The 144,179-nt window shown below is 40.7% G+C and overlaps 4 protein-coding genes across 6 annotated transcripts; all 4 read right to left on the minus strand.

Moving 5' to 3' along the window:
* Positions 1-3,965: 3,965 nt before the first annotated feature.
* Epgn (epithelial mitogen) lies at positions 3,966-9,898 on the minus strand. Its single transcript, XM_075943483.1, has 5 exons — positions 9,841-9,898; positions 9,259-9,354; positions 6,767-6,887; positions 5,600-5,752; positions 3,966-4,044 (listed from the first exon to the last, which is right to left on the minus strand). The coding sequence occupies exons 1-5, from the start codon at positions 9,881-9,883 to the stop codon at positions 3,990-3,992; spliced, it is 468 nt and encodes a 155-aa protein (XP_075799598.1). The 5' UTR covers positions 9,884-9,898; the 3' UTR covers positions 3,966-3,989.
* Positions 9,899-18,149: 8,251 nt separating this feature from the next.
* Positions 18,150-108,173, minus strand: Mthfd2l (methylenetetrahydrofolate dehydrogenase (NADP+ dependent) 2 like). 3 transcript variants are annotated; one of them, XM_075942770.1, is made up of 8 exons: positions 107,794-108,173; positions 96,573-96,757; positions 94,486-94,608; positions 86,705-86,857; positions 85,571-85,678; positions 71,094-71,186; positions 43,018-43,143; positions 18,150-19,860 (listed from the first exon to the last, which is right to left on the minus strand). In XM_075942770.1, exons 1-8 carry the CDS (start codon positions 107,907-107,909, stop codon positions 19,748-19,750), a joined length of 1,017 nt encoding a protein of 338 aa, XP_075798885.1. In that variant the 5' UTR covers positions 107,910-108,173; the 3' UTR covers positions 18,150-19,747. The 3 variants fall into 3 exon arrangements, with proteins under 3 accessions (XP_075798885.1, XP_075798887.1, XP_075798886.1); XM_075942772.1 differs by lacking the exon at positions 107,794-108,173 and adding an exon at positions 105,472-106,068; XM_075942771.1 differs by lacking the exon at positions 43,018-43,143.
* Positions 108,174-119,549: 11,376 nt separating this feature from the next.
* Positions 119,550-121,461, minus strand: LOC142832665 (C-X-C motif chemokine 2-like). The gene is made up of 4 exons (XM_075943335.1): positions 121,287-121,461; positions 121,077-121,200; positions 120,877-120,960; positions 119,550-120,150 (listed from the first exon to the last, which is right to left on the minus strand). Exons 1-4 carry the CDS (start codon positions 121,363-121,365, stop codon positions 120,135-120,137), a joined length of 303 nt encoding a protein of 100 aa, XP_075799450.1. The 5' UTR covers positions 121,366-121,461; the 3' UTR covers positions 119,550-120,134.
* A 10,794-nt stretch (positions 121,462-132,255) lies between these two features.
* On the minus strand, positions 132,256-134,356 carry LOC142832664 (growth-regulated alpha protein). Its single transcript, XM_075943334.1, has 4 exons — positions 134,223-134,356; positions 134,009-134,132; positions 133,815-133,898; positions 132,256-133,020 (listed from the first exon to the last, which is right to left on the minus strand). Exons 1-4 carry the CDS (start codon positions 134,302-134,304, stop codon positions 133,005-133,007), a joined length of 306 nt encoding a protein of 101 aa, XP_075799449.1. The 5' UTR covers positions 134,305-134,356; the 3' UTR covers positions 132,256-133,004.
* Positions 134,357-144,179: the final 9,823 nt, after the last annotated feature.

A 144,179-nucleotide genomic window follows, 5' to 3' on the forward strand; every position in this document is an offset into this window, starting at 1 on the left:
TTTAGGTTATATAGAGACCTGAAATCAAATGGCAGAGCACAATTTTTAAAACAGGGGTCTTCTCAAGGTTAGGATTCTTAGGTCCCTAGATGCTCAGAGACTCCCACGCCCATCGATTGATTTGAATAATTAACAGACGTATCATCCAGGACTTGAAAGGTGTGCTCTTAGATGCAGTACTGGATAGATCTGGGCCAAAGGTTTGGACGGAAATGTGGACTCACCCAGATTCACGGTGCCAGACGCTGACAAACTCAATTTCAACACTTCCACTGCTTCTTGGCAGGTGCTCATGCCTGATGTCATCAGCCAGTGATGTAAGCCAGAAAGAGTGGTATTTTGCAAGAGAGATTCTGGTAACCCTTCCCATGAGTGTGGGTTGCTTGCTATCAATATTTATGTCACATGTAGAGAGCATGTAACATTTTGTAACAAAGAAAAGTTACACGGAGTCTTCTGCATACATGAATAGTCTTTGCGCTCCCCATCAACAGCTTAGATTGCTGGTGTTTGTCTTTTATTTTCTTAAGACATTTTTTCAATTAAATATAATGAAGGGAAATCTTATTGACATCATCAAAATGGACATGTCAAAATTAAAGGATTAGATATGCACCGTTGCAGGAAATTCTAAAAGATGGATTAATTTATAATATCATCCTATGAAAACATGATTACATTAAAAAGATAACTTGGGTTATAGTGACAAACTGTTATGAATCCTTTTTTGTAAAGTTATTAGCTTGGTCTGGCTGATATTATGAGATTTGTTCCACCCCTACCATAGTCTAAACTACTACATAATGATGGACTCATAAATGCAGATGACCTAAGAATGTCATCTCCAAGAAATGAAAGGCAGACACAGGAAAGCAAAACAAGGGACTGAAGGAAGTTGAAGTTTTTGGACTGTTTGGTTTTGTCGCAGACACCAGAAACAGCCATCAAACAATCCACCTGTATAGTTGAAAATGCAGTTCTGAGGCAAAGACTTTATTGATTTGTTCTGCTCAGAATCTTATGGCATGTGTATCATCTTTTCTCCTGTGCACACAGATCTGTCAGATGTTCCTCCACCTCCACAAGCACGCCAGAGATTCTTTTCTGCAAAAGGAGCCCCAGTAGTTACAGGATCACAAGGTCATGGTATACACTCGCCCATGATCAGGCAGCTTTCATAAACTGTGCTCTAAATTGCTGTGTTGTTAAGCTGGGTGTGTTTTATATTATTAAAAAAATAGTCTGCGGTGAGTAAAGAATATTGGATATGCATTACTGTTCCAATTAACATTTTGATTTGCTATATGGAAGTCATAACTGATATTCTAATGTCAGGCTAGTGTTTGAAATTGGAAGGCACTTACAGACTGTAAGTGTGTGTGATGTCACCTCTCCAGAGGTAGCAGGAATTCCTCTTTTCTCAAGAGGAATAGGAAGCTTTTCTTTAGTTATTTCTGGAAGCATCTGCAAACTGGAGGTTGGCTTCTCTCTTAAGTCATTCAGATATTCACCATTAGAGATGGGAGACTAAATCTGGAGCCTAAGGAGTAGCTCTGTGCTAAAACTCTAGTTTAGTATCCATGAGGCCCAATGTTCAATCTCCAGGACTGTAATAAAACAACAGCAAGAAAAACAGCAACAACAACAAATGCAGATTTCGATGAAACTTTAAGCCTTCTGGGCTAGTGATCCCGGGAAGGAAGACCCTTGAATCTCCACATCCTACCATCCCACATCCTCTTAAATGTCCCAGACCCTCTTGGTCTCCATTCTTGTGGCCCAGTGGCAGCTTCCATGTTAAAAAGGACGTGTAAATAATGAAGTATTACTTCCTGTTTCATTCTTTGGAAAAGTCCCAGCTTTCGGTTACTCTGTTATCTGCCCTGCACTCTTCCCTAATGTTATCATTAAGGTTTCTAGTCCCTGAGTGAAAGAGCCAATTAAACAAATTACATTCTGCATCTTCAAAAAAAAAAAGAGGTAGTTCTTAGTTGAAAGTAGGCCTCCAGTATATCTTCCTGGACTCTCTTTGCCCCGCACCGCACCCCCGTGTCTACGCTCTCTGTGCTAGCACCCAGTTCGCAAGCTTCAGGCAAGGGGGCTGGAGGTTAAAATACACAGACACACACAGAGAGACAGCCACACGGGTCATCCTTGAATTCCCCAAGAATTCCTTCTTTATTGTGTTCAGGGCCAGATTATATAGAGATAGCCACGCCCCAGCCAAACCCACCAGAAACCACTCTCCTGCCATCAGAAACTCCTGAAGGTCTCCTGCTCAGAGCAGCTGTAGGCACTCAGATCAGGGGATTACAAGAAATTCAGGATCTGGGGTCTCATTGCTCCCAACATCTCCTAGGCAAAAATCTCCATCTTTTTGAAATGCTCAGGAAGAGGTTGCTTTCTGGGTGGGGCTGCAGGAGTCACTGGGTGGAGCTGTCACTCCCCACCCTTCGGCGTGATGTAACTTCATATGCAGAAAGTGCTGACACACAGCTGCGCTGCATTCCTTCTGGAGGAAACACCTTCTCTCAGAGAAAAGCAGGGTGTCGTGTACCTACCTATAGTGTGGATGGAACGCTAGGCCAATACACGCATCGGGTTTAGGACTAGCTGCTATTGTAAGCATAGCCAAGTATCACTTTCTTTGAATTAATCTCACGATCAAATTGTTCTGTTTCTGAGAAAAAGAAGTAAATCCTTAGTTCTAGATTAAACGCAGAAAGAAAAACAGTAGCTGTTAATACTCTGTAATCTCATTTTGTATTTACTCTTAAAATAAATTATTATCTTAAAAACTGAACATTAAGATATATACTAAGGATGGCACCCATGGGTATTTTGGTAGTAGGCATGGGTTGATAATGGAAGAGTTGAAGATAATCTCATTTACAGTACAGATATAGGAGTTGGGCTTTCTTTCTCTTCTTCTATAGTTCAATTTTAGAACTACATGGGTATTGAAGAAAATGTAACCAAAGCCCAAAGAGAGTAAACGACGTGACCAAGACTGGATCATATGGCAGAAACACAATTCAAATGAAAGACCCTGATTTCCAAAGAAGTATTTCTACCATTGTTCCATTTTTACCTAAGCACAAATATGTTATCGATCAAGAATGGTAACATCCCACAAGCTGTTGTTCCTATATCTAGTTCTCAGTTTCCATTCTGGGATCAGTTGGAGGCTTATTAGTTTCTTGGTGAATTCTAGGACTTCATTTCAGGTGATGAACGCCAGTGAGCCTTATGGAAGGATGGGATGATGAGTAAGAGGACCAGGGGACCGATTATCCCAACCCAAGGCCGTCTAATCCATAGAGAAGGAGCAGTTTTGCCTACTCAGGATTTGCTGTTCAGGTGACTTTCCATCCTTGAGAATTCCTTTGCTATTCCAAACTCCGCAAATAAAGTTCGCACACTGTTGTCCCAAGCTGGGTATAATTTATGCTTGCCTTGGGTACTCCATTTTCTTTCAGTGGTTTGGTTGAATGCATTTTTAGTTCACTCAAAGAGCCATTCGTTGGTTTCATTTAGAAGTTGATACCAAATTCCCTGAAATCCCATGAGGACAGAAGGTTTGAGATCAGGTCTGTTGAGACAGGTGGTCAAAATGTTGCGTACATGAAGAACACAGGCATGACATTACTTTGACTTGATGTGGACTAAATGATTAAAATGAAAATTCACATTTGAGATGATCAGAAGCATGAAACAAGTCCTCCTACAGTGGCAATGACCACACAATAACAAGCCCAAAGTAGCATTGTAAACTTGGCGTCTATGTAGCTTGTTCACATAGCTCCTGTGGCACCCGAAGACAGCAAACTTGAGAACCAATCAATGCTCAATGTTATCCTCGTATTGCATTGTGACCCAAACTTCCATTATCTTCAAGCTAGTTTGTCGCATTCTGTATCATCTGAAGATCTCCATCCGAGTCCCCATTGCTTTTGACAAATGACTTGAAGAATATGCCTTGTAAGGTCTCACAGTGGTCTCCCTCCAGAGCAGATGATGTACGGTGATTTCAGATTTAAGCATCTGCAACAGAGAGAACATTGGTTTCCATGAGAGTGCTGTCTGTGTGATCACTATGGACTACACACACACATGCATGTTGCTGTAGCAGTTGCTCTTAGTACTCTTCCTAGATGCCATTTGTCTTCTGGTGGATGCGTCACTCAGTCACAGGAAGCTACCCATGCACAGAAGCACCCTGCTCAACAGAGTCTTTGCCAACAAGTTTCTTAAGACCCCAATCACTACTCCACTGTGAGCATAGTGACCCTTGATTAACTGAGGTGGAGTATTAAAGCCAAGAGCAGCTCCTCTCTGGGATGGGCAGATGATGTCATTTGCATTCTCTCTATTGCTAAAGAATCAGGCCCAGACTGCACTGGAGATGAAGCCACATCTTTGCATGGCAACTTTGGGCTGTGTTGTCTGCTTTCCTTACCTCACTACAGGTTTTGTCTTAGATACCACCCACGACCACACAAGCATAACCATCTCCATTTCAGATCCTTCTTCCCAGAGAACCTGACTTTCCAACCCAGCTCTTGGATGTCAACAAATCTCCACTCCTTTTTCTCCTCACCTCTTCCTTTTCCTCTCCCTTTTTCTCCTCCTCCTTTTTCTCCTCTTTCTCCTCCTCTTCCCTTTCTTTTTCCTCTTTGCTTTCTTCCTCCTCTTTCTCATTATTATTCTTTATCTCTTTGACAAGAATAAAGCTAATATAACACATACTCAATTCTTTCTGATAGGCATCTATTAAGCAAAAGAAATGTCTAACTTTGGCCACGGAAGTTTAGTTGATTTTTAAAAACTGAGAATAGTGAAAATACCACTATGAAAATCATTTGTTCTTAATGTGCCTATCTTTAATTTTTGAGTTTTCCTTAGTTGTGTGGATTTGATGACCAATAACTAGCGTGTGAAAACTTGAAATATTATGGTACATACATAACTAATTTAAACTTGTTTGTATATTAAGTTCTTGATATTGGATTTTTAGCAGCAGACAGTATCGCTAAAGATACAAACCCTTGACAACTATGGAGAAAGTGGCTCATATTTGTCACACATTTTCATTTATTTAATAAGTATTTCTTAAATTTTGTTTTGGATTTTGGAGACAAGATTTCTTTGTGTAGCCAGTCTTGAAACTCTCTCTGTAGAATAGACTGGCATTGAACTCACAGAGATCCACTTGCCTCTGCCTTCTGAGCACTGGGATTAAAGGTGTGTTCCACCAATGCCTAGCTTTTAACTTCTTTTTTACTCAGCAATATGTATGCATTTTAGACACTAAATGCATAATCATCAGTAAGATATACTTAATTTCTGCCTTCTAGAGGCCTGTTGTCCTTCCCACTCAGAACTTTGTCTGAGGTAAACATAGATAAGAAGAAAGAAAACTTTAAATTTGCACTGTTCTATTGCATCTGAAGGCAATTTTTACCACTTGTCTGAGTGAATGGAAAGGCACCAAAAATGTTACAGAGGGTCTTCTCAGACACACATGTCAACAGTAGGGACTCAGTAAACACGTGTCAAGTGAGCACACAGCCCATTTAATGCTTTGTCTTTTCCATACCTTTTTCTTACATAGCAATATAAGACAGCAAGGAGAGCACTAATTAGTAATCCAACGCCAATCCCGATTGCAATGTATTTCTCGTAAGAATCCACAGCATACGAAGTTAAGGTCAAATGCTCACATCTTTCTCCCGTATAACCGGTAAAGCACCTTTAAAAAGAGAAAATAATACACAGCCTTAAAGCCTACAATGACGGAAGAACAACCAGGTGACCGCTTCCACGAATGAGAAGAGAGACAGCTTTGCTGAGGCACATGGGAGCCAGTCCACTAATGAAGCAGTCTGAGCTTTACCAGGGTCTTGTCAGTATGCCTCCACCTATCTCCCTCACTGCTGGGAGTGAGAGGCACACTGTCAAGAAACTGAGCAAGCCAGTGGCCAAAAAAAGTCCATGGCAGCTCCAGGGCTTCATCTTCCTGAACAGATTTTCTTTCTGTGGGAGTCTGTCTCATCCTGCCAACCTATGGAAGTTCAGAGTCATGTTTGCATGTTGTTAGAAATGAAGATACTGGTTTGATAGTTATAGACCATTAAAGACAGCATTTCTAGGAAGCTCCAGGTTCGATGCATACTCTAGTCTGGGAACTATAGTTTTGAGTAACATGGATAAGTAGATTAGAGAAAAAGACTTCTTCATATTCAAATATGAAGAAGACTGCCCAGTCACATTCAGATCAAGCAATATTTTTCTTCATTCTTTTGACATTTCATCATCATATATATACATACATATATATATATATATATATATATTATTCCTAATTATTTTTTTGAGATTATAATAGAATTACATCCCCCATCCCTCTTCTTCCTCTAAGCACCTCCATATTCCCTACAGGAAGAGGGAGTTTGCTATGACACTATGTCTCCTAGAAGTGGCAAAAGCGACACCCATGAAGTCTCACCAATGTGACTGCTTAAATATGACCAGAACAATGACAACGGCAACAGACAAACTAATGTGGACTAAGGTTGAGGGAAGATTCAGGATGTCTCCCCTACACAAAGAGCTATAGCTAACTAGGGAACGGTGAGAGCAGGAGAAAGAGCACACCAGTGGGCTAACAAGCACTAGTCTTACTGCACCAAACAGGACAGGTGGAACTGTGTTATGTCTACCACTTTCCTCTGTCTATAAGATGTGCTGAGTTCTTCACAGTTACCTGCAAATGGCTCTCTCCAGCTCGTGGTGGAAGGCACACATTCCGTTAATGCAGTAGCTGTTGTGGTCTTCCAGACAAGGGTGGGAGAACTTCAAAGCTACAGGTTCTTCTATGTAGTCAGCTAGGCAAAGGAGGGACGTTAGCAACCGTTCAGTGTGTCCTGCTTTGACAATACACATTCAATGCATGTGTAAAGAGTCTTTTTAGTTCAAGAATATTTTCGGCTCTTTGTCCTTTGAAACCCTGATTTTCTTGGGGGGCGGGTGTTGTACACAAAAGGTTGGGTTCATATCTCTACACACATTGTTAATTAATTACAGGGTGGAGGTGGACTGACAACTGCCCCATTCCTTAGAAGCTACATAACCGAGCATTGAGGTGGGTTGGTCGAAAGGTGGCAGCATCGGTTCCAGCTTAGCAGGTAATATTGAACAACGTTTCCCAGACAGGTACCTGATGCTAATTAGAAAGGAGGCCTCATTTCCCTTTGCATTTCCCCTGCGTGGGGAGGGTGGCACCCAGGGAGGCCTGGATGTGGCTTCGCTCTATACTAAAATAGATGTTTATGTCCTCTCCAGAGGAAAACATGAGAGCTCCTTTCACCCTCCTGCCAACTGCCACGAGGAGCTAATTAGACAGGGGACATTTCCACTGGCTGTCTAGCAAGGGGCTCTTATGGTTGATAGAAGAAGCCGCACCTCGTGTGGGGCTCAGACGGGCACAGACATTGGCAACACCACCACGTACTAAGTGACAACTCTACCGGGTCGTGACGCAGTGGCAAAGCCACAGAGGTGGCATCTGAAACAGATTTTCCTTTCTTTTGTTCCAGCACTGCAAAAATAACCACGGTGTGTAGCCTAGTGACCCGAAACCTTCCTCTGGGACACCCGTGTCAGGAAAGGGTGCTCGGGAAATCATCTGTGTTTCAGGATGCCACTGAGTCTGGCCTGCCAGATGGGACACGTTCTGCTGCCATCCTTGGCGCTTCTGCAGTGGGAGAGACTCTTAGGGACGACTGCATAATTGAATCATTGCCATTTTTAAACCTTTCTGATGCAGAATTAGCGGCATATTGTGTTGTATTGAGTGACCATCCCCTCACTGTTAGTCATCGGTCATGCTACGCCATGTGTGCCTTCCTCCAGAGACCAAGAGGATTCCACCCAGGTGTCTTTAGACAAAAAACAATACCTAAAATCATTCCTTTTCATGTGAAAAATACAAAGTGTCTATATCTTAGAATATCAACAGGACACCATATCACTTTGCTTTGGAAACACATATCAGAACTTAAAATTGAAACTCAATTTGCTGACTATAGTATCTTAAGCACAATTTATCGCCTTAGGAATTGATTTGGAGACACTGAGAATTTCTCATCTATGCTGTGCTATGTTCCTCTTAATTGAAGACTAATCAAGTTCACTTAACCAAATCTAAAGAAAAGCTTTCTGGAAAATACGAAAATTTGAAAAATACCATTTCCAAAGAAAGGGCACTTCAGAGAAACTCATTCTTCCCTTGCAGAGAAGAATATTAGTTATAACTTCTTTAAAACATTTATAAGATATTTCTATTTTTAAGTAAAAAGAAGGACTATATTGCAGTTACAGAATGTCTGCTAAGCACACACATGGCCTTGGAGTCCATGCCAGCACTGCAGCAAAACAAAGGGAAAATACAAGATTTTCCCACGAATAAAATAACACAAAGGAAAAATATAGCATAACTGCTCCCTTCTTTCCTCATTTCTGTTATCTACGTTAAAGATGCATTTCATTCTGCATTATGAGACAGAAAAGGGGAGGGTGGGCACTGGAAACATGGCTCTGCCTTCTGCCACTAAGATAAAACCATGTCTTTATATTTTCTACATGTGGTTCAAATGGGTTTGCAAGCCATACCACAGCGCCGTGCTCAGCAGCAGCCAGAAGCCTCTATGACATGCACTGTCAGGTGGAAAGAAAAGATGTGACCACCATCAGTAACAAAACCTGGGTGGAAGAGGTTAGGAAACGCTGCCTATGCTAAAATGACAACGGGCAACAACAAAAAAGACCGTTTCTAAAATGAAGAAAAACACTGTTTCTTGTATCTATAATTTCTGCGGCTGCAAGGCTTGCTGTCAGAAATCAAAACACAGTGACTGTCCTCAAGAATGGCAAAGTCAAATGCAATGACACTGGATACCCTGGGTCACTGGGAGTCAAACAGTATCCAAGCAGAACCTGTGCCAGGCCTCACATCAGGAAAGCAGCTGAAGACAGGCAGCTTTTCTCACCCTCGTTTCACTTCCTCCTTAAAAAAAAAAAAAAGTAACCCTTGACTGGCACAGCTACCTGTCACTTCAGCTTAGCACCGTCTTTCCAAACTAGCTGGTTATCTCATAAAACGTTGGTTGAATTGTTTCCAGTGTTGTCTCTATTACAATTCAACTTTCTGTTAAATGTTTCAAAGAAGACGCTTGGAACAGAATGGCAAAGCCATACCTTCTGTGTCGTTAACTGTCCGGTTGCTCTGCGGTGCTGGGGTAGGAGGCACCATGTGCACCTCAGCTTCTTCTTCCGTCAGTGCGGCCGCCATGGCTGTAGTAGGGAAAAGCATCTCTGACAGGTGAGTCTCCGCTGTGCTCAAACAACAGATCCAAAGCGGGTCTGTCTAGGGATTCCCATTTTCTGTTCTGGTTTTAACTCGCTATAGTTGATGGGATCCAGAACCTGACAAGCGCAGTTCCAGACTACTCTTTGGCTGTCTCATTGGCAATGTTACAATCACGGAACACTGAAATGCATTCATTCTTAGGAGAAAGTTCGTGTGTTTACATGCTGAGTCAATCACCGCACACGGCTTACTGCAGGGCAGTAGCTGTCCAAATTGCTGAAAGCAATCATTTCAGCCTTCTTAAAATAAACCAAGAGAGAAAAAGAGCATATATTCCATAAAGACCAGATTAATCCACACAGCTCTTGCTCTGATCCTTGCCAGGGGCAACCTTGACTTCAAGGTACTAAATCTTTACATTTTTCAGCGTTACAGTAAGGAAAAAAAAAAACAAAAAGGAAATGACTTACCTTTGAACAGGAGGCAGACTACCATTGCAACCCCCGGAGCCATATTCTGTAGCTGCTGAACTTCTCTCCCTGGTCCTTCTAGACTGAAGGGCGGAGGGTTTTTATTGTGCTCCATGAGTCTTTCTTTCATTTATATTTCATGAAGCGTCATTTGGCAGTTCTTACCAATCCAAAAACTATGTGCTCCTGGCACGAGCCTGAAGCCTGCAGGCACTCACTCGCACACTTGTTTGGGATACCTGCATGATCTACAGATACGATCAAGTTTCCTCCTGAAACACTGGTTTCCTGTCACCTGTGGGCATCATCGCGCATGTAAAACAATTTTTAAAACAACAAAAATGAACGCAAGTGCAGAAAAGTCCCTGCTGGCCCCTGCTGCTGTGAGGTGCACCGCAGCTTTCTTCGTAGGCGCCAGAGGATCACAGCCAAGGCATCTGCAAACCAGGAGAGAGCATAACCGATGAGAATCTGGAGAAGTCCTCCATTCGACAGTCAGCGCCATTCCCTTCCATCACAGCCACTGGGGGGAAGGACTAAGCATATTTAAAAATATTTCATTGATATGGTTATAAAGAAGAACCGATTTTGTGTAAAAAGAATGTGTGGTATTTCATTTTTGTTTTTGTTACTTATCTGTTCTCATGGTAAGTTTTCTTAAATAAAATTACTTCTAATACTATAACATTAGCATTTATGGCATTCTGGCATTTAATATTTTATGAAGAAATAGGATGGACCGCCAAGTTCCAGGAACAGCAGTGTTTAAATCTGGATGCCCAGAATCAATATATTAATAATATTGAAACTACGTATGGTGGTAATAGCCATCATGGAGGTAGCCTCTTATTTGGGGATATTTAATGAATTGCTAGTTTCAATTTCATACAGTACTCAAGGTTTTCTCACTGTTGACCCGGTAACAATTAAAACAAGATTATAAAAGCCCAAATATGTCATTTTGCCTGTGCCTTTTTGTTTAAAACTGTAGGGTCTACTTGTAAATTCTCATGTGCCCCAAATTACTTTGAATATTTATGAACAGGGTTTACTGAAGAGGCGTGCTTTTCTGCTTGGAATTTCATTTGCTCATATTCTCTGAACCTTGAAAACTTGTTCATGGTGGGTTATCGTATAAATCAAGCAAATGATATTTATCAGAAAGGATCCCTTTCTATATTCCAATAAGAATTTGGCTTTAGAAATCACGCACACAAGCCCGAGCTTGTTGTACCCATTACAGCTTGGGCAATCACTTCCCACAAGTGTCATCATTTAAAGCTGAAAGGGTATGTCCCACTTGGCTTCCTCTAAACATATCTACACCCTGTAGCTCGCTCTTGCTTTGGGATCTTAGAGAACTCTTTAGTACATCAATTTCTGGGCATTATTTTTCACAAGAAATTAATAGTTGAATTACATATAGAGAATCTTCTCTAGCACCTTGTGGAGAATTTAAGACACAGTTTACTATGGATTAAAATACTATCACAAGTCTTTCAAAATTTCTGGAAAGAAATGTTAGGTTACCCCCCCCTCTGTGTGTGTGTGTGTGTGTGTGTGTGTGTGTGTGTGTGTGAGAGAGAGAGAGAGAGAGAGAGAGAGAGAGAGAGAGAGAGAGAGAGAATCAAACTCAGAAATTCATCACCTATTAAGCAAGTTCTCAAACAGTGTCAAATACACCTGGCCCAAATATCTTCATTCTTAAGACTGAGCTATAGATTCACAATGGCTATCTTTGTAAGAACAATTAACTAGGGAGACTGGGGAGATGGCTCAGTTGGTAACGTGCTGGCCATGTAATTGTGCCAACCCGAGTTTGGATCCTGATATTCCACCCACGGACTATCAGGGGTGGTGGACACACCTGAAAACCCTCAGCGCTTGGGAGGAAGAAGCAGGAAGGTTTTTAGGGCTTGCTGCAAACCATTCTACTTGAATTGGTAAATTCCAGGATCAGTGAGATATCATTTTGGTGCAGGTTAGATTTTGTCAACAATGTAAACTTAGCATTGCTTTAAGAATGGAAAGAGAGAATCTCTGCTGAGAATTGCCTTCATCAGACAGTCCTGCGGGCATGTCTGTGGAGCATTTCCTTGATTAATGACGGACACGAGAAGGCTCTGCTTATTGTGGATGGCGTCGCCCCTGGGAAGGTGGTCCTGGATTGTGTAGAAAAGCAAACTGAGCAAACCATTGGGAGCAAGCCAGTAACCAGAATTATTCCACGGTACCTGCCTTAGTTCCTGTTTCAAGGTTCTTGCCTCATGTTTTTGCCCTGATTTCCCTCCATGAAGAACTGTGACCCGTGACAATAAGCAAATCAACTCTTTCCTTCCCAGACTACCCTTTGTCATGGTGTTTACCAAAGCAACTTAAGTCTAACTAGACTTTAAAAAAAGAAACCTTAGATAACAAAGATGAATGGAGGTTCATAAGATTTGAATAGTGCTGAGGGTATAACTGAGTGATTGAGGGTGTAATTACACAAGTGAGGACTGGAACTCAGTCCCTAGTACACAAGAAAAAGAATGGAGTAGAGGAAGGGAGAGGGAAGGAGGAAGGGGGAAGAGAGAAGAGAAAAAAGACTCAAGTCACATGCCAATGAACAAGCATCAGATAGGACTTTATTCTCATTTTCAAATTCCTCCTCAGAAGCCCTTCCCTTCCTACTCTTCCAGCTGTGTCCTGCTGTGGGATGATCTTTTTGTATGCTGTGATATGTATTCCTCTCATTGGTTAATAAAAGTTGTTTGGCCAATAGCCAGGCAGGATAAGGTTAGGCGGAACAATCAAACTGAGAACTCAAACAAGGAGGGGCAAAGTCAAGAGAGATGCCAACAAGTTTCCAGGGGAACAAGATGTATTACAGCATAGGTAAAACCATGAGACACGTGGCAAAACATAGATGGGTAGGAATCGGTTAATTTATTTAAAGTAAGAGCTAGTTAGTAATGAGTCTGAGCTCTTTGACCAATCATTTTGTACTTGATATTAAGCCTCTGAGTGATTTTTTTAAAAGTGGCTGCAGGATGGGGCAGAGAAACCTTCAATTACAGTGTCCCCTGACACAAGTGGCTGTATCAATCACAGAGAAAGTCCCTTAACCCCAAAAGTCGAATTTTAAATACATTTTCTTATACATATTATAAGAGTGTAAATAGTAAAGGAATCAAAGTTTTCACTCTTATCAGTGTAGCTGGGATTTTCTTTGGGCCTCCGGCTCATGAAAAATGACACAGATACTTATTATTAATAAGAAACTTTAGCCTTAGCTTAGGCTCATCCCACTATCTCTTCTAACTTTAAGTAAATCATATTTTTAAATCTGTGCTCTTTTATATGGCTCAGTTACCTTCACTATGTACCGCCCATCCGGCTTTCTTCCTTTCTTCCTCCCAGAACTTTCTGTCCAGAAGTCCTGCCTATATGGCCTGCCTACCTATCGGTCATGCAGCTCTTAATCAAACCAATCACGGTGACACATTTTCACACAGTGTAAAGGAATATTCCACCTCAGACCAGAGATTAGAGATTGGTGACTAACTCCCAGAGGAGTTCCCACTGTCACCGAGGCCACACTGAGACACCCCTCTGCCTTCCTGGCTTCCATTTTATACTAGGCAACAACTCTCAGGAGTTTACCAGCTGCTTTGTCTCTGGGGTCTGTACTGATGGATCCAACACCACTCTCCACACAAAAGTCACTTCAACCCTCTTACCACAAAGTCCTTTGTCCATCTTTAAAGGGTAGAGAGCTGCGTATTGCAAGATGCATTCGCTGGCATCTTCATTTGTTGCTAATACACACTAAAGCAAATCAGAGTTAAGAAAGAGAAGGGGTCCTCCACTGTCACTTTTTCCTCATGCCATGCTTAATTTTAGAGCATTCATCTCTCCTCTAGTCATAAGGACCTCTAGAAGTTTATTCTTCCATTTCTTCCTGTTTTGGCATTTTCAGGTCTTTTTGTTTTGTTGGTCTTTCACTAAGTGAGAAGTTAAAGCTCGCTGTCAGCAGGAAATATTTGTGAGTCTCGTTTGTCCCTCTGTACTTGCCCTGTAATTCTTTTGGATTTTGTTGACATTTCTCGATTCACTCATAAGGTACCAGATGTCTCCTGCGATCATAACATGGGGCTGTGCAGAATGCTCTTTGTGGAAGCGCATCCTTTCTGACCTTCAGTAACTAAAGTCAGCCAGGGGACATGCATGTGTAACCTGGTAGGAAGGGACAGCTGCCATGGTTACCAGCACAAAGGGCTGTGGCAGTTGAGACGTGGAACTCAAATTTTCATGACAAAATTTCATTTGGAATGAATCCTAATGAGTAGAATTTTTATAGGCAGTGATGTGATCTCTGCTTTTGGCTGAGCACTTTAGTAACTAAGAGGATCACTTTCCTCACCTACCACAGAGATGGTTAAGACAGAGATAAGACAAAAAGAATAAGAGGAAATCTTTAGCACACAATAGCTGTTCAAGTAACAAATATCTATAATCACTGAATGGAGTAAAAGAACACAAGGCGGATAGTGGCCTCTAAGTCTAAAAATTTCGTTGCCAGTATGTGCTGTTGAATCCTATATTTTCTCCAGTAGCCACGAACATCCATCCCCTTCCAGGATTTATATTACTTCATGACTATTGCTTATGTCTTATGTTATTGCCTCACACTCAACATGTCTTAAATTGAATTTATTATCTCTTCTCCCAAGTCAACTCCCTTCAACTTCCGTATGCTAATGATAGTATCTCCTGGCTCTAACTGCAACCCTCTTCACTTGATGAATACCATCTTCTTTCCTGTTTCTCGTGGTTTCTTACGAATTCCACCACTCTCCTTTCATTTCACCTGACTGATTTTTAAAATTCTATTTAATGTTTTCTTGTGTTATAATACTACTTCCATCAATTATTTTTCTTCATTCTACTTTTAAAAAAATGAAAACAAAATATCTTTTGTCATTTTACATACCAATCCCAGTTTCCACTCCCTCCCAACCCACCCTCTATCCACTCCCCAGAGAGAGTAAGACACATTGCTCCAAGGAAGATCCAAGGCCCTCTGCATTATACCCAGGCTGAGCAAGGTATCCGTTCAAAGAGAAAGGATTCCAAAAAGCCAGTAGAAGCAGCAGAGACAAATCCTTGTGCCACTGCCAGTGGCCTCACAGTCTGCCCCAGCCATGCAACTGTCACCCACATTCAGAGGTTCTGGCTTGGTCCTCTGTTTGTTTCTTTTCAGTCCAGCTGGTGTTGGTGAGCTTCCATTCCCTCAGGCAGACTCTTTCAGTGGGTTTCTCCATCATGGCCTTGACCTCTTTGCTCATATTATGACTCCTCCCACTCTTCAGCTGGACTTTGGGAGCTCAACCCAGTGCTCCACTGTGGGTCTCTGCCCCTGTCTCCATCAGTTGCTGGATGTAGGTTCTATGATAACATTTAAGATGTGCATCAATCTGATTACTGGCCAAGACCAGTTTGGGCAGCCTCTCCACTATTGCTTAGGGTCTTAGCTGGGGTCATCCTTGTGGATTCCTGGGAATTTTTTTAGTGCCAAGTTTCTTGCTAGCCTTGTAATGGCTCCATTAATCAAAATATCTTTCCCAGCTCTCCATCTCTATCTCTTCCCCATCGACTATCCTGTTCCTTCAAGTTCTCCTTCTTCCTTTCCTTCTGCCCTCCTCTCTGCCTTCTGCTCTCCCTTCTTCCCCCACCCCCATGCTCCCAATTTTGTCAGGAGACTTTGTCTGTTGTAAGGGGGCCACTTGTTTGTTTCCTGGCTGCTTAGCCCCAAAATAATCACTCAGAAACTGTATTAATTAAATCACTGCTTGGCCCATTAGCTCTAGCTTCTTATTGGCTAACTCTTAAATTTTTACTTAACCCATTTCTATTAATCTGTGTATCACCACGTGGCTGTGGCTTACTGGCTAACGTTCCATCTCTGGCTAGCGGGGGGCGGGGGGGTAATGGCTTCTCTCTGGCTCTGCCTCCTTTCTTCCAGCATTCAGTTTAGCTTTCCCCACCTAGCTAAGTTCTGTCCTGCTATAGATCCAATGCAGTTTCTTTATTCATTAATGGTAATCACAGCACACAGAGGGGAATCCCACATCACCTTGTCTATTTCCCCTTCCCAGGGGAATCTACATGTTTTCCTTAGGGTCCACCATGTTACTTAGCTTCTTGATGTGGGATTCCTCTCTGTGTGCAATATCATTGGTTAATAAAAAAACTGCTTTGGGTCTATGGGAGAGCTATAAGGAAACAGAGCTAGGCAGGGAAAACTAAGCGGAATGCTGGGACGAAGAAGGTGGAGTCAGAGAGAAGCCATGTAGCCCCACAGGAGCCAGACAGAATGTTAGCTGATAAGCCACAGTCACGTGGCAATACACAAATTAATAGAAGTGGGTAAATTAATATGTAAGAGTTATCCAATAAGAAGCTAGAGCTAATGGGCCAAGCAGTGATTTAATTAATACAGTTTCTGTGTGATTATTTCAGGGCTAAGCAGCTGGGAACAAACAAGTGACCGCTCCTCTAACAAATTCTCTCTGTGCAACAGCTTCTCTAGGATCATGGACTATAGGCTCGTTATCCTTTATAATTAGTATCTATTCAGAATGAGTACATACCATGTTCATCTTTCTAGGTCTGTGCTATCTTACTCAGGATGGTTTTTTTCTAGTTCCATCTGTCTGCAGACAAATTTCAAGATGTCACAGTTTTTTACTGTTGAGTAGTACTCCATTGTGTAAATACACCAGATTTTCTTTATCCATTCTTTGGTCAAGATGCATCTAGGCTGTTTCTAGGTTCTGGCTATTACAAATAATGCTGGAATGTTCTTCAAAATATATAAAGAACTCAAGAAATTAGACATCAAATTTCCAAATAATCAAATGAAAAATGGGGCACAGATCTAAACAGAGAATTCTCAGCAGAAGAATCTCAAATGGTCAAAAGACACTTAAGGAAATATTCAACATCCTTAGCCATCAGGGAAACTCAAATCAAAATGATTCTGAGATATCATCTTACACCAGTTAGAATGGCTAAGATAAAAAACACCAAAGATACCTGATGCTGAAGAGGATGTGGAGTAAGGGGAACACTCCTCCATTACTAGAGGGAATGCAAATTATGGTGGAAAATCACTCTGGTGGTATCACAGAAAATTGGGAATCAACCTCCGGATCCAGCCATACCACTCTTGGGCATAGCAACTCTTTAAGCTTCTCTGAAGACAGTGTGAAAAATAGTGTTTCTTCACACTCCTCAAGGACATCATATATCTACAGTTTATGGACTCCAACTATTCCTGAACAGAATTATACCATTCAGCTAATTTTGTCTATTATGTATGGAAAAATACTCCTGCCTTCACATTATACTTGGCTTTACTATTCTGAGCCCTCCTGTTGACAAAGCCTATACCTCAGGCAATTGAATTCAGTTGCAGCAGAGAATCTTGCTAACTCAGGTCATGACAACCCCATCCCACACCTTTTATTTATCTGTGTATTTATCTGTGATGCAGTTCCTTTTTCCCATGCAATACATTGGTGTCAAAGTCTCTGGTCCACTATTACCAAGAAAATTAACAAATCATGCCAGCAAGAACTTCCCCCTTCTTGATATCTAAACATATTCCTCATGTGTTTGTTTTAGCATCTCCGTGACTCCATTTATAAATCCCCTGTGTGACTTTGCTTTGTGTAGAGACAAAGTCAACTTGTCCCCATTGACTCTGTTGACTCCACTGCACTTGTTTTGATGAAAGTCTTCCTTTTCAATTTAAACAAGCATCAGAAATTTTCTTTTTGGTTAGTCTCTGGGAAGAATGACCCCTAAATAAATAATATACCAAAATAATCCTTTTAATCTCACTGGGCAGGGGAACATTCATATTTTTATTATATTTTTGTAGTACCTGTATTTATGCATCTTTGGGCATTTTTTGGAAACAAGGCTCCATTAAAGTTTATTTAAAACCATGCTCTTTCTAAAATGTTTGCCTGCAAACTGTATTTAGAGTTCTGTCAGGAATACTTGACCACGTGGTCTGGACTCACTGTAGAACACATTCTACTGTCCTTTCTTTCATGTTTGAGAAACTCAATGCATTTTCCCCAGAATATAGTAAATGAACAGCTAACATGGACAGCAAGACCTCTCAGGGGGTAGAGGTGCTTGTTGTCAAACCTGATCTCTCTCTCTCTCATAACCCCCAACACATACACCACAACCACCACCACCAAAAAATAAGAGCTATCTTAAGAAAAGAACATAGCTGTAATTCTTCTTCAAATTGCTTTTATTGGACAGTTGAAACACTAGTTATAAACAGCTAGTCTATTTTCACACAGAGGATCAAGAGGCACACTGATAAACACATGCATTAAACAAGAACCATTATTAGTACATAAACATACTGGGATCTGGGCATGAAACTTTAGTACCAATTATATGGATCTAGACTTTAAAAGCCTTCAACAGTCACACATATTTCCCAATTTCAATTGTATTAGAAACACAGCATCTGTAGTTAGAAGCTAATTACTATCCTGGAAAAGAGAAGAAATGTTTGCACAAAGACTGGCTTTTAGCTATATCTCAGGTTTCAATTTTAGTAAAATGAAAACATAATTCTATCATATTTCTATTCCAAGAATAAACATATGACAGTTCTTCAATGGCATAGTCACTCACACAGCATCAGCACTGTGTTTGGTTGACACTTTGGGGAAGATCACTCTCATTTGACTATGTACGTTCATTTGTTTTGAGAATTTCTATTATCACTAGTGAAGAGAAATAAACAGTGTGATGATATGGGAGAGTATTCTGTTTTGTGTTGATTTCATTGGTTAAATAAAGAAACTGCCTTGGCCCTTTAATAGGACAGAAAATTAGGTAGGTGGAGCAAACAGAACAGGATGCTGGGAAGAAGGCAGTGAGGTCAGTCGCCATGATTCTCCTCTCTGAGACAGACACAGGTTAAGATCTTTCTTGGTAAGCTACCACCTCGTGGTGCTACACATATTATTAGAAATGGGTTAATTGAGATGTGAGAGTTAGCCAATAAGAGGCTAGAATTAATGGGTCAGGCAGTGTTTAAAAGAATACAGTTTCTGTGCAGTTATTTCGGGGCATAAACTAGCCAGGAGTGCGGGACCCAGGCGGAAATGCAGCCCGCAGCTCCTTCTATAGTGTGAAAACCTAACACACACAGTCTTATCCCACACCAGTGAACTCAGTGATGTGGCACCTAACACATATGCCCTTGTACTACCCCAAGTCAACAGGTTTTAGTTTTCCAAGTAGCATGGCGACTTTTGCCTAAATAGTTTTGTTTCTCGACTAAAACGTCAATTTTTCCATAGGATTGCCTTGTGGGATGCTGGAAGATAGCTGAGATAAAGACTTCATTTTCAACATTCTATCTTCCTCCTAACAGATAAGTTCTTCTTCAACAGACAACCTAGAATAATGAACTATATTAAAAAAATCACGGCTATAACAAATTACAATTTCCATGGTACCCATTTGGCTGACAAAACAGTGTTCAAAAACATACTGTGTGTGATATTTAGGGTATGTCAAAAATATATTTATTTAATATGAATTATTCATTTGTTTTAACATTATGAACAAATATCCATAAAATAAAGAATTGTTACCAAACTTATCGTTGGAATTGTTTGGTTTCTTTTCTTAAAACTCAAAATCTAGTAGCAAGAAATTCAATAGGTTGTGTAAATAATTAGTTCCATGATGATTCCACTGATGAAAAAATAAATACAATGTAGAAATAAATAGCTTTGTAGTAAAATAGAAATAGTTCTGCCTGTTGTCGAATAAATAAGCAGCATTATCCATTTTGATACTAGATCTCCTGTGTGATCTAGTATGTGATACTCTTAGCAGCCAGCAGCGTGTTCCTCAGAAGCATGGCGACAGTCATGGGTCCCACACCTCCTGGCACTGGAGTGATGAAGCTGGCTTTCTCCTTAACAGCTGAGGAGACAGAACATTTCTTCGTTTAGGTGCATCTAAGAATACCATCTTTTACGTCTATTTCCTTATTATCAACATGGTTCCATAAACCTCCAATCATTTATAAGCTGAAGTAGGCTATATTGAACACACACACACACACACACACACTTTTTGATATCTATGTTGGACACCAAAGGATATACTCAATTTCCACACTTCAGTTTTATATGAACAAAAGCAATAAGCTATGATCAATGTGATTGCCTGACATTCATGCTATAACTTGTAGAAAAAAGTAGGCTTACAGAATGGAAGTTGGGCTAACATTACTCACACAGCTATAGGTAGTCACGTGGAGCCCTAAAGTGGGAACACGTTCATCTGATTTAGCTTAGATGCCATGTGCCAGGAGCCACAGGGCAGCAAGGCAAGGTCTTAAGCATATTTCAAGGTTGTCCCAAGTCTGGACATCAGGGGCTGCTGGGCTTGCTCACAGTTATGGGAGAGAGAGAGTCTCTGAGCACTGCAGGTTAGCCATAACATAGCTGGCTTTGAGAGGGTGAGTCAGCCAGCCTACAGGATGATGGGAGCTGATTTGGGGAGGAGACACGTAGAGGATCTCTTATCTAACAATTTCACTTAACTAACTCAAAAGGATATGAAATTGGTCATAACCAAAAGATGGGATGCAGGAACTCATCCCTCTCCTCTTTGACAGAGGCACAACTAGGTTTGAAAAATTCTATATTTCCGAATTGCACCCCTTCCCAGTATAGGTGTATTATGTAAAAGTCCCCAGTGGCTGAAGGGAGAGCAATGAATACTAGGATGTTCTGAATAAAAAGAAACACACTGGAAGCAGCTTCAACATACCCATTTTCCCACTTTTTTATTCAGAGCATTTACAGTACAAGTCCCATGTTACACTTCAAATCACAAAGCTGCTTAGCAAGCAGTATGGGCCATTTTCTTCCTCTGATGTCAGGTCCAATAAACCACTGGTATACCTGAGTCGCACAATCTTCCTTTTGCAAATTGTGTCTTTTAATCACATGCTTAGGATTACATTCATGCTCAAAAAGTAAGAACTGCATTGAGGGATAGGACTGGGAATGGGCTGTTGCATTAAACACCTATACGACATCTTAGCTCAGAATCTGCACTTTTTGCCTAGGTTGCTAGTGGAAACCATACGTGTGCATCCTGTCCTGCCTGTCCTTCATGCGGATCTTCACCTGCCTTGGGTTGGGACTTCCCTGGATGTTAACAAGCCTTTATTAGCATTAGTGGATGTCTGCACATTACTCAGAGGGCAGAAGATTAAGCATTGCTGCAAACACAGTTGAACATCAATTATATTTTATGTATGAAACGAAGTGAATACACATGGAGGCAAGGTTTGTACACAGTGATGAGAGGGAAAAAATAGTAAGTTTGATTTAAAAGCACATATTAGGTTTCTCCGACTTTTTTAATTTTCTTAAGAGAAGAAAGAAGTTTATATGCATGTTGTTGGATGGTGTTATTGTAGTTTATGGTCTATTTACATAAGGAAGAGGAACACCCTTTTCAGGTGAGGAAACCCTAGCAGATGACGTCAGTGGGTAAAGGAAAAGTGCTCATCTAGGAAGCACTGTCATCTATAGTCCCAGGACTCATGAGGCTGAGAAGGAGAGTAACTTGCACCCAGAAATTCACAGCAAGTCTGGACAATAAAATAAGACCTTGTTTCTTTAATAATAAATATTTTCTAATAACAATTTTGTATAACCGTCTCAAGGCTTTCATAAGTTATATGCTTGTGGAGTACCACAGATGGTTTGAGATGAGATTAGTCTTGAGAGAAGATAAAAATTCAGGTCATGTTTGATATTGTGAAATACATCTTCCTTGATCATGTCTAGAAAAGAGTAAGTTAATGAGCACAGAGTCACTAGAACAACTCATAGAACGTTTTCCTAAGAGCAGGCTGGCTTTGTACCTGCTTATAAAAAGGATGCTTCCAGTGTGTGTGTGTGTGTGTGTGTGTGTGTGTGTGTGTGTGTGTTTGTGTGTGTGTGTATGCATGTTTATCTCTGTGTGTATGTCTGTGTATAGCTGTCTTTGTCCATCTGTGTGTGCCTATGCATCTGTGTGTCTCTGTCTCTGTGTGCATTTCTGTGTGTCTGTGTGTATCTCTGTGTATGTATCTGTGTGTCTGTATCTCTGTGTGTGTCTGTGTGTATCTCTGTATATGTATCTGTGTGTGTATGTGTGTGTGTATCTCTCTGCATGTGTGTGCACATCTGTGTGTATGTCTGTGTGTGTGTGTGTCTAATGTGTGTTTTGGAGGCTTCCTTATGCTTCATTGCAGAGAACACAGAAATATTATACAGCAATAACTCCATTCAGACTAACTTACTGTGGCTCTACAAGTGGGGTAGTGTGTGTGTGCATGTGTTTAAGAGAAATACTGTGTGTCTGTATCTCTGTGTGTGTCTGTGTGTATCTCTGTGTATGTATCTATGTGTCTGTGTGTATGTGCGTGTATCTCTGTGTGTCTGTGTATGTGTCTGTGTATATCTCTGAATGTGTGTGTACATCTGTGTGTATGTCTGTATAATTATACTGAAATAATTATAACAAAATGCCTGAGAATCAGGTATTAGATTGGTCAGTAAGTTCATAATCCACTAAAGAACACAGAGAAAAATCAAGAGTCAAATTCAATTTCATAAAATCATCATAGTTTTAGAGTTATTGCAACTGACAATTAAAGGAAATAAAATACCTGTTAGGTTCTATTATCTGTGTGCAACACACCCAGAAATAAATACCCGTTCAGTTCCATAACTGTGTGCAATGTGCCCTGGGGATAAGGCTTGATAGAAGTGACAATAACAGCAAATTCTTGAAAAGAACTTTTTTAGGAAAAACAATCATTATAACAAAATTTCATTTGAATGACCTCTTTACAAAGCAGATGTTGTAAAGTAACTTCTACATATTTTCTTGAACTTATGGGCATGGTCATACTGGTCACTCTCTCTAACATGCCTGCTCCCTATTCCACGTGGTGAACATATTTGTTCTTCCTCCTCAGTCTGGTAGAGATGTCAATAGAGCTGGTTAGTTCCCTGGGTTGAGTTAACTGTTCACTTATTACTCCATGAAATTTACCGAATAGTGTTCAAGGTAAAGTCCCGAGAGCATTAGGATATCCTGTCTGAGCAGCTATGGCTGCTCCTTCCCTCCCTCTAGACTCTAGTGTAAACCCCTCGGTGTCCTAGACTGTACTGGAGAAAGACCTGTGCTTCCCATGTGAACAAGGTGGTGGAAATTTAAGGCCTGATTGAGGTAGGGAGTCATTGTTTTGGAGAGTTATGTCATATGGAAGCTTCAGGTTGTTAGGCAATCCCCAATGGGCAGGCAGTTTTGAAACCTCTACAGAATCACAGTTGGTAATATTTCATTGGCTAAATCATGTCTCACTATCACTGTTAAACTCTAAATTGTGGGATAAGAATAGTGGCATAGTTACTTTGCAAAGGGGATGTGCCAGGACACAGGAAACATGTGACCATGTTTTATAGTCTACAGTAGCAATGGGTGATGTCCCGGCTACCATTTCAGCCATACCATCTGTGGCCAGATTTATTCTTTAAAACAGGTCTGATCAGTTCACACATAGACATTAGCAGAATTGTTACTAACCTTAGGATAAAGTCAAAAGTATTCATCATGGCAGCCAAGATGTAATGTCCTCTGGTCCTATTTTCATATCTGATTATTACTGTTCCTACACATATTACAAACCAGCCAAGACAGAGTCACAGAAAATTTCCCTTATGTAAGACATAGTTACTAACCCTTGGAACTCACAGTCTTATAGAGACACATATTTTAAAAATGCAATTACTCAAGCAGTAATTGAGCAAAGGCTGTGGTGTATGCTAAGGGAAAATGTTTAGGGTATTGTGAATGAGTCGGGAGGACCTTCCTAACCTGATGTAGGTGTGGCACAGGGAGCCAGATTTTTCCAGGGAAGAAAGAGAGAGTTCAGGCAGCGCTCTTGTTAGGAGCAATCAAGATGGAAAAACAAAACAAAACAAATCTCTTGGGTGGAAAGAGGCTTGAATCTGGGAAAGTCGCAAGAAGATTAGTGTTGCTCATCTATCGGTAAAAGGAATCGACAGGAGAGGCTACGGAAGAGCAGGTGGTTTGGAGAGCACTGGCTTCATAGTAGAACCTAAAATCAGTATTTCTGAAGGGAAGAATGGAGACAGGCTTGGCTTCATGCTCATTTCCATTATTCTCCCTTGACGAGAACTGATTTTCGTATCAGCGTTAGAACATTAGGTATGGAGCACAGGTTACTACTTCATGCTCAAAAGGAGGCGATGAGAGGGTGATGAAAGACAGAAGGTGTTCGGTCTCTGCATGCGCCTCAAAAACTGCAAAGGTGACATGTGGTCACAGGGTGTGGAAAGATGACTCACGAGGGACACGACTGGCAACGTAAGGAATGTTAAAATGCTCTTTAACAACTTAGTTAGAAGAAAAGAAAAAGGATGTGACCATTAACCTTTGGGCAGTGCAGCCATGCCTCACGAGAGGGTGTCTCTGGCTCGGGTTTTCTAGGCCATTACTTCCTCTGGGAACTTTATGGTCCTGGTTCCCAGGACTGGCACCTAAGAACTGAAATTATCGTTGAAAATCCATCATCTGGAAGATGTTCCAGGTCCTTGGCAGGTAGTGAATCTTACTTCAGTGCCACTGTGTGTTCCTCCATGGTCCTTCTGGTTCTTCAGTAAGAGAACGGACGTATCGAAGCAGAACTGACTCTACTGATGTTTTATGAAGCTAAGTCCTGGAAAGAAAGACTGTATCTGTACTCTAAAAACCTGCGTTTGGGTGGAGCAACAGAAAATGTTGCTGCCAGTTTCTCTTGTGTTGTTTTTCTTTCTAGCTTGTTTGTTATTTTAAAGAAGCACTCTGTGGTCAACTTTAGATTTCTAACAGGGCAGCTGCAAACTTTTAGAAGGTTGACAACTTTCAAAGCAGCAACTCGAAAGCCTCGCTTCCCTCTTGTGAAGTTCAGCTTCCTAGTATGCATACGTAATTGTCTAAATTACATGCTTGGAAAAGTTTCCCATGCTTCTAAATGCAAACTACTTAGGCCTGGCCTCTCAGACATACCCACTCTAATGAAGGGGAGACAAGCTTCAGGAAAACGAAGGGCAGGAGTAACAACCAGAAAAACCTGAATGGCATAGGGCTGGAGAAACGGGATGACTCAGGAGGTAACACAAAACCACTCCACTTTCTCATTCAGCTGTTATAAAATGATGCTGAAATGCGTGTTGAGCCAGAGAGGAAAGGGAGGGCTCTTTAGCACATGGCCCTCCCCTGACCTTTTTTGTACGGCAACAGGATCAGGTATAATGGAGGTAATGTACTAAGCTTATCTGCGTGGCTAATTCTTTTTTTAAAATTGTACTTATCAATTGATTGATTAACTTACTGTGTGTGTGTCTGTGTGTGTGTGCGTGCGCGCGCGCGTGCACTTACTTGTGATTGCATGTGTGGGTAAGTGAGCCAAAGGAAAACTTGCAAGAGTCCATTCTCCTCTCACCGTGAGGGTTCCAGGCTTAAGAGGTTTCAGGCATGGCAGCAAGCGCATTTACCTGATGAGTCATCCTGCCTGCCCATTTCCCTGATTCTGAAGGTTCCCACAGTTTTCTGTATAGACTTGAAGAAACAGTCATTGTCAGGTTATCCTGAGAGAAGGAGCATCACAGAGGGCTCTTTGCCTAGAACGGGGCAGAGGAGTAGGAAACTCTGGCCTGGGCTTCCATCCAGACTGGCTTCACTAGGTTAGTGAACTGGGCGTACATGGACTTGCTTCACTGATTTACTGTTCAATGTATATTTGTGAGACAGCTACTCTTCTCTCTTTCTCTCTCTCTCTCTCTCTCTCTCTCTCTCTCTCTCTCTCTCTCTCTCCCTCCCCTCCTTTTCTCTTCCCTTCCCTCTTTATATTAAATCAAATCTTTAGTGATCTGTATAGCCATTTCATAGATGTGAGTGTCCAAAACAATTCCAGTCATACTTCATAGAAAACACTAAATGGAGCCATATATCAACCCAGTTGCTTGGATAAATCAAAAGCTATTGTCTGTGAAGTTGCTTGTCACCAGCAAGGCCTCTTCGTGGGCCATGGATGCTATCAACTGCCATCACATTTTTCTTCTGGTTTGCCAGAGTTTAAACACCTCTATGATGTTTCTGTTGACAGCTTGGGACTTGACCATTACTATTCTTTCTTTCACGGTGTCCTTGGGACACTCTGTGACATGATTTTCTTGTGCCATCTTCCACAGTCCTCTCTCTCCCCTCCTCTAAACCCCTTTTCCTCCAGGCACTGAATACTGCCATCAGTAGTGAACTGAGAAACTATGCAGAGTGTTGAAGAGTCTTCCATATCTCTTGATGGGTCCTTGCTCTCAGTAGCTTACCATAATTGACCTAAACTAGGTGTTAAATGTCTTCTTCATAGGTAATTGTGTCTCAGGATGCTGAGACAGAACTAACAATCTCATTGTCATTTAAGAAAGCCTTACAAACTGTGCGTTCGAGACCAGCCTGGTCTACAAGAGCTAGTTCCAGGACAGGCTCCAAAGCCACAGAGAAACCCTGTCTCGAAAAACCAAAAAAAAAAAAAAAAAAAGCCTTACAAAGACATCAGAAACCCCCATTGTTCCTGGGATGTGTTTTCGTACTCTTTCCTAGAAAAAGAAGGAGGTTTCGTGTCAAAGACACCCTACTATCTAGAATGTGTTTAGAGATTCACTTCATTTCAGAGACCCACCTTCATAATGACCACTGTGAGCATCAGTGGAGACAACCAGCACATAGATGACACAGATCTCATGGTGACCTCCATGGTTCTACATGTTCTTCAAGATGACCTCTGTGACCCTATAAACACAGTCTGTCCAGAGAGCTGCTTTTGCAACCTCTACCAACTTTTCACCTTACCGAGACAGATAATCTTTGGGTTAAAGCATCAGGCCTTCCCTCAGAGTAAAGTTAGGGGTGATCTTATAATCATGTATTCTAAAACTCTGGTATTTTCCATCAGACCGACCGATCATATCAGCAGCTTAAATGAACGACACTGACAGCTGAGCTGGAAACGGGACGTAGTTCAAGAGCAATCCACTTCCTTAGAAACTGGAAACATTCTCTCACCTCCCCATGTGGTGGAAGGCTCTCTTAGGACTGATTGGCACCAAGAGAATCTATCTGAAGTAAATTTTGGCATAATCAAAAAGCATAAATTTCAGAGACTTCTTGCTTGCATGGCTACGTGCCCCATATTCGCACCGTGAGTAGCATGGCGCACACTCAAACACTACGTGCTGAGGAATTCAGGGAATGGACTAATCTTTGGGCACACCATGCGTGTATAAGTCCTGTGGAACCCCCTTGTCGCGGGCTCTATCTTTATTAGACAGTTCAAAAGTCCTGCCATCTGCTCTTGAACCTGCAGCAAACGGGGCTCTGTCAGCTCCTCCACCAAGGCTGCCTGCCTAGTCCATCTATATCCTAAACACAAAAGTTTCAAAACTAAGACTCAGTTACTTATCAGCTCTCAATTGATTAATAAAATACCAATAGAGACTCCTAACAGGCTCACAAGCTCTTCCACAGTGCTGTAAGTAAGTAATCAAATAGGCATACAAACAAACAAAAGCCCCTGATCTTAAAACACACTCATGTGTTTCTTCCTCTAACAGGTGAAAGCCTAGGAAGAACTTCATGAACTGTACTAACCTTCTATAACAAACTGTAAAAAGATAGATAATAATGAGACAGTCATTCATTGACTTAGGAAAATACAAATTCTGACTAGGCCTGTAAGTGTTTTGAATGTAGAAATCAGGCCTTGCCTTTTTCTAAAGTTAATGGGATTCCTCCTGAGGTAGCAAACTCACAAACAGGTACCAATAAGAAAGCAAATTCAGAAGTGCCATGTTGTTACTGACATTAAAATCAATTTTTGCTATTCCTTTATGCTCTAATAATTTAAAAAAAAACTTGCCTTTTTGATGACAACTCTTAATAATAAGAAGAAAAAATAAATAAAAATATTGAATGATATAAAGCTCAATTATTTTAACAATGAAAGATGTGTGTGTGTGTGTGTGTGTGTGTGTGTGTGTGTTAAAGTACTTGGGTATTTTCAGATGAAGAAAACAGGATAAAGGTTTATATAATGATTGGATGTTTCCAGATTTACAGAGAGGGGAAACACCAGGTGATGGTTATAAGCACCTTTAGTTCCAACAGTCTGAAGGCAGATGGAGGGAGATCTCTGAGTTCAAGGACAGCCTGATCTACAGATCTACAGAGTGAGTTCCAGGACAACCAAGGCTACTTACAAAAACCCTGACTCAGAAAGAAAGAAAGAAAGAAAGAAAGAAAGAAAGAAAGAAAGAAAGAAAGAAAGAAAGAAAGAAAGAAAGAAAGAGATATAAAGTTATAGAGAAGGTTAAGATAGCTAGATGCTTCCAAAATGAAAAATAAAATTAAAAGATTTATATAGTTTGAAGTATCTGCATAAGATCTCTAATGGATCTATAAACCAGGCCTTAAAGATGATACACACACGATGTTAAAACTTCAAAACCTAACACAGTGACACATAACAGTTCTGTGTGTGGGCCACTAAAGTCTTAGGATAGCAAGTAAAGCTATCAAAGACATAGACTCACAGCACCAAGTCTCCGTTGTCATTTAAAATTGGCTCACATTTATCCTGATGAGTTTTCAGGCTTTATTTTTGCTACGGTCCCAGCACATGTGTCTTCGAGAGCTTTGTACGGCACTTATTAACAATGCCTGGGTAATGAAGATTTCACAGAGATTAAGTCAGACAATGGTCCTGCTTATGGAGCTAAACTTTTATCTGTTTCTGTCAACTTTGGAAATTTCATGTCTCTCATGGCATTTCCTATAATCTCCAAATACAAGTAATAAGTGAATGAGTTCATTTGTTATGAATAGAATCAAATACATAAACAGCAAATGGGGAATAAGAGGTTGACTGCTTAATAGCAACTTGGCAAAGCAATCTGTAGACATTATTTAGACATTTTAAATTATTTTTTGAATTTTCTCCCCTGATATCTATTAAAAACTCACCGAAGGAAAAAAAATTAGTTTTATCCAAATTCAAGACTTTATGTAAACTTTCTCATAGACCTGTTCCCTTCATAACTTGGAACTGGGTTCCACATCTGTGTTGAGTGTTAAATAGATTCAAATAGAATGTATTTGAAATCAATTTTGACATATCCAAAAAGTATAAATTTCAGAGGCTTATTAATTGTTTGCATGGCTGTACGCACCATACTTGTAACACAAGTAGCCTGCCTCAATCCAACAATACGGGCTGAATAATTCCGTGAGTGGATGAATCCTTGGACACACCATGCAGGTGCAGTTCCTGTGGGGCCTCCTTGTCTGGGGCCCTATCTTCATCAGACAGTTCAAAAGTCCTGCCACTTGCTGCTACAGCAGCAAACAGGGCTCTGTCAGCTCCTTCACTGAGGCTGCCTGCCTACTCCCTCCATATCCTAGACATAAAAGCTTCAAAGCTAGGAGTCAATTGCCTACCAGCTCTCAACTGACTAATAAAAAAACAATAGAGCCTCCTAACAAGCTCACAGGCTCTGCCACAGGGCTTTCTCCTACAGACCTCTTCTGGATCCACCAGGTAAAGCTACCTATACCATTAATTGCCACCAGAAGACAACTACCTGGTAACCAAAGAGAGAATTTCAACCTTAATTCCTGAATTTCAACCACGCATAAACCTCATGCAATTTCTTATCCTTACCGCATGGATCAAGCCTGTGTATTGCACTGATACCCTGTGCCATACTTTGCGTACTTCTTGTCAAATTACTCCGTGTAGTAACAATACCTTCAACTCTACTTTTATGATATTAAAACCCTCCTTTATATACATTCCTATAAAAATAAAAGAAAATGGTCATTAGTATTGCAGGAGGGGCCACTTGTTTGTCTCAGCTACCCGGCTAGCTTAGTCCCGAAATAACCACACAGAAATTGTATTAATTAAATCCCTACTTGGCCCATTAGCTCTATCTTCTTGTTGGCTAACTCTTAGATCATAATTTAGTCCATCTCCATTAATCTGTGTATCTCCATGTGGCTGTAGTTTACCAGCAAGATTCTAACCGGTGCCCATCTCAGGCTCGTCTTCCCAGCCTTCCCATTAGTTTTCCCTGCCTAGCTCTGTTCCCCTATAACTCTGCTATAGGCTCAAAGAAGTTCCTTTATTAACCAATGAAAGTAACACATAGACAGAATAACCTCCTACACCACTTTAGGAAAATATAAATGCTATTTTGAGAAAATTATTGATGCTAATCAACACCAGAAGTTTTATAGGGTTAATAATTGCTGGCATCTTAACACTTATTAGAATCATAGCTGCTCCTATGGTGGGAGTGTTGGCTCTCCAGCAGGGAATACAAACAGCTGAGTTTACCAATTAGTTAGCTAAAAATGTTTCAAGGATCAAAAGGATCCAATAAAAACACAGACATAGATTTTTTTTTCCAGAAAAGCTGGATACCCTTCATGATAACATTGATTAGATTGGGCATTAAAGGCAAGCTATTAAAATTGATTAACATTGTAACTAACTTGTATTTATATCTCTGCTTTACCTTAAAGTGGTAATATAAATATCTATGGAAACTGGTTAAGAATCATCTTGATGGAATATGGTCTCAACACAACTGTACTATTGACCTTGGATAGTCACATTAAGAAACATATTCATAATATTCTAATTCTAACTTATCAATACTCACTGGCCAACAGTCTGCAGATGAATTGTGAAGTATGTTATGTCCCAACCCCTTTAATATTTTACATAATCAGGCTACCAAAATCCTGATAAATTTAATATTAGTTGCTATTCTTTTTTTTGCTTCTAATAGGCTGGCTCTACATTCAAACAATCCAGAGACGATTGACAGCCCAAGAAAAAGCTGATTATGTCACAATGGTGCTATAAAATAAGAAGTGGAGAAGTGTTGGGGTACAGATAGTCCACAATTTCTTACTCAAACACAACTTTTGGCCCAGATGTGGTAGTGAGATTTCAGAAAACTCCAGGCATGAGATAAAGCCTAGGAGGAAAGTCTCTAGGGCAAAACAAGGCCACAAGCACAAAATAGTACAGAAAAACTCAGCTAAGAGGTCAAAGGCCGCTTGTCAGGCTCTGCCTACAATGCTATCACTAGTAGCTACCTAAACAACATATAAACAGCAAAGGAAAAATTAAACACAGTTCTTGAAGTGAACCTAGAGTCTTGAGTCTTTCTACCTCTATCCTTCTTCTCAGGTCTATGCATCAGAGGCCCAAGAGTGCATTGTTTGAGGCTTAAGAGCATGAACAAGAAAGCTAAAACCTAGTGTGGGGTAGAAATACAGAATATGCAGGACAAGAAGCTCACACTAGGAAGGAATGGTTTAATTGAGACCAACAAAATAAAAATGCATGATAGTATAAAAAAATTGACAGCTAAGCATGCTACGGAAGCCTGAAGAAGACAGAAATAGCCATGAATGCACTCAGTTTGGTTTCTTTGACAGTTGGATAAAGAACAGACGAAACCAAAGAAACACAGAAGGACAGAAAGTCAGTGAAGAATGGGATGGTAACTGAGGGCAGAGTTACAGACTTCAGGATCGTCGGCGCAGCGGGTAGGAAAGTGAGTCGTGCACACACGTACACTGTTTGCTGCCAGCAGGGTGTCAGCAATTCACATGTGTTCCTTAGCGCAGGTAAGGTGATTATTCCATTAAACTCTGTGATCACTTTCTAAGATAGGTATTATTATCTCAGGTTTTCAATGATAAAAATCAAGTCTCAGAGAGGTGAAGAAGTGATTTACCTGACATTGTAATTGTTTTAAACAAGAGAGCCAGGATGCCAGGATCCAAACCCAAGTCAGCCTGACTCCAGAGTGCAGTCATTTATGAAAAGTTAATGACATAAAAGAATATGCTGTGAAAACTCTGAGGTTTCAGGTCTAGAATATTCTAAAAGGGGAGAAAACGGATGAAGGCTTTGGTCCTGCCTCCAGTAGTTTTCTTAGAGGGACGCTGCCCTGTGTTCTCTTAGATTTAAATTTTGAAGGACAGATTTCACCAGATGGGGTTCTAGTTCTAAGAGTTATCCCCCTTTGGGGAGCCATTTCCTGTTCAGTGGATATTCCTTTAAAATCTTCAAATGTAGACTCCAGCATCTGGGGCAAATTTATGAGTTTTTACATCATACTTCCATTCTTGAATAAACTGTTTTATATCATAGTTCCATTCTTTAAAAAACTGTATTGGGTATAGCATTGACTATTAATCCTCTAATTTTTCATCTTTGCTGCCTCTATGGTTGCTTCCACTTGGATATATCCCCCTTCTTCACTTACCTACTCTCCACAGAGCTGAACATCCTGGGTCAGCCCCCTTCTTACACTCCACACACAGCTACACACCCTGGGTCAGCCCCTCCTTCCCTGCTAACACTCCACAACAGCTACACATCAAATACTCTGATCTGGCAAAAATTATCTCACAAGAATTATGGAGCTGGAATCTACACTCACGCTCATCCCAAGATCCTTGAAGTCATAAATTATTGTTTTTTCACACCTAATCATGTGACCAATCATCTCAGGTCTCCCTTTATATCTACCATCTAAGCACCTCATAATACTTAAGCCCATTACTTCCCTTGTCCACACCCCATCATTTCTTACTTGGGTAATTATGATAGCCTCCTAACAGGCATGTCTTACCAGGGGTCTGTTGACACCCTTCCTTTCCACAGTCCTGACAACAATCCTGCCGAAAACAAGTCAAAAAGAGTAAGATACAGATTCCTTTCTATGGTCTTCAAGGCTTAATTTGAAATAACAGCCCCACGGGCACCTCTTTTGAGGTTTCCCATAACATCGCTCCCTTTATCTACTGTGTCCAGTTACAGAGTGGGACCAGATGGCTCACACATCTATAAATCCAGTTCTATGGAAGGCAAGGCAAAGGAGTCATGAGTTCAAGGCCAACATTGGGAAAATAGCACGTTCAAAGCCAGCCTGAACACAGAAAGAAAGACTCTGTCTCAAAGATTACAAAACAAAAACAAAACAAACATTTTCTCAAGATCTTCACAATGACTGCCCTAGTTGCCTGGAACGATCCTCATGTCCACATGGTGTTTACCCCATTTTTCAGGTTAGCAGTGAGCTTGTTCTGTCCCTCTTCAAAGCAACTCTACCCATCCATTTCCAGTCACTTACTCTGTTTTGTTATAAAGGTTGGTTTTTATTTCATGTTGTTAATGCATAAGCCAAAACTCTCATCCTAAATGAAACAGAGATGGTTTGTTCTGGAGTCATTGTGAGTGACCATGACCTGGAAATACAGATTTAGATAACCTCAAATTCTACGCTCCAATGTGGAAGCAGTTTCATGGAGTGTTACAGTTTCACATAAATAGGAAGTCATGAATCAAGGCAAGCTTAAAATACATCAGTGGGTCCATCAGAGAGACAGGTAAAGCAAGGCAGGGAAGCTTTCCTATAGGCCCAAGCTTTTGGGTTGGTGGAGGCTAGTGAGCTAAGTTAATAGAACCTAAAAGGCTTTTACCTATTATTCACGATATGTTAGTTCCAACACAGAAGTGGGCAAGGAATGGCTGTTCCAGAGGGCTGGAAGTAGCTTAAGATGAGGTAATTAACCCCTGGACTTGCAACATTCCAATCTCTCCTCAGTACTGAAATTCGAATCAGTCAATCGGTCTCTCTAAACACAGGTTCTTTTTATAAGTTTGTGTTGATAACATATACGGGTGTTTGCCTTTGAGTTATATGCACACACCATGTGTACAGCACCCTCAGAGACCAGAAAAAAGGGGTTGGATTCCCTAAAGCTGGAACTGCAGATGGTTGTAAGCTGCCAGGGAGATGCTGGGAATCGGATCCACTGGAAGAGCATCAGTACTCTTAACTGCTGAGACATCTCTCCAAGCTGGCGTATTTTGTAGCACTAATTGCTATTTCATGTACTATAAAGATGCATTTGTTTGATTATTACCCTGGATAAAATTTTGTCTATTTCAGCCACAAATACCTCCCATGAGATGGATTTACAGAAAATGCTCAAAAAATATTTGAAAACTGGATGTATCTAACCTGAAGGCTGCCAAGTAAGAGTTGGATATTCATGCTCTTAGTTATAAGGTAGATTTCAAACAGGGCAAATTCTGGATTCCACATCCTTTCTGCATATACCTATGTCCACGTGCACAGGACAAGGTGGAAATGGCCAGGGCAAGTTCCAGGTTTGTGTTCTCAAGAGAGAAGGGGCTTGGCCACGTGCTCTCCTTACAAGGGAAAAGCACATGAAGGAGGCAAAGACATTACATATTCAAAGATGTGATGTGCAAAACTGTGCTCTCCCCGATCGATCTGTATGCTTGGATGCTAACATCCCAGCACCTGAGAGTGTGACTGTCTCCTGAGACAAGGTCTTTGAAGAGCATATATGCTATATGAGATCATTATAGTAAGGCCTAATATAATAGGGCTGATGTCATACGCTAATGAAGAAAAGATGAGCACATGCAAAGAAGAAAGGATAGAGTAGGAACCCGCCGGACACCTCCATCTGGACAGTAGGCTTCCAGAAGTGTGTGGAACCCCTGACTGCTGTGTCAGGGAACTTATCTGTTGCAGCTTGCTTTGGCAGCTCTGGTGAAGTGCTGCAGACACTCCATGATGCACAAATCCAGAATGGACAAAGACAGCATCTGTGAACTGCTTAATGTCCTTGGCCGCCTGCTTAACTGCAGACTTCAGTTGGAGAGGGCTGTGACTTGATATAATGCATTACAACATCCCTTTGTTATAAGAGTTCATCCTTGTACTCAGGCATAATCCTTACGAGAAATAAAGAGAGCCACCAAATTGTTGGAGAGGGCAAAGCAAACCATTACATGTTCTTTGAATGCATCTGTGCACTCGAGCCTTCATATGGAAAAGACTGCTCACAGTTTACGTGTGTATGTCATATTCCCCAAATTATGATATAAGCAGACAGAAAAACATCTGGAAGGAGCCATGTGTGGATATGGCTAAGATACACTACACATATAAACAAAAGTTTCAAAGAACAAATCAAAACTAAATTTTAAAAATACCAATGGTGTTTGAGGGGTAGGCTTTCACTAAAATGTGGCTTCTTGACTCTGCACACTTAGGTTTATTTCACTGCAGATTTTACAGCTATCGCTGTCATTTCTACTTACTGTCCTGTAAACCGGAGACAACCCGTGAAGAAAACCCGGTTTCAGACAGTGAACCCACCTCTTTTGTGTATGAGGAAAACAACATTCCTGCCCCATCTATCCCACTCCTCCTTCCCAGTCCTTCCCTGCATTGTTTCATGTAACTAATCCTTTAGGGAGGCAAGGTCGGGATTGGCAGAGAGGGAGGAGGGAGGAGCAGGCATTAAGGAACAAACATTCCTGTTCTTCCCATCCCATCGCAACCCCTGTGGAATAATGCATCATAAAACTGCAGCAAAGTCATTAACGCTTCATACGTTTGCAGAAACATCTGTGTGTTGGGCATGAGGCGTAGATGAGGCCTGAGAGGGAACCAACAGGAGCAGAGCTAACCGAATTGCAGCATGGGAAGTCATTAATTACATGTGCAGCTGACCAAATCCATCTGGTGAATTGCGGCCATAAAAGCAGTGTAATTATGAGTGTCTGGGACTAGAGGCTGCATTCCAGCTTGTAACTCAGAAGGAGCTCCTTACCACCCAGACTCTGTAATCTCTTGTTTGTATCTTTGGGATATACCCTGCTTTGTCATAAATGTCTGATGGAGACCTTAAAGCTTCAACAGAAAACAGTTGAAAGAAGGTGAAGGAGAAAGTCGTTATGAGCCATCATAAAATAGCAATCTACAAAGCAAATCTAGGATTCTCAAATGTGTTATTTATTGCATGACTGTTGCTAATGAAAAATTTCCTCGACATTAGAAACAGTTTTGTTATATAGATGCTCTTAAATACTGTCTTGGGGGATTAAAGAAATGGCTCAGCATTTAAGATCGTGTGTTGTTCTTGTAGAAGACCCTTGTACAGTTCCCAGTACCCATATTGGTTACCTCACAACCACTCATATCTCCAGCTCCAGGGCTTCTCTGGCTTTCTCAGGCATCTATGCTTATATGTACATACCCATACAAGGCACACACATATAAGTAAAGATAATAAAAATTAATCTTAAAAATTTTTAAATACTACCTTAGGTTAGAGGAATGAGGTATGCTCAAATAGCTGAAGGAGGATGATAAATATTGATCAGAGGCTAGAAGCATCCATGAACATTCCTGAGTCCTATAACTGAGGATCTGTGCAAAGTAAAACATTGGTTCAATGTGATGCTAATTTTATGGCTCTATTTATTCTTTTTGTTTGTTTTTGAGAAAGGATTTCTCTATGTAACATCCCTAGCTGTCCTTGAACTTGCTCTGTAGACCAGTTTGACCTTGAACTTGATCCACCTACCTCTGCCTCCCAAGTGCTTGAATCAAACAAATGTGCCACCACATTCAGCTGACTCTATTTATTCTTAAGAGGATTCAAGAAAGCACAGCATTGCAGGAAAGACCTATTAAGGCCCTATGGTTTCTCCACAAAGCTTCCAAGCATCAACATCTCCAACACCGGACAGTCTACATGGACAGTGCTGTGGTGGGAAGGGTTGGACACTGGAACCAAGCAAACTGAGCAATGATGAGAGGTGGAATCAGAACTGCACAGCTTCAAACCTCATGACATTTCATTGTGTGTTCAGATAACTGCAGCAGCAATGGCAGGCTGCAGCAGCAGAGGTTCTGCAACAGTGGCATGCTGCAAAAGCAGAGGTTCTGTAGCAGTGGCATACTGTGGTTGTTGGAGGGAGATTGTTCATCCCAGCTGCCCAGAACCAAAATAATCACACAGAAACCATGTTATTTAAATATTACTTGGCCCATTAGCTCTAGCTTCTTATTGGCTAACTCTTAATTTAACCCATCTCTGTTAATCTGTGCATCACCACAAGGTTGTGGCCTACCAGCAAATTTCAATGTATCTGTCTCTGATAGCAGCTCCATGGCTTCTCTAAACTCTGCCTTCCTTCTCCCAGCATTCAGTTTAGTTTTCCCCACCTACCTCTAGTCCCTGCACAGGCCCAAGACAGTGTCTTTATTGACCAATGGTATTCACAGCCTACAGAGGGGAATCCCACATAATGTGATTGTTGAAGCAGTCTAAATAATAGGCACAGGGAGTAATATTTGTCCAGTAGCCTTTGACAAATCTATGTTGTCAAAGTACAGAAAAGTATCTTTCTATAATCTATAAGTATATGGAGAATTGAAAATAATAGTAAAACTAAGATTTTCTAAAACAGAAACATTGAATATTAAAGTTTTATTACTTTGCAGGACTCTAGGAGGAACAATCTAGTACTTGCTGTCTGGTGTATCACCTCCTGTTTAAAGAAAGCATCCATTCCATAACTCAGAAAATTCTCCTTCCCACAGTTCGCACTGGCTTCCAACATTTTACACTTTGCCCCTCTGATAACCTCATGAGATGTCCCTGGAAGTTCTGTAACCACAGCTGTAAAGCAGTTTGACTTCTCCTGGAATGGGGTCACTCTTTCCCTTACATCCTCTGTGCCCGTTTACACTGGAGAATCATTCCCATCAGTTCAATCTACTTCTCATGCATGGCCCGACTTCCTGCATTAATGAGCCAGTCTTCTCTGTGAGGAAACTCTCTTCTTCATCTGAATCTACCCACATCTGCTGTGTTTGTCTTAGCAGAAGTTACAGTGAAACTTTCTCAGATGCTCACAAAACACTCAGGCTTTCCCTGTGGCAATCTGTGGCCAAACCTGTGAGACTGTGGTGTGACCCATGGTAAAATCCCTCTCTCTCAAAAGGGGAGAGGAAACCGTCCCTCACCTCAGGTTACGTCCTGATGAACAACCTAAAAAGTGACATGTCAAAGCCTATTCCTCTGGGAGGCTGAGTCATAGCCTCACAGGCAAGGCCTTCTTCACCGAGTTCAACTCACCCTTAGCTCTCTGGATCTGTGAACCAGCAGGGTGGCAGGGAAACTCAGAAAAAACCTCAAACATTTGCTTTATGATAGGATCAGAACCTGATCTTGTAACCTCTTTCTAAAAATCTCTATGTTTTTATTTACATGGTCATTTTACAGTATGCGGCTGAAAGTCTGAGACACTGAATATTAAAACTGAGAGGGAACACTGAGAGTCAGTAGTTCCCAGTACCTGTGGGGACTCATTCTCAGATTGCTAGTGGGTGTTTAGAATTGTAGGCAGTACTGAACTTCATAGCTCTGAGGCTTCTGCCATTACATACCTACTTGTGATAAAGCTTAGTCTATAAACAGGCAGAGGAAGACAGTAACAGTAATTATGAAAACACTATACTGTAATAATGGTTTTGTGCATGTATATATCCTCTCTCAAAATATATTGCTGAGGCAGGCATGGTGATGTATATACCTTTAATCCCATCACTTGAGAAGCAGAGGCAGGTAGGTCTTCGTGAGTTTAAGACCACACTGGTCTATATAAAGAGTTCCAGACCAACCAAGGCTATGCAGTAAGACACTTTCTCATGAAAACAAATGAGCAAAACCAAAACCCACAATATCTTAATTGTGTTCTGCTCATGCTTTTTATATGAAATGAGATATCATAGTGTTTACCTGCTTTAACAAGCTACAAAAGCAAAAGGGGAGGCTGTCCTAATAATTGTTGAACTGGAATGCAGTGACCAACAGGGATGCAGAGCTCTTAGGTGACAGTGCTGTATCTAACACAACCTCATCAGTTCTCAGCCTGATGCTTGCACCCTTCGTCTTACATTTGCCATTGACATTTCCTTCTTTAGGCCATCATCTACTTAACTACACAGAACTACAGCTTGATTAAACAATTGAGTCAAGTAGAAGCTCATTTTAAAGTATTTCTGGACTATGTTCCTAGGCAAAAATAAAATCTTTACTTGTTTAAAAAAGAATGCATGTAAATGTCCTAAAAGCAATACACACACACACACACACACACACACACACACACACACACACACACACTGGGGGTAGGGGAGGCATTTGCTGGGTAAGTCTGCTCCCGAAGTCAAGGCTGTTAACTGGACTGTTATCTTTTGCTGCTAGTGTCCTAAGCATGTGAAGGGTTTTCAGGAAACACAGACACTGTGTATTATCAAGACACATAATGACAGTGGGAACGGAAAGAAACTCCAGGTTTTACGGCCAAATGAATCATTGCTCACTCATTGGAGCTGAGGAATTTAAGTGCATCACTGAAACCTAACTGGCATGGTATATGAGACATGGTAAAGAAATTATATCCCTCTAAAAACTGTATAAATTTTATTATAAAAACTTACACATGAATAAAACCATTGTATGCCATAATTAACCAGACCTAAAACCAATACAGCTCACTGAATTTCTATGTAACTAGAGTAGGCATTTGGAATGGAAACTGTGGAGCCTCACATTAAATCTTACACTTTCACTATTGAGGATATTTTATAAACTTTTCCACCACCCAAAACAAAACAAAATCCATGGTATAATTAGAACCAGGAGAACAATTAGCTGTGCACCTCTTCACTCATGCCATTACCTGCACTCAGCCTCTCTTGTTCTCTTCATGCTATGTCATACTCACATGCACATGTGTTTACATACATGTATACATATGTTATTGGTTAGATTCTGCATATAAGAGAAAATGTAGTTTTTCTGAGATTTCATGATTTCCTTTAATATTACACATTCTTGTTTCATCCATTTTCCTACAAATTTTTAACTGCATTTTTCTTTTTTTTTGTTGTTTTGTTTTTCTTGGTTTTTCAAGACAGGGTTTCTCTGTAGCTTTGGAGCCTGTCCTGGAACTACCTCTTGTAGACCAAGCTGGCCTTGAACTCACAGAAATTCACCTGCCTCTGCCTTCTGAGTGTTGGTATTAAAGGCGTGCGCCACCACAGCCCGACTTAACTTCATTTTCTTTAGAACTGAGCAGCATTCTATTTATATATCACCAACATTTAATTATCCATTCATCCACTAATGGACAACTGGGTTGATCCGATCCTTTGCTGCAGCAAATGAGCCTCGACAAACATGTGAGTGCAGGGATCTCTCCAGCGGGGGATGCGGTTCTCTGGATCTACTCTGCCCAGGTTCACATTGTAGTTCTAGCTTTAGATTTTCCAGAAACCTCTAAACTATGTTCCACAATTGGCATATTAATCTGCACATCCAACAACAGGAATGAGCATTTCTCACCACATCTTCTCCAACATTCGTTGTCAGATTTGCTGACAATGGCTGTTCTGACTGGGGTGAGATGGAGATTCAAAGCAGTTATTATGTATTTCCTTGAAGGTTACAGACCCTGAACTCTTTAAAGCAGCCATTGACCATTTTTATGTCTTTTTCATTCAGTTCACTGTTTCTATTTAGTTCACTTTCCTATTTGTTAAATGGCAATTTTATTCACTTGGTAATTAATTTCCACAATAATTTATAAATTCTGACTGTTATCTCTTTGCCTGAAGTGTAGCCATCAAAGATTTCTCTCCCATTCCGTGGTCTGTCTGTTAACTCTGCTGTTTTCTTTGCTGGACAGAAACCTGTTTCCATCTGGCCCCATCTTTTGATACCAAGGGCTAGTTCCTGGGCTGCTGGTATTCTAGATTTCCTCTCATGAGCATTTCAGCATGTATACCCAGCATATATGTACACATCTCTACACATATGTAGTGGTGCAGACATGTTTCAGTGGAAAATCAGTGCTGTAGACTAGAACTTAAACCACACTGGGGTCCCTAGCAATCAGAGCGCATGAGGATGGTAGCGTACTTTTTAACAAGTCCACTGTGCTGGATCTGCTCCTAGAACACATCAGTGCACACGTGTGGCTGCTCTTCGTTCCTTAACCAGCAGACTTAAATGGCCTAATCAGGGTCTAGTCCCTGTTTCTGTGCAGAATCTTACAAATGTGAGGCCCGTGCCCTGGGACACTTGCAAACATCTGCATTTTAAATCTTGCTAAACATCATGTTAAACTGGATAAATAAGCAACTGATGTTTAAATGTATAAATGTAAAGTGTGAATTCTAAGGGCTAGATATCTGGCTCAGTGACTAAGAGCGTGGCTGTTCTTTCAGAGGACCGAGCCTCAATTTCCAGCACTCACCAGGTGACTCACAACTGTCCATAACTCTAGTTCTAGGAAATCTGACTCCCTCTTCTAGCTTCCTTGGGAACTAAGCATGCATGTGATACAGAAATATATATGTAGGCAAAACACTCATATGCATAAAAAATAAAACCTACATTTTTAAATGGCATTGTTTATTCCTTTGGTTTGTAATGATCCATCTGTATCTATCAAGTGTGTCGATAATAAATAGGGCCACTGTGTGGGAATTCTATGCTGCGGCTGGCCAGATCCACGAAAGAATTAAACGGCCCACGCCAAATGTATATTGGGCGCCAAGTGAAGCTGTTTGCTCAATTTGGGAAATAATCAGGCCAACTTAAAGAAAAACAATTATATTTTTAATTGTTATAAGGAAAAACTCACTCCACAAGAATGGGAAGTCCAAGTTCCGCTCTGTCCGTCAGGAATCACCCACAGAGAGGTGCGCACCTGGTCCATCCCAGTTTTCTTCCTGGGCTCCAGGTAGCCACGCCTTAATTAGATTCCACTTCTTAAGGTGATTGGTTAGCAGAGCTTCCCCCATCAGGAAGCCTCCTTTATTGGTCAGGGAGTCCAAGAGACTCCAAAACCACATGCACTATTACTATTGTCTTAGCTGCCTCCTAGAGCTGGAAGGCACCACACACCTCAGACAGAAGACTTAGAGGAATCAGCCTTGCAACAGACATGGATTCCTCCTCTATGAAGACTAACTCCTGCAGTACCCAAAGGTGCTATGAAAAGCATCATGGAAGAAAAAAACAATTAATAGTCCTACCTGCCCTCAAAGTCCAGGACCCACAACAATGATCTGCTCACCAATCACCTAACCTCAAAGTATAATAGTGGTACTCATACCTTGGAAATAACCAACAGCTGTGTGTACTAAGAGTTCTTACTGGGGTGGAGTCATGTCTGGTACTAAAAATCTGGCCCCTAGGGTGGCTGAAGAGGTCACAGACCCAAGAAGAGAACCTCCTACTGACATTTTCCTAAACCAACATAACTTCTAATTATATTCCAAACGTTTATCTTCATACCCACAGAAAAGTGTGACTCTTACCCTCCTCAAAGAAACTTCTTTTCCCAGCTGACAGAGGTATTCCTCTGTAGTACAAGTGATCAAAGTGCAGAGAATATGTAACTGTGGTTTCAGCCCACTTGGTTCACCTACAATACAGCACCTATACCCAAGGCTCAGAGAACATCTTGGAAAAAGAGTGGGAAGATTTTTAAGGGAGAGAGGACTGGGATCCCTGCTGTTAGACAATGTTTTGTACTCATGAAATCTCAAAACCATGATTACCTAAACAGGATCTGCATAATGATACCAGTCAGCATGTCAGCCCGGAAAGGGGGAATTTCATAAAGTCACACCCCCAGATGAAGAACTACAGGCAATAAACAAATGGCTGCTCAGAAAGGGAGAATCAGTCTTCTCCAGGGACCACCTCCCTTCAGATTATCCAATCCCAAGTGGCCAGCCCTAAACATATATACATAAGGAGCACCACTAAACGGGCTTGGTACGTTGTGCATATGCATATATGTGTGTGTATACAAGAGTAACAATAATAATCATAGAAGGTGAGATCAGAAACTTGATAGGGAGTGGGGAAACACAGAAAGAGTTGGAGGGGGAGAGAAGGGTGGAAATTGTGTAAAAACAGTATTTGTATGAAATTCTCAAAAATACACGAGGATGAAGGTTGGAATCGAGGCATCCCCTTCACTTATCAAGAGGCTTGTGTTCTTACCTTCGAAGTCTACATCTCCAACTAGTTTTGTCTTTCCTGTCGTAGGATCTTGAACATAGTTGATACCCACATCAATTACTGCTGCGCCTTCTCTAACCATATCAGCTGTAATCAGCCTGGGAATACCTGCGGATGGAACAGCCGTGAAACACTCAAATTCTGTCCTGTACTTTGTCCTGTATTCTCAAAGTATCTAAGTACGTACTTTGCAAGTAAGAGACTAACTTCACGCTGATTACTGGTCATCAGGTAGAAGGACAACAGACAATTAACATTGCAGTTGTTTTGTTTGTTTGTTTGTTTTTATGAGTCTCTACGGAGTGAGCTCTGAACATTGCATTAACATACACTTTATTATTATGTCCCATGTTGTGTGTGTTGACTGTGTCCAGTTGGACATATTTGCTCAGCCAGAGACAAATCTTATTGCCTTGTGACAACATGCATGCATAAATCTTGAGTTAGATGAAATCTTAGCTTTCTGGTCATTTGTCTTAATACTTTTAGCAAGAAATATGGCAACACACACACACACACACACACACACACACACACACTCATTCACCAAAACAAAACAAACAAAAATCTCAGAAACACTGGAGAGAAAATCCATATTCTCAGAGCTCTACGGTTCTGCTTCTCATTTACGAAGGTCTCATTACAAAATAGAGTAAGACTCAGCATAAACATATTGTCTTACAGATTAAAAAAAAAGTGTGACGTTCTCCATCATTAAACACAGGATAAATACTTGGGGAGCTACTGTAAACAGAAAACACTGCAGGGAGAGGGGCCTTACATTCAAGGATGTGAGAAAAAAATCCAATACTCAATTCGTTCTCAAATTCTCAAGGAGGAATTTCTTCTAAAGTTAAAGCACAACCTTAATTTATGTTGTTGTGGGCAATACTTTGTTAGCTAAAGTCTGCTATTCTTATCCAAAGTGTCCCCTGGGCTAAGTAAACTCTGCAGACATTGGGGTCACTGGGTTCTCAGACAGCCTCCAACCCTGCCCCAGACAGAGGCCACAGCATCCTTTTCCTGTGACATCCCTGGTAGCACTCTGAGAAGGGAAATGTCAAGTTAAATGATGCCAGGTATCTCCTTAGAGCCTGTGGGTGCAGATTATGATGATAAAATAATAGCTAACTGGACATTGATTTAAAATCAAACCTCTGCATCCAAAGAGCCCAACTGAGGACCACTAAGGGATGTCAGAGAACTCTTAAAATAATATTATTGCAGAATGGGGAGGGGACTATACCCACAAACATTCACAACAACCTCTATAATCCTCTCTCTGGATCATGGTACCCACGTAACCCCAAGGCTGACAAAGAATGAACTGGTTCTTAAACCATCTCTTCTTTTTGATCAGCATCCACAGCGCAGAGCCCTAAGCAGCTATGTTAAGCCATTTCCTGCACTAACAAATGTAGACTTTGTCTCTTGCCCCTTGAAGTTATCTATACATCTTGCAGTCTCAGATCTGCATTTTGTTATCTTTACAGTAAAATAATTCCTAGCAATCTTCCTCAAATAACAATATCCAGTCAGATACTAGGCCCCGGGATTTACTAAAGGATCCTCACATATTCTACCAGCCAGAAGTTAGTGCACAAAGATCAAAATTTCACTGTAATTCTTTTCTTATCATGGTGATGAAGATCAGAAAGAACATCAATTTCAGAAAATATGAGTCAGGCTCTTCCTGTCAAGTTTCTAAGAGATCAATTGTGGTTATGTTTTGACCTATGAGCAGATGCATTTCTGAATCTGCAGGAAAAAGCAGTCCAAGTGCAATACACCAGGGACCAGATTTCATAAAAAACAAAACAAAAAAACAAACCTTGCAGTTGAAACCTCTTGCCTGAATATTCTGTGTAGTAATAGGGAGGCGCGGCGGGGCTATCCCCAAACACCCCAGCCGCCTGCCCGGCTCGGCTAGCTTATGCCCCAAATAATTACACAGACACTGTATTCTTTTAAACACTGCTCTGGCCCATTTCTAATCATCTGTGTAGCGCCCCTAGGTGCGCTTACCGGGAAGATTCTAGCCTAAGTCCATCCTGGGTCGGAGCTGGGGCATGGTGTGCGTCTTCCCTGGAGCAGGTAGCATGGCGTCTCTCCTGCGTCTGCTCCGGAGGTCAGAGCTGTGGAGTCTGACCTCACTTCCTCTTCCTCCCAGCGTTCTGTTCTGTTTACTCCACCCACCTAAGGGTGGGCCTATCCAATGGGCCTAGCAGTTTCTTTATTGCTTAGTCAAAGAAATCAACAGATTGATATGACACTCCCACATCACTTCCCCTTTTTCTGTTTTTCTTATTTTATCAGTTTTCTACATTTCCAATAAAATGGTTAACTAGGTTTCCATTTATCAAAATTCTGGGTCATTTAGTCAAATATGAAATTGAGTTGCTATATGCCTATGATCTTATCTAAAATTTCTATCTTAAATATATTTACAAACAAAAACTCATGGCAGGCTATGGAAACAAACCACTGTTCTGTCCCAAAGGATAAAATAACCTATCTATGAATATATTTCTGAAGAAGAAAATCTATTATTAATGTAGAATTTAAAAATAACTTAGATGATCATATTAGAATTCAATAGTCTCATAATAAACAGCAGCGTTTCCTATTCATATGATATGTTTGTAAGAAGACCTCTGATATATGAGTACACCATCATTGGATGGTTATACAGAGTTACACTAATTTGCATACTATCGCTGTCTAATCAAGTGCTGTAGTTTGCACTATGATTCTTTACATGAAAAGTAAAACAATTGACCACTGTTGTTAAAGAAAATGTGTTGCACAATATAGGATGGCAATACTTAAAGCCGCAGGCACCATTCCATGCTGTAGGCGCTCAGAGGTCCTTCACCACTGCTGTAAGTGTGAACACCCCTGAGTGTAAAACTGTAAGTGTGAACGCCCCTTAGTGTAAAGCTGTAAGTGTAAACACCCCTTAGTGTAACGCTGTAAGTGTGAACATCCCTTAGTGTAAAGCTGTAAGTGTGAACGCCCCTGAGTATAAAGCTGTAAGTGTGAACGCCCCTGAGTATAAAGCTGTAAGTGTGAACGCCCCTGAGTATAAAGCTGTAAGTGTGAACGCCCCTGAGTAGTAAAGCAGAGCTTTACCACTGCTGTAAGTGTGAAGTTACATCACCTTAAACACAGTCCTAACTAGGTATTTTCATATGCCAAGTGACAGGTTCAGAACCTTGATCACACACACACACACGCACACACACACAAATAAAGAAAGTCTCTTCCTTGTAGTTCCTCCTATCTCAGTCATCTTCGAGTCTTCATGAAACAGCTCGGTCCAGGCATCCTGATAAAAGGAGGCACTGCACTTATGCATCGCTTTAATTGGTAGAGTTCAAAGAGCTGTGTAAACATTACCTAATTAAACTTCACAGCAAGTCAGTGAAGCAAGAGAGCTTTACCCATTATCCTCATTCACAGAAGCTAGATTTTGAGGTACTGGGAGGCTAAATGATTTCTTAGTTTCACAATGTTGAGTCAGACGTGAGGCTGGGAACAAGACCTGAACTCAGATATAAAACTGGAGCCATGGAAATGCCTATTCAGGTGGATCACTCTATCAGCTGGAAGGTAGCCTCCTACTTAAATACTAAGAGTAAGCGCAATGGAATGTGTATGAATGCATGTTTTCCTGTAGATCAGGAAACATTCTGAAGCCTTATTTGCTCTGGTGGCAGTCATTTCAGGGATACATGGAGCCTAGCTGTCTTAGTATGTTTGTGTATCTGAGACTACAATATCTGAGAGAGAAAAGATGGAAACTGAAGGAATGGTTTGTTACTCCTAATTTCAGAGGCTTCGCTCTGTCAGGGAAACCAAGAGAGAAAGTAGCTGCTACCAGGGTGTGCAGAAAGCACAGAAAGGGAAAGGAAGAGGCCAGTGACAAATTATCAGGAGGAAACTACTTCCTCCAGCTTGGCTCTGCCCCCAAAGGTTTTCAGATCCTCTCTGACTAGTGCTACCAGCTTGGGGCTTAGTGTTCAACACCTGAGTTACATAGAGTCATTCATGTGGAAATCATAGCACAATCATTAAACAGAGGCCCTACTAAGAGTAAGAGTGTTTTCTCCTGAGCATCTATCATTTCTAGGAAGTCTCAAGGAGTGCTGGCCAACGAGGCGTTAGAAGACAGCCTGACAGCACATCCTATCCTTCCTGTCATCCTTTCTCTGTGCTCTTTGTCTCCTATCTGATACTTGCATGGTAATGACATGTCAGGATAATTTTGTTCACCACAAAGGCAACATCTGGGAAACCAGGATAGTGGCAGGTTTGTGACCAAGCTAAGGATCCTGAGCTGTATTAGATTTCACCAACTTGGATACAGATATTTGGTGGGGTGCAGAAATTCCTAGGGTAACTATTAAGTAGTCCCATTAGCTTCTGCCTCAAATAATTTTCCTGGACAGCTGAAGAGATGCAAGCTTCTCTTCTCTTCCTATAAGCAAATCTTAGTCTCTGCAAAAGGATCATGCTTCATCTGCAGATCTGGATATGGACATAGTTTAGAGGCTGGTGAGCTAAATAGCTAAAGTCTATATTTACAGATACAATGCTATCTCTCCACAAAAGTATATTGCCACATTTGTGGATCTGGATATGAATATAGTTTGGAGGCTGGTGAGCTAAATATCTAAAGTCTATATTGACAGATGCCAGTGTGACATTGTGTGACAGAACACACAAGTCAAATGGGATAGGCTTCAAACATTTCAAACTCTTCATTCTGTGCATGTGTGGTTGTGCTCATGAATGTGCAAATATGCACAGTGTCATACACATAGAGGAGAAAGGGAAAGTTGAGATGTCGTTTTTCAGGCACTGGCCAGCATGTGTTTGTTGGAGACATGGTCTCTCACTGGCTTGGAGTTGACCAAGAAGGATCTGCCCATCTCCATCTTCACAGTGTAGGACTACACGGTTCAGGAGGGGAGCCAGAACCTCATGGTCTAAGGCAAATACTGCTGAGATAATGTTCCAGGCACTGAATTATTTCTATAACTGTTTTTGAGATTTACCTATTCTTATTTTCTCAGTATTGGTGTTCTGTCTGAATATAAGTTTGTGTGCCACATGTTTGCACTGCCAGAAGTGGGTACCATAGCCCCTGAAACAGGCATTAGAGATATAGCTGCTGGTCCGGGGCAAGAGCAGCCTGTGTTCTTAACCATTGAGCCATCTCTCCAGGCCCTGAAATTTTTCTTTAAAAGGAAAATGCTTACTGACTTAAGAGTATAAAACAATCATGGGAGTGAACTGTATGAACTGAAAGGAGAAGGTGGGGTTAGAATGGGACAACAACCATCTCAAAGTCCCCTATATGCAACATAGTCCAACATGAAAGACAAGCATCTCTTAATTTTAGAGACTTAACTTCCAGAGACAAGATAATCTAATTAGTACATTAGAATAAAGCAGATATTTAGGAACCAACTAGTCGTATAATTCCAGTCACCTCCTTCTAACACAGTAGTAGACACTGCCTTGCTCCTCCTCCTTTAATCACCTAGCCAGCAGCTACGCACTACATGCTCTAAGGCCAGTGCAGGCAACATAAACAAAAAAGAGAGCAAAGCCTCCTAGACTCAGAATTTCAAAAGCCAAGGACTAAAAGACTCGACTGAAACCAGAAAACATAAAAGGTAAGTAGGAACAAAATCGAGTAAGAGAGGAGGCGAAACCTTAAACCTCAGAAGATCTTAGGGAAAGGTTGGTGAATCTGGGATACCCTAGTGAGCTAGCAGAACTGCAGCACTTCATCTGGAAAACATAAAGAGCAAGGCACCTTTTCCTCTCAATAGAAGTTGAGAAAGTGACATGATTTCTGATAATTTAAAAACCAGAAAATCAGCTTAGAGATCTGCCAATTCCAGAAGGTTCCAGCATACCTCAGGGTGCTGTGGGAATCATAAGAAACTTAAAGCACTGAAGACAAAGATATCATAACAACAGAAATGAGGAGCATGCCAACAGACATATGTATAGAGAGCTAGTCAATGAACAGAAGAGATGATGCCTGTCTCACTGGATGTGTATTTATAAACACATTCGTGAACACCAAATGCCTCTTTGTCTTGATATTTAGAGGCAATCTTGGGAAAAACAAAAGGAGACCTTAACTAGGTTAAACATTGGTTTCTACTACCTTCAAAAAATACAGTAAATTTTGTTAGAAGTTTGGATATGGTTTGAGTGTGTCCCCCAAGGGCTAATGGGCTAGAAGTATGTTCTTTAGCGTGGCAACATTTAAGAGGTGGGTACTAGTAGAAAATAGATATGTCTGTGAGGTACTGTTGTTAGTTGTGATTATTGTAGCTCATTCAGGACTCTGTTTGGTTTCTATGAGACAGAATAGTTAGAAAGAGCAAGTCGGACCATTTAGTCCCCCACTTTTTGTCCCTTCACATGATTCTACAATTTTATACCATCTGTAGTTATATCTTCATCAGTGTCCACACTAAACTAAGACTTTCAGTCTCCAAATCTATGAACTAAATATACACTTTCTCTATAAAGTATTGAGCCACCCAATAGCTTATTATGCCAGCCAAAAAATGGGATAAACAATCCATCTGGGAGCCATCATTTTTATAAGAATAATAACACTATAACATAGTTCGGCATATACTAGAGAACAATGCATACAGTAAAGGTATGTATTCTTTGATTAAAATTGTCTAATATATGGATTAACACATGTATTACATGTTTCATTAGAGGCCTTATTATTTCTGTCCTGTCTGCTCCCTTCAGCACACTTAGATTCCTGCCTTTCATTCAAGAGATAAAAGTCCACTCTGAATCTGGGCCTGGCTTTAGGAGTCAATTTGGAGTAGAATAGGACAGAAATTGCAATGCCTATTCCTAGAGATCCTGCATTTCCCACTCTCTCTCTCTGGGGCTTCTGAAGTCACCACGAGGAAGGTCACATTCATATGTACACTAGGTCCATGATCAGAATAGGACACACATGCAGTAGAAACAGTGCTCCAAACAAGCCTTAACTATAACGGAAGGCAGAGCCAACTCACAAACTTAAAAGCAACTCAACCAACTTGTGAATATATGAATGAATCAGTCTGAGATTAACTGAGGGCAGCCTAGAATGTGACTTTCCAAGCCACAGACTCATGGGTTATAACAGTAATAGTGCCTGTTCTTTTAATATAATGAGGTTTTACATGGTTAGTCCCACAACATTAGCACCCACAGAATATAAATTTCTTACTAGTGATCATAACTGAAATACTTGTGAATTTTAGCACATATTCTGTAAGTTAAAATGTATTACACATGCACAATAAATTACTTTTTCAATTGATAGCTAACATCTCCACAGGCAGGGAAAGTTTGTTATTACCCTTTCAAATTACTGTACACCATGACTTCTCATTTATAGTATCTAATTAATCCATTTTCTGTCTGAAAATTCAATAATATAAATATTATAGAAATGTACACACATAATAGAGATATAATTCAGGAAGTATAGAAATAAAATAGGAAGCCTCATATCACTGCTACTCAGTTCAAATTTATATTTACACTTCAAAATGGTAAAAACCACATTATGTTCACAACCCTTTAAATTGTAAGAATTGTGTAGATAAAGCATCTCTCAAAGGTGATCCTCGTTGTCATCCTCTCAGCAGACTTTTGGATATTCTTCTAAGCTTCCAACTCCCTTTTCCTCATTTTTTTTCTGCATTGTGAACTCATGAAGCACAAAATACACGTTAAACAGTGCAGTAGTTTTAAGGTATGTGGATGAAATAAGAGAATCACATGAACTTAGAATAATATAGTTCTTGAGTTGGTGGTTTGAGTACATAGTTATTCATGGTTATATTACTATAATGATTATATTCTATAAACCTTAGAGATTAAATTACAAAATCAATTTGATTTTTAGTGTCAATTTCACTTTATTGTTGGCAAAGATGATCATGATGTCTGAAAATGAAGTCAGTTTTGCTTTTTCCTTCCCAGCGTGGATACACATCTCACTGTACTAGATAGAATAATAACTCAATGTTAGACAGAAGCTGTGGCTAGAAATACCTTTTACTTGTTCTTGATTGTTAAGTTTCCTGTAGCAGTTTCCTCGGAAACATTTCCTCTTATAAAAGACACAGGATGTTCTAAAGGGAGGTGAAACATTCTATTCTGCAGGGAAGCACCTTAAGCTCAGGAAGTAACCAACTAAGCTTCAGGAGATCCCTGAAACTGAGCAGAATCACCAGGTCTCTCTGGTCACAGTGTATAAAAGCTACAAGAACTCTCAGATAAGGTGAGCTGACCAGAAGAGATACTCTCTAACCTGTTAAGCTGCCTTGAAAGAGATACTTTCTAACCTGTTGGGCTGCCTGGAAAGAGATACTTTCTAACCTGTTGAGCTGCTTTCAAATTATGCAGTGTTTTCCAGGTTACAGCTTTTGTGAGTCATCACTCAAGCACGACTGGCTTTTGATGAGACAGTTGTTTGTGTTCTAGTAAAAAACCCCTCATCCACATTCCTCTGGGCCCCCAATAAAACTCCCTGTACTATGAAGTTGGAACTCGATGGCATCCTTACTCAGATCTGCTGCCAGTTCTCTGGCTGGGGGCCTTACGAGATTGTGTCGCATGTCTCCCCAGGTACAGAGTTACACAAGGAGTTTTCATGCTCTTACCATTGAGTGCAATATTTCCTGTAAGATATTTACAAATTCTTTTCATCATGGAGCGGAGTCTCTTTATACTCTCAGTTTGCTGGGAATATTTATCAGGAACTGGTGATATATGGTTCCTAAGATTATGAAGACTTTGTAAAATTTGTATTTTATTTTTTGTTGCTAACATAGAAAGTTACATAAACTAATTTTACACTGTTAAACTGATCTATTTAATATTTATATAAACTCATATATACAAATATATAAGGGATAAACACCATTTATTCATGATGTTTTATCCTGTAATGTATTGAGTTATATTTGAATTTAAAAATGTCAAATTACTTTATTGAGGTATGACTGACTTATAAAAGTTCTGTATCTATTTAATGCAAACAACTTAATGGGGTTAGAGGTAAGCACACATTTATGAAGCTATCACCAGAATCCATCAACCACAAAGTTATTCCTCCCATCTTTTAAGTTTAATTTCAAATTGTTTTTAGGGGAATAAGACCACTTCACATAATACCTACCTTCTTAGCAAGCTTTTAACTATACAACAAAATGCTGTGAATTATGGACTCTGTGATAAAAATATCTCTGGTGATTTATTCATCATATGTAACTGAAACTTTGCAACACTCAAACATACCCCCCATTTTCCCCACTCCCAGCCCTGAAATCCATCATTCTAATGTTCATATCTATGAGTTTGGGTACTTTAGTTTGCTCATATAATCATGTCCTACTTGTAATTCTGTGATGTATTTCACTAAGTATACTATCTTCCTAATTTCTATGATCACAGATAGTTGGACTTCATATGTGTGAACGAGAGATCTGGTGTGTATGCTTCTGTGTGTATATGTGCACATACTAGCATATGGAGGCCAGCACAATGTGTGGAGCCCTCCTTAGTCACTTTCCATGTTATTTTTTGAGCCAGAGTCTCACTGAATCTGGACCTCTCAAGTTGGCAAGTCTGGCTGGACAGGGGGAGAGTTTCTCCTGTTTCCACGCAGTTCTGGGGTTATGTATTTGTGCCAACCTCACCTATCTTCTGTGTGTGTGTGCTGGAGAGTCAAACTCATGCTGCCATACTTACACAACAAGTACTTTACCAACTGAGCCACATTCCCAATCTTGATTTTCTTTCTTTTTATGGATGACTATTTTTTTTATTTCGTATCATATTCTATTTATCCGCTGGCCTATCAGTGAACACATAAATTACATGTCTTGACTGTTGTGACTGTGTTCAAATGATCAAGTGAATACAGATAATACTTTGTGATACTGATTTCTGTTTTTTTATTATTTATGTATGTATTACTTACAAGCTAGATTGCTAGGTTATACTTTTCCTTTTTGAGGAAACTCTATAGTACTTTTCATAGTGCCTGTGTCTGTTTTCATTCAAAAGCACAATGATGCTTTTGTTTCACCAGCAAGTATGATCCCTGTTTCCATAACAGCTATCCTAACAGATTTCGTGTGATAGCTCAGTGTAGATTGAATTTCTATTCTTCTGATAATGATGTTGAGCTTTTCATTTTTCTATTGCTGATCACCTTATTTCTTCTTTGGAATAAAGGTCTATTCAATTCCGTTGCCCAGTTTAAATCAGTCTGCCTTTCCCTTAGGTGTTTCATGTCTTGCCATTAGCTGCTTATATAGGCAGACACTGAAACTTTCTAAGATATATGATTTTCAAATCATTCGCCCATTTTGTAGGATGCTTTCTCATTTAAAAACTGCTTCACTGCTAAGTCAAGGCTTTGTAGCTAATAACTGTATATGTTTGCTTCTGTTACCTATAGTTTCTTGACAATTAATCATAAAGAAGTTTGTTCAATTATTTAGTAACCCTAATTTTACCATTTAAAAGATGTAAAGTTTTCAGTGAGAGAGGTGTAATTATTCATTTTTAATAAGAAATCTTGGGTGAATATTTAGTATTTCAGGACTTACAGCTTCTTTAACATTTGAATTTATAATCATCACACTGGTGTGGGACAATTCTGTATTCTGTCAATTACGTTTTAAATAATGGTGATTGGCCAGTAGCCAGGCAGGAAGTATAGGTGGGACAACCAGATAGGATGTAGAGGCGGGTCAATGAGAACAGGAGAATTCTGGGAAGGAGGAAGCCCATTCCTCCGCAGTCCTGTCCAGACATGGAAGAAGCAGGATGTGACCTGTCCTGCTGAAAAAGGTACTGAGCCATGTGGCTAACATATACAAGAATAGTGGGCTAATATAAGTTATAAGAGTTAACAAGAAGCCTGAGCTAATGGGCCAATCAATTTATATCTAATGTTGACTCTCTGTGTGATTTTTCTTTGGGACCCAAAGACTGTGGGAACTGGGCAGGACAGAAACCACAATGAGCAGGCCCTCATGTTACATCACACCATGTAAACATATACCATAAAAGACAAAATTACGTGTGTCATATGTGTAGACTAACAGTAAATCACCTGCACTCCACACTCTCAGAGAAGAATTATGTGTAATGTACCTAATTTTGTCCCCTTCACAGTTGTAAAGCTCACACTCATGGTTCTCTGTAGTTCCCAGGCATAAAGGTTCATATAAAATAAGAAATTATTAATTAACATAACCAGAAAAAATTCAAGAAAAAATGAAGTTGAACATTATAAAGTAACCCCACATTAGTGCATAACTGAGTATAATAAAGGGTTCCTTATTCAAGCATAGACTCATAGATCACAGTCCTCTGCACAAACAGAGACTAGGAACCAAATCCAGCAGCGAAGAGAGAGCGCATACAAACTTTATGGCTGCATTTATAGTATAAGAGACCCCATCCAAGTGAGAGGGTATCTTAAAGGCTGAAGGAGTTCCTACAGCACCTCCCCCTTTTGTCTAAATAAGAGAGTTCTAAGCCTAATACAACACTATACACAATAAAAACAAATATCAAGCATAAAAATTAGAATTACAACCAGCTTAAACCATATCAAGCAAGAAACATATCCTAAACATTTCGACAATTATCCTATTTTAAGGAGTCTAAGTCTTGTATTGAAAATAGCTTGGCCAAGTCATGAGAGGAAAGTAACTACAACTATCTAGTCTTCAACCCCATCCAAGACTTGAGAAGGGAAATAATATTACCAGAGTAAATAGGAAGTGCAATCAAGCAACTTCCAAAATATGCAGTAAATGACAGAGACAACTGGCTACCTGGGCAATCACTCAATCTCATTTGCAATGTTGGAGTAACCAACTTTAGCTAAGGTCTAGAATAACTGACAGACCATTTTCAGAGGCAGGAAAAACCATCTTGCCCTGTCTTGGAAAAGTTTGACATACTTTTTTCTTGTATCCTGCTTTCCTGTCCAGACACCATGCATTTTGTCAGTGGTCGAGGCATGAGCTGTTTCTTGCCCAAAAGCCAGTTTTGCTAAAAGAAAACAAGCTCCAAGTGGAGTGTCTTTGCTGCTCAACATTCTCTCAAAGGGGGGGGGGGTTGATGTGGGATTCCCCTCTGTATGCTGTGAATACCATTGGTTAATAAAAAATCCTCTTTGGGCCTATTGCAGCACAGAATAGGGCAAATCAGGAATTCCAAGCAGATAGAGGAGGAGAGAGTAGGCAGAGTCAGAGAGAAGCCATCTAGCCCCCACAAGAAACAGATTTCCGGACGTCGAATGGAACCTTACCAGTTACAACCACATGGTGAGCCACAGATTAATAGAAATTGGTTAATTTAAGATATAAGAGCTAGTCAATAAGAAGTGTGAGCTAATAGGCCAAGCAGTGTTATAATAATACAGTTTCTGTGTGACTATTTCTGGTATGGCTAGCCAGGAAACAAAAGAGCAGCCTTCCACCTACAAGCAAATGCACTCATCAAAATGTGAAAAGAGTCACAGTCCTTTTTCTGTCTATATAAAAAGGCTTTGTTTGTTTGTTGGTTTGTGAAAAGGACTTTACACAAGTTACTTGAAGGGGTGCAGTAGATGCTAACATGATTTCTTCCTTTTCATGGCTCTCCTTTTGAACTAAAGCCAGATCTAAAGTAGGTATCCAGGAACACAGTCAGACTCCACAGCCCATGTCAAACATGGCCTGTATGCAAACTGTTATACAAGCATGGAGTGTAACACTCCATTCATTGTTTTTCTGGATTCAATTGTGTCCATGAGTATTCTTGCAAAGCTGAGAATAACTGACTACAAACCCAGTGAACCGTTCGCTGTCTGCCAGTCGGCACATGTCTGAAGGGAACACTCAGCAATGCCACATGCTCCTAGCCCACAGGAATGATGACCTCACCTGCACACAGGCTCACATTCCTACCCACACTAGAAAGTAAAGTGTGATGTTTTCTAGTTCTTCCACTGAAGACAGTCATCATCTATTCAGTTGTTTCTCCTTCCCTCACCTTGAACTCTGCAGGTGCAAGCCCTGAGTCAATGGTGCTGATGCAATGCCCTCTTCACTCTCCATAAAGTGAACAGCCCCAAACAAGGAATTAAGAGGAATCTAGGGATGAATGGATTTGAAAAAGACTGTCTTCCCCTACAAAGACCATCCTCATCTTCTAGTAAAGAAGCTTGGACCAAGTTAATCCCCTGGTTTCTGACGAAGACTGTTTGAGCCTATCAGTGAAATGTCTATTGCTGAGAGCGAGGTTCTTCAATAGATTCAGGAAGCACAGTGAGGAACAAGACACAGTCCTGGATGCTGAGGTCCCAGTACAGTGGAAGTCATTCAGTGGTGTTCCTACCATAATTCTCAGTATTGCCCATATGTCACATCCCAAAATGCTTCTTTATAATTCTAGTCTCCTTTTCTTTTTTATTTATTTTGTTTTTATATAAAAAAACAGCATTTATATTAGCTCTTTAATAATTCCAAGCAATGTTTTACTCATATTTACACCTTTTCCCCAACTCTACCCCTTCTATATCTTTATTGGTTTGTTGTATATAAAACATGGACCAATAGAATAGAAAATACAAAAACTGACTCACACTGTTTCCACCACCTGATTTTTTTTTAACAAGGTGGCCAGAACCATATTAGAAAGGAGACAATCTCTTTAAAAAATTGTGCTAGCTGGAAAAACTTGTTATCCATATGTAATAGAATGAAACTAGATCCTTGTGAGATATATATATATATATATACATATATATATATATATATCACCCCAGGGGTGGGTGAGGTAGCTCAGTGGGTAAAAATGCTGGGCAGTTGTCGTACACAAGTCTAAGGAATTGAGTTTGATCCTGTAGCCCCTGTTACTTTGGAAGGAGAGACTTGACTCTAGAGAGTTGTCCTCTTATCTCTATATATGCACCATGAATTATACACATGATATATACACCATATACGCACAATAATAATATTTTTTTAAAAAAAAATCATCTCAAAATGAATCAGAGAACCTAATTTAATAATGAGGACTTTGCAGCTTTAAGCAGGGGAACAACGTTATCCTATGTGAAATTATATGTTTATATTTGATGTTATATGAAGGCATATTTTATGCCCTAAATAAGTACTATAAATAGCATTTTCACAACTACAAATTAAAGCGTGATATAATAGACCAAGACGTTGTAATCTTTACTGAAAATCAATAAATTGAAAAGAGGTAAGTCCATTAGAGGTATGATAGAAAACTACTAAAGCCTCTTCTTTGGGGTTGTTTTATTGAAGCTATAAAAGCTAAAGATGGTATTCAGAGGATATAATCAAAAATATTTTCAATCATCTGATAAGCCAGGAAAAATATAATGACTTCAGTCACCACTCTGTCAGATAATATCTTAAGATTCCCCAGACTCCCCCATTTAAATACAAAGATAACCATTCATTAGCTGAGGTTGAAGTGTGCACGAGCATGAGGTGTCCTGTGTGTTGTGGATTGCATCCAGTGTTGAATGGACATCTGAGCTGTAAACCAGTAACAAGACATGGAAAAATCATAGAAAATACACAATTGACTAGGAAAATCCACAGAGCACTTTCTCAGAGGCAGTGCTCCCATGTTCAGTCATTGTTGTGGAATACGAGTTTAGGATGTGTTCTAATTGTTTAGCTGTGGAACATTTGTTCAGTGATGCAAAGAAGTGTTGCATTCTTCTTCTTCTTCTTCTTCTTCTTCTTTTTTTTTTTTTTTGGTTTTTTCGAGACAGGGTTTCTCTGTGGTTTTGGAGCCTGTCCTGGAACTAGCTCTGTAGACCAGGCTGGTCTCGAACTCACAGAGATCCGCCTGCCTCTGCCTCCCCAGTGCTGGGATTAAAGGCGTGCGCCACCACCGCCTGGCTGAAGTGTTGCATTCTTATGTTGCATTTGTTACTTTGTCTGCCTAAGACACCTGATTGGTCTAATAAAGAGTTGAATGGCCTATAGCTAGGCAGGAGAAAGGATAGGCAGGGCTGGCATGCAGAGAAAATTGATAGGAGAAGTCTAGGCTCCTAAGAAGTGGGAAGTGAGAAAAGGAGGAGGAAAGGAGGACACTAGGGACCAGCCACACAGCCACACGGCCAGACACCTTGAGCAACAATATGTTTTTTTTGTCATCTTAGCTGACCTCATCAAGATGGAAGCAATCATGTAACTTGGTCCCTATCTTTGCTAAAGATAAAAAAGAAAAAGGCAAATGGCATGTGACTTACCAACATCTTGATTAATGGCACAAACCAAAAAGGCCAAACCCTTAAGACTTAACGTTCCTATGGAGTCCTCTAGAAATCAATGCACCCCTTTTATAGTAAACTGTGGGAGAAACAGCAGAGCTCTGAAGTATTTATTTTGTAATTTTAATGTTTTGTTTTGTTTCAATTCTGGCAAAGCTTTTACATGACATAATTATTGGCTTCTAAAGGGGACCTAAAAGTTTCCCTGGCCATGTGCCTCCAACAGTGGAATTCTAGCAAAGGGATCTGAGATTCACATATTCCAACAGAGACTCAGAGGATAAAATTCATGGACTAGACAAGCTGCAGTCTGTGAGAAACTGCTACAGCGGGCTCTGTGTGTCCCAATGCCTGCTGTTTTTCCTGTGGTCTTCATTCCCCTCTAACTGGAATACAATGATCTTTCCCCCCAATACCCCTTTACTTGTGCATCTGCTTTTGTTTCTGCCTGGTCTAACAATATGTTTAAGATCCCCTTTTACAATGATGATTATTTTTTAAAAAATTCACAATTCAAACAAACAGTAACATTCAGAATCGACTTATTAAAATATATCTTACGTATGATTATGTATATATAGATTGCCTGTCCACATGATTATGGTATGACTTTTCCATCATGTACTTAGTGCCAAATTAACTTGTGAGTAAATGTTCATGTAAACTAAAGTTGTTAACCTGGTGCAATTTTATTAGGCTTAAACTAAAAATAAAAAAATGATAAGACAAAAATATATTTAATCAGTGTGACCACGTAGATAAAATAAATAGAGATGGCTAATGGTCCTGAATCTTTCCTTGGAACAATTAACATGACTTTTTAAATTTAAAATTTTTAAATCTTCTTTTAAGAACAAGACACACAGAATAATACAATTCTGTTCAAAATTTCATCTCCATGAATGATCCTTCTCTCAATTCTGGTTCTACACATGGTCCTGTTCACTTGAGTGTATAAATTAACTCTAAGAGATGATGTCTTGGTTCTACTGCTGTGAACTCTTATCAAGCATTTAATTGGGGACTTACAGCTTCAGAGGGTAAATCCATCATTATCATGGTGGAAAGCAGACAGACACAGTGCTGGAACAGGACTGAGCCATATATACTGATCCACAGACATCAGACTGGGAGAGACACTGGGCCTGGCGTGGGCTTTTGAAACCTCAAAGTCTACTCCAGGGACATACCTCTTTGAACAAAGACCACACCTCCTCATACTTCTAATCCTTTCCAAACAGTTTATCAACTAGTGAATAAGCATTCCAATAGAATGAGCTGCTGGGGGCATACTCACTCAAACCACAATGATAATTATCCTAATCCAGACAGTTTCTCCTGTTAGACAACTACCCCTCCTTTAGGTAAAAATGACTTATATCTATGCTTTCAAATAGGTTTATATATAAGTGGATGTGTACATAAGAAAAAACATTTTAAGGATTTCATGTACACTTTTACAGTCTCTTTAAAGAAACAACCAAATGAACAAGTTTGTCTTTCAAGTTCCAAGACATGGCTTTTGTGTTATCTTCTAAGGTAAGCAATGTCTAACTTCTAAAATATATCTTCAGATGTGTTGGCCTGAAATAATCACAGCAGGGACAGTCAAATGATAATACTCACAAAAGCGGAAATTAGCAGGTCATCTTAGTCAAGTTTACATCAACAAATAGGAAAAAAAGGAGAGAGTACTTTCTATTTATTTTATTTATACTATTCATACAAACTGAGAGAATACTGTTCAGTGAATGCTTCTGAGTCACCCACAGCCCTAGGAGTAACACTTTACTAGTTCTCAGAAACTAACTCCAATAAACTCATGGGTTACCCAGGGTGAACTTAAATGAAAGTAAACTTTTCTTTGGGAAATCTAATGAAGAAGGGGTAGATGGAGCTTAGCCTTCCTCAGTCCCCCACTCCAGGGAGCAAATTCTCATAACAAATAGTAAATTCATTTGTTAATAAGATTAAGAAATCTTAAAATGTTGTAAAGATGAAATTTTTTTAGTTAAGAAGGATTTATTTGACCGGGCGGTGATGGCGTATGCCTTTAATCCCAGCACTCGGGAGGCAGAGGTAGGAGGGTCTCCATGAGTACAAGGCCAGCCTGGTCTACAAGAGCTAGTTCCAGGGAAACCCTGTCTCAAAAAGCCAAAGAAGAAAGAGGAGGAGGAGGAGGAGGAGGAGGAGGAGGAGGAGGAGGAGGAGGAGGAGGAGGAGGAGGAGGAGGAGGAGGAAAATTTCTTTATAAAGATTAATATGGATGTTTCCAGAATGGAATATAAAACTTACATAAGCAATAAAGTTCTAAGTAAGTTTTTTATTTAAGGTAAATAGGGAGTTAAACAGGGATTTTATATATGAAAATAGTTTCTAAATTCTAAAATCAACAATTACAAACCTGTATATATATATATATATATATACATATATATATATGTTCATTTTGAAATATCTTCATATTAAAATAACATACAGTTATTATACATATATATAAATGTTTGTATATATATATCAAATCAAAGTTCATTTAGAAATATCTTCATATTAAAATAACATACAGTTATTATACATATATATATATAAAGGTTTGTATATATATCAAGTCAAAGTTCATTTAGAAATATCTTCATATTAAAATAACATACAGTAGTTAAAATACCAAGCTGGTGTAACTGATCTTCTGGAATTTAGTGACCATTCTTAGATGCTATTCTAATGTGGCCAGAAGGACTAAAAGAGAGAATGTTTTCTTCATTGCCCTCCAAGGCCAATGAGGCCCCATGGAACTGTAGGCTATCTCTAGAAATGTCTGTAACTGTGGAAAATTCCCAATTTCTTGTTCAAGGAGGCCATAGAGACCTTGCTTAATGAAGTCTAACCAGCATCCAGTCTACAAAATGGAAAGTCAACACACAGAAAGGATTTCCTCAGTACTTCCAGTGGAAGCCAGAGTCAGTCCAAGAAAGGCCTTTGACTTGTGCTCACATATGGACAACTGGTAACAGAAATTCTCCAGGAGTCAGACACACCTCCCAAGACCAAGTAACACTCGAGGTCTAGATCCCCAATTAGACTTAACAGTGCAAAACCAAAAATTAATTATGGCTATTTACATGCTCTTAAACACCCAGAAGGAAAGTATGAAGAAGATTAAAATGATCAGTATGTTCCTTCAACAGTCCTCAGACATTATATTCCACCATATGAAATGCTATTTGGACAACTTTTTCTGATGAATGATTCTCTTCCTAAAATATCAACATCCATATCCATGTATCTATAGCTATACCTATATCATTTATTCTATATGCAGGATAAGACATTAGATTTCTTCCACAATGCTTTGTCTGTTTCTTCCACAGCTGAGAGAAACAGCCCTGTCTTCTTAAATACTGAGGCCAAAACTAAAAGCTGTATTCTGAAAGCATACCTTTCACAGATGTAATGTGTCCTCTCATGCCCTTACCACCCATGCTTCCTAATTAAAGGAGGCTGCTAGGTACTGTTATCAAATCCACAGGCTTGTCAAATTATCCAGGATATCCAAAGAGTGTCCTTGGGGTGTTGTTAGATGGTCCAATAAAACTACTAAATAGAAATATATTTATATTTTAAATTGTGTATTATATACAGATTTTGCTTCTCTTACAAAGGTTCCAGGTTCTTCTTCCTCGTGTGAAAGTCCATCATAACAAAGAGCATATTATAATTACCTTATCCTAAAGGGCCTCTGGGACAAGGTCAAAACAACTGTGTGATTACCTTTCACCTTGCTAAACAGAATTCATGTTAATCACAATGTTTAAAACTTTCCTCATAAAACAGAGGAGGAGTGGATGGGGTGCAGAAGGGAGGAGGTGGGAGGATGGAAATGGGAAGAAAGAAGGGAGGGGAAACTGAAGGCAGAATGTAAAAACAAAACAAAACAAATTTCTCATAGACTGTGTCTTTTAATGTAACCCCTACAAGCCTGTAATAGAGGAGACCTCATGGCCAACCCAACGTATATTTGCTAATAAAAAAATATCTGAAGATCTTCTATCAAACCAATTCCCTTCCATCTTTTAATGGACAATGGTACCAGGGAAATCACCAGTCTTAATTATGTTTATGGTAAAAGCTGCCAAGGATTCAAAGTGGAGGCACGGGCACCAACTTTGTGAAAGGACTCCAATGGCTCGGGAGCAGGAACAAGAAATAACGAATGGGATCACACTGAATTTAAGAGCTTCTGTACAGAGAAAGGAGCAATGGGGTGAGCTTTGATAGGGACTCATCTGATAGGATGGTGTAGGAGGGCCTTCTGTTTGGTTAATTAATAAAGAAACTGCTTTGCCTGGTAGGGCAGAACTTAGGTAGGCAAAGAAGACAGAACTGAATTCTGGGAGGAAGAAAGCAGAGTCAGAGAGAACCGCCATGGAGCTGCCAGGTCAGACATGCTGAATCTTTCTTGGTAAGTCACAACCTCACGGTGACATACAGATTATTAGAAATGGGTTGAATCAAGATGTGAGAGTTAGCCAATAAGAGACTAGAGATAATGGGCCAGGCAGTGATTTAATTAATACAGTTTCTGTGTAGTTATTTCGGGTGTAAGCTAGCTGGGTGGCTGGGATGGAACAAAGGGCCCCCACACTCCCTACAACAATAGGAGATTAATACTTAAAATGTGCACAGACTTCAAAAGTCAAGCGCTCAAATAGAAAATGAGGCAATCAGTAAATAGGCAAATGGACTGAACAAAAGTTCTCAAGAAGAATCAATGATCAATAAACACATAAAATATGTTTAACCTCTTTGTCCATTACTAAAGTAAATATCAAAACGTACACTGAGATTCTACCTCATTCTGGTCAGGATATTATAGAATAATAAATGCTTATGGGAATGGAGTCCTATATACTGTAGGTTTGAATATGAAGAGAGACAGTGGGTTTCAGAGAGATTGGATGACATGTTAAAGTTACCAATCAATACACAGTAGAGTTATGATTTAAATCTTTCACACTTCCCAGGGCCTGTGCACATCCCTTTATACCATTAAAGAAGGCCGACAAATATGAGCTAAAGGAGGGAAGGAATTCCAACTGGGGAAGCAGAGTTTATGGTGGAAATTAGGAAAGGAGGACCAGGCCATGGGAACGACTGTTTTAGTGTGGCATCATTACATTGTTCAAAACCTCTGTGGTCAATATGTGAACTCTATGCTCCCAGGGTGGGTGAGTCGGAGACGTTGAGTTGACTATCTCTATGCCCAGCCCTTGGGATTTCAGTGTTTAGGCATTTTGAAAATTACTCACCCTCCTCCAAGGAGTGATAAGTATACCAGAGAAAAATTTTTAGAGATTTTAGGATGATGCTTAAAAGGAATCTATCTTCCTAAGATTTGATTTCATGAAGGAATGCTGAGAGGAAGTCAACTGGTCATCTTACGCTATCCAAGTATATGCATATTCCAAGCCAGTACCATGACCACCATCTGTCCTCTCTAATATGACAGTGTTTGTCATTAGAAGGGTTACAATGGATATGCTAGAGGCAGTGTCGTGGCGGTTCATCACCCGCTGGAGGGAAAGGCTAGAGGACAAGGTGTCATTTTCAGCACCGCAACACCCAAACCCAGAAGTGAACACACCTGTGACTCGGTACCCATCTCAGAACTGAAGCCAGTTTGAGTTACTCAGATGGGCGGAGGCACTTTGGGAAGTTCCATAAAATATTGCTGTCCTGTCTGAATAATGATTATTCCAAGGAATTTCACAAACTCAGCATACCCCGTAGTTTCCTTGGAGCACAACGTAGAAGAGAACCCAGGGACTGCGACTGTCATTTCATAATCCATGCCCTATTCTAGGCGGCAGTCCCTTCTCAAGGTGACAAAACTGATTTTTGTTCTGCCCTCCGCTACTCCTCGCCCCTGGACACTTTAGACATCTGTGAGAGCCTATTTGGTCTTCAACCTCCAACTAACTTAACCCTAGCATTTGTACTCAAGTCAGCTGTTCACGACTTAACATTATGAACAACTTATTTCATTCATGGGACTCTATTACTTATAATACAATGGCAACCTAGATGTATTAGCAGTTCCTCGAAATAATGCTACACTATATAAGTCATCCAATAACTAGAATAAAGATTTCATACTATAAAAATTATAATCTTAAGGCCTATCAGCTAAATTTAAGCCAATGTGAAGAAGTCCTTGCTCTGGATATCACCCCAAAACCAATGCATCACACTTTCATTTGGCAGGTGCTATGCATCAGATCTTGAGTGTGGAGGTGGAGTGGAGGGAGGGAGGTGAAGTGGGGGGGGGAAGGAGTGGAGAGGGGGACACCTTTATGTACCTGAGTAGGGAGAACAGATGAACTTCAGTGTCATTTCTTGTGCACCATCCACCTTTTCCTTTGTGACACAAGGTCTTTTATTGTCCTAAAATTCACCATATTGTCTAGGCTGAATGGGCAGCAAGCACTCTGGGACCTGGTTATCTCCTTCTCCCCAGCAGCGAGATTGCATACATATTCTATTACATGGGTTTTGTGTAGTGAATTTAACTCTCAGAGCCTATAAGGCAAATACTTTACTGACTGAACTTTCTTTTCAGTCCTGTGCCAAACGCCATTCTAAGCATGTACCCAACAAACTTTAAAAGAGAAGAAGGAAGAAGAAATAATACTAACCAGGACTGTTCCTGCCATGTAGAAAGAAGACCTCAGACAACTACAAAGTATTCAATGCCCTAGAAACCGAGCGCCGCCATGAACTCAGGATGGTAGCTTCCCATAGAATCGAAACCTCTTCCTCCTAAATGCATAGTTTAACGAGATCTGATTTTCCAATTTGAAATTCTGACTTATTCCAAACCTCACTCTGGGGGAATATGGTCAAGAGTTATGTGACATACAGTTAGACCTATAGCATAAATACCCCGGGAGCCTAGAGGGACAAAGTCAGTTTAAACATAAGCTAATATTACTCACGCCTTGGGATTGTCACAAAGAGACTTCTTCTACTCTTCTTCTGCAAGCCCGCTTCCAGATTTCATCACCAAATTCTTCACTGGCATCTCTCGAAGATTATCAGTCTTTCTGACACATCCCACGCTCCTCCCCCTGCTCGTCCTGACTTCCAGATGGGGCTGCTTCCATATATGCTGACACTCTAGTTGTGACAGTGACCCAGCCCTCCTGTTCTGGCTACCTTTGCCATTAGGTCACTCTCTACCTATTTAATACCCAATGCTAATTGCATTTGCTGATTTCCCGCCCAGGGTGCCTGGTGTGGTCATTTTAGAAATATTTTATCACTATTGTGTAGTTATAGAGAACTCTTTTTAGTACAATTCTTGCTTTCTGTCATTACTATAATTACCAATATCTTCCTGTTCTATCCTTAAATTCACCTCATGACTATTAATAAGTAAAGTGGAAATGTAAAAACAGTCTTTATTTGTCTCTCATAAAGTCTCAATGGTTGTCCCAGGAAATTCCCATAACTAAACATTTATTTCTTCTGGATGACTGCAGGGCTACATGTTGGGCTGTCCTCCAGCACTCAGTGAGTCTTTGTAACTAGTGAGAGGCATAACAGGTAGAATACAAGACCAGGACTAAATACATTCTCACCCTCTTCCTTCAAAATATTGTCTCACCATGGTAGCCTATGGCTGGGCTACCAACATGTAAAACAGGACTGGCGCCCTCTGGTGGTAAAAGGATCCTCCTGGGGAAACGGCTGTAGTGAAGAAACTAGCCAACCAGACATGACCCCGGCGCCTTTCCATGACCTGACCCCTATTTGTTAATCTTGGTTAAGCTCTATTCTTTCTTTTTCTACCCCCTTTATTTGCCTTCCCCATCTTTGGTAACACCTTAAGCCCGATTCTGATCTAGGAATTTAAAAAGGAACCCATGGGAGAAACCCAAGGATGATGACAGTATTGGACATCATGACTTGTGATGACATAAGATATGATTCAATGATTCAGGAACAAGAGACATGTCATAGGAGATTTGCCATTGGTCATGATGACAAGACAAAACACAAGCACAGATACATGCTGAGGACTGTTTCTTCACTAGAAGAAAATACCCATTCAATATTGTAATCAATAGAAGGAAAATTTGAGGAACATGGTTCCTTATTTATAAGTCGTTAACATTAAAAACAACACTTTCTCTTTTTTCATTGTTTTTATTGAGCTATATTTTTTTTCTGCTCTCCTCCCTTCTCCCCTCTCTTTCTCCCCTCTCCCATGGTCCCCATGCTCCCAATTTACTCAGGAGATCTTGTCTTTTTCTACTTCCCATGTAGATTAGACCCATGTATGTCTCTCTTAGGTTCCCCTTGTTGTCTATGTTCTCTGGGATTGTGAATTGTGGGCTGGTTTTTCTTTGCTTTATGTCTAAAAGCCACTTATGAGTGAGTACATATGAAATTTGTCTTTCTGGTTCTGGGTTATCTCACTCAATATGATGTTTTCTAACTCCATACATTTGCCTGCAAATTTCAAGATGTCATTATTTTTTTTCTGCTGTGTAGTACACAATTATGTAAATGTACTGCATTTTCCTTATCCATTCTTCAGATGAGGGGCATTTAGGCTGTTTCCAGGTTCTGGCTATGACAAACAATGCTGCTATGAACACATAGTTGAGCACATGTCCTTGTGGTACGGTTGAGCAACCTTTGGGTATATATTCAAAAGTGGTATTGCTGGGTCTTGAGGAAGGTTGTTTCCTAATTTTCTGAGAAATCACCATACTGATATCCAAAGGGGCTGTACCAATTTGCACTCCCACCAGCAATGCAGGAGTGTTCCCTTTACCCCATATTCTCTTCAGCATAAGTTGTCATCAGTGTGTTTGTTCTTGGCTGTTCTTACAGGTGTAAGATGGAATCTCAGAGTTGTTTTGATTTGCATTTCTCTGATGGTTAAGGATGTTGAGCATTTCCTTAATGTCTCTCAGTCATTTTAAATTTCTCTGATGAGAATTCTCTGTTTAGGTCTGTACTCTATTTTTTATTGGATTATTTGTTCTTTTGATGATCAATTTCTTGAGTTCTTTGTATATTTTGGCAATCAGTCCTCTGTCCGATGTGGGCTTGGTGAAGATCTTTTCCCATTCTGTAGGCTGTCATTTTGTCTTGTTGACCATGTCCTTTGCTTTACCAGAAGCTTCTCAGTTTCAGGAGGTCCCATTTATTAATTGTTTCTCTCAGTGTCTGTGCTACTGGGGTTATATTTAGGAAGTGGTCTCCTGTGCCAATGTGTTCAAGTGTACTTCCCACTTTCTCTTCAATGAGGTTCAGTGGGGTTGGTTTTACCTTGAAGTCTTTGATCCATTTGGACTTGAGTTTTGTGCATAGATATGAATATATTTTCATTCTTCTACGTGTTGATATCCAGTTATGCCAGCACCATTTGTTAAATATGCTTTCTTTCTTCCATTTGATATTTTTTGCTTCTTTGTCAAAAATCAGGTATTTGTAGGTGAGTGGATTGATATCTGGGTCTTTGATTCAGTTCCATTGGCTCTTCTGTCTGTTTTTATGCCAATACCAGGCTGTTTTCAGTACTGTAGCTCTGTAGTAGAGTTTGAATTCAGGGATTGTGATACCTCCAGAATTTCCTTTATTGTACAAGGTTGTTTTGGCTATCCTAAGGTTTTTGCTTTTTCATATAAAGCTGAGTATTGCTCTTTTGAGGTCTGTGAAGAATTTTGCTGGGATTTTGATGGGCATTGCATTGAATCTGAAGATTACTTTTGGTAAGATTGACATTTTTACTATGTAAATTCTGCCTACCCAAGAGCATGGGAGATCTTTCCATTTTCTGGTGTCTTCTTCAATTTCTTTCTTCAAAGATTTAAAGTTGTAAAAACAACACTTTCAAAATATAAATTGATCCTGTGGGAAAGGTGACCACTCCCAATCTCTGCTCACCACATTCTCAGTCTTAACACGTGGGTATGAGTGTTTCTAAGATGTCAGCAAACTATTCATCTCCCAGGATGCACTGCTGCTATAGTAGTGCTTCACTGGATGATGGCCTGTGCTCTGAAAAAGTTCAATGCACCTCTAAATACATCTTGCTCAATCTTATTCAAAACTCTGCAGCTGAATCTAACCTCACAGGCATAATTAAATTAGCAGCTTACTACATTACTTCCATTTTTATTCTACAAGGAACAAATCAATGCCCCTTGAGTTACCATATTCAGAAAAATGCCCACAAAAGAAGAAATTTAATTAAGTTTATTTGAAGCTAATTTAACCTGACATTATTCTTTCATAAAATTTAATTTTACTTGGACTTTTCACTCTCCCTTCATATTTTATAAATACCTGTGAAGTTTAAAGCCTGGAAAATACATGTAGCATGTAACTAAACAGGAAATCAATAGAGGTTATCTATCATTCAAGCTTTAAATGTGGCAAGGGGTGCAACAAGGGGTGCAAAAAAAAATAAACACTGTATGCCAAGTAAAATAGGAAATTGAAAAAAACGCTGGATCTCGTAAATGAAATCATAATAATCTCTCTCTGTTGCTGCTCTTGGATCTCTAGAAATAGTTCTTAACAGTCTATGGAGGCTTCAGAAGCCTGAGCTTCTCTCCTGCTCCCTTCTCCATCCTTGGCTCTCCCAATGTCCACAGCTTTAAGATCTCATATGAGGTGGCCTTGGCTATGTTCCACACAGTATTTCTGACACTATCCTTCATAATATACTAGTGTATATTATGTATTTCATGTACCCCAGTATCTCCATTTTGGACCATACATCCCTCTGTGAGAACTTTTTCTTTTCTTGCAGCTTGGGATGTTCTTCTCTCAGATGTTTCCATAAATATTTCTTCCACTTTACATAGGTCATGAAGTTCACCTCAGACCATCATGTGATAAGGCAACTTTTACAGAGCTGTGTTTGGGCTGTTGAATGCCTGAGATGCTAGACATTGGGAAAGCATGGGCAATCCCATTCCTGAAGGAACAGGTGGAGGATACTATACTACTATAGCCCAGTGAGAGCAAAATCTGTGAGAAGAGAGGTAGACACAGAGCCATAGGCATGGGAGAGAGTAGCAGAAGGGAGGAAGAAGAGAGAAGAGATAGCCTGCCCTGAGCTTTCTTTCTCTTCCCTTCAGATTCCCTTCAGTGCCAAATCTAGGCAGAAGCCAGTGACCAAAATATACAGGTCAGGCTGTCCACACTCATCAGCCTCCCTGGAAGAAAGCAGAAGAAGGAAGAGTGGACCCAGTGGACAGATGAGTGACCAGGAATGAGACTCTACTCACTGTCCAGTTCTTGAAAATTATTTTCAGGGATCAATATCTAAAATAGTATCTCATACATATTCTTTCAGAAGCCCTTATCTGTATCCAACACTGTTTTAGATTGACAGGGATTTTTGTTTTGTTTTGTTTTTTGCTTTTTCTCACAAAAATATAAGCTCTACAATGGGCAGACTTTGTCATTTTATTAAGTATTACATCCTTACAATTTGAAACATCTGCTGCACAAGAGTACAATTACTGGTGGTCAAATCCAATCTTCCCTTCACTCTCTGAGAGTATTCATGTCTGATAAAGTCAGAGACATGGAGTCGACCCTCAGTATTTCTAAGGAAATTAATCACACATACGAACTCTGTACTCTAGCCTTTCCTAGGATCTAAAATATCATTTAGGTTGCTTAATTTACCTTATGATTAAAACTAATAAATGTAAACATGTTATAATAAGCATATACATATTCACTATATTTCACATATTTTTCTTTCTTTACTAAAATACAAAGTAACCTAATGCAGCATGACTGTATATGATGTTAAAATATTTTAACAAAGTTAAAATTTAAAAAAAGAATATGAAATACTTATGTCATTCAAAATATGGCAAGAGTTAATTCCCAAAATTATCAAATATTTATCTATAACACTTTTTAAAATTTTTATTCAGAATAACTACAGTGACAGGGAGCTCACCAGATCAAGAATTATGGCTTTATGGGGCCCTGTTATAATAAATTTGGGTTTGACTCTTCTTTTTCCTTATTCTTTACAAAATACATTTTTTTCATCTTCTTCTTTCATACAAACCAGAGACCCTCAGTTCGTCGCACCAAATTTCACACACCACCTTTCTACAAATGTCGCCATTCTCGCATCAGACGCCCACACTGGGACATGGTCTAGCCTGTGGTCCTCCCTTTAGAGTCCAGACTCTGAAGCCTGTGCCTCAAGCCTGGGTGTAGGCAGAGCTGCACCTTTGTCACGTAGACATTCTATTTTCACCAGCACAACTTTCAAGATCAAATTCAGTTTCTTTCTTCCCTAAACCACATGACGTAACCAACCAGCATTGATCTGTTTCTTCCATGTTGCTCAGTCACGTTTGCCCAAGCAACTGGAAAAGTAAACATTTGTTCCGGAGCTTCATCTATCTTTGCAAGGGTCATTAGTGTTCCCCATATGGTGTGACAGATGCTAACACAGGTGCAATAGGCCAATAATACGATGACCGCATTGAGACAAAATTCAGTCCACAGACGTCAGTCATAGGCTTGCCCATGTGTGTCTCCTACAGGTTCTTTCAGTGCCCCAGAAATTAGGGCAGGAATGATTCAACCATGTCGTTCCACCACATGACAGTCACTCTGGACTTACCTGCAGCCACTATGATAATGTCTGCCAGTTGAGTATGGGCCTTCAGTTGCTCTCTGGGAGTGTATCTGTGAGCTATCGTCACCGTGGCATCTCCTGCAACGCAGAAGAGACTCCATTAATGGCTACTGTAATTTCCAAACTTCTACAAAGGTTTTAAACCTGAGGTAGTTTTTGCTGCTACTCATAAATAGGAAAGTTGCTTTGACATGATTAAATTACTTTGGAAAGAAAAAAGAAAGAAGTTCTAGATGAAGCAAAATGTTGAAAGTCTACCTTTCAGTTGTATACACAGGCAACCATACAAGGCTAAATGAGAGTAAAAGCCACCCATCCTTGGATATACATTTTTGTACATTTTAAATTTTGTATTGACTGGCTCTCCGCTGATATTAGGGTTGCAGGCTGGTGTATTAATGACAGGGAAACAAATACAGACAGCAACAAGACACATGTTCCAAAAATGTGGTAATGTATTGCAGAAAAATAGGTGAGCTATTAATTCTGCCAAGAAGGGATGTCAAGATGCGGTTCCTAATGGAGGCAGAGTATCTGCTAATGTTCCCAAGCATAACAGACAGGAAAAGGAAGAAAAGGACATTTCAAGTGAAAGATAAAGCCCATCAAGGTAGTGGCTGTGTTTAGGAAAAGTCAAGAGGACTGGAAATGAGCAGAAAGCCTTGGTGGGAAAACTTGAATGGCTTAGAAAGTAAGAAGGAATGTACGGAGCTCTGTCATCTCAAGCTAGGACACGGCCTGGGAGGAAGAATGAGGCAAATGCAGTGAGGGAAGCAGTCTAGGGAGTGGTGACACAGAGGAGTTGCCCCAGCCGGAGGCACTGGGAACTGCAGGGGAGCTGAAGGCCAGGCAGTGCCTCCACCCTAACCCCCAGCAGGAGTGTCGTGCAAGCAGCAGATTTTCAAAAACCCATCCATTTAATGATGAGTAATAAATAAGGATTTGGTGAAGCATCAATAAACATCCCCAGGAAGGACAAGTCTAGGGTAATGGGGAGGTGATGAAATGGCCAGGGCTCCAGTGGTGGCTAAGACTAGCCTAGTCCAGTCATGATGACTCGAGCTTTTATCCACTGCTGCAGCAAACTTTACCTTAAGAAAAGTTTTAAAGGAAATACTTCAAATGTGGCAGAAATAAGAAAGAAATACACAAAAATGAAATCAAAATATGTTTTAACTAATTTATCGATATATCAAAAGGCAACGATTTGTTGTGGAAATTGAACATTATGAACAAACATTATAATAATTTTTAATTGGATCTTAAAGTAACAAAAGTCAGGAGGAAGTGACATGAATCCATCCAAACTGACCTATACTGGTCAATACTGAGAGGCATTTTAGTAATGATTCTGAATTTTAAAGATAGAAAAAAAAAAGAATCCTATAAACAAACATCAACCTCACCCACCACCACCACCCCCAGCCTCAAATAGAGAAATTCTCAGAAAGACTCATGTAAAAAAATTGGGATGCAAGAATTTTCCCACAAGCCACTCAAATTAAGATTAAGATTTGCAAACGATATTGAAAATTCATGACCTTGAAGAATATTGTTTATAAATGAAAAGAACTTGCTAAGACATGTGTTCTGATATAAGAAACCCATTTGCAGAATGGAGAGATGTGACATGTTTTATTACAGAAATAAGACTTTGAAACGTGTGGAGATCTGACTGACAGACTTCCACGGCTTGATTCCTCTCTTCTAAGTCATACTGAAGTTTAACTGCCATGGCAACGATACTCCGGTGGACCAGTAGTGTTTATTTGATGGATAAGAGCCCTGGTAGTTAATGCTGCCAGGGGAGTGGACGGACGCCTCATGAAAGACAGTTTCAGCAGCATCTGTAACGCTCACTCTTTGCAGCTGTAAAGCAACGGCCTCTGTTCTTCACAGATTACCGGCCGCGGTATTCTGCTATAGTAGCAAAAATCTGATTCAGACACTGACAAACATAAATGGTATTTGCTTAGATAATGTAGAAAGAATGTAACACACAAAGGGAGAATGGGAAGGGAAGGCCAAGTCTTCTGGTTACTCATACATAATAATGGGTATCAACAAGTTGTTCTAAAAGCTAATAAGCCAATAACACAGGCATCTATTTCAAAATATAAATATTCTGAAAGATGAGTTTTATTGATTAATATCAGATAAGAAACAAAAACTGAAATCAGAAATGGAGCAAGAACATTCTACCAATTCTTTTATAATATTAATAGATACTACACAAAAGTAGAGAATTAAATCTGCTCTGTTATAATTATTAAGATAATAAAAATCTTAAATATTCAGGACAGAAAAGCTTAAAAGTAAAAGGAAAACAGAATAGAGAGTACGTTGATAATCCTGACCATAGGTATTTACCATAAAAATGAATAAAGAATTTCCAGTGACCTATAAAGGATAATTGAAGGAGCAATTCAATAATAAATAGAACAAAGATGTACACTGAGAAAGCAAAGAGGTGGTCTGGGCGTGGTGGCACATGTCTTCATCCCAGAACTTGGGAGGAAGGGGCAGGAGGATCTCCAGATTGAGGTCAACCTTTCTCATGGCGAGTTCCAGGACATCCAGAACTACGTAAAGAGATCATATCTAAAAAGCAAAGGCAAAGGGGTAAGGTAAGTTTGACGCTTAATGCCTGTAATTCAAGTGCTTGAGTCACAGAGGAATGGATTTCCAAGTTGAGGTTATCCTAGGCTACACGAGTTTTAGTCTAGAAGGCTGGCCTGGGACACATACCAAAACCTGCTCCCAAAAATTATTTTAAAAGGGAAGAAAAAAAAGAAGGAAAGAGAAAAGAGAGGAAGAGGACAGAAGGTGTGACACAAATGAATATAAATAGACAAAATAAAATTGTCATCATAAAGAAAATGAATTCAAGTGAACATAAACAGGTAAGTAACAAGTAATGGAGAAATGCAACTCGTGATAAATAGGAATATACTGCAGTTGCTGAGCTTGATCTGCCCTTTTCAGATCACGACAGGTCAAATACAGAAAACACAAATAACATTATATGATTACAATGTATTAAACTCTGAAAATAAATTATATGTATGCCTTATGTAGCCAGACAACAATTTCAAGTGGTATTTTTTTGGGTAGCATATTTTCATTAATACCAAAGCAGATAATTATATAATTCATAAATAATTAGTCTTGATCACAACTTAGTAAGATATTATTATTGACAAAAATCAGACATGAAATAACCTTCCTACTGAACATTTAAAAATCCTATTTCAAATAATTATTCGATCAAAAAGGAAATACAAAACAATACTGTAGAAGTTCTAGAAACTTTTATAATAAAAGCAGTTTATATTAAATCCTACAAATAAATATAAAGCAATTCTTAAAGAATAATACATAGATCTAAGTTACTATAGCAATAAGACAGAAACCAGAAAAATTAATCAACCATTGATGTAACTTACTAAAAGTTACATAAAGAAAAAAATCAATAGTAGAAAAGATTAATGAACATAAAATTAGATGCATTAGATAAATACATATAGCAATATTTTACTGTTAAAACACAAAGAGAATTCATTAAATTATCCAAGGAAAAAATGAAAATGCAAAAATAAATACCTGATATATATGTATACATATATATATATAATATATATCTCAGCATGTTAGAAAGCACTGGGCAAAGCCCTCATTGTAATAGCAGATCAAAAGGAATCATGAGCAGGAAAGGTGTAAAATCAGTGTGATATAAATTTCCCTAACATAATACCAAAAGACATAAACTAGAGGGAGTAGATGGATAACCATGTTCCCGGGCAAAACCTCTCACCATAATGATGACCATTCTCCTACATCTGTTGCAAAAATAGTACAACTCTGATCAACTACCAACTACTTTTCTTTTGGAGGGAAGCATCTAATTGATTTTAAAGTTATTATAGAAAACACAAAAGAAACTAGCCAAAAAGTTTCTGAAAATGAGAAACAGAGGTAACTTGTCAGTCTATGGTCTGTCTCATTTTAGCAAATGGTGCAGGTTATTCTTGGGTCCTGCCATAAAAGCCCAAGTTTCCCTTGTTTTTTTCTTTAGGCTTTGCTCACGACTAGTTCAGTGTTTGTGTTTACATCTTCCCTAAAGAACTAATTAGGAAGCATTCAGTCACTTTTTAGTCCAGTTTCCTATTTGGAAGGGTCCCCTTATACCTAGGTGACCAACCCAGTGTTCTCTTATTTCAAAGAGTCTCCCAAATCCCTACCAAAAACTAAAATAGAATAAAAAAGAAATCAGAGTCAAAATTTCCCATTCTGTTAGTATTGATGATTCAGCAAGAAATTGGGAGCTATTTAACACCACAGTGAGAGGTATACACATGAACACACACACACACACACACACTAGCAATCTGCAAAGTTTGATGCAAACTAAAACATAAACTTCAATCTTCATTTAAAAATTACTATAGTTCTTTAGTAACATCAGATTAATTAGCTACTCTAAGTTCGGTTAGAAAGGCCCATAGCAGATACTAAAAACATATTTAGATTTGACTGACCAGTGTTTGTGATTATGATGATAATAACTAAACCATGGCGAGACTCTTGGCAGGATATTTGGTAGCCCTCATGAAGTTAGCAAAAGAAACATGAACCAAAGAAGCTAAAAGCAAAGTTGTTTAGACTTCTGACTCCTACTGAAGAGAGCCTCTGAAATATTCCTGGCACCCACCTTTCTGAGTAATTTTAGCTGGGATGGTGTGGAGAAGATGAGTTATGTAAAATGCAGAGAAATTGGTTCCTAGACATTCTAACATTGCCAGCAACAGTTGTCTTACTAGAATGCATTAGTTGAGACACTGGCATCTTAGGAGTATTTTACACACTGCTGGGGATTAAATGTTCTGTAGGTGAGAGAAAAGCCAAGGGTAGACTGAGCTTCTGGTGAACTCATGGTTAGACTGAGCTTCTGGTGAACTTATGGTACCACTGACTAAGGTGGTATATTCATTTTGCATTATGATAGCAAATGATTGAGAGAAAATGTTTGGGCTCATAAGTTTAGAAGTTTCAATGCTTGAGCAGATGACCTCCTTGCCTTGGGTATGTGGTGGAACATCACAGCAGAAGCCTTGATAGCATGGAACCATCCATTTACCTTGTAGTCAGAAGCAAAAGAATAGGAAGAGAGTAATACCACAATTTTCCTCGAGAACATGTAACCAACAACCCAAGGCTTCCCACTAAGTTCCACCTCCTCCGAGGACTCCCAACCCCGCCCAGGGAGTAAATCTTTACCACCTGTACCCACAGGAGACACTTGGGATCGAAGCTATGGGTAAGATAATGGGAATAAAATTTGTTGTAAGGATCCATAAAAGAAGTGTGAAGTGTTTACTGGGCCATGCCTGTCAAACTATTGAGTGGATACAAAAGTCTAGTATTTTAAGTCATGGGACTACAAAGGATCATCGAGGGCAGTGGCCCCTTTCACAGTGTGTTAGTTAGGGTTTCTATTGCTGTGATGAAACATCATGACCAAAAAGAAAGTTGGGGAGCAAAGGGTTTGTTTGGCTTATAATTCCACATTACTGTTCGTCACTGAAGGAAGTCAGGACAAGAACTCAAACGGGGTAGTGCTGTGGGACAACGATCTTGTACCCTGTAAAGTTGGCCAGTAGCCAGGCATGAAGCATAGGCAGGGCAACGAGAACAGGAGGATTCTGGGAAGAGGAAAGACTCAGTCTGCAGTCGTCATCCAGACACAGAGGAAGAAAGATGAGAATGCCTCACTGATAAAAGGTACCAAGCCACATGGCCAACACAGACAAGAATTATAGGCAAACGTAAGCTATAAGGGTTAATAAAAAGCCTGAGCTAATAGGCCAACCAGTTTATGATTAATGTAGACGTCTGTGTGTTTTGTTGGGACTGAATGGCTGAGAGACTGGGCATGACAGAAACCTCTGTCAACAGGGTAAGAATCTGGAAGCAGGAGCTGATGCAGAGGCTGTGGAGGGGTGCTGCTCACTGGCTTGTTCCTGAAGGTTTGTTCACCCTGCTTTCTTATAGAACCCAGGACCAGCAGCCCAGAGATGGTATTACCCACCATGGGCTAGGCCCTCCCACATTGATCACTAATTGACAAAATGCCTTACAGTTGGATCTCATGGTAACATTTCCTCACCTGAGGCTCCTTCCTCTCAGATGACTAGGTTGTATAAAGTTGGCACACAAAACCAGTCAGTACAGAATCAAATGACCCTTTCATGGGGTTGCAGATCAGATATTTACATCATGACTCATAACAGTAGCAAAATTGCAGTAATGAAGTAGCACAAAAATAATTTTATAGTTGGGGTCACCACAATATGGGAACTGTATTAAAAAGTCACAGAACCAGGAAGATTGAGAACCACTGACTTAGGGAATGGGTATGGATAAAGATGTTAAGTATGAGTCTAATTCTGTGTTTTGAGAAGTCATTTTCAAGCTCAATCACAAATATTCCTCCATGATTTATAAAAATATAGATGTTTTGTGCTAGCTCCTAGATTTTCGTTTCCATTTTCTTGAGGGCTAGAACTGGGAAACTATTTTTTTATTGATGTTATTGAGCTATACATTTTTCTATTCCCCCTCCCTTCCTATCCCCTCCCCTCTAACACTCTCCCATGGTCCCCATGCACCCAATTTACTCAGGAGATCTTGTCTTTTTCTATTTCCCATGTAGATTAGATCCATGTATGTCTCTCTTAGGGTCCTCTTTGTTGTCTAGGTTCTCTGGGATTGTGATTTGTGGTCTGGTTTTCTTAGCTTTATGTTTAAAATCCACTTATGAGTGATTACATATGATAATTGTCTTTCTGGGTCTGGGTTACCTCACTCAATATGATGTTTTCTAGCTCCGTCCATTTGCCTGCAAATTTCAAAATGTCATTATATTTTTCTGCTGTGTAAATGTACATTTTCCTATCCATTCTTCAGTCGACGAGCATTTAGGTTGTTTCCAGGTTCTGGCTATGACAATCAATGCTGCTTTGAATAGTTGAGCACATGTCTTTGTGGTGCAGTTGAGTATTCTTTGGGTAAATATACCCAAAAGTGGTACTGCTGGGTCTTGAGGAAGGTTGTTTCCTAATTTTCTGAGAAATCAACATACTGATATCTAAAAGGGCTTTACCAGCTTGCATCCACATGTTCTCCAGTATAAGTTGTCATCAGTGTTTTCGATCTTGGCCATTCTTACAGATGTAAGATGGAATCTCAGAGCTCTTTTGATTTGCATTTCTCTGATGGCTAAGGATGTTAAGCATTTCCTTAATGTCTTTCAGCCATTTTAGATTCCTCTGTTGAGAGTTCTCTGTTTAGGTTTTAGGAGTTTTAAATTATCCTTTTATACAAGGGCCTATCATTTTAAATATGAAAAATTGGTCCTTAGGGGAGCATTTAGTTACATTTCTCCCTCTTCCTTTCTTCCTTCCATATAAAAGTTTCTTTTCAATAAATGACAAGCTCATATTTCAAATTCCTATCTGTTGTCTTATTTTGTACAATGTGCTAGTGATTGGCACATGAAAATATCTAACAGACTTATTTGTTCAATGAGTTATTCTATTATTTTCCATGAGTCCTTATGATAAGTTTTACAAATAAAAAGTTTAAAGTATTGTCATTAATAAGTTTGCATTTGTCTGGGCTTATGACTCATACTTGTAATCCCAGAACTTGAAAGACTGAGTCAGGACAATCATTGCAAGGTCTAAAGCCAGCTTAAGTTATTTATGGAGTTCCAGACCAGTCAGAACTATTCAAGGGACTTTATCTCAAACTGTTTCACCCCCAAAAGAAGTTCATATTTACTTTTTATAATGAGGGAGGAAGGGGAGAGAAGAGAGAATAAGGACTGGGATGGCAGGACATACAGAGCAATGTCTGAGGAGCGAGAAATGAAAGGATATTGGTTCTGGGAATGAGCAGAGGGGTTCAGACAAAAGGATCAGGACATAGAACTCCCAGGAGCATGAGGAACAGTGCCTTGGGAATGGCATGCTGTCCTGTGAAGTCTTAGCGTAAGATGGGGAAAGGGCAATAGGTAACAACATGGCTGAGAAGGTAGGGCGCCTACTTGGACAGGTACATAGAGACACGATGATTTGTACCGACAATCGAGCTGATATGTGGTATTCGGAGGTCATAAATAAAAGAGAAAGTGAGAAAGGATAGAGAGTTTCTTTTAATTTTGCTTTATAATTTTTTTGACATTTTAACGTTTACATTTATTTATTTTGTGTAGGAGAGCAGGTAGGGTTTGCATGCACCACGGCATTAATGTGGCGGTCAGAGGACAACTTTCAGAAACTGGCTCTCACCTTCCACTCTGTGGGCCCTAGGGATCAAACTTAGGTTGTTTACTTATCTCTGAGCCAACTCCCCAGCCTTGCTTTATAATTCAAATAGGTTTAATGTGCAATAATCCCCTTTATCCAGTAAGAGTGCCAATTTCCCAACTAAATGTTTTCTAAATACTAGCTAGCCAAATTTAAACAACATGGACAGTAAAACACTACTCCTCTTATTCAAATGAGAAAGTGAGACAAGAATAATTATTAGCTTTCTTCTAATGTATCAACTACCCAAACTCAAACTTCTAAATTGATAGAACCAGATCAACCCAAAGTATCAAAGAATTTGCTACTTGCAGAAACAAAACATCTGCCATCCCCCCTGCCCCGCTTGGCCTTGGCTCCTCAACAGAGGCCATATGTGTCCTATTCCACTCAAGGACAACAGGACTAAGAGTTTCCCAGTCCTGTGTGTGAAGATTTGCATAACTCCTTCACTCCTAGGCATTTCTATTTGGCTCCTCTCTTTGAAACCCAAAGGAGCTTGGCCCCACCTGCTACTCAGCGGAGCTTAATCACACATGCCTCTCACATCACATCACCTACAGCGCCTCAAGCATCTCCGACTGGCTACTGCCTCCTGGAGGTGGTAAAAACACGTGTTTGAGTCAGTTCTCACGATGAAAAGATTCAGCATACGCTGGCTCACTTTATGTCAATTTGACACAAGCTAGAGTTATCTGAAAGGAGGGAACCTCAGTTGAGAAAATGCCTCCATAAGACTGCTGTAGGAATTCCTACCACCAGGAGCTTTTAAGTTACCCCCCCCACACACACACTTAGGCGTGGCCTCTTATAGTATATATGCCCATGTAAAGTGCACACCTGGCCTCTTTCCCGGTCGGTTGCTGTTCCCTGTTTGAGCAGAGGATTGTGAGCTGTGAGTCTACCCATAAATAAATAACCTTTTATTATTCTCTATTCTGAGCTAGCGTGGGATTTCTATTTTTTAGCATCCTTCTTCATAAGACTGAGCTGTAGACTAGTCTGTAGGACATTTTCTTAATTAGTGATTGATGGAGGAGGGCTCAGTTTATTGTGGATGGTGCCATCCCTGGGCTGGTGGTCCTGGGCTCTATAAGAAAGCAGGTTGAGCAAGCCATGGTGAGCAAACCAATGAGCAGCACCCCTCCATAGCTCCTGCATCAGTTCCTGCCTCGAGGCTCCTATCCCATTTGAGTTCATGTTCTGGATTCCATCAACAAAGAACTACAATGTGGAAGAGTAAACCAAATAAACCCTTTTTCTACAACTTGCTTTTGGTCATGGTATTTCATCACAGCAATAGTAACCCTAACTGACACCGTGGGCTAGATAACAAAAACTTACTTAGATTTTTACTTAAGCCAGGTAGCGTGGTGCTCTCCTTTAATCCCAGCACTTAGGAGGCAGATGCAGGGATCTCTGAGTTTGAGGCCAGCTTGGTCTACAGAGTGAGTTCCTGGACAGCCAGGGCTACACAGAAACCCTTTCTCAAAAAATCAAAACCAAACAATCAAAGGACATCTCAAAGAAAGAGAAAAGGAAGCATAGTTAGCCGGTCAGGTTGACTATAAATGTTGGATATAGTAAGAAGGCTGCTAGTTAGTTCCTGGCTGCTTAGCCCCAAAATAACCACACAGATATTGTATTAATTAAATCACTGCTTAGCCCATTAGCTCTAGCTTCTTATTGGCTAAGTCTTGCATATTAATTTAACCCATTTCTATTAATCTGTGTATCGCCATGAGGCTGTAGCTTACCGGGAAAAAATCCAGCATCTATCTCTGGCGGGGCTACATGCCATCTCTCTAACTCTACCTCCTTTCTCCCAGCATTCAGCTTAGTTTTCCCCACCTTACTAAGTTCTGCCCTGCTATAAGTCCGAAGCTTCTTTATTCATTAATGGTAATCACAGCATACAGATGGGACTCCCACATCAGTTAGGTGCCATGTGGCCAGTGCTTGGAGAAAATGCGCCTTCCAATGGTGAATCTGAAGATGAAGAGCACTGAGTTTGGAAGAAAGAGACCAAGTCTTCTGCACTCTTAGCAATGCTACCACATTTCGGTTAAAAAGCATGTAACCAAAGTCATGGCCACCTCATTGGTCACTTCTAGTGAGATGTGCTGCTTAAGAGTGAACGTATGCAGGAGGAGCTTTCTCTAAATGAATGGGAAGTAAAATTAGATTCTAAATTCTACTTCTGACAGGTAATAGTTATAGTACCTTGATGGAGGAGGGCTCTCTGCTATCATGATGGAAAAAAAATGTTTTTAAAGGCATTGTTAGAGGGTTTTCCCCAGGCTTCCTCCCTTATGGGAAAGCTAGACAAAGTCACTGGGCTTAAAAGCCAGTAGTATTGGGTTTCCATTCTCGGAGAAAGAGAAGCTTCTTCTGTTGCTACTTATAAAAATGTCAAAAATATACCCTAGATGGGGTGGATGGTGGGATGGGCCAACTCATAGCTCTGCATCTGGGTGGTGGCAGGGTTGGTCAGTCCGCAGCTCTCCTTCATCCTCAAGACCAGGTGAACTCTCCAGTACTGCCCTGGCTAGTTCACCCTCTGTAGTGAGCAAGGGGCGGGGTGATTCTCCTGCTCGTATGTCCTCAGGGTTGGCTTGCCCACACCTAAATCACCAGGGGCAGTTCTACTGTGTTGCCTACTCAAGGGGCTACTCTTTCTTGTGCTGCAGGCGGGACCAGGTGCCTTACTCTAGTGACCTCAGGGACAACTCTCAACCAGAAGGTCCTGCAGGCCCAGGATCTCCTTGACACAGGATAACAGGATATCAAATAGGAGCCCCATTAGGGCCTAGTATTGATGATAAAGCAAAAAACCAGAGACCTCAAATGCAATGAACACTTACAAGTAACAATGTACGGACTAAAGGACCGTGTGGCTCACTATGTCACTCTGCAGCTTCCACAGCAGGATTTTTTTCTTTTCTTTTCTTTTCTTCCCTGGGTCAGGGCAGTTGCAAGGGTAGAGGATGGATGGAAAGGAGAGTGGGACCCGCATGATGTGAAAACCACAAAGAATTTAGAAAAAGTTAAATTTGAAAAAAAAAAGAATACCCTATAACCTCATGATGGTCACAATGGTTCTTAAACACTGTAGGAAGCGCTGAGTTTCACAAGACACAACTTGCTTCTGTTACCTTGTGATGTCACTTCTTGGTAGCCTGTGGGCTGCCCGAAGTAGCAGAATGTTTGCTTCTCACAGAATCTTCACAAATTCCCCTGCTCCCTTCATCACTCACTTCCACCAAGACTGTCAAGGAGGAGAGAATCAGTCTCTCCAGGTAGGAGCTCTGTGGGGGCCGAACGCCTCCCCAGCTCCCTGCAGAGCTTGTGGCCTCCTCCCTGCTTCTGTCCAGTGCTGAGGGAGAAGGGTGCAGCCTTCCCGCTGACAGGGGCAGCAATGTGGATTTCTCACTTAGAGATGTAAGTACACTCTCACCACTCTCACTCTTGAACGTGGCAAGCACCACTCCCCCGCACCCCCCCCCCCACACACAGCTCAGTAAACTAAAGGATTTTTCTTACAAATACCTGAGCTTCGGGCTCTTAATGCCAAAAGTTAAAGTGAATTGGGAACAGACACATATTAAACTAATTGCAGTATAGCTGTCTTTTCCTTTTAGCAAAATTATTTTTGTCCTTGAGATTAAAAAATGAATTAGTCTGAGTCTCTTCTGGCAAAACAATACACAATGTGAGCTAAATACTCAACACTGTGTCATAGAGCAAGTTCCTTAGATATGAATTTGCAGTTAATCCACCTTCATTATCTCCATTAGCTAACAATGCATGTAATTACTGCTCTGCCAGGCCAAGACATCCAAACCCTAACTTTCCCACAGACTCCAAATAGTCACTAAGTCGCTTACTGCAGTTCATTATATCAATAATAGATGTCACCATGATCCTAATAAATGTGTATGTAATTACACACCACCCAGGTGCCTAAACTCTAATATCATTTCTAGTATAATCTGTTACCTTTTAGATACAACAATCATAACGGAAGTAGGGCGCCCTATAATAAAGGTAAATTTAACCAACTGGCTTAAAAGCAGCATTATAAATGATTCTCCATGTATTTCATTTTAGTGTTCATTAAGGGGAGAAATTTTATTGAACAAAATATGAGATGTTTTCAAAATAATCAGTTTAAGTCCATAATTCTTTCCTCAAAAAATCATTACCACCACAAATTTACATTTATTTTGATATTTTACTTTTTTTTTTTTTAATATTTATTTATTTATTTATTTATTATGTATACAATATTCTGTCTGTGTGTATGCCTGCAGGCCAGAAGAGGGCACCAGACCTCATTACAGATGGTTGTGAGCCACCATGTGGTTGCCGGGAATTGAACTCAGGACCTTTGGAAGAGCAGGCAATGCTCTTAACCACTGAGCCATCTCTCCAGCCCCCTTATTTTGATATTTTAATACATATGTATGTATCTATAAATAGCTACATCTGCTAAAATGTATAAGGCAATATTTGTAACATAGTATTAGGTAGCCTAAAATTGAGTTAAATGGGGATAGTTTGTCTAAGGTGGTTTATAAATAATTCATAATTGAAATATGACAAGAAATCAGCATGTAACAGTAAAGCCTGCAAGAAAAGGCATGTTGTCAAGCAGTGCTGGAGTATCATGGCAGCAAATGTCTACCCATGGCTTTGTAAGCCTTCATAAACTGAATGTATTCAAATGTTAAAAAAAAACTAAATACGATTTTTAAAAACAAAAATAAAGTTCAACGGGAAAAAGCTAAGTTTCAAATTAAAGTCAAGGAAGAAATCATCATTAACTTCAGGGCATTTTTCTGTAAACATGTGAGCAGTATGTTACAGGTTATCAACTTGAGAATTATTGAAACAACAGCAATTGTCATGGCTACACGCAATAACTCACTTAATCTACTGTGTGTCAGATATTAACACCTCAAATACACCGTAACTAGTGCTTTATTAAAACTTCTATTTCATTTAATTTTCCCAATAACTGAGAGAGTATATTAAGGCTATGCATGTCTCAGACAATGAAAGTAAAAGTCTACAAAGGATAATCGGCTGTTGAAAGTCATAGAATCGGCAATGAGTCTATATCTTGATCAATGCCCCTAACCCTGGCCGGTGCTCATCCCTAGCTCCCAGTTCTGAGACAGACACTTCCTCAAAGCCCACAAAAACCTTACAAGCTTTATCTGTAAAATGGGAATAATAATTAATTCTTTGTACCAGAATTATTGCAAACTGGCTAAACAGTTTATGAGAAAGTGCTCATCAAAACATGGGCTCAGAATGATGCTTGGTAAGCTATTAATAAGTCGAGAAAACTGAATGTTGAAAATAAAGAAAGACTTTCTTGTCTCTTGATCAACATTTTCCACAAGAAGTAGTGTATTCTTGTAAAATGTCTTCTGGTTTACCAGGCTTAACATAAAAGTGCTATCTGAAGTCCAGGGTGAACCAGTATTCTTCAACTGTGAGAATAGTATGTAGTGACTTTTATCCTTTTTTAATGTCGATATTGTTACTGAGAAAAAACAAAACAAAACTGTACAGCCATAAGTAAAATAGGAAGAAAGAAAGCAAAAGAAATGGACCAAAAGGTTCACATATTTTCAGCAGTAGTGGTTTGAACAAGGAGAGCTCCGAGAGGCTAATGCAGGTGAACACTTGGTCTCTGGTTGGAGGAACTACTGAATGACTGGGAGGTGTGGCTGTGTTGGAAGATGTATGTCTCTGGATTTTGAGTTTCGAAGCCTCCTGCTATTCTCAGTGTGCTCCACCTCCTGCTTACTCAGTCTCTTAAGTAAGCCACCAGCTACCTCTTTTCCACCATCATGAACTCTGACCCTCTGAAACTGTAAGCCCCAAATAAACTCTCCAACAGGCAGTGTTGCTCACAGCAGAAGGAAAGCAGCTAATATATCAGAAATTCCTTTTTGTACTTTCAAGGCTTTCACACCATGAGATGAGCCGCACAGACCCACGAGTGTGCAGAGTCACACACATCATCAGGGGTCTTTTCTTGACGTGAGGAGGAACCTCAAAGCCCTGCAGGGCACTCACCTCCAGGGCGCTCATGCTCCCCGTCCGTGTGCAGTAGCATGGCGATCGGCATGCCCACATTCTTGGATCTTCCTGCTACAACCACATTTCTTCCAAATGTTTCAATTCCTTAAAAAAAATACAGTTTGATTAAATGCATGACTAACAAAAAAAGCAAGTGAAACATCTGAAAAGCCAACTGAAATGTTCTTTAAAAATGTCTAATTAAATTTGGATTTTCTACCTGGTCGGCAGCATGCCCTCACTGGATTATATATAAATATTTCCTTTTACACTTCTTGGAATTTCCATTTCCCCTCTCATTATGTCCTCATTTACAAACCACAAAAATTCTCAAGTTGCCATTAATGTCATTTTAAACACTGAGTTGCATATGAAGTTTACAGTCTTTAAATACATTACCCGCTAATGAGACTAAGAAGTTCATGCAGTGATATTAAGCAGCAATGGCAAGTCAGCCTGCCAGTGAGACTGGGATAACATAAAGCGGATAACACACACTTTACTCCACAGGAAGAAGCCCTACTCTGAAAGCCAGCTCTCTGCCATGTGGGGGAACCATATATCTTCACAGGTAAAATTAAAAAAATTGGAACTGACGTTTATCCAAGTATTGATAGCCAAGTGTTTGATTCTAGAATCTGCTTTCTCTCGGAGTGCTTCCAAGAGGGCAGTGACCGTGGTGGGGGCAGGAAAGCCACCAGTGTGCAAAGCCACAGAGCTTCAGGAACGTACCCACCAGCCTGTGAGAACACCATGTGACTAGCACAGTAGAAGCCACTGTCAACAGACGAGGTTCTTGCTTAATTGACACATTATCTTAGTAAGAAAATAGTCTACACTTGGGAAAGATTCTCATCAAAATACATAATTTCAAAGTCGGAAGACATGGCCACATCTGGAAGGTCCGCTCACTATAAGCTACGACTGGAGTGGCTGATCAACTGTCAGATGTTCTTCACTTCCGTCCATTCTGTCTTGTTCCATGACATTCATAAATGTATGATATTTTTATAGCCTTTAATTTTATTATTATCATTTTTGTTGCTTGTGTACACAGGTAGTTCTACCCAAGCAAGGCTCCAGAGCTCCCATGCATCTGGCACTAGTTTCCCACACTCCCAAGTGACCAACCTGCTCTTTTTATTATTTCCCAGACAGCACTGGCAGTGGCAGGTATCAGAGAATGCTGATCGAGGCACAGTCTTCCAATATTGATAATATGAAATCCATCCACATCCTTTTCGGGGGCAATTCCGTTGCATATTGTTCTTTCATCCACATGGTCTGAAAAGTAAATACAATTGGTCTCTTTTAAAATTAATGTTTATGTGAAAGCCCGGAGAATGAAAAATGGGGAACTATAGATAGATCAGCTCCAAGACACGTAAAATTATTGTTCTATTCTTGCCATCAAAATAGTAAACCGAATTGCTCTTGGATGGTAGCTGTGATTGGCTGCATCTAGAGCATAGGCTACTAAGAGAATATAGTGGCTGGACTGGAGAATTGTGTGGCATGAACAATTCCTAGGAAATGCAGTCACAAGTAGGCACATGTCTTTGCCTCAACATGCTGGAAGATTTAAGGGGACAAAATTCACTTTTCTCCACCACAAGACATGGCCACTCCCATTTCTATTCACCTCTGGAGTCAAGGTCCTCGCTGAAAACCATAGGAAAAAGGAAAGAGTCATAGAAGTCACAAAGAAAGTACGTAACTGAGCTGGAGAGATGGCTCAGTGTTTAAGAGCATTGCCTGCTCTTCCAAAGGTCTTGAGTTCAATTCCCAGCAACCACATGGTGGCTCACAACCATCTGTAGTGAGATCTTGTTGCCTCTTCTGGCCTTCAGGCATACACACAGACAGAATATTGTATACATAATAAATAAATACTTTTTTTTAAAAAAAAAAGAAAGTACGTAACTGATCCTGAGTGTCCCTCTGCTGCTTATTCTGGCTATGTAAAGAGGTTGTAAGATAAGGGCAGAACTGTCAAGGTCAGTTCAGCCAAGAACACACAGCAGGAAGTCAGTACACAAAGACCAGGTGCATTTCAGCATGCAAGCTGCAATCATCAAACAATAAAATTATTCTAAGCTGCTATTTATAATACCTAACAAACAGCAACATTCTTAGGAATAATTTTTTCTAAAAATTTGAGAACAACTCCTGTAATAAAAACTACAAAATATTGCTGACAGTGGGCCAAGTCATATTCTCTCATGGACTGGAAAACACAATAATGTTTCAATTTTCCCAAATTGACTTAAAAATTCACTGCAGTCTTAATCTTAACACTATATTAGATTCTGAAATATATTGAGAGATATGTTTATATTTTGAATACCTGACACTAGTATATTATCCAATATCAACTTAAGGTGAAATATTTCTTTCAAGTCTTGAAAAATAAAAAATTCCACACATAGCTTCATGCTAACAAGATAATGTGCACACCCTTAGCATGTAAGGATTTGAAAATTCACTCATATATTCACTCAACTGATAGTTGAATGCATTCCATGTGTTGCACCAGACTTTTTGGCCACCACCCAGCTCCCAAGTCATGACATGAAGACTTCTTATTAGTTATGAAAGCTCAGCCATGTTTTGTGCTTGTCCCACCAGCTCTTCTAATTTACAGCAGTTCTCTTCATCTACGTTCCACCTCAGGGCCTTTTACCTTTCTTTCCGTCTGTATCTCTTACTTTCACTGACTTCTCGTGTCTATCTGGCTGGTGGCTGTCTGGCTTCTGTCTGAGCATGTCCCTCTCTTTCCTCCTAGTTCACTTCTCTCTTTTGTCTAGATTTCTCCTCCTACTTATTCTCTCTGCCTGCCAGCCCCACCTATCCCTCTCCTGCCTAGGTATTGGCCGTTCAGCTCTTTATTAGACCAGTCAGGTGCCTTAGGCAGGCAAGGTGAAACAAATGCAGCACATTTTTACATAATTAAACAAACGCGGCACAAACAAGAGTAACACACCTTTACACAGTTAAAGCAAAATCCTGTAGCATAAACAACTGTAATACATCTTTGTTCGCTTAAAATAATATTCCACAGCAATGTGTCCAATGGGAAGTTAGGATATGTAAGTGAGCCAAAGACAAAATTCATGTTCTTTGGAACTTACATTCTAATGGCGCAAATATTTGCCCAAACAGTTTAAATGTAGTCTCAATAAACATTCTTTGTATTCTACATTAAAAAAAAAAACTCAAGACAGATAATACTTATAAAATGCCTCCTTGTCCAATATCATCCATAAATTATTTTATCTTTGAGAGGTGGGGGACAGAAAAGGAATGGGAAGTGAATCTCACCTCATGGAACCACTGCAACTCCAAATTTGAGTCTGGTAAAGGTTGGAAACGGAGCCGGTGGAATCCTCTAGGCTGGTGGTTCCCAACCTTCCTAACACTGCGACCCTTTAATACATTTCCTCATGCTGTGGTGATCCCCAACCATAAAATTATTTCCATTGCTACTTCACAACTGTAATTTTGCTACTGTTATGGATCTCAATGTAAACATCTGTTTTCTGGTGGTCTTTCTTGACCCACATGTTGAGAACAGCTGCTCCAGGTGAATTTTTTTCTCCATGTACCTGCAGCCTCCCTCTCCTACAGTCACAGAGACTGTTCAGGATGCCTGGGAGCTACTTTACAGATATCCCATGAGGGTTAGAATCTATACATCCTATGAAGCTTTTAGGCTTGGCTTTATCTGAGTCTATGATTCTCTGGTGTGAGCTGAAGATTATATACACATCTAATGTGGCCCTTTTTCTTCTGAATGCTGGGAGAAAGAAGGCGGAGTCAGAGAGGTGCCATGCAGCCACCAAAGGAGACAGATGCCCAGAAACCTTACCAGTAAACCACAAGTTTCATGGTAAAATATAAAATAATAGAAATGGGTTAATTTAACATGTAAGAGTTAGTAAATAAGAAACCTAAGCTATTGGGCAAGTAGTATTGTAATTAATGTAGTTTCTGTGTAATTATTTCGGGCCTGGGCAGCAAGGAAATGAACAAGCAGCCTCTATGTACAACCTTGCTTGCCAAGGTCTCAGGAACAATAATTTAGATTCAGATTGTTCCTTAACTATCCATCTCCCCTGGCTATTGGGACAGGGTTTTTGGAAATTAAATTCAATAATACACAGCCTATACATACATGTATTTTATTTTTTAAATTTCTTATGTATGTTTTTATATCAGCCCCTCCGTCTGCCTCTCTCACACCTCCAGTCCAGCTCCTGTATCATCCATGATCTCTTTTACTTTAATTGTTACAGGTGAGGAAATAATACATTGTTATAAGTGCATAAATATTTAAATGTGCCCCATTGAGTTCATTTAGTGTTGTTCATATATATATTTTAAAAGACTTTTTTAAAAAAGGAATATACACTATGCAATTGGGATTTTGAGATGAATACACTAAAAAAAACAGATGATAAAGGAAAAAGCAAAGATGGGAAGAAAAGCAGAAAATTACTGTTGTTTTCGAAATTCCTGAAATTTAAGTAGTTTTGTTGTTATTATTATTTTTATGTGTGTGATTTTTTTTTAAGAAGTCATCTCAAAAAAAGGTATGTCTATGAACTTGGACAATAAAACAAACCCTCTTTGGATGGTTTATACCTTGGCATGAACAGAAAGACACATTAGTGTCTTTTCAAACTAATTTTATTTTAAAATTGTTTTAAAATGAATCTTAAATTGAATTAACCACAATTCACAGCTTTATGACATGATAATTTATTGTTGATGATATTCATCTTTAACGTATTGTGTGGGTGCCTGTGTTCATGCATGCTGTTTGTGTGTGTGTGTGCTGTATATGTGTGCATGTGTTCATGTCTGTGCAAGCCTGAGACTGACATCAGCTGTCTCGTGTGTATGTGTGTGTGTGTGCTGTATATGTGTGCATGTGTTCATGTCTGTGCAAGCCTGAGACTGACATCAGCTGTCTCGTGTGTATGTGTGTGTGTGTGCTGTATATGTGTGCATGTGTTCATGTCTGTGCAAGCCTGAGACTGACATCAGCCGTCTTGTGTATGTGTGTGTGCTGTATATGTGTGCATGTGTTCATGTCTGTGCAAGCCTGAGACTGACATCAGCCGTCTTGTGTATGTGTGTGTGCTGTATATGTGTGCATGTGTTCATGTCTGTGCAAGCCTGAGACTGACATCAGCTGTATTGTGTGTATGTGTGTGCTGTATATGTGTGCATGTGTTCATGTCTGTGCAAGCCTGAGACTGACATCAGCTGTCTCGTGTGTATGTGTGTGTGTGTGCTGTATATGTGTGCATGTGTTCATGTCTGTGCAAGCCTGAGACTGACATCAGCCGTCTTGTGTATGTGTGTGTGCTGTATATGTGTGCATGTGTTCATGTCTGTGGAAGCCTGAGACTGACATCAGCTGTCTTGTGTGTATGTGTGTGTGCTGTATATGTGTGCATGTGTTCATGTCTGTGGAAGCCTGAGACTGACATCAGCTGTCTTGCCCTGTCACTCCCTCCTTGCCTTTTGAACTAGATTCTTGTAAACTGAGACTGTTCTTTTGCTTCCCAGACATAATCACACAAAACTGTATTAATTACAACACTGTTTGCCCTATTAGCTCAGGCTTCTACTTAACTAACTCTTAAATCTTAAATTAACCCATTTCTATTAATCTATGTTCACCGCAGGGCTGTGGTAAGGTTCCAGCATCTCTCTCCTTCAGCAGCTGCATGGCATCTCCCTGATTCTGCCTTCTTTCCTACTCTATTTCTGCTCCGATTTCCTGACTTACTATATTCTCCCTACCATAGGCCAAAGCAGGTTCTTTATTAAACAGCAGTAATAAAACATATTCACAGCAGACAGAGGGGAATTCCACATAGATTCTCAATGAACAGGAGCATGCAGATTTGGCAAGATAAACTAGTAAGCAAGTCTCATGGGTCCTCCTGCCTCTGCCTCCCCAGTGCTAGGGTTATAGGCAAGCAACATCACGCCCAGCTTTTTACATTGGAACCAGAAACCCAAAATTAGATTGTCACATTTTTATAGCAACCAACAGAGCCACCCCTCCTTCTCTAAACCCCAAAGTACCCACATTTCAGTGGATTCTTTATTTTTCTTCATAACATAGGTATAAGAAATTTGTCACCCAAAACAAAAGCTATCACCTTGACAACAATCTATATTTTCCATTACACAAATAATCTACCTATTAAGCCATCTCTACTCCTGTTCCAACCTGTTTTAAATCTCGTCTTGGTTCCTGTACCTATTATTCCTTTGGTGTCTTTTCTGAAAACTTAAACCAAAAAAGATTTAATGGTGACAAGTTACATCAGATTGATTGCTATCACGAAATAAGTCAGAATTTAAAATTAATCTTCTGTGTCAAGTCCTCCTTTATGCTGATTATTTTATTTAATGCTAGAAAAAAAAGGCTATGAAGTACACAGGATTTTCTTCACTTGCCAGGTGGAAACACTGAGACAAAGAGGTGACCAGTGTTATCTGTTAGTGAATGGCAGGCCAAGAATGAGGTACAGACAATTTCCTTGTAGAACCCATATTTTCCAGCATCACTGTCTCTCTGAATATTAAAAGGTATAACATGTATTCATACACGTCTAACATTTACTTTATCCACTAGCTAATGCTGATACCCTGGAACTGTATCAATTATGGTTCAAATATTAGCATGAGGGATCAGTCTGCCTGGATCCAGATATGGTTACTCAGAAGGAAGGGACGTGACCTCTGTGTTCTTGTCACCAAATACACACCATGATAGCTCCACCCCCACAGAGTTACTGTGAGGATTCAAACTGAATTGGTAAATACGAAATCTTCATATAACAAAGACTTAGTTCGGTGGATGATTCCCCCTGGTATTTTGTGCACATATTATTGACTTTGCATATAGAAAAGTTTTGTCTCTCAAACCACCCTCACGTTTATTAGCTGGGGTTCCTGTTATTCTGGAATAGAGAATTCAAGCAGTTTTGTCGGTTGTACAGATAGATCACCAATGCCATCTAGTGGCCACTAGAAACAAAGTCACTGGTCACAAAGGCAACATTAGATAAAAATCTGATTTAGTTAGGACAAACTAAATACAATGTACTCAAAAAGTCTGACAAAGGAAATATAGTGATTTAGAAGATACCTCTGAAATATTTGTAATTATGAAAATTGTATTTATGTGTTGTATAAATTAACTATCTCATGATTTTGTACAATAGGTCTCTAGAAGCCTCTGTCTACAACGTATTTCTTTAAAAGACCTGAATGGGAATTGGATATTTATTATGTAGTTCAAATATAGACATAAAGTGTGTCTTTGCATGCATCCAATCTTACACCCACATGACACCATACAAGTATAGAACAGACCAAGGAGATTGGCCTGTAAAGATGAAGGGAAAAGAAAGAAGAGATGATAATGTAGTGTAACATCTGTGAGTAGATCAGGAAAACAGGGAGCAGCAAGGAGAGCCAGCAGGAAGCAAAGGTAAGAACTCCATTGTAAAACTCCAACATACATAGAATAGTAAGTCACTCCAGCTGAACAACCGAAATGTAAATGGGGACATGCAAACCAACTGGAATGCTAGCACTGCATCCTGTGAAGAACTGAGTGAAGGTCAGGGAGAAATAAGGGATAGGCTCCTGTCGTCAGATTGATGCCTCTCTTAAATGTCACCATAGAACCTTCATCCAGCAACTGATGGAAACAGAGGCAGAGACCGCAGCGGAGCACTGGGCTGAGTTCCCAAAGTTCAGCTGAAGAGTGGGAGGTGTGAGAATATGAGCAAAGAGGTCAAGACCATGATGGGGACACCCACTGAAACAGTCTACCTGAGCTAATGGGAGCTCACAAATACCAGCCAGACTGGAAAGGAACCAGCAGATGTGCAAACTAGTGTCTTTAAATGTGGGTAACACCTGTATGGCTGGGGCAGACTGTGGGGCCACTGGCAGTGGCACCAGCCTTTATCCCTACTACTTGTACTGACTTTTGGGGAACTTATTCTCTTTGGATGGATACCTTGCTCAGCCTAGATATAGTATGGAGAGCCTTGGACCTTCCCCAAAGCAATGTGGGAGTGGATGGAGGGTAGGTGGAGGGAATAGGAGGAAGGTAAAGAGTGGGAACTGGGATTGCTATGTAAAATGAAAAAAGTTTGTTTTCTTTTTTTAAAAAGTAAAATAAAAGAAATTATAAAAAATAAGGGATGAGGCCATGATGAAAAGGAAGACAGGATCCCAAAGGAAGCAACATCAGCTAAAATTTCACATTAAGGAACTCTCTGAATGTACAAATAAAAGATATATTTTAGAGAGGAATATGGCAAATCAATCCATCATGTCATTGAAAAGATGTTTGTGCCACATCAGTTGCATACTGAGCTAGTGAGTGCTATGCACACCATTCTTGACATGATTTGATTTAAAAAATAAAACAAAGAGAAAAACAGACACTTTAATTCTTATGATTAATGTTTTAAAAGAGAATATTGTAAATAGATATTAATCACACTACTTTTTATGTCATTATACATTTACAAACCACAATAAGATAGTTTCTAATACCTGAACAAAAAAATTTTAAGAGACACAAAAAAATTGCTAATTTCCCCATTGTTTATTAGAAGCACCACCTGCCTTCAGCTTGCAATCATCTGTGATTACTCCCAGCTGAACAGGGATGTGTCTTGCCCACACCTGAATTTCCTATTCAGTTTTTCATCTTGTAAGTATAAACCTTTAAGAACCTGTTAGCTGTTACTACTGTGCTAAGATAATAGCCAGTCTTCTTATGAATGTGGTCTATAAATTGCCTTCAATACCATGATAAGCCCTTTCTCCTGTCCAACCTGGACATACAAGAGAGCATCATGTACCTGGAAGAGGGAGCTGCACAAGTATACCACTGACTCTTGGGTCCATGTTCAGCTGATCAGTGATATCCAAAAGCTCCTCCTGAGAAACGTTCTTGGGCTTTAGGATGAGCTCACTGCAGATACCTGGAAGACAAGCAGAGAAGGTCACTTGACTACGCTCTTCTCCAATGTGTGTCTGGTCTCCTCTGACCCTGCCCCACTGAAGGGAAAGCCCTTCTACAGAGTCAGTGTTCTAGTCACCCAAAAGGAGGGATTTCTCAGACTGTACAGGGATTCTCTCCTGATTTCTAAGCACCATTTGGCTACTACTCCATGTGACAACTTGCACTGACTTGTGACAACCCCTCTTAGAAGATTTGAAGAGACCAAGCGAGACAGGAAATTACTAAAGTTTATGATTCAGTTAAAGTGAATGCAGTGAACACAGGTAATGGGGAACCTTTGATTTATCATATTACATTATATATTCCTACCTCTGATCAAGATACATATTGTTTACATCTTGAGGTCATTGTCCTCATTTCCTAAACATTTGTTTACAGATTATTTATTATTCTGATATGAAGTCTTTTTTTTTTTGAGACAGGGTTTCTCCGTAGCTTTTTTTTTTTTGGTTCCGGTCCTGGAACTAGCTCTTGTAGACCAGGCTGGCCTCGAACTCACAGAGATCTGCCTGCCTCTGCCTCCCGAGTGCTGGGATTAAAGGCGTGCACCACCACCGCCCGGCTCTGATATGAAGTCTTAATCTTTAAGTTATACAGGTATTAAGTACTATAGGTCAATATTCATTCATGTTTGTTTTACTTATAGTCAGACTAATTAGGCTCTTTAGATACATAGAGATTGTAATCTGCCTAGATAGGTAATTTTATCCACTTCAAGAATCTGTAGAACATAGCATTTAAATAACTTGGGGTTGTGTTGATGTGAGACACAATTGCTCCTGACAGCACTGATCTGTTCTCAAGAGAATGTTGAGCACCAAAGATACTCCACTTGGAGTCTGTTTTCTTCTTGGCACAATTGGCTTTTGGGCAAGGAACTGCCCATGCCTTCACCACTGACAAAGTACATGGAGTCCAGACTGGATAAGCAGGACACAAGAAAAAAGACTGCCTAACCTTGCCCAGAAAGGGTAAGATGGTTCTACAAATTTTCTGAAATTTTTTCTCTGAAAATTATCTGTCCGTCACGCTAGGCCTTAACCAAAGTTGGTTGCTTCAACATTGCAAATGAGACTTTGGGTGATTGCTCAGGTATCCAGTTGTCTCTATCATAAACTGCACATTTTGGAAGCTGCTTGATTGTACTTCATGCCTACTCAAGTAATATTATCTCCCTTCTCAGGTCTTCAGTGGGGTTGAAGATTAGATAGCCGTAGTTACCTTCCTCTTATGATTTAGCCAAGCCATTTCCAATACAAGACTTAGACTCTTTAGGATAAAATGTTTATTAAAACATTTGACATGTGTTCCTTGCTTAATATTGTTTATGCTGGTTGTAATCCTAATCTTATACTTAATATCTGTTCCTAGTGTTTATAGTTTTGTATTGTATTTGGAACTCTCTTATTTAGACAAAAGGGGGAGGTGATGGGAGACCTCTGCCAGCCAATGACCTTTAAGAGGTTAGACCAGGTTAGGGCATGACCTTTTGTGTACCCAGAGAAAACTGCAGGCCAGCCCAGGGCTCGCTCTCTCTCTGCTTCCCATGTTACACACCTGAAGTTGGACTTCTCATTCCTGTTCTATGAGTTTGCCCATTATAATAAAGAAAATATAAGTGGAATATTTTGGTGTTAGCTTATGATTCTTTGACTGCATCCTCACCCCCAACACATAGGCTCTTTTTTAAAAGCAAAGATTCCTATCGCCTCTCCCGTAAAATATGAATCACACTGAAATAATTCTATAAGAAACCTGAACACATTAAGACATTCATATAAACTTGAGTAATAGCATAATCTCTAATAATAACAATAATCCATGTTATTTGAATGGTACTTATTTGATTATTATCAATCCCAGTTACATTACTTTACATAACAGAAACATTTAGTAAGAAATACAGCTCACATACATACCCACCTACAGCAGAAGCAGCTTTTATCTTATTTCTGACGTAGGTGTGACTTGCTGGGTTATCTCCCACTAAAATGATACTGAGGTGGGGCCTCCTGTTCCCAAGAGCAATCCATGATTCCACACCTTGCTGTATTTCTTTTTGGATTTGCTTAGCCATTTCAGTTCCTGAGATGACAATGGCTTCATGTCTGTGGGAAACAAAGCACTAAGTATAATATTAAAAAGTCAATAAAGAATATTCAGCCGAATGAATGTGTGGAACAAGAATGTTCAAAACAGCTGTGGGGCTGGTAAGATGGCTCAGCGTCTGAGAGCGCCTGTTGCTCTTGCAGAGGAAGGACAAGTTCCCAGCACCCACATGGCGTCTCACAACTGATTGTAACTACATTTCCAGAGGAACAGCGGCTCTCCTCTAGCCTCCACAGGCACCGCACACATGTGGTACATAGCCACGCAAGCAGGCAAAGACACATGAAATGAAAATATTCGAAACAATTATGAGCATCTAAAATTTGACTTTTTCTTTTTTTTTTTTTTTGGATTTTTTTTCGAGACAGGGTTTCTCCGTAGCTTTTGGTTCCTGTCCTGGAACTAGCTCTTGTAGACCAGGCTGGCCTCAAACTCACAGAGATCTGCTTGCCTCTGCCTCCCAAGTGCTGGGATTAAAGGTGTGCGCCACCACCGCCCAGCTAAAATTTGACTTTTCTAACAACATCTGGCACTCATTTTCAGGTTCATAAATAATACTAATGATTTTCTGGAGGATTAGAATTTCTGTACTTCTACATTATAATTTGATTGTTCTAGGCTGAATGTGTTTATGTCACCCCAAGTTTATGCGGAAATTCTAAACCTCTCCGTTCTGAGAGTGGGAGGAGATCAGGGTGGGGGGGGTCTCTGCAAACACCATAGCCAGCAGACTAATGATCCAAGACACTATGAGACAGGAAGGAAGTCCGGTTCAGCACACCTCAGCAGCCAGTGCGAGTTCAAACTCTGACAGTCTGACACTGGGCAATTCATTTTAGGCATATTTAAGTACAAGACAATTTGTAAAAAAATGTTTCCTGGAGACAATTAACTCAATCCCATGTGTACAACAAAGCTCATAAATGATTAGATTGAAACTCTTTTCAAAGGATATGTGACCTCTTCCATAGGAGGGGCTCTATGGATTGACTACATGTGATATCTTAAGGGTCTGGGGAATGGCCTCGGACATATAGATAGTGTAAACGTCACTGGGTTATTAACCGCCTCTGTTCCCATGTGTAAAGTACATGTTACAAGTCTCTTAAAGAGGGTTCTATAGCTGAGAAACAATGCTCAAAATAAGGGTCTAGGATGAGTGGGATAAACACGAGAGTCTACGGGAGACAGATGTGACCTCGCCATAGAGATAGTGCAGCAGTCTCCGGGCTAACAACCATGTCCATTTCCTGTCTTCTGGACAGAAAACCAGTCACACAACTGGAACAACCCCATGTGTTTAATATTCCTGGGTTTCCTAGTGTGTTTATCTGTGAGCAGACAGGCCTCATGCCCTCTACAGATCAGCCACGGGAACGAAGTCTTTGGAAATGAGGTTAGTGTCTTTACAAGACACTCCAAAGGCTCCCACTCCCTTTCCCTGTGTCATTTTATAGGTGATGCAATGGAGAAAAAAAAAAACAGCTCATTTTTAGTTTTGGTGTTTAATTTCATGTATTCTAGGTATTAGTCCTATGTCTGAAGTGTAGTTGGATTTTGTTTCCCAATCTGTGAGTTGTCCCTTAACTCTGGTTATTCCTTCCTTGGCTGTGTAGAAACTTTTCAGTTTCATAGCATCCCACCTGTCAGTCTTGTGATTGTTTCCATTGCCCTCAAGCCTTTCTGGAACATTCTGGGTTTTTAAGTACCTTCTCACATTTTTTTTTTGAGAATTTCATACATAAGTACTGGATGTACCTCATTTCCAACACACTCTCTGCCAACTCCTCCCGTGCTTCTCCACTCTCCCACATTCATGACCTCTTCTTTAGTTATTATTTCACATTTATATATGAGCACATATAAATACAACCCACTGAGTCTATTTAGTGTTACATGTTTAGGAGTGACGGCTGGAGATTGGGTAACCTATCATGGGGCTCTTCCCTCGAGAAGAAGACTGTCCTTCTCTTTGCAGCCATTAATAATTGTCTTCATCTGGAGCTGGGGCCTTACAAGATTCCCCCACCCACAGTGGCATGCCAACTATTGTTGTCATTGTGCAGGCCTGATTTGTAATGTGTATTGCCACTGAGGCAGGGAAAGTAAAAAAGAATTGCTGTGAGGGGACCCGTGAAGAGGGGCACAGTATGGTATAGATTCTCTGAAGGGGAACATAGGAAAAGCAGGAGGGCTATAGCTGGGGAGTAGAGAGGAAGGCAAAACAGAGGGAAAGAGAGGAAGGGGTACAAAGAACATTAGCGGTGATTATTTTCTGTTTACTTAAAAAATATCAGTGTATGTACATGCATATATAAATAACCAAAATGAAGTCAAACCACTTGGGCTAATAATGTCCCAAGGCCATATGCTCTCTAAGAAAACCCTAGTACCAGGCAGTGAAGCCTCCCTTGACGTTGTTGATCAAGGGAGTTCAGGAGACTTCAAACACAATACAAGCAAAATGCAGTTGTTCCAACAGACTGGCTTAAGACTTGGCAGATTTGGCAGGGGGATTATTCTGTAAGTTGCTTATAAACTTTGTTTTGTTAAAAATCTACACCTGGCTCTTCAAATCCCCAGCTGAGAGCCACTGATTTGGGCGTCCATTACTCCCCAACTGGATTCATTCCCTTGTATAAATTTCTACTTGTAATTTGAAGAAACTTATTATGACTAAATGTGCTCAAAATTCTTCATTGAATATATAGGCTATTTAAAGCTATGTGCAAATAAACTATAATAATTCATCAACTGAAGTGTAAATCCATAACAATTAATAAAATGTATGTACAAACATTATTATAATTAAAATGTAAAACTAGTAATAAAATTTATATCTAATACAGAACATAGTTTACCAAAGAATAATCACTCCTTCTAATTTCTGCAATCAGATTTCAGAAATGATAAGGATTTGAAAAATTATTTTACAAACCATCTTATTATACCTACAGCTGTTACATTTTATTTAAAATCTGATGGAAATTATTAATATAATTAACAAGAGGACCAAAAAGAGAAGGCACATTCCAGTCTTGAAGTTTTAAGGCAAATTGGAATCAATGAAAGAAAAGCTTTTATACAGAAATTTACCCTCCACAAACCAAAGAGCTAAACTGATTAAATAAAAATTCAATATGCAAGTAATTTTGAAATTATATCATGCAGAAATCTGTTCATTCTGGAAAAAATATGCTAACTCAATTCTAGTCCCTACGAATGTGACCATATTTGGAAGTACAATCTTTATGAGTGTGCTTTTGCTTATATGCCTAGGATGTAACACCTTGTCAGACTAGAGAAGATCCTTATTCCAATGTGATGTTGACCTTTCAAGAAGAGACACACCGGATATCAGGTGCAGCATTGGAGGCAGAGCCAAATGGTGACAGAGGAAAAGGTGGACTAGTGCAAACGCAGCCGAAAGCATGCCAAGGACTGCTAGCAAGACCCAGTGCAGCGCCACTGGAACTTCGCACCAGACTTCTAGCTTACAGGAGCGTTACGTGTTCTACGGTTTTACTTCGTTTATGGCAACTTTAGCAAATGTGCATACCTATGCAGTAGCCCATCCTCCCACCACATTCTGAAACCCAAAGAGCCCCAAGCTCTCCATTGGTGTGAAAAAGAAAGTACTACAGAAGCACAATTTATAAGTGAAGCAGCTTCTAAACAAACAATGTGTAGGTAGCATAAACAGTACGAACACTCTGAACTAATGGATGGTTCCCATCCAGGATGGGGTAAAAAAAGAAGGTGCACTATTACGTCACACTATCTAAAATGGCATGCTATTTAAAACATGCTTATTTCTGGAATCTTTCACTGAATATTTTCAGGTAACTGAAGTCATGCAAAGTAAAGCTATGGATAAATGGAAACTTCTGTAATCCAACTTAAATGCTCCAATTTATGAGGAAAATCTTGAATGAGTGAGTTCAAATTTTTTTATTTAGTCTATACTTTGCAATATATGAAAATGCAGTTGACAAAAAAATTTTACTACATCTAAATATGATAAAATTGTTCTAAAATCAAATAACTTATATGATGACTTTATTCTTTTTCCCTCTTATTAAAAACATGGATTCATTCCTCAATCAATATCATCTGAATCAGTTTCCCCTCCCTCTGCTCCTCCCAGTTCCTCCCCACCTCCTCTTTGATGATGATTTTATGTCATGTAGTGGAGCAAGGACTTCAAAGGGAGACCGACATTGTGGGGGTTTGAGTGAAAATGGTCCCCAAAGAAATGGCACTATTAGGTGGTGTGACTTTGTTGGAGGAGGTGTGGCCTTGTTGGAGGAAGTGTGTCACTGTGGAGGCAAGTTTTGAGGTCTCATATATGCTCAAGATACCTTTATAAGCCTTTATAAGTCACTGAAGCCTTGTTGGGTCCTGGATCCATTCTATGGAATGGATCTTTAAATTAAATCAGATACTGGCTTCAGACCACTTCCTGTTGTCTGTGAGTCAAGATGCAAGAACTCTTAAGTTCCTTCTCCAGCACAGTGTCTGTCTGCACACGACCCTGTTTCACGCCATGATGATAATGGAATAAACCTCCAAACTGAACCAAATCACCAAATGAAATGTTTTCCTTTATAAGCATTGTCATGGCTCCTATGAGCATCTTCACGGCAATAGAGTCCCTAACTAAGACAGAAGTCACTGGTTAATTTATGTTAAAAAAAATATCTTTATATTGCAACACAAAATAAAGATTGAGACTCTTCCATTTAGCAGTTGTCCTAAGCTTAATAGTGCTTTAACATGAAATAATTTTAAAACAAAAAATTGCCTTTTGTCAAAACAGTTCAAATTGAAACTTGTAAGTATATTGCCAAGAAATGGCCTCTTAAAATTAAGAATATGCCTTAAATTTTCCCAGAAAAATCCATCAGTATTTATTTTTAAAGGCTTGATTAAGAAAGTGATTCAAATTTGTCATAAATATTAAGGGTAATTATTTCGTCTTACTAAAATTTAATATTCTAAAAATTTATGTGAAAATTTTGTTTTCGTGTATGAGGATATAAACCTTCAAAATATCACTGAAAAGATTCTGAAGATACTAATTAATAGGTTCTCTAATATGTTTCTAAGACAACAAATGTTCTAAATCAGTAGTTCTCAACTTTCCTAATGTTCCAACTCTTCAATACAGTTCCTTGTGTTGTGGTGACCCTCCAACCATAAAACTATAGCATTGCTACTTTATAGCTGTAATTTCACTGTCATGAATCATAATTTAAATATATAATATGCAGGATATCTGATATATGACTCCCAAAGGGTCACAACCCACTGGTTGATAACTACTATAACTTAAATGTACAACTTTCATCATTTTAAAAATCCTTTTTATTCTCAGAAATATGTCAATTCAGTCAAAATTTCTTTGGTCATTGATCTACATCAAAAGAGCCTCAACTTGACCCCTTAGACATGGCTCTCACAACACTCCTGGGATTGTTTGTTTGAACACTACTTCCTGAAATGATGGAGATATCTTGATCAGTTCCCAGGGAAGGCGCTCTCCCCATAGCCTCTCCTTCCTATTGCTGAGCTAGCCGCTAAATAGGACTTTATTAATAAGCAATAAATCACTTCAGAAGGCAGGGTGTGTGTTAGAGCAGCACTGTGGAATAGAACCCTCTCAACTGAAACGAGAAAGCGGGAGCATAGGCCTGGTTCACACGGGGAGCCATAACGAGGTTAAGCAAGCTATGTAATTGCTTCCAAAGACACAGAGCTGGCTTGTATATACAATGAGAATGCTCTCCTTTGACTTTACAAAATCAGACTAAGAGTTGACTGGCAAGTTTACATAAATGGTTCTACTTCCTACTTCTCTTAAATAATGGAGACACATTCACATCAGCTGGAGCAATATGAGACAAGAAGTCAGCCATGTTTCTATGTTTATTTGTCTTCCTTTTTAAAGGGTTACTATAACCAAACTTGATGTATAATAAACCAGAGCAGAGCAGTAGACAAGAAAATGAACTCTTTGCATATCAACATATTCCTCCATAGGTACCGGAAAATAAACCTTAGGTATTATCAATGCTACATTTAATTTGGACACTTGGCAAGTTCTTAATCCTCATTTCAAACCCAAGTTTAATTAGAACTTTAATTGGAGCATCTGTGAACTGCTTTAGGATCTCTAAGGTGAAAAAGCCAACATAAGCAGTTCTAAGGTCTCCATGAGTTTGTCTTAATCCCTCAGTGTCCTGAGGCAGAACATGGGTATTTGAAATTTACCTTAAAAAATATCCAAGAGAACCAAGGCAAAGCAAGATATGGAATAAATTTAATCATGCTCATAGCACAACAACACTGAGCCTTTTGTGGGATATTTTAAAAGTAAACAAATAGTAATGAAAAGTTAAGTTCACGACCTTTATATAGGCATTTCATTTCCCACCTTAAGTACTTCACACAAACCTTGAAGCAATTTTACCAAAAATCATGTATTTGTAAATCAACAAAAATAAATAAAGCAAAGCAAGGCTCATCATGTATGATTCATTCCAATGTCAATTTTGTTGCTTGCCAATTTAGAACCCTAAAATCTAACCAAAGAATTAATAATTACCAAAAAATACTACATATTTTTATATACCTACTTTTCCAGAAAAGACTTAGTCACCATGAGAACGCCTGGCTCATCTGAAGAAGTCTTTGTACTTTCTCAGAGGAATGGTTTCAAATGTGAATACACAGTTACAAGGGAAGCCAGTTTTATTGAGATGGCACAAGGGGCAAGTCTTACAGTAAGTACAGTAATATCAAAGTAATGAGTATAGATGATGTTTTGTGGTATCTTATCCATTGTGATGTTAAAATATTTCTGTGTATTAGTATCCTTACGCATACTGACTGATGATAATATTAGTGTCATCTGTTGCCAACGTTTACAAGGAAAGAAATGCTGAATTGATCAGTATCAGTGACCTCCCTTCCAGGTTTATGGATTCCCACAATTCTATCAATGGGATGCTACATTAAGGGAATGGGAGAAAATTGGTATAAACCTGTTTATTCTTAGAGTTTAAGAATGCTTATTTTGGCCAGGCATAGCAGTACAAACCTTTAATTTCAATACTCAGGAGGCACAGGCAGTCATATTTCTGCAAGACTGGCCAATACAGAGAGTTTCAGGCCAGCCAGCAATATTGTGAGACCTGGCTCAGAAAAGTAAGCATATTTTGTAATCTGAGGGTGTAGTTCTCTGGTTATTATACTTGCATAGAATTTCCAAGGCTACAAACAAATATTATTTTAGAAAACAAGTACATATACATTCCTGTATGATATCACACACACACATGTATGTGTATGTGACAGGACAGGAAAGTGCATCAGAGACATCAGAAATGGGACCTTAAAAAGGGTCAAAGAGGATTTTCTTTGCAATCTGGAAGGGACAAAAAAAACTAGAGAGCCATCCCTTCTGCAGAATGATAGGGAGGGAGACTTACAAGGAGCTTCAGAGAAAACTCTCAAAGAGAGAGAGAGAGAGAGAGAGAGAGAGAGAGAGAGAGAGAGAGAGACTATTTCTCATACCCTTTTAGAGCTGGCAGGAAGTCCCACCCCACACGGTTTTATCTCAGGCAGCTACTTGATAAGGAGCATGGAGAAGTCAGGCATGGTCAGGACCACAGATTGGGAGCTAAGAAAACACAGTACAGCAGGACTTCTTAACTGTCCCACAGGGTTGCAGGAAGTGTGGCCTGCTTTCTTCAGGCTGTGGGCTCTGGCCTCTTAAAGTGACCAGAGTTTTAAAGGGGCAGGCCCATGACCTAACACTGCTAATCTGAAAACTTGATTGTGAAGATGCCGCATTAGTAAGCTCTCTCTGGACAGCTGGGACCTAATTGAAAAGATGAAATTTAAATAGGAGACACCAAATGGTGCAACATTTAGCTTTAGTTTCTAAATGAAAAGAAAAAAAACAGCATACTGGCTTGGGAAACAAAACTGTAGTCAGATAACAAAAGTTGAAGGAAAAATAAAGATCAGTTTTTCTAAGAACAGTCTGATTTTGAGAAACTGCATTGGTAACCTTTATGACTAGCTCTCTCTTGACTGAGATCAATCTGTATAAAATTAGTATAAAATTAGTGTTCATAATAGTCCTAATTGGAGTCTAGGTCCTTCAAGCGTCAGGGGGGATTTACCAAATAATAACTCTATGCAAATCTTGGGAAAGTACTTGGGAAAGTCTGAAGGCATGAACACGGTTACTATGAAAACCGGTCTTTTTAAAACTATTAGACTACCTATTCAAACTTAGTTAAATAACATACACCAGTATCTTTTACTGACTCCCCAAACGGGGGCTTTTTAAACGCTAGATTTGCAGCACAGATTCTAAAGCTTTCAGCAGTGGAGCGTAAAACAAGGTGAGGCTCTACGAAAAGCTGTCGGCTGGCGTTCAAAATTTTATAGATGCTTCAAGACCAAAAAGAGAATTTACAAAATCGTTGGCTTGAGAAACCACTGAGCAGCAGCGTAAGCACCAGGGGGCAATCCAGGGGACCCCACCGAGCTACTGGAAAGGGGTGGGTCACGGAGAACTGAACTAACAAGCTGTGGAGAACTAACTTAGCAGCCGGTCTGCTGTGAACCTGGTGTCAGCTACTGCTCAAGGTGTGTGACATCGCCGCCCCAAGGGCTAGGCAGCTGCTGAGAGCCTCACCCTGAGAAGCACTGGCCCAAGTCTCAGGGGCTGTTTTCATCCAAGACCATTCTGAGGTGTAGAGTCACACACAGTGACAGGAAGACAGAATAATTTAAGCACAAAGAATGTTGTTCTAACTTTTTGACCATGTAAGTAGTTCATTTCGCAACGAGAGAAGCTTGAAGAATAGAAAAGTGTATGTGCTGACATTAATTTCCCTCCATTATTAAGCTCTAATTTCTCATGCATAAACAGAAAGAACTCATGATGAATTTTAAAGGGAAAACTGTTGCAAGATAAATGGCAAATAATATTATGAGATCATATAGCTTCCAAATTCTATCAAATATTATTCTTGAAACTCACAAATAACCATCCATATAAAAATATTTAGCTATGTTCTGTTATTATAGTTGTCTACTTAGGCAAGAAATATAAAAAATTGAAAATCTTTTTTATCTGAGAGTATAGTGGCTCAAAAGTGTGATAAATTTGTTCATTTAAAATAGTTAATATCATTGGGGAAAGAGTTTATCCAAGTCAAGGATAATTTCCAATGAAAAATACACTGTGGTTCCAATTTCATGTCAATAGGAATGCTATTAACGTGTGACAATCACTGTGAGGGACCAGACAAAGAAAGCGTCACTAAAAAAGATGACTGAGTGGGGAGGCAGACAGTGGCGACCTCTGGAAGATGGAATCTCTTCTCTCTGCTGGCCCTAGAAGAGAAAAGAGACACCAATAAGCATCAACACACTGTCCGAACTCCTCCCCACCCGAGATACACCGCTCCACTGGTGTTTCTCGTCGCTATAGCCAACCTCACCTACAGGTGTGGCATTCAGTGTCAAAAGAAATATATATAAAAACACTACCTTTTCCTAACTTGACTCATGCTATATTAAAAATAAAACCACTACAAATAGCTTTTTTTCCCCCACGTAATTGTAATCTACATCAAAAGGCATGGAAAACAGGCAGGCTCAACTTCCATCATCACTCTTCACTGCGTTGGCTACTCTTAATCGTAAGGAGGCCATTAAATGTCTTCTCCGTGTGAGCTATATCAGAGTTCAAACCCAGGGCCTCCCCAGACAAAAATACAAGTTACAAGATGGGAAATCTCCATAAGCGGATGGGCGATGCCTGTGTGTGTTGTGTATGAAGCATGCGGCTATAATCAACTTTTGGGACCCTGACTGTTGATTGCGACTCCTTCGGTAGGCACTGGGCACGGAGCAAACGGGGAAACAGAGACACTGTGTCGATGAGAAGACATTATTCAACTTGTACACTTACAAAATGATTATCCTTCCTAGAGGGAGTGCTAAAAACTTGAAATTCCACGGATAATAACTTAAATAGAATGCCGTTAGTAGATAAGCCCTTTAATTCTTTAACACAAACGGAATCCTACAGAACCTGTTCTTAGGGAGAAGAGCAGACTGGCGCTGTCAAGCGAAACAGCGAATTCCGACACTACTACAGTGTACAATACAGTTCTGAACCATGATCATTTTCACATTTCCTTCTATAGACCACTATAAACCATCTTCGAAGTAAAAAGTACAGGAAATACTTTAAATTTCGGTGACTCAAGACTAAGACCCAAATGTATCCGAAGGGAGTTAGACAACAGCTATGTGCACCGCGCCATTGCTTGTTTTCCTCCAAGTGTTATCCTGGACCTTGGGAACACAAAGTGAATTATAAAATGACAAGCGAGTTCCAGCCAAAGTGGTAACAGTATATCACCACCTGGAATCCCGGAAAGTGTACAAATGAGTTTTTCTGAACTCATTGGCCCTGGGCAAGACACGATGAATTGTTCCATAGGTTGGATTGTCCCACAGACAAGGGAAGCTGAGGCAAGATGGCCTATTCCTGGGCACCACGGTGTCCTTTCATTGTCCTAGCCAGCAACCAAACCCAAAGGGATCAAAGAAAGCAAAAGACTGACAACTTGGGGAAGGCTGGTAGGTGCCAGCGAAAGGCTGAGAGGCCAGCACTCACGTGCAGTTTTGTGAAGCCGGTAAGACATTCAGATGTGGGAAAGACTTCAAGCCGCTGACAAAGGAATACCGAAAGCGAAACGCTCCCCAACTGTCTACACAGCGCCTACCCTTGCTGGCACAGCAACAACCTGAACAAACCCCAGGCTCCCAGCGAGCTGCCCCAGGCTCCCCGCCCTTTGCCCCGCGCTCCTTACACTGCGGCCCCTCGACTGCAGCAGGACCCGGAGTTCGGGCCCCGGGCGGGAGCCCAGCAGCTCGGGCCTCCACAGGGCCCCGCCACGCCGCGCCGCTCCCACGCGCGGCCCCTTCCCGCAGCCCCTACCTCACGCCGCTGCTCCCGAAGCCCCGCCACGCGCGCTCGGCTCCTCCCGGGGCCCTCGCAGGCCCTCGGCACAGGCCGCCCCGGAGCAGCAGGAAGCCGCGGGCCCGCGTCGCCATGACTTGCCGCCCGCCTCCGAGGGTCCTGCAGCCGCCAGCCCTGCCCGCCCGGCCTTCCGCTTGCACGCCCGGGGCCCTCAGCAGGGTTCCAGGGCGCCGGGCGGGGCGGAGCCCGGACGCGGAGGCGCAGCCTGTGACCACGGGGTGGCGGACAACTCCACTCCGGCCCCTGCGTTGTCGCCAGTCACCAGGGTGCACAGGGAAGGCCTAGACATTCACTGCGGGCTCCAAGTCCCCTGTCCCTATGGCCCAGCTACAGCCTGTGGTCTCCATGGTTACGCGGAACGCAGGTTACTGCAAGCAGGAAAGTTGGTTCAAGTGTTCGCTTTTCACTCCCCTACAGGAAGAAACAGAGATGACCTTAGGGTTTCTACAACTGCGGTGCCCTTGACATTTCTAGAAGAGCCATTGCACTGCGGGAGTTTGTGGTACCTAGGAAGCAAAGTGAATTTGTAATGAGAAAGCAAAAAGCCAGTAAATAATAGTAATAATAATAATAATGATAATCCAGGTTAAACCACAAAGCTAACAGAAACTAAACTATGTCACCCAAGGTCAGGCTGCCCCTGTGAGGACTATGATCTCTTTCAGAGCTGTCGTCTGCCTACTCAGGGAACTTGTTATCTAAAGTCCCAGATGTCAGAGAACTTGTGCAAAAGTCTTTTCAAAAACAACGGGGCATCATCTGGCTGATAGAAGTCAATAGACAAAGAAGCACATGGAAGAAAATCTTGGCATTGAGAGTTTAGATATAACAATCATTACACGCAAAAAGAAATTGAACTGCTGCTGTTGAAAAAAAAATCTGTTAAGAGAATGAAAAGCCAGGGAGAAAACTGGGGTGGGTCGGGGTGAGGTGTTTGCAAGTATTTATTGTGACCTTGCTCCCAAAATGTACGAAGAACTGAAATGTACCACCGTTCCAGGTCTAAATGGGTCCTGGGGAGCTGAACTTGGGTCCCCATGCTTGTATAGCATGACTCTCTGCCCAGCCTCGTTTCGTACATTAGGTCTTTGATCCATTTTGAGTTGATTTTTCGCAAAGAGCTAAGATTAGTGTGTAGGTTTATTCTTCAACGTGTGGATATCCACTTTCCCAAGCACTGTTTGCTATAGATGTTGTCTTTTTCTCCTACCTATTGTTAGTGCTCTTTGTCAAGAATTAGGTGTTTGCCACGGGGTGGGCTTATTTCTGGACACTCTGCTCTATTCTGTTGGCATGTATGTCTGTCTCTGTGCCAGGACAAGGCTGATTTTGTTACAATGTCTAGGCAGCAAAGTCTGAAATCAGGCATTGTGCTACCTCTGTTGCTGCTCTTCTCGCTCGGGGCTGTTTTAGCACATCAGAGCAGTTGACACTCTCACATGAAGTTCAGGACTGGTTTTTCTTTCTTTGTTTGTTTGTTTGTTTTTCTGGTTCTCTAATGGTTACCCTTGGTGTGTTGACAGGAACTGCATTAAGTGGCCATTTTAATAAGGTACGTTTTTGATACATGAACATGGAGATGTTCTTCTGCTGTCCCATGTCACCTTCAATTTCTTTTTTTCCTAGTTTTATACTTTCATTGGTTTATTCTTAAGTATTTCATTATCTTTAGAGCACTGTGCATGGGATTTGTCTGCTTCTTTTTCCACAGGATGTGTTTATATATACATGTTTATATATATATATATATATATATATATATATATGTGTGTGTGTGTGTGTGTGTGTGTGTGTGTAACAACAACTAAAGAAGGTGGAAATGATGTAAATATAGAACTCAAGTGAAGTTATTTCAAAAAGAAAAAAGTAAGAAGTTCGTTTTGTTGTGTTTTTTTTTTTTTTTTAAAAAGGAGCCCTTATTCTGTGTCCCATTGTGTGAGTTCTAAGCCTTTTAGTGGAGACCATCCTTCTTCTAAATCAGGACATATAATCTGCACACAGGAGAGTCTGATTCTTCCTTTCCTGTGTTATGGTATTATGTTATGTTACGTTATTGCTTTAACTAAACATTCAGACACTGTATCGAATAAGAATGAGAGTGAGCATCCTCACTTTTCAGTCTTGTTCAGTTTTTTTCTCATTCACTTGCCACAAGTCTGTATTAGCCTTTATTGCACCGAGGTATTATCTTTCTACAGCCGGTTTCTTTAGGGCTTTCATTGGGAAGGGATGTTGAATTTTGTACATGCCTATCTGCCTCTAAGAAGATGTTCCTGCGACTTTGTCTTTCATGAATCACAATACTGATGTGAATATGTCAAATCATCTTTGTATCCCTGGGATGTCACCAACTTGATCATGATGCATGTTTTTTTGTTTGTTTGTTTGTTTGTTTTTGCTTGTTTTTTAGAGTGAGCTACTAAATTCTGTTTGAAGGTGTTCCATTGAAATTATTTGTGTTTTGTTCATCAAAATAGTGATCTTTAGTTTTTCTCTTTGACGGTGTCTTTGGTATCAGTGCAATGCTGACTTTCTTGTTGTCCCCAAGATGTCTTCTTAATACGACAATGCTAAACATTCCAACTTTGAAAATTCCTACAGACATTTTTATTATTTTTATTGAGTTATACATTTTTTCTCTGCTCCCCTCTTTTCAAGTTCAAACATTTTAAAAGTTCAAGTCCTCCCTAAAATATCTAAATCCTTTCTAAAATTCCAAAGCCTCTCTAATATTCCAAAGTCTCTTCAGAAGTTCAAAGTCTTTCGACTCTGGGCTCCTGTAAAACAAAATTTAAAAAAGATAGTAAGTTGTAAAAGGAAAAGTCAAGGCACATTTGCAACTTGATCAAAGCAAAACCAAACTTCAATAGTGTGAAAAGCTGTGTCTGACAGCTGGAATTCACTCATGGTCTTCTGGGCTCCAAAGGGCTTAGGCAGTGCAATTTCTTTGACTCTGCCACAGTTCTCAGCACACATCACTTTCCATAGCTTCAAACTGGCTCCGTTCTACAGCTACTGCTGTTCTTTGTGGTCATTCTGTGGTACTGACATCTCCAAAATGCTGGGATCTCTGCTTCACCTGGGCTCAGTCCATGATGAAATCTAGGTCCCAGGATTAGGCGGCTAGATGAATCATTCTAAGGCAAAGTGGAAAAAAATAGAAGGACAATGAGTTTTCCACAAAGGGATCTAAATAAATAACGACGATTACGTTATCAATGGCAACAAGGACAAAGAGTGACAAAGAGACATTGGCTCAGATTAAAGTCCTGGTACTTGATGTTCCTCTGAGGAGGCTGGGGGAGGTGGCAAGGAACCTGCAGGGCCTCTTCGTCTCCTGGAACTTATGGTGACATGGAGAAGACACGTATCTTCCCTGGGCGTACGCTGAGGCTGTGTACGCATCGTGAGGCTGTGTACGCATCATGAGGCTGGAGTCCAGTGCTGCTTTTCTGAGGTGGAAATAATGGGTGAAAACATAGACAGCAATTCTGTCCCTTTTCCATGGCACGTCAACTCATTTCACTTTGTCCATTTCCCTTCACCAACGGATCCTAGTAAAAATGACATCGTGGTTGCCATGACACCTTGAAAGCAAAATCGCACTTGCAGAGCTCAAGAAAAGTCTCTTGGGGAAAATAATTTGTAAACTTCGAGTTGAAGAGTAAGCAAAAACCGGATAAAGGCGGTGAAGGTTTGGGAGGAGATGAGAGATTTTTCCAATAGAGGGGAGAGCATGAAAAAAGCCCTGATCCAAAATAGCAAATAGTCATTTCAGGGGACAGAAATAGATTTTCTTTAGCTAGAGCATAGTGTGCTGTAGATAAGAAACCAGAAAACATATAATGTAAGTGTAGGAGCCAGCCATGATAAGGTAAATAGGAACAGACCACCCAAAGGAAGTTCTTTCCTTCCAACCATTATCACCTGCCAGAGTAGGACTCAAGCAACACCTGGTCGCAGGAAGAACCACAAACTGAGATTACCCAAGCACCACCCAAGAACAGACCATCCAAAGGAAATTCCTAACATTCCAACCGCTGTAGGTAGGATCACCTGCCAGGACACACTCACCAGGGCACCCCTAGACAAATGTCAGCCAATCAGGGGTCCTCAACCTTAGAAACCCCTTAGCCCCACCTTTACTACTATAAAAACTGCACTCTAACTGAGCTCAGGGCTCTCCATTTATTCCAATATGTTGGACATGCAGAGAGACTGAGTTTGCAAACTTGCCTAAAATAAAGGCTCTTTGCTTTTACATGCGGGACTTGGTCTCCTTGTTGGCCTTTGGGGGGCTTTGCGAATTTGGGCATAATAAGAGTAAGCAGTTATTGACTTCCTTAAGATCATCTAGCCATCAAGCAGTCTATGAGTTAATCATTTTTGATCCCTCATTCAACTCTTAATCCTATTAAGCCTCCATACAGCAGCCTACAAATAGGAGCCCGTTACCAAATGTAACAGCAATAACAGTGGTTTTCACTGGTCTTGGGAATCATTTAGAAAATAGTGTTATCATTCATGAAGCAGGAGGGTACCCTGGCCGGAGGAAGACAGGCAGATATGCCATGTGGAGAGAACTTGGGTATAGAGTTTATTTAGTGAGGGAAGGGGAAGAAGAGAGAGAGAAAGAGAAGACAGAAGGAGGGGAACGACGAGATAGGAGAGAGGCAGAAGGCAGATGATGCCTCTCCAGAAGGACAGGAAGAGAGAGAAGAGGAGGAGGGAAGGAGGAGGAAGAGGAAGAGAGAGAGGAGGAGGAGGACAAGGAGGAAGAGAGAGAGAAGGAGGAGGAGGAGGAAGAGAGAGAGAGGAGAGGAGAGGAGACAAGAGATTTCTCCCCTTGAGGCGGGTGGGGGGGGTGGGAGTGGGCGATGCTGGTCTCTTAAAAGGATAGGGTACCCAGGTGACAGACAGGTCAGGCCGGCAGATTTACTTTTACAACAAATACTTCTCTGAAAAATCTAGAGAAAGAATTAGATCAGGAGTTATTAGGCATGCAAAGTGAGGCTACAAAACTGAGGAAAACAGATGAATTCAGTTAAATGAGTGGGTAAACTGTTAACGATTGTTTTTAGTAGATCCCTCCATTGCTAGAGAAACCATCTCAAAACACAGATTGTGATTAACACAAAAAGAATTATTATGATCACTTCCCTATTGTAAGCTTGTTTACTATTCATTGATTTAAAATACACTTGAAAATCCAAGCTAGTTGCAATTGCCTTACAAAGAAAATTCAGCTACAAAATGGGTAAATTGTGTTTGTACCTTCCTAGAGCAGTGGTTCTCAACCCCTTTGGTGGCTCAAACAACCCTTTCACAAGGGTGGCCTAAGACCATCAGAAAACACACTGTGATTCATAACAGTAGCAGAATTATAGTTATGGAGTAGCAGCAAACTAATTATATGGTTGGGAGACAGGACAACACGAGGAACTGTATTAAAGGGTCACAGCACTAGGAAAATTGAGAACCACTGATCTAGAGACTACCAGAACTAGGTACATTCCTCTTGTCTAGAACACTGACCCATATAGATTGAATTTATTTCTGGTAAACTGCTTTCTGTGGTCTGATGGTTTACTATGAGATGCATGGTATGTGTCTTAGAGTTTCTATTTCTGTGATGAAACACCATAACTAAAAAGCAAGTTGGGGAGGAAAGGGTTTATTTGGCTTACACTTCCACATTGTTGTTCATTACCAAAGGAAGTCAGGAGAGGAACACAAACAGGGTAGGATCCCAGAGGCAGGAACTGATGCAGAGCCATGGTTGGGGTGCTGCTTACTGGCTTGTTTCCCCTGGCTTGCTCAATCTGCTTTCTTATAGATAGTTAATAATAATAATAATAATGTAATTTGATATTGGTTTAAAAAGAAAACAATATGCTACAGGCAAATAGTCTTCTAACTTCATGAAGGTTATAAAACACAACAATATTCTCACAGGCAAAATGTTTAAGAGGTTTGTTGAGACCCAAACAGCAGTACTTGCTATCAGCAGTGCCTGTTACCTATGTTCAAGTACACACTGGAATGTCCCACCAGTGTAGTAAGGCTAGGGAAAGGTATAAACGACAGTGGATGAGGAATGAAACTGCCGCGAGTAGCATAACCGTCTATAAAAATTCAGAGTAGCACACAGATGCATCATTAGAATATGGATGAATATAAAGATTGCAGTTTGAACATCAGAAAACACACTCTGAAAGATACTGCTTATGATATCCAAATAAAAGCCACAAAAGTTTCTAGGCACACGTTTGATAAGGGATGGGCAAGAAGAAAATCTTTTAAATGTTATTTAAGGAACTTGGAGATCTTAATTCACAGGCTGCGTTTGTAATAAGGAAAAAGTAAGGCGAGACCACTAACTACTATTATGCAATTCTAGGGAGGAAAGTTTGACCATTTTGAGTCAGAAAATGGCCAGCAGGTGGCAGACGAGGAACGTTCATGAGCTGCTTTGGAGCCAAATAAATCATAACAGTTTTGAAAATGTTTTTTAAATTTACATTTTGAAAATAGTTACTTGTTGAACTTAGATATATGTTAATTATCAGTACCTTATAATTAGTAATTCAATGTATGTGTTTCTATATCTATTTATAGTCTTAGTTATCTATAATATGCCTAGCCAGAAACTGGTACTAAGATTTTGACTTTCACACTATTTATAATAAGAAGACTGAATGCAATTCAAACTTCTAGCCCTGGGGGAATCAAATAAATGATGATGTAAAATTCTACAAAGTGAGCCGGCTTTGTGTGGAGTGCAAGTACATGCTGCTGAACACTGGGTGGCAGCTTCCGTACAAAGCTTAGCTAAGATTCAGCATAAAACCAGAGAAGCGTTGGAAAATCCGACGATGGGTGAAATGTGAGAGACAGTGAACTCAAGAGAGAGCCGAGGTGGAGGAAGAGTGACAGGCAGGGAGAAGGAGGGCTGAGCCTCAGAAGGGTACAGAGTGGAGTGGGAGCCCTGGTCAAGTTCTGGAACCCGGGGCTGGGAACGTGTGTGGCTGTGTGTTTCGTTACTATTCCTAGAACTGTACATATATTATAGATGCATGGATATAATACTCATATGCGTACATACATGTTTTATGGGGTTTGGGTCTTATAAATATAAAGGTAGATCGTCCTATGATCTGTGTTTCCCACATTCTTTTGCATCCATGATACTACACAACTACAAAGTGTGTGAGTGGGGGCAACAAGATGGCCCAGCAGTAAAGGAGCTTCCTGCTAGTCTGACGACCTGACTTTGACCCCAGGCACCCACGTGATAGGAGAGAATGGTCTCCTGAGATCTGTCCTCTGTGTTCCACGTGCACTCCATGGCATGCACACGCCCCGACACAGGAACATACACAGAAATAGAGCAGTAGGAAAATATAAATAAATAAGATAAGAAAATAATCTGGAAAAACATGCTGCGTCTTTTAACTATTCTCTATTCACATGCATGAAAGAGTTAGAATCTGTAACATTATCCACATTACCTGATTACTTTCTGTATGCATGTGCTTATTAAAGGTAATTGTTAACCTCCATCATCGACTTGATGGAAATTGGAATCACCATGGAAACATACCTCCTGCTGTATCTATGACAGTGTTTTGCAGAGAGGCTTGAGGGAGCAGGGAAACACACCTCAGTGTGGAGAGCAATATTTCAGGGGAGCAATGTATTGAAAGGGGTTGGGGTAAGGAGAAGGTGAGTGGACTAGAGGCGCTAACCTCTCTCTCACGTCTGACTGCAGATAAAGCATGAGCAGCTGCCTCAAGCTCCTGCTGCTGTGACACCGCCATCTTGAACTGAAAGGCAGAATAAACTCCTCGTTGCTTTTGACAGGGATTCTATAAATATAAGTAAGAAACTAACTAATACATTTTGGATGTTCATTCACCTTCAAATTAAATCTGTGATTCCTAGTTTACACCTTCCTGATGTTCCCCTACCAGACACTTTCCTTGCTTTTGCTTAGACTCTCATGTTCCTATTCAGGTGGAGTTTCAACCTTCCTGTTCAGAAAACGCTATGAGCCGTCCTCATCTTAGCCTGGTGTTGCCTGGTCTTTTGTTTCCTTTCAGCTGCAGTAAGAGCTTTCAAGTGTCACCAGGACATTTTCAATACACTTGGGAGAAAAAAACACCCAGCAGATGCTCTAATATACTAACACTACAACCCAGTCTCACAAGTGTGAGCCGTGTAAAACAAGTGTAACAAAACTCAGAGTGAAGCTAATGACACCCACATTGCCTAACACTATTTAAAATCAAAGTATCAGGCCCCAGTATTGAACTAATAACTCCAACACTGGAGAGTTCACAGAAGTCTAATTATTCCTAATATAATAATTAGTATGCATTTAGTGAGGGACAATTATGGAATGTTGCAGGGAATACCTGGGGTTTTTAATATCACCAAGGTAACAACCTCTGTAAGTATAAAGCAACTGCTTCAGGCAGAAGCAGGTGAATCTCTGAGAGTTCGAGGCCAACATGGTCTACATACCAAGTTCCAGACAAGCCTACAGAGAGAAAGAGACCCTGTCTCAAACATGACAAAAACCAAAGTGCTTCAGTTCAGCAAAACTTTATAATTATGATAATTAGACAAGAGATCTCAGCTGAATATAATAATTCCATTTACTAAACAGTTTAGGTTGGTCTGTCTAGTAAGGAAAGTACAAATCTTTGCAGTCAGAATTAATAGGTAATTAAAGTTTTTCACCCTTACAAGGATTTGGGTGCTTGGCAAGTTGGCCTGAATGCCCTCCATTACCATCTCAGTTTCTGGTTCACTTAAAGCAAAAAGCCAATTCTGGGTATGGTAGCTCAAATCCGTAACGCCAGCCTTTTGGAGGCTGAGATACGAGGGTCAAGAGTTGGGGTCAGACTGGGTCTTCAAGGAGGCCATATCTCAAAACAAAAGAAACAAGAACTCTCTCTACCTAGAATTTGTCTTTTATAAGTGTTGCAACAGACTAAAGAAAAGGATGACGTGTATCAGGGCAGCCAACAGAGAATGTTTGCAAACTCTCCGTGGGCAGCTCTGATGGATTCAGGCACAACATTCTCAAGAGCAATTTAGTGTCTTGCCCCTCCTTCTCGTAAAAGGAAGGAAAAAGATACTAGACATCACCCAATAAGGAAGTAGATTCTTTCCAGTTTGTTTTATTTGGAGGGAAAGGAAGTATGGGATGCAATAAAACTCCTAATAAAGTCGCAACCTTGTCTGGAGAAGGAGCTATGCAATTTTATAGGAAACCATGGCATTTGTAGTTAATTTAAAAGATTCTGTACTGAGAAAGTAAGTGTGTGTGTGTGTGTGTGTGTGCGTGTGTGTACTGTGTATGCTTGTTTTGTGTGGGTGTGTGCACACATGTCTGTGGGTGCATGTGGAGGGCAGAACTACCCAGCTTTTATATGGAGGCAGGAAATCCAAACCCAGTTCTCAGGCTTGTATGGCAGACTCTCTGCTGACTGAATCCTCTCCCTATTTCTGGAGATATTTTTTCCTTTAACAGAGATTCACGCTGGTACAAAGCAGGTCTCTTTGTGTTGCAATTGTCTTACCTTTTATGTCCTCTTCCATAGTCAAATCAAGATCTACTGAAATCCACCCTCTCTGTAGAAGCTATCAGGACAATGGAATTCAGAAGCAATCAACAGTTTGTGTTTGGTCAGAAGCTATATGCTGTTTTCCATGTATTTAACACTGAATTACTAAAACTGAATCATGAGTTCCCATTCTGCTCTGTCTTCGTTAATGCCCCAGTTATGTTGGATGTAGCATACTTTAGTCTGCATCAGCAAATCAAACTCTTTAGGTGAAAACTTAATAAAATTGTGATTAGTATGTTGCTTAGTAGTCTTGAAAACCAAAATATCTAATTTACCTTACAAGGAGACCAATACCGTTGAGTTATCAAAGGGGATGAGTTTAGTCTGATACAAGTCCTCTGACAAGAAGAAATGGGAAAAATGTGGATTTTTCTAGTTAGAAAGGGGTGAGGGATATAAATGAAGAAGAATGAGGGGGAGGGTAAAATAATAGTAAGAATGTCTGAAAATGTCATAAGGAATGATGGTATTAATGAGTGTCAGACTACCAGGCAAGTCCTTTAGGTCTTTCCCCCACGCTGTGCTTCATAGTATAAAGCTAGGATTGATGGTCTAGAGACAGGTCCCAGTGAATCACCTCTCTATGTCTCTCTCTTTCTATGTCTGTGTGTGTGTGTGTGTGTGCCTCTGTCTCTCTCTATCTGTCTCTCTGTCTCTGTCTCTCTGTCTCTCTCTCTCCAGTTCCCACACACACCATTTCTTCCTGTTCAGCTCTGGAGGGTATTTTCATGGGCTCAGCTTTTCCCACCTTTTATGGCCGTCTTTATTTCTATTATGGCTCAGTGTGCTCCTGTCTATCTGGGAAGTTTAAGTTCAAACCGACTGGCTTAGAGAGCATTTAAACCTGGCGACATTAGAACAGCATTTCATTTCAGGAGACTGAACCATCTTTCCCCCTCCGAGTGGTCTTTTACACTTGTTAACTACTCAGCCTCCTACTTTTTTTAAGTTTTATCTTCCTTGCAGAAATTGAGCTCCAAGAAAGGACCTGCCACAGTTCAGTCTCTGTTCAGACTCAACCTCATTATGAGGGGAAGTAAGGTATGTTTATAAAAAAATGAATAAATAAATAAAGTCTTAGAAAACAATTGAAACAGAGCTTTAAAAAATATTTGTTAAAAGCTGGGTGGTTGTGGTGCTTGGCATTAATCCCAGCACTCGAGAGGCAGAGGCAGGTGGATCTCTGTGAGTTCGAGGCCAACCTGGTCTACAAGAGCTAGTTCTAGGACAGCTAGGGCTGTTACACAGAGAAACTCTGCCTTGAAAAACCAAAAAAGAAAAAAAGATGTTACATTTTCAAAAACTATTGTGCTATTGTTGAACCTCAAGTTGGTTCTTTTGGGGGGAAATATCCTGTGTAGACTTTGAAAGGCATCAAATGCACCTCCTTGCAGAGACCCACATTGGAGCACTGGACTGAGCTCCCAAGGTCCAGCTGAAGGGTGGAAGGAGGGAGAGTATGAGCAAGGAGGTCAAGACCATGAGGAGTTTGTCCACTGAAACAGTTTTCCTGAGCTTATGGGAGCTCACCAACTCCAACTGGACTGGGAGTGAATGACCATGGGATCAAACTAGTCTTTCTGAATGTGGTTGACAGTTGGGGCAGACTGAGGGGCCACTGACAGTGGCCCTGGGATTTGTCTCTACTGCATGTATTGCCTTTTTGAGATCCTATTCTCTTTGGATGTATGCCTTGCTCAGCCTAGATGTAGTAGGGAGGGCCTTGGACTTTTCACAGGGCAGAGTGCCTTGCCCTCTCTTAGGATTAGAGGGTGGTGGGGTGGGAGGGTCTGTGGAGGGAGTGTGAGGAGGGGAAGGACTGGAAATTTGGATTGTTTTTTAAGTAATAAAAACAAATGTGCCTCCTTGAGAGAAACAAGGAAAGCGTCAGCTAGTACCTGTCCTTGTATCTTGGGTAGGAGGAGGAATGGAAGATTGAGATGTAGAAAACAAACTTAAGCAAGGATTTTTTTTATTTAAAATTTTATTTTCTTGTTATCGTAAAAACACATGAATAAATAAATGTTTCCACTTCAAGACATGAGAAAATATGGCAAAATAATTGCTAACCGAGGCACTGTGCCTTACAAAGAAGACGTAAAATGTCCAAGGGTTACTCACATTACAGTGATTGAAAAGTCAGCATCAGAAATGCTGTCCACATAGTGCAAAAACACTGAACAATAAACAACAGCTGTTCTATTCTTCTCAGTACCTATGAAAATGGATGTGTACATGCTCAATCCTACCTCAAAAGCCATCTGACTGCATCTGTCTATGGCTCTACCCCCATCTTCCCCTAGTCTCTATTATAGCAAGGGCATGATGTAGATAAATATTTAACTCATCCCTCAGAAAGTAATGAATGGACAGATTTCAAAATTCATCACCTTCCAACTACATAAGTAAAATAACTTTGATTTAACATATTAAAATGGCCTTTTAAAATATCACAGTGAATTGCCAAACATTTCTATCTTTAAATATCACAATAAACATAATGATATCTGAGAATTGAAAAATAAATAAATAAATACATATATAAATAAATAGTTAAACTTTCAGACAGTAAGACGCATCAGGAACAATCCAGGCTTCCTGGGTGCCGTTTGTTTCTCTTCTCCTTGAGGTACAGCAGCTCACACTCCAGTTCTTCCCAGGTCAGTTAGCCTTGCCTCTGTGATGAGAAAATGCTTGCTGTTAGCAGGTGATCGAAAGACTGCGGGACTCTTCTTTTCCCTTCATGTGGACCTTTTCTTTATTTTGCAAATGCAGTCATCTCTACCCTCCTGCCTGGGAACTGTGACCTAAGCCATCCAGCAATAAACGCTCTGGACGCTGGGAAATGACAATAGTCGGGCAGGGGTTCCATTTTTTACTAGCCTCAACCAGTCCAGATGATGTGAAGGATAAAACATAAAGACGCAGTTTCCCTTCAGCCGTAGAGTAAACACGACTAGCTACCCTCGTTGCTTCGTTTAACTCAGGCAGGATATGAGGGAGCGCCCTGCATTTGAATTTCCAGTGGTTTCACTTCTTCATCAGAAGCCTCAGAGGCGCACCTTGATCCAAACCAGGAGCTACACTTTACAACCCAAAGACTGTATCTTAACAGACAAGAGGGTTTGCAATGCCCCTAGTCAACTCGGCTAAATTCTTAGGGACACACACAGCGACCATCCTTTAGAGAAGGGCTTTTGAGTATGTGGATGGTAGGAGCAGGTCACATCTTTCTGACATAAGAGCAAATTGGTAATCCCAAGGGAATGTTAACTATGAAATTAATAATCCAGGTTTCGGGTCTGTGGTTAACCTTGATTTTCCCTTGATATAATTTTCAGGACTCAGACACCAGTACTCTGACCAAGATTCCGGTCGAGTGTAAGCACAAATCACAACTCACTTGTTCAGTATCTTTTGGATGATCTTCCGAACCAAGGGGGCTTCAGGGTCGAGACAAACTTCTTTACCATCCTTGAGAGTGGCTCTACATAAAGAAAGGGGACTCTTATAAGGCACTAGGTACCACTGGGGTGAGCCTAGGGCAGCAGGAGGATCTGAGCAACTCTGGCAGCGGCAAAGGCTGCCCAGGTAGACACTCACATGACTTCAGTCTGGGTGCATTGGGGTCCTGGGGGCGTCACCTTCAAGCTCTGGATGCTCTTGAAATCAATCCTTGGTATGGTCTTCAGGCACTGACAGCGCAGCTCAGTGACCACAATCGCCCCTGTGAGAAAAGACACTGGGTCAGTAGGACTGTGGGAAGCTGCGCCCACCCGAGGCTCCTCCAGGGATGACAGCCGCGGATCCCACCTGTAGCGTGGTGGCTGGTGGCCAACAGCAGCAGCAACAGCAGCGCTGCGCTCAGGAGAGGACGTGTGGCTGGGGCCATGGCGCTGAGCAGGAGTGTGGCTGGAGTCTGGAGCACAGGAGGTGGCTGGAGGCTCTGAAGCGTGATCTGAGCTCTGGGGCTCCGCGAGTCCCTTTTATGCGTGGTGGCTGGAAAAGCCCGAGCCCCGGAGCTGCGGAAATTCCCAGAGCTCAGGGTCTCCGCATCAGGAAGAAGGAGAGCGCCCCGCCCCCGAGCTGAGTGGGTAGGAGACACGCGCGAGCGCGTGCTGCCTGCCTCATCCTACTGCCCTGCCCTTTCACTCACTGTGGGACTCTGGATGCCCTTCCCCAAATCTTCAAGAGGAAGGAAGTGACCTCTGCTCCAGAGTGACCACCGGCTAGGAGGACAGTGGTTACCCAGTGACTTCTCAGAGGAGTGATGTCATCCGTGGAGACAATCTTTTGAAGAACTTAGTCATTAGGACTCGAGAAATTAGGGTGCGTGTGTGTTTGGGGGCAGGGGTTGCTTCTCTGTTCACTGCATACTTATCTATGCTTCATTAGAATAAATGAATTTTTTTTTTACATCTGCTTAAGTGCACTGTTAAGATACAGTCATCTCAGGCTGAGCACAAGAGTGGCTTGTTCCTCATGTGTAACAAGCACGAATAACTCACATTTTGTGTCATATCCTTCCACGGGGGTTAGGAAAAAAGATGTGACAAACGCTTAATTCATGCTTAACCTGGGAAAGAGTGTTGTAATCTCTGACACTTCCCCTGTGAAATTCTGGAACTCCCGAGGCTTCAGTGCGCTGTGAGCACCACATGCGAATTCAGGAAACAATGACCCGGTGATCTCTTGGAGCAGCTTCGGAAGGCAGAGCCACAAGGGTGAAGTCCCCAAAGTCAGTGCAGACACATAGATGGAGTAGCATCCCTCACAAGCCCATGGAGCAAAGACACACACCTGTGAAATATCTAAGTACCAAATTACAGTCTCATCCTCCCCCTGTTTTGTATTATCGACACAAATCCCTCTTTTGTCTATAGTTTCATTTTAAGATTATTTTTATTTTATGTTCATTGGTGTTTTGCCTGTATGGATGTCTGTGTGGTGCTGTCAGAAGCCCAAGAACTGGAGCTACAGACAGGTCTAAACTGCCCTGTGGGTGCTAGAATTGAACCAAGGCCCTCCAGAAGACTGGAACCATCTCTGCAGCCCCCATTTCTTTGCTATTTTACAGGGCTTTCTGGTCCAAGTGATTTGATTTCCCCACCAGAGAATCGTGTGTTGCTTTCACCGACTGTGATGAAAGCGATTGTAAATGCTCACCTCTGGCCTCTGCCACTCACTAGCTCATTTGTCTCACACTCGGGTTTAATTCTGGGCCAGATAACCCACAAGCTTTAGATGGTTGATGTGTGGGTTTGGGTCCAGCTCTCTGAGGGCTGGGTGGGCATCTTGCAGAGAGGTGTGTGGAGGGCAGCCAGAGGCAGGCTGATGCTCAGAGCTGCCAGGTAGAACGTTTTGTACCACCCAGTTACAGGGACATACAATCCCAACTGCCATTGACTGCTTTATACCCCAGGGCTCAACTTCAGCTCTCCTAATGTTTAAAACTGATGGATTGGTGTAGTGTCTGAGGGTTTGTTGTTGTTTGTTTGTTTGTTTTCTTTTTAAATTTTTTATTTATTTATTTTTAAAACAATCTTTTCTTATTTTACATACCTATCCCAGTTCCCACTCCCTCCTCTCCTCCCACTCCCCCTCACCCTCCTTTTACCCTCCACCCCCCATTCATTCCTCACAGAGGGTAAAGTTTCCCATGGAGAATCAACAAAGTCTAGCACATCACTTTGAGGCAGGAGCAAGGCCCTTCCCCCTATATCTAGGTTGAACAAGGTATTGCTCCAAAAAGAACGGACTCCAGAAGCACAGTTCAAGAACTAGGGATAAATTCTGGTCCCACCGCCAGTGGCCCCACAGACTGCCCAAGCCACACTACTGTCATTCAGAGGGCCTAGTTTGGTGCTATGCTGGTTCCTCACTGTCTGGCTGGTGTCAGTGAATGCCCACTAGCCCCGGGCAGCTGTTTCTGTGGGTTTCCCCATCATGGTCTTGAACCCTTTGCTCCTATTATCAGTCCTCCCTCTTTTCGACTGGTGTCCTAAAGTTTGGCCCAGTGCTTAGCTGTGGATCTCTGCATCTGCTTCCATCAGTGGCTAGATAGAGTTTCTATAATAACAATTAAAATAGTCATCAATCTGATTACAGGGGAAGGCCAGTTCAGGCACTCTCTCCACTATTGCTTAGGGTCTTAGCTGGGGTCATCCTTGTGGATTCCTGGGAATTCCCTAGTGCCTGGTTTCACACAGCCGAATACTGGCTCCCTCAGTCAAGATATCTCTTTCCTTGCTCTTCATCTCTGTCCTTCCCCCATCTCAACCGTCCCTTTCCCTCATGTTCTTCTCTCCTCTCCCTTTCTCCCCTTCTTTCCTCCTCCTCCTCCCCTTCTGCCCTACCTTCTTTGCCCCGCCCCACATCCTCCCAGTTTTTTTAGGAGATCTTGTCTATTTCCAGTTCCCAGGAGGATCTATGTATGTTTCTCTTAGGGTCCTCCTTGTTACCTAGCTTCTCTGGGATGGTGGACTATATCCTTTGCTTTATGTCTAATATCCGCTTATGAGTGAGTACATACTGTGTTTGTCTTTCTGGGTCTGGGTTACCTCACTCAGGATGTTTTGTTCTAGTTCCATCCATTGTTTGTTTTCTTTAGACCTTTCTTTTGGAGAATGAATGTGGTGTATTTAATTTAACAAAATAGATATGCTCTGCGCCCCGCCCCCATAATATATCTCCCCTTCAAAATTAAAGCCAGTGGAAATTGGAGTTTTCTAGAAGGCATTTTAGTCCCAGGTGTTTTGTTTAGTTTTATTTTCCCAGATAAAGCTCACAGACTCTGCCAACCTAATTTGAGCGCTTTTTCAGGTTTTAAGAACTGAAATATTTCCCTTTAGTATTAGCAGGATGTTGTTCAGTCGGTCTGTCTCTTTATGATATGTCAGGAAATAGAAGATGTCTGCTAGAAGGATTCAGCTGCAACCTGAAACACTACCTTAGCAAACACTGGGAGAGAATCAAGCACAAGGCTTCACGGCAGTTGTCAAAGCAAGCATAAACGTCTCAAAAAGCAGTCGTCAACTATATGCCAGAAACCGTGTAGGAAAACAGCAGTTGCTTACAAACAGGGTACTGGAGCTTTTTCTTTTTACATGATGTCCATCTTCGTGGTGAATCCTTAACCTTTGGCTTGCTGGTTTTTAAACTTTAATAAAAATAATGGCATTCTACCAAAATAACACATTTCTTTTTGAAGTGTTAAGCATCATCTCCAGCCAATTAAACTTTGTATGAATAGAGTGATGAATTCTACGCCCAGACTTTAAAGTCACACCAGCCAGCACCACGTTGAAGGGAATGGAATCGTCACTAAGCAGAAATTTATTATCCTTTCACTATGTACCATATTTGTTATGTCTTTCCATTTTACTGAGGACCACGTGATAGATCTCCTAAATCCAGAGCTGTGCTCATCCTGAGCATGAATGGAGCTGCAGGGATGGTCCAGTGGGTAGAGCTGCTTTTCCTGCGCACCACCAGGAATCAAGATGTCTCAACTGCCGGCCCTCTTCTTTTGCAGTGAGTGCTTCCAGTAAAATGAAAGAATCAGACTGAGGAGAGAATGAAGAGATAGATCTCTATGCTGCACTAAATCTCTGGGCCCAGGGATGGAGAGATAGCTCAGAAACTAAGAGCCCTGGCTGCTCTTACAGAGGACCGAGGTTTGGTACCCAGCACCCACATAGCTGTTGACTCTGTAATACTGGTTCTAGGGGATCCAATGCTCTAGAAGTGATCTGCATGGGTACCAAGCGTGCATGTGGTACCCATACATACATCTAGGCAAACACCCATACATGTATATAAAAATGGATAACTAAAACAGCACTAGATCTCTCAATTTATCCAATCCAAAGTATTCTTTGAGTTCATCTCTAATACATTTGACTTTTATGCCTGATCTAAGCTCCATCTTGTTTACCTTTGATGACAGAGTCTGAACTTTCTTTTGGAAACCAGGACTCTGGCTTTCCCTCTTTGCTATTTCTCTTTCTTCCCAGTATTGGTTCAAGACAACTGATCCTCCTCCACAGCTCTGGGAGGAAGCTGACAGCACCACAGAGGATTGCCAGTTCCTTGTGCCTGGTCTTATCCATCCTGGATGCCTTGGTAAGCTCTCTAGCAGGCAAATGACATAATCTTGTCCATGTCAGAAAAATTCCCTCCAGTCCCTCTTGTCAGGAAGTGAGAAAAACCAAAACAAAACAGGTCTTTACTTCCTGCTGGGTTCCAGCTGGCAAAGCAGAAGTCTGGAGCTTTGCCAGGCCCTGGGAGAGGCTGTCTGAAGCTGAGCCAGTAGAGAGGAAAGCCATCTAGCCTGAGTGAGAACAATCACCAGGTGCAGTCTTTGAACTTGGAGACTCCGCCTTTCACCCATTCACCTGTCTTTTGGTGCCCTGGGAAAATGAAATTATTCTCATCTTCATTCAGTCCATTTCACATGGAGCTGTATATCGCTGGTTCTACTTATTGACACATTTTCTGTCAGGGGGACGTCTAAGCTTGATTTTAAACTTCCTTTCTCCCTTTGTCTCAGCATTTTCCACATCGTTTCCTCAGATTTATAATGTGGGAATGAAGTTAGTTTCCTTGACCACCAAGAGAGTTCAGACACCCTACAACCCTTGATCTCTCATTGTATCAAGGGAGATACATAAAAGTAAGGCAGAAGACACAAAAACCCAACAAACGCCATGATAAGCTACACGAGATGCGCTCCTAATATTTGGAGAAAAGCAGTAGCTAACCCAGCTCTCACTGTGGCTTTGTGAGCATTGTCAGGCATACTTTCATGGAGGACGTGCTCGCTTCTGACACTTTAAATAGAGAGAAGATAACCCTGAAAGGAGGGGACCCTTCTTGAGGGAGAGGACAGAGCAAGCAAAAGCCTTGTTCAGAAGGCACAAAATGATGATCGCAAGAGGATCCCCTCCCCTGGGTCTTTTGGGAATTGAGACTAAAGAGACCCTGCATGAACAGTGTTCCAGATTCATCATGAGTTTTGACCAGGACTCAGCAAATCTATATGCCATGCCTTTTAGTTGTGTTGCACCCGGAGACGTTCGCTAAAGTGCCTTTTCCTGTCACAAAGCTGTGCTTCCTGAGGCGTGCTTCTTTGTAATGTTTCCCAGCTTTTCTCTGTATGTATATTAAGTCCATCTATTAAATAAAACTCAATGGTGTTTGTAAGGTAAATGAGATATTTGATTTTCAAGACTGTTAAACAATACTCACAATGCTATTAATTGTTCAATTAAAGATTTTTATTTGTTGATTCAGGGGAAAATTATGCTAAACCGAGAACAAGACAAAGAGGAGAACTGACACCCATATTTCCTTTTTAGCAATTCAGTTTTAGTTGCTTAGCTGTAGCTCCTGCCTAAATACAAACTGTTAATTTATTCTGCATTTCATTGTCCTAATAGATTACACATAGAGGGTGGATTTCATTAGATCTTGATACAGTTATAGAAAAGAACATACAAAGAAAGACTATTGCTGTTGTTCCTTTGGTCCCTGCCCTAGCCACGCCCACTCCTTTTAACTCCTGACCCCGCCCTGACATCGCTCTCTTTCCGCTTTTCCTCTCACACGGGGCTTTTGCCCCTCTCTCTCCTCTCTCTCTCTCTCTTTCTCTCTCTCCCTCTCTCTCTCTCTCTCTTTCCCTTTATTTCTTTCTCTCCTTGTTAATAAATTCTTATATAGCTATTTTCTGTGTTTATATGTCTGACCCGCCGCCACCGCCGCCGCCGCCACCGCCGGGACCCGCCGGAATTTGCTGCCGGGCGGGGGGACCACAGAGATTTAATTAATTAACAACAATTGCACCATGCTGAGACTTGCTCTGTACCAACATGGATTATTCTTAAAGAGAGAGAGAGAAAAAACCTTTCTCCAGGAATAGGGAGATGGTCAATCAGCAAAACGTCTGCCACACAAGTGTAAGAACCTGAGCCTGGATTTCCTACCCCACATAAAAGTTCAATATGATGTTGACTTCTGCCCTCCACAGGCACTCAAACATACATGGGCACACACACACACACACACACACACAAATACATACAGCACACACATGGGCACACACACACACACAAATACATACAGCACACATGCATACACACACACAAATACATACAGCATACACATGCATACACACACAGGTGTACACACACATATTTTTTTCATTAAAGTAATCTCTAAATTAACTTCAAATGCCATTGTTTCCTATAAAATTGTATAGTTCCTCCTCCAGACTTTATTAAGAGTTTTGTTGCATCCCATCATGCTTCCTTTCCCGCCCAAACAAAACAAAGTGGGGGAGGGGGAATCTACTTCCTTATTGACTGATGTCTAGTAACTTTTTTTTCTTTTGGTTCTTCGAGACAGGGTTTCTCTGTGTTGCTTTGGAGCCTGTCCTGGAACTAGCTCTTGTAGACCAGGCTGGCCTCGAACTCACAGAGTCACAAGATAGTACCGGGAGGGCAACTCAGTGAATACTGAATACTGAATCCACCCACATTTATCTTCCATACGCTTATACAGCCCAATAGAAAAAAGTGGTGGTGGGGAGAAGACAAAAGATTGCTTTAACATGACACAAAGAACAACTGGAATCATTATTTGCATAAATACTTGAGACATCAAGCCATTATTTTCTGAGTTAAGCATTTTGATGTTTAGGGCAGGTTATGCCATGAATATACTCTAGACAAAGTATCCTGTAGGCAGCCACTGCCTTGGTCAAACTTATTTTAAAATGAAGGAGCAGGTTTGAATTCTCTGCCCTTTGGTCAGGGTGGAGCAGATCCACCTCTATGGGCCATCTCAATGTCCAAAACACCAAGCAGCTACCCACTAGGTCTGGAACTTTGAAAGAGTTCAAATGAGCTCAAACTCTCTGGCCTTTAGTCAAGACAGAACAGGATTCACATCTGTGGGCCCCCACAATCCTTTTCTTTGGTCTGTTGGAACACTTCTAGTCAACCTGCTTGGATGTTAGTTCCACTGGGAAGCCACTACTCTCATCCAAAGCTGTTTCCATGGCCCATGTGTGTATGCCATGCTGTGAGATTTATCCACTGTCTACCCTAAGGGGAGTGGGAAGTCGGGGGAATTTTTTTGTTCAAATTAAAATGATGATGATGATAAAGTGATGATAAATTTTAAAATCAAAAGATATTTATTCGATGCTTATATCAGAGGTAGTGACACAGTTTTAAAGGGTAAATAAAGTAAATCAGATAAAGAAGAATTCTTTCATTTGTAAGACACTTCCATCCACTCCCATACAGCTAGTCTTTTTTATTCTTGTAGTAAAACTATTTTTATTCTTTCGATAATTTGTAAATATTTAAATTAATTTTAATTAGTGCTAAACAATAAACTAATCTAATTTATTAAATTGGACGGTATTCTAAGACTCTTTTACAAGGGGCTTTTAAAAAAAAATTGTCTTTTAAGACAGAGTTTCTCTGTATAGCCCTGACTGTCCTGGAATGCACTCTAGAGACCAGGGCTGGCCTCAAACTTACAGAGATCTGACTGACTCTGCTTCCGGGCTGCTGGAATCAGAGGTGTGCACCACCATTGCCCAACACAAATGGCTCTTAATGCAAAACTTTGTGTTTCCGTTTGCTTAAAAAATTGTAAAACCCTTTGTGGTAATAATATCACATAGTTAAATTGCATTATATTCGTGGAATCCAACCTAAGAAATAAGGGAACTCCAAAATTTACAAACTATGTCTGAAATAAACAAGGAATGAGGAAATATTTCCACAGCAAGAGTTTTATCATAAGACATGTTTATGCTACATATGGAAAGCAAAATGACTCTGGCATTGTGAAAGCAAAATTAGGAAGCTGAGGGGTGAGTTACTAACCACAGACATGCACAGCGTATGGTCATATCTATTTCAACTAGGAAAGCAAGATCATCATAAAAGTGACGATCAGGGTGTGTTCTCTATAGCGTTTCAACATTTTCCATGTGTGATACACTCTTGTAGGGGAAGTTTTCTGTGTACTGTAAATAAAACAAACTAAAAATGGCCATGATTAATAGAGTTGCAGAACAGCCTACATAGCGATGTCCATCAAGCCAATTCAGTTATATTTTGAACTTTTCCATTGTCACGGTTCACCTTGACGGGGCTCGCATGCTCCAGGGTAGGAGCATATGGATTAGAAATATTAGGCAGACAGAACAGATATACAAAAGAAATACAGAGACACAGGATAGGGTCAGGAAGGTAATCCAGTAATTTTGCTAATTTGCCCACATTTCTTTTCCATATGCTTATATACCCCAGCCCAAAAAGCAGGGGAAGAAGGCAGAAGACTGCTTTAACACGATACAGAGAACAAACAGAGCAACTACCTCTTCAATACCTGAAGCCTCAAGCAACTATACCCTGAGTTAAGTATTCTGTTGTTTAGGCAGGATACGCAGCAACCACACCTTAGGCCAAGCATCCTGTAGGCAGCCACTCCCTGGGTTGAGCCTCCTTGTCCTATCGTTGAAGGATAAATGCTCTGACCTCTGGTCAAGGTAAAAAAGATCCACCTCTGTAGGCCATCCGAATACCCAAAACCCTAAGTACCTAAAACACCCTGGGTCAAAACGTCCTGTTAGTAGCCACACCTTAAGTCAAACCTCTGGTCAATAACCTTGAAGGAGCAAACACAGGCCTGAACTATCGGAGCTTTAGTCAAGGTGGAACGGGCCCAAAAATAGGCCTGAATTCTCTGACCTTTAGTCGAGGTGGAACGGATCCACTTCTGTGGACTCCCACACTCCATACTATTAGCAATATTTCACTTCCTTTCCCGTTAATCATTGAGAAAGTCTGTCAGGATCTTTATCTATGGAAAGCCAACAGCCAGCATGGCAGCAGTTCCTGTAATTCCAGAATTTAAGGGGCAGAGGTAGATGGATTATCTAGTCAAGACCAGCATTATCTGTATAGTGACACCCTATCTCTAAGACTTTTTGTTGTTGCTGTTGTTTTAAGACAAGATTTCATGTAGCCTGTGGTGGCTTCTAGGTCACCATGTAACCGACATAAGTCTTGAACTGCAGACCCTCCAAACACAGAGAATTATAGGTGTATGCCAACATCATACCAGGCCAAAAGAATCTTTAGCTATGAATTCTGATTTGTCTGCTACTCGTTAGTCTCTCCAAATTGCTTTATGTATTTTAGTGTTATTTGTAAAATTTTGAAATTACTTTGTCTCTTCTACAACTGCCCCCTTTATATTTTGAATCAGATTTGAATCTCTCACGACTACTTATTTCTGTATTTTCATTCATTAATAGGTCAGTTCTTCATAAATGTATCAACCATACATTAGTTACTGCATTATTAGTAACTGATGACATATGTTGGATTCCTTTCAAATAGTTTTAGTGTGATGGGACACATTTTTTTTAAATTATCTTAATTTCAAGCTATTTAGAGTCAAATATGTAAGACAAATCTCTAAGGAGTACTATTCATCTTGTTTACACAGCCAAATGATTTTTTACTTTTAATTACAATATCAATTCTAGTTAAGTCTGTTGTAATTTTATTAAAGTTGCATTAAAATCTATTGCATAATTGTTTTATTTATTGTACAATGTCCAAAATCAAGCTGGGATTTTAAATTTAGAATCATTTTAGAATTAGAGAATATTGTTGTGGGCGGGAGAGTTCCCTTGCTGAAATTCTGTTTTGTGTCTCCTATTATTGATGTGCTGCACTGTCATAGTGGATTTATTTATCAAACGCAAGAGACTCATCCTGGTGCATTGTTCACTAAACTCAGGTCTTTATCCAAATTTCACCGGTATTCCATTTATGTCTTTTTTTTCTTTCTATTCCATACTCAGATCCATCACACACATTGTATTTGGCTCTCTTCTGTCTCCTCTGATCTGTGTTAATGATAGAGCCTTGTTTGCCGTCACCTGAACAATCTTGAAGAGTTTTTGTTGGGTATTTTGAGGAACGTCCCTCCAGTTTTTAATTTGATTGCTGCTCCCTGCATTATGTGAGATTCTGGATTATATAGAAGAGAACAAATATGCCCTTTCCTTTGCTGTCACCTTCTACCAGGGGCTGAACCAGAACCATTCTGAAGTCTTGCCTGGTGATAGTAGTGTTGATCACATGGCAGGGTTTGGAGCTTGTACACTTTCTCCAATACACTGCTTTTCTTATGACTATGAAAGCAAACCACCAACTCCAGCTCAGAGTCCCATGCAATGAGGAACTAAGCCTGATTTTTAGGAATCTTTCTGTCTCCTCAGGCACCTCTTATGTTGTTTCTTTAAGTTTTTACATGCATGATTGAGGTAATTTTTATTATTCTATTTTATCTTCCTTTCATATTTTTTAAGTTCTAAATTTTGCATATTTTCAGAATTGCCTAGATATCCTAATTGCCTCGGGAAGACTGGGAGTTCAAAGCCAGCCTGGGCAGCATAGCCTGATCCCTCTCTCAAAATAAAAGGCAAAAAAAAAGTTTAAAATAAATAAAGGAACTCCTTTTGAATAGAAAATTGGTAAGTATGGAAAATGGCAATGTTTTATATAGAATTATACTAGAATTATCAAGGAGGTTGGAGAGGGTGGAATTGCCTTCCAGGAGTATCAATTCTTCTTCTCTAGTGGGCAAGAGTCCCGAGAAATGCCAGCCAACACAGACAAGAGCAGGATTAAATATAAACCAGGGATGTTAAAAAGAACAAAACAAAAAGCACCCATGTTATTTTTTTGTTAAAACTTTTATTTTTATTTCATTTGTAACAGTTCTTTGAACCTCTCTGTCCCAAGACAAAGAGAAACACTAGTTACAGAATATAACAGGGCATTATGCCCTACAGACTAGACACAAAATGTCCAAGGGAAACATCAACACATCCATGTTGACTATTAATATGAAAGATGACTTTCAATAAATAACTGACATTCTTTTCAAGACATTCAAACATAGGTCCACACACATACCCTCACCCTTATACAAAACATGGTCATATGCTCTCTTCTCTCTGCTTTTTTTCTTAACCCCCATCCTTCTATCACGGTGGTTGACTCTTGATGGTCTCCCAATAAATATTAAATATTAGTTTAATATGATTTTCCTTTTTTGGTTTTTCGAGACAAGGTTTCTCTGTGTAGCTTTGGTGCCTTTCCTGGAACTAGCGCTTGTAGACCTGGCTGGCCTCAAACTCACAGACATCCACCTGTCTCTGCCTCCCAGGTGCTGGGATTAAAGGCCTGCACCACCACCACCGGGCCTTAATAAAATAGTTTATAAGTCTACCATCTTCAAAGTGAACAACCATTGATAAAACACATTCACATCGTTAAATATTAATGTCAAATAAAAATACATGAGCTTTGTGAAATAAATAAATACATAAATAAATAGGACTCTCTTAAGAAACCATAGAATGTGTTAAGCCGGTGCTGTCAGAAGCCGGTGTTCACTGGCACCACCATGGCAATCTTCCTCTTTGCTCTGTCAATTGCGGATGCTCCTGCAGTGGGAAAAAGAGTCAATGTTACAAGCAGTCATCAAAAGCACTCTTACCCCAGTCCTGAGACTCTAGATGAGATTTCTTTTATTTATTTATTTATTTATTTATTTATTTATTTATTTATTTATTTATTTATCTATTTATTATGTATACAATATTCCGTCTGTGTGTATGCCTGCAGAGATTTCTACATGTCTCCCCCGGCCCCCAGAGCTCTGTACAGCTAAAACTTGGATTCTTATGGAGTCAACCACGTGACTTGAAAAAAAGCCAAACTACATCGCCACAGGTTAATTTCCACGTGTGACTTTACTCCTACCGCAACCCTGTGCTGTAGCTGCTATTAGCTCTCCTACTTGGCTAAAATTCCATAAATTATGTAACCTGCACACGAAGAACTAAGAATTTAGCCTTGCAACGCAGAGAAGTAACACTGCCAAAAGCTCCCTTCTTCCTCAAGAAGGCTCGGGAGCACACTTTGCCAAGGATCCCATTTTCCAGGCCCTTAAAGGACTTCATAGAGCCACGGGCTCCTTCATCTTTTAGGAACACACACAAGCCACCATCCGTTTGCTTGGGGGTTTTGAGTGTGGTGACAGTCGAGCGGACAGGGTTCTCTAGTGTCAAAGCCAATTAATGATCTCAAGTTAAGCTTAACTATGAAAGTAATGACCATAACTTTCTGATCTTCTGGTCAACACAGACATTCCCTGATGTAATTAATGCTCGGCAGCGAGATGCCAGTACTCCGACCCATGCCTCCCTCACAAGAACAAACACAAGTCACAACTCACGTCTTGAGCATCTTCTGGACGATCTTCTGAACCATGGGGGCTTCAGGGTTAAGGCAAACTTCGCGACCATCCTTGAGAGTGGCTCTGCAGAGAGAAGGATGGACCCACGTGAGGCTGGAAGTTTATGGATATGGGGGCAGCAGGAGGGTTTGGGTGACTCTGAAGTGGCAGAAGCTGCGCTGATAGACACTCACATGACTTCGGTCTGGGTGCAGTGGGGTCCTGGGGGCGTCACCTTCAAGCTCTGGATGTTCTTTAGGTGAACTCCCGCCACGGTCTGCAGGCACTGACAGCGCAGCTCGTTGGCGACGGGTGCCCCTGTGGGAGAAGACACTGTGTCAGCGAAACTGTCGGCAGCTGAGCCCAGCAGAGGCTCCTCCAGGGAGGGACAGCAGTGGCGGGTCCTACCTGTGACCTGGTGCCTGGTGGCCAGTAGCAGTAGCAGCAACAGCAGAGAGGCACGGAGCAGTGGACGGGTGGCTGGGGCCATGGCGCTGAGCAGGAGTGTGGCTGGAGTCTGGAGTGTAGTAGCTGGCTGGAGGCTCTGAAGCTCAGTCTGGGGTTCTGGGGCTCCGCGAGCCCCTTTTATGCTTGGTGCCTGGAAAAGACCGCGTCTCGGGCCAGGGAAATTCCCGGAGCTCCGGGGTGTTTCCCCACAGCCGGAAAGGACGTCGCTCCGCCCCTTGCTCCACTCCCAAGGATTGGACTCTGGGATTTTTGCTTTTTTGTCCCAAAGTCCCAAAGGGGAGGGAGTGACGTGCTTCGCTGGAGAGTGACGGGCTCACGGGGAGCGGTGGGATTCCAGGGACTCAGCTCGCAGGGAGTGGTGGGTCACACCCGTTATGAGCACGTGAGGGCTGCTTTGCTTAGGAATCCAGTTACGACTAGAGCGGTTTGGGTGGATGGCAACTTTCCCTGTCTTTTGAGTTTTGCAGATTGCATTCATGTCTGAGATGAACACACTCTTTAAAAATATACCGATGGTCTCTTATTCCGTGTGAGGACGTTTGCTTTTTCTTGCTACTTTTGTGATATTAAATAAGTCACATTTGGCCTGAGTTTTTCCTCAGAGAAACATGGGAGGAGGAATAGAAAGATCATTGCCAAGGTTAGTTCTGTGTTTATTTTAGAACAATATATCAATCTCCTCTTTGTCTTTTGAACTCTGGAACTTCCCAAACCCTAATAGTTCCTGAACCATCACTGTCCTGTTGTGTGATGGGTCATAACTTTTTTTTGACTAAGGAAAGTCCACAGGAAAGCTGTGAGGGACACGGATGCCACAAGGCACTGGTTTCAGTGCAAAGGACTATGGTTTTTCCAAAATATATCTGTATTCAAAATTGAGTCTCCGAAAGGTTTATGACTATCATTATTGCTGTTGTTGTTGTCTGATGTAGCCTAGGCTGAACTATCTATCGACCTCCCAAACCTCATGCTCCCGCCATCCCAGGGCCTCTCGGATTCAGGAGGCGCCACACGAAACTTGAGAGAGAATTATTGGCATGTTTGTAGCTCTTTATTTAAACTGTTCCACGGCCTGTTTAACTGCAATCTCCATGTCAGTTTCCTGTTCCTTCTGTTGCTGTTGTTGGCATTTGACTGGAGGTCCCAGGTGAGCACCACAGGGCACAGAATGTGGGAGGATGAGCCCTTTGCCTGGATGCTCTCCCGGTGCTGAGTTAGAGAGACACCTGCAGAGCGTTTTCAGGGCTAACTGTCCAGCTACAACACATACCCGTTGAATGATTGCTGGGAATTTGTCAAACCTCTGTTTGCTTGTGTTTTTCATCTGTCAAAGAGAGCGAATAGTAGTATTTACCTCACAAAGTTGGTACCAAGATGAAATGTGTCCGCGACTGTAGAACACTGGTACTTAGGGAGCATTCTGCAGATAGTTGCTGAATAAATAAAGCAGAAGTAGTGTTTTGTGGCTCTGTTGGCAATGGACTGGTGTTGGTTCCCCCTCCCCCACGTCAAAGCTTGAAGTGCCAATGTGATGGTGTTGGGGGTGGAACTTTGGAAGCTAGTCAAATATAGATGGGGTCATGAAGGTGGGATACTCACAATAGGATTAAAGCCCATATTCGAGTTCAGAGATCTGTCTAGGCTGAGTCTTGGTACCCACCCGCTCTTTCCCTGAGGACTCTGCAAGGAAGTGATAGCCATCTGCACAAGAGTCCTCCACCAATCATTAAACCTGTTTCCAAATTTTCTAAGCGTAACAATGTTGTGAAACACTGTGCTAAGAGAGTTTTTCCTTGTTTTGTTATATGTGGAATGCCACTCTATATGAACGAGTTGCAAACCACATAACAACTAACTCGGTGAAGTCATTTCTAAAATAATAGAGGCTCATAGGGGCAGGAGGAATGGCTCAGCATCTAAGAGCATGTACTGCTCTTGCAAAGGAGCCAAGTCTAGTCACCAACACTCAAATCAGGCAGCTCATAGCCACCTGTAACTCCAGTGCCAGAGGCGTCTAATACCGCTACAAGGCTCAGCAGGTACCTGCATTCTTGTGTACATATGCATAATTAAAAATAAACCTTAAAGAACAAAATATGCTCAGTCAGTTAAGTTCCATTATACATGGGAACTTTCAGTATACATTCCAGATTAAAGTATACGCTCTGACAAGCCCCACTAAAATTCACAAGTGTGGACCCTCCATTGGACATGGCTATGCTCATGATAGCCCAGAGAGCTAACCAATTTCAACAGAAATTACCCCAGTCTTTGTCCGTTTCTGCCATAAGTCCTATGAAAAGTTCCTAGATGACCAGCTCAACAGGCTTCTCTGCTTTCCTGGAGCCCCATAAAGGGTAGTCCCTGCTCTCAGGAGACCTGTTTTTTGATGTAAATCTTTACTCTTTCTTCCTAACCTTCCTTTCTATAGTAATAAAACATCCTAAAACCTGATCTTTTTCTGTGAAATTTATTCTTGGAATTTTTGTGTCCTGGACCCAGAACTAATGAGTCCTGAGTTCTGCACACTAGAGGAGAAAGCCTCCCCTGTACTTACCCATGTGCCCAGATTTTCCTTCCAAAAGATAATTAGTGATATTAGTCCCAGGAGTTAATTCTTAGCAGAACAACCTCCTTCCTCAAATACTTCATATTAACCACACCCTTTTCCTGACTACAACTAACATTGAAAAATGTGGTTTTGTGTTTGTTTTGTTTTTTAACATCTACTGTGGCACAGTTCTTTCTGAGATGAAAGCTACACCAGGACACTCAGTGTTTGCTCTTCTAGAGGAACAGATGGAAAATTAAACAAACAATTGCAACAGATGTAAAGACAAATCTGCCGGGATTGGGATGTGGTATTTCCAATTACGTAATAGAAGAGGAATCCAATTGGGTAGTGGGTAACTGCACCTTGGTAGCTGTAGCACAAATAATAAAAACCCAGAGACAGATATTAGGGTTCAGTCTGGAGATCAGAAAAGCAAAGCAGCCCGGTCACTAGAGAGTTCTTACCTCTAAGAAATCCTCAAACTAAAAGAACAAGTTCCTGCCTCATCCTGCTTTACATTCCTCTCTAGTGCTGGGATTAAAGGCACGTGAATCCCTAGTACTGGAATTAAAGGTGTGAGCCACCACCACCTGGATCTGTTTCTGCATTAATTTTGTGTATCACAGGGGGGCTTTGAACTCACAGAGATCCATCTGCTTCCGTCTCCCAAATGCTGGAATTAAAGGTGTGTGACATTTCTGCCTGGTCCTCTAGTCGCTTAGTTTTGCCTTCTGGTCTTCAGGCAAGCTTTATTTATAAAACCTAAATAAAATATCACTATAGGTAGCACTGACTCTGTTGTTGCTCCACAACTCCTTTGCCTCTGAGTTTTGCAGCTACCCACACAAAACTCAGCAGGGATACTACCAATCTCTTGTCTGTCTGGCCCGGTGAAGAGAAAACAGATACAGCTATGTAGTCTGGTTATCCTTTGCCTTTTCACCAAAGAAAAGAAAGAGTTAAGGCAGCTTCTGTTACCAGATGTACTCACCATCTTCAGGAAATCACAAAGGTAAGAAATATTTCACAGTCTGTGGGCTTTTCCATTTGATTTTGTGTGAAATGCATTTCTATTTATTGTGCTCATTTTTCCTTTGCTGGCTCTAGCACCAACCTTAAGTTTGGTCTTTCGGAAGAAAAGGCTTTTGCTTCCCTAGGTCTCTTAGTGGGGTCTTGTTGGCACAGGGATTGTGGCCACTAGAGACTAAGTATAGGAACTGTGGTAAAACACCAAAGAGAAGGAAAGAGAATATTGCTTACTAGATAGCAATTCTTCATCAAGGCAGGGCCTGGGCTTCTCATAATGTCATCTTGAATAGTTTTCAGGGTACTGGCCCATGTATAGAGAAGGAAACACACTTTTTCAGAAGTGGAGTTACAGGCTCATAAGGGGAGTTACATTCCAATCCAAGATTGACTCTGATCCTGGGCTTAAAGCCAGACTATGCTTAGACAGGAAAAACAATGACTGGAAGGAAGGGCCAAAATGAAAAATCTGTAGCAAGTCTGTGTGATTTGGTATTGTTTTTGTTTTTATCTATCCAGTTTGTCCTGGGAACCCACACAGAAATGTGTGAGCGTGATAATAGTATTCCTCCAGAGTTCCAGCAGCCTAGTGAAGACCCTCTCCTGGGCTTTGGATGTCTCCTTCCAAGCCCCTTTAGAAATTTAATTCTCTTTGTAACAGTGTTGAGGGGGTGAAGACTTAATGGAGGTGGTTAGGTCACCAAGGTGCCACCTTAGTAGATGGATTAACGCTGTTATTTCAGAAGTAGGTTGATTGTAACAGGCACAGAGGGTGGCTGGGTAAAAAACCAAATGAGCTGGACCAGTTCCCTTCTTCTTCTCTGCCTCACCTGTTCACCTGCTTTTTTATTGATTTTTGTTGTATGGCCAACCTCCAGAATAGTAAGAGGCAAATTCCTTCAACCTATAAGTTACTCAGTCTGTGGTATTCTGCTATAGCAACAGAAACAAGACTAGAGAATTCTCTTATTTATTTTATGATTGCAACACCAAATGCTTCAACTCTGAAATTACCAGGAATGCCCAACACCAGGTCAAGAGCTGAAATTCAGATTGAGTATAAAGGTGTTTGAAGGGTCTAGCTGGTCTAGACAGCCTATCTTTCTTTATTGGATTTCAGAGTAGAAGAAGACACTAGTAAAAAGGAAATTTCAATACAGACTGATGAAGAAGCTTAGTTTTGTTGCTGTGGGACAATGGTTTTACCCTGTAAAGATTTGTTTCTTGTACTTGTTTAATAAAATGCTGGTCGGCTAGTAGCCAGGCAGAAAGTATAGGCAGAGCAGCTAGGCAGGAAGTAGAGGTGGGGCAATGAGAATTCTTAAAAGAGGGAAGTTTCAGTACGCAGTTGTGACCCAGCCACAGAAGCAAGATGTTACTGCCTCACTAAAAAAGGTACTAAGCCATGTGGCTAACATAGACAAGAAATATGGACTAATATAAAGTTATAAAAATTAGTTAATAAGAAGAGCCTGAGATACTAGGCCAATCAGTTTATGATTAACATAGACCTCTGTGTGTTTATTTGGGACTAAATGGCTGTGGGGGGCATGACTAACATAGAGGGACCAGGTGAGACAAAAACCTCAGTCAACACTTTGTCATCAAGAAGATCCCAGATCAATATTTTATAACCATGGGTCATGGTCCACATTATAGTTTCCTGAACGATCTGTGGGTTATACCAGTTTTTAAATATAATGGGATAACACATGTTAGACTGGACTTTCTTGTTAATGATTATATCACAATGCATTGTGTCAATTGTTCACTTAAGGATTGCTTTGTGTTACTTTTGTGTTTTATACACGTGATCAAATGTATAAACTAATATCTCGAGGTAGAAGAAGAAGGAGGAGGAGGAGGATAGGAAGAAGAAGAAGAAGAAGAAGAAGAAGAAGAAGAAGAAGAAGAAGAAGAAGAAGAAGAAGAAGAAGAAGAAGAAGAAGAAGAAGAGGAAGAATAATAATAATAATCTGGGAACACAGAATCATTCCTCAGTGATTTCATTCCATTAAACACGGCATGGCATACATAAGCTCCCAGCTGTGGGCCTGTTCTGCTGAATATTTCCAGTCAGGGAGAAAACACATAGTAAATTGAAGCACATGGTATTCTGATTTCATCACTCCCTACAAGTTTGCACAGCAGTGAGCTACAGTAAATTGTTGCACAGCCTGGCCTTTTCCGGGCAGGAATGCCTACTCCTGATGCCATTGCTGATAACGGTGGCAGTGTAACAATGTTTGCAGCAGAAATCAAAGATTAACATAGCACCAGCACTGGCTGACTTAAAAATTTTGCTTGAAACTTTCAGTCAGTTGGGTCACATCCATTTGTTATATTATCTAACTAAGGATGTTTCTTCTGGCAGGCACAAAAGAGAGATGAAGAAAACAGTAAAATTACCATACCTTATCACTGTATCCCACTTCCTACTATGTAAAATTAAAATTTGACCAATTGTGAGCCTGGCGGTATGACTAAGTGATTATGAGATGATGCATAATTAATAAGAATTAAGGGACAGATATTGGGGTTCAACCTGAAGACTAGAAAAGCAAAGCAGCCAGTCATTGGCTCTTACCTTGACCTCAGCCAAAAAAATCGTATCTTGCCTCCAGAACACCTCAGAATGAGACTGAGACCAAGAGTTGTCTCCTCCCATCTTACATTCCTCTCTAGGGCTGAGATTATTAAAGGCAGGTATCACTGGAATTAAAGGCATGCATCACTGGGACTAAAGGCGTGCACCAGTACCACCATGTTTCTATGGCAGGCTAGTATGGCTACTGGGATTAAAGGTGTGTGCCATGCTGCCTGGTCTTTAAGACTGGCAGTGTGGTTGTTTTACCTTTCTGATCTTCAGGAAAGCTTTATTGTTGAAGGAGGGGCCACTTGTTGGTTTCCAGATGTTCAGCCCCAAAATAATCACACAGAAACTATATTATTTACATCACTGCTTGGTCCATAAGCTCTAGCTTCTTATTGACCAAGTCTTACATCTTAATTTAACCCATTTCTATTAATCTGTGTATCACCACATGGCTGTGGCTCACCAGCTAAAGCTCCAGCGTCTTTCTCCAGAGGCTCTACATGACTTCTCCTTACTCCACCTCCTTTCTCTCAGCATTCAGTTTAGTCCCCCCCCAGCCCTATTCCCCTATAGCTCTGTTATAGGCCCAAAGCAGTTCCTTCATTAACCAGTGATATTCACAGCATACAGAGTGGATTACCACATAACTTTATTTATTAAAATACAAATAAAATACCACTGCAATGAGCACCTGCTATTCTTTTAGAGGAACAGAGTTTGGTTTCCAACACCCACATGGGATAGTTCACAACCACCTGTCACTCCAGGTCAAGGGATCTCACACCCTTTTCTGGCCTCCACAGCAACTGCACACACATCTTCATACACACACACACACACACACACACACACACACACACACACACAAAAGAGAGGCAGACAGACAGACAGACAGACAGAGAGACTGAGATGAAGTGAATAAATCAGTGAAAATACTTGTTTGTTAACTCAACGTATTGTGCTAATTTTGATTTTTTTTTAAAAAAGTCATTAAATATATTCAACAAGCTAGACTGTTTATAATTAAACATGACAACTTCCAGTACTATCAGCATCACCTGGTAAAGCCACATCCTTTTTGCATGTTTTTATATCCATGACAGGGCTGAAGTTGTGTGTCAATGAAATACTGAAACCGTTTCTTATAGTAACATTTCAATTTATTGCAGAGACTCAATATATACCAATTTACAGGTTAGGAGAGCAATACTTATGCCCCATTAAGGGATTTAGGTCCTACACTGTGCGCAATAGAGTGTGCACCACTTTGAATGTCTTCACATAGGCGAGTGAGTGATAGAACCAAATCTGTACTTTATCAGAATACTTCTTATAGTAAAAAATAAAGGGGAATCTTATCAGGAGTAAAACTCTGTGTGAAGTATTGTCTATTCTTTGTCACGTGACTCTGCCCCAGTTCTTGCATGCGGTCCATACACAGGATGATGGATTATTCTCTAATAGTGCAACAGCCATTTAGGCTTCAGTATACTCTCCTTTCCCTGAAGTTCTAGCTATTCCTTGACCCTTAGGCAAATCCCTGTTCTCCGAGACTAAGATCTCTTGCTGGTAGGTTAGAGAAGCAATTGTTTACATGCCATTTGCCTATACGAGCAGTATAAAACATAAAGAGGTAGGGAATCAAGCAGATTTCCTCTGCTGTATGAGCTTTCTCAATTATAAATTGAGCGAATTTTCATCTATTTTGAAATGAACTAGAGATATAGCATATTTAATGCTTAAGAATCTAGATGAGAAAGCCATAATCAGAATTAAAGAGAGGTCAGTATTTTTTTTATTTTCAATGTACGTATGTCTGCCTGCATGTATATGTGTATGTGTTTTTGTAGTTTAAAAACATAATACACCCTGTTTCTCATTTGCTTTAAGACAGTTAGTTTTGTCTGGTATTAAGCAAGTCTCTTTCATAACTAATTATCATGGTTTATATCCTAAGAGATGGGAATTGTGTAAAACTTTTATTATTGATTCTTTGTGGATTTCACATCATGCATCCTTATCCCATTCATTTTCCTGTCCCTTCATATCTGCCCTCTGATATTTCAACTTCCACCCCCTCCCCAAAATAAAATAAAATATAAAAGAAAAGAAAAGCAGAACAAGTCTTGGTGTGGAAGCTGCAGTGCAACCCAGTGAGCTCCATAGTGTTTGCTTTGGTCCATGCATCTTTATTTGTAAGTGTGAATTGCAATGAGTCATTCATCTGGGTTGTGGCCTCTAATTCTGCTTCACCCTTGATAGTGGGCTCTCACTGGGTCTCTTCTTGATATTCTGTTGTTGCCTTGTGTCCTAGAGATCCTGTAGTTTCAGATCTACAGGCCTTCTCCCCTTACATGTTTCAGCAGTTCACCACCAGGGTGAGCTCTCCTGCACTGCCCTGGCCCCCTCATTCATCAGACAAGGAGCAGGGCCAGTTCTGTTCTCACGCTCTAGGGGTTGGCTCACTGGCATCCACACCACCAGGGCCGGCTAGACTGTTTTCCCCGTGCAAGGTTCAGGGCCAGCTTGCCCTCTCTCATGTTGCCAAGGCCAGCTCTCCTGCTGCGGCAGATGGCAAGGGTTGTGGGGGCATCTATCCCTCACCCATGCCACCACGTGGCAGATGAAGGAGGCGGGGTTATCTCTCCTGTTCTCATGCTCTCAGGGCAGGCTCACTTGCACCCCTGCCAACAGGGTCAACTCTAGTGTGCTGCCCAGGCAGGTGCAGGGTCATTTCTCCCATGTGTCGCTGTCTCTCAAACTCTCGTGACACCCGGAGCCAGCTCTCCTGCCTGAAGAGATGGGAATTTCAGTGACTGGAAATTGGTTTCCCAACTTGCTGTTATCAATCATGAAAGAAGTTGCTCACTGCTCTTGGACTAACTGCCACGGGCTGTTGTCATTTCCTGAGAGGCCACTTTCACATCACCGGAGAAAGTTGAAATCCAGGTACTCCTGATTTTCTGGAGTATGTCTGGGCATGTCATCCGGAAAGTCTGATCTTTGCATCGGAATCCTGGAATCCTGGAAACTGGGCTTGAACTGAGTAGAGAGGAAACTTGTATAATGAGGCTGTGGGCTGGGGTGTGGAAGTGCAGAGCGCACCACACACCAAACTAACTCAGTCCCACTTCCTTCTCACAGGCTCTCCCCGAGGAAATGCTGCTTCATGGGTTGTAGCTACTTGTCAGGCTCATGACTCAACACACTGAAATATTGCCAAAGAAGATTTCCTTTCAAAATTCAAGTTTGCTCAGTCACAGCACAGATGTTGCTGAATGTAATTAATTACCTTCAGGTAAGCTCTGTTGTTGCTAGGCAGCAAAGAGGAGCTACAGAGGAGAAACAGCCTGATCCAGCATGCGGAGGTCAACAGGATGGCAACAAAGGGTCATGCCATTGTCCTCGTTCGTAACGTCGGGTCTATGGTCACTTTATGCAGATGAAACATGAAAGATAATTCTGGAGGACTACTTTGTAGTGGCTAATGACAAACATTTTCTCGTGTGTGTGTGTGTGTGTGTGTGTGTGTGTGTGTGTGTGTGTGTAGGTCTAACGTTTGGATGCTGTTAGCTTATTTTAGAGCGCAGCTTTTAGTGTCCCTTTTAGAAGATACTCACTGCACAGAAATGCTAAATTCCCAGAAGTGACTGGGGTTCACTGAAGGAAAAGTACCTTGGGGACAGAGCTGACTGTCACAGGAGTGATCTACTTCACTTGA

Source organism: Microtus pennsylvanicus, chromosome 12 (genome assembly GCF_037038515.1).
Source record: "Microtus pennsylvanicus isolate mMicPen1 chromosome 12, mMicPen1.hap1, whole genome shotgun sequence".
NCBI classification, from domain to species: Eukaryota; Metazoa; Chordata; class Mammalia; order Rodentia; family Cricetidae; genus Microtus; species Microtus pennsylvanicus.

Bases quoted from the DNA above. Each gene is read 5' to 3' on its own strand.
- Epgn (XM_075943483.1), bottom strand. From the start codon at position 9,883: ATGGCTCCGGGGGTTGCAATGGTAGTCTGCCTCCTGTTCAAAG. The intron at 6,888-9,258 runs GTATGGCTTTGC...TCCTTTGCCTAG, and splicing joins GACAGTTAACGACACAGAAG to CTGACTACATAGAAGAACCT. The intron at 5,753-6,766 runs GTAACTGTGAAG...CTCTTTTTAAAG, and splicing joins CTGGAGAGAGCCATTTGCAG to GTGCTTTACCGGTTATACGG.
- Mthfd2l (XM_075942770.1), bottom strand. From the start codon at position 107,909: ATGGCGACGCGGGCCCGCGGCTTCCTGCTGCTCCGGGGCGGCCTGTGC. The intron at 43,144-71,093 runs GTAAGTCCAGAG...TTCCATCCGCAG, and splicing joins CATTATCATAGTGGCTGCAG to GTATTCCCAGGCTGATTACA. The intron at 19,861-43,017 runs GTAAGAACACAA...CTGTCTCCTCAG, and splicing joins TGGAGATGTAGACTTCGAAG to CTGTTAAGGAGAAAGCCAGC.
- LOC142832665 (XM_075943335.1), bottom strand. From the start codon at position 121,365: ATGGCCCCAGCCACACGTCCTCTCCTGAGCGCAGCGCTGCTGTTGCTG. The intron at 121,201-121,286 runs GTGGGATCCGCG...CTTTTCTCACAG, and splicing joins CACCAGCCACCACGCTACAG to GGGCGATTGTGGTCACTGAG. The intron at 120,961-121,076 runs GTGAGTGTCTAC...TTCTTTATGTAG, and splicing joins TGCACCCAGACTGAAGTCAT to AGCCACTCTCAAGGATGGTA.
- LOC142832664 (XM_075943334.1), bottom strand. From the start codon at position 134,304: ATGGCCCCAGCCACCCGTCCACTGCTCCGTGCCTCTCTGCTGTTGCTG. The intron at 134,133-134,222 runs GTAGGACCCGCC...CTTCTCCCACAG, and splicing joins CACCAGGCACCAGGTCACAG to GGGCACCCGTCGCCAACGAG. The intron at 133,899-134,008 runs GTGAGTGTCTAT...TTCTCTCTGCAG, and splicing joins TGCACCCAGACCGAAGTCAT to AGCCACTCTCAAGGATGGTC.